Raw genomic sequence first — 144,179 nt, 5'->3', positions numbered from 1 at the left:
ATAAAAGAAAAAATAATCTGAATATTCATGGTCATAGTTTTATGGAATAGATTTTTCCTATTAAAATGAGAAAAAAACTCTCTCACAATGAGTTTGGTGAGTATCAAAAACTGAGTCATCGTTAGCAGACATGCAGAATGCTCTCTTCTACTACTCTTTTTCACACTCTTGGCCTGTATCTTTCTGTATGACTTAAATATGAAACCAAAAATTAAGCTTTTTTTTTTCTTTTTATACTTGGCACTCGTTTCAAGTATCATTCCTGTAGAAAAACTATACAAACCTTCACCAAAACATTACTTCTCCTCTTAGGACTCATTCATTCAATTGCTAACGAGAAATGTTATAGTTTGAAGAATCTCCAAGGTAAGAGAATTAAAAATTTCAAAATTACATAAGCAAAGTTCAGGTATTCAAACACAGGAAATCAATTGGAGCCTGCTCTGAAACCCACAAGAAAACAAAAACAATGCAAAAATAAAGCGGTATTGTTATAATTTACTATGATGCAATAAAACTGACACACTTAGCTAGTTACTTCAGTAAGCTCAGTGACAGCAATTAATTTAAGAGTCACTTACCTGTTCTTGTACAGCTCTTGATAAATAGTGTATTCCTCTTTCCCTTCTCATTTTGCCGCCTCCGCTACTCACTCCTGAAGACAGACCACTGGACGCAGCAGTACTGAATTTGTAGCTGGTCACATTGCTAGCACACGACAGTACAGAAGTTGGGGGAAACAAGAGAAAAAAAAATTACCAGCCAAATTTTTTTTTCAAGATATTAGAGCTGTTATTAGTCCTAGAATTGAAACCTGCTGATCAGAAAAAAACTAAAGCTGTCTCACAAGTTGCTAAACGCTGGTAAATACTTGATGTTCTAAATAGGAAAAACTTTATTAACAGCAGCAATGAAAAGGACATACATAAGTGCACCGTTCACATGGGAACAATGACTAAGCCAGAAGACCTGAAATAGAAGAGCTGATTTAGATTGTTATTTTCCAGTGCTTCCTTTAAATAGGACTGGTTCTCTGATTCTGCGATGCACGTGTATCTTTTGCAGGGATATAAAAGAACAGCTCACAAAAATACAGAAAGAGTGCACATATGCACACATACACATGGGAAACACTGCCAACAGCTCTGATAGAATAGGGACGCCTTAGACTTGTGTGGCAAGGTAATATGGCCTAAGCTTCAGAAGCAGCTCTGGCTTTCATGTGGCCATCAGCAGGAACAGCAGAGGTGTTTGGGTATGCCAACATTCCAGAAGTCTTTTCAGACATGAATACAGATCCCTTTTGTAAGGCATACAAAGGCGTTTTTCTGGTACTTAAAAAAGCCTAGCTCAAAACCAGAAAGATATCCTAATCCAAGAGCAAATGGGGAAAAAATAACCCAAACCAGAAGTGGAATAGGGAATAACTCTAACAAAAGTACTATGGCAAGAAAATGAAGTATGCCTGGAAAAACCGTGACATCAAAGCTTATCTTGCAGCCAATCAGTCAGTCAGTACAGAAGTGCATTAGATCGCACTGGAAGACACCAGGTCAAACTCCCACAATACTGAGGAGGAGAACTGGTCTAAACTTGTCAAATACTTGACAACAGCCTGCTTAGCACTGTAACTGCATAGAGGAAGACAGATCCCTAAGGCAGATGCTCAGACTTTTCTCTAATCCAAACTGTCAATCCATTAGAATTCTGAAAAAAAGTCTTACATCAAAATAGATCTTCATTCAGACAACTATCGCTTGCCCATAATAGCCCATATTCCTCTTTCTGTTAACACCTGTGAGCTTCAAGGGGGCAAAGACAGTTGTCAGCCTTCAAGCAAGTCTAATCTACAATTGGACTCAGGATATAAAATATATATATATATACACACACACGCATAGATATATAGCATTGGTGGGCCAGAGATTTACTGAGTATTCCAACTCAACTGTCCAAAGGGACTCTTGCCAGCAGATCAGTGTGGTGCTCCTGCTCCAGAACATGGCACCCAACAGAGACCAGCATCACAAAAAACACTACCACCACTACCTACTCTACAAACAAAAGGTAGGGCACTGCAATAAACTTTGTGAACGAAATCAAAAGCAGTATGAGTTTGCTGTATCTCCTTCCTAAATGGAGAAGTAGAAAGGAGTTCTAGCAAAGACAATTTAGAACAGTTTGAAAAAAACATAATTACAACCCAGCACCTGATTGCACCTGTACCAGAACCTTAAAGCCAGTCGCTTCCACCCCTAAAAAGGTGGTTGTTGTGAAGTCCAACTTTTAGATGCCAAAACAAAGTGTTGAGTTCTTTCTGCAAGCCAAAGAATGCCCATGGTCACCTAAGAATTGCTTGGCAGATGAGCATAGAGTCAACAAAATTCCCTGCTACTGTTCTTTGAAAAGAGCGGCCCCCCTAAAAACCGAGTGCAAAGTCCCTTAACTCAAGCATTATTACCCAAAACACCATTTGCCCAGAAGGAAAAGCCATCAATATTATCTGGAGGATAACTCATTTGACCTAAACCAAGAAAGCAGTATAACACAAAGCAGTCTCCTCAAGAAGAAATTCAATTAATTCTGCTGGATTTTTTTTATTTTAGAGATGAGTTAGCATTTGGCCTCAAATGATCCTAAAGAACACATGGTCTTCATGTGAACTCAAAGCAGACAATTAACTTCATCATGAAAGGAGTATTAAAAAAAAAGAATAATAAATCATAAATCTTCCTCCATGTTTTTGCTTAAAAAATAAAGAAAAAAACACATCAATAAACATCCTCCTGAACTGTAACTCACTTCCCCTACTTCACCTTCTAAAGAATGCTTCAGAAAGAATCATCCCATTAGGACAGAGCTTTCAAACTGCAAGCAATTAAATAGCTAAAACTAATAGCTTTTCCCCTAGGGAACATTAGGAGGGACAAATTATTTTGTTATAAGTAAACTGAGTTATAAACCATGAAATATCTGTCAAAGCAAAATTTGTAACGCTACAGATTTAGTTAAACTACAAAATGAGCCATATTTCCTGTAGAAGGAAAAAATTAGGCCTCCAATAGCAAAGATCCTTTCTGTGGATACAGAAAACGTGCCTCGTTTCCCATCTTCGTATCCTACTCAGAAGATAAACTTGGGATAAAAAGTGGTGTATCAGTACTTTTATTCTTGCTCATCTTCCTTCCTTTCATAAAAACAACAATTTTCTCAAAGTTCTATTGATCTTCAAACACAATCCAGACTTTGCAGCTGCCTCAAAATACAAAATTTTCATTGGATTTCCCATTCCTTTTACTGAGAACTGTCACCACCTTTCAGGTGCAGACCATACTGAAAAAGGAGATGTCTTTCTTCCTTCAAGTAAGTTTTAAATTAATCGATGTCATACCTTTCAGATGGTTCTGCTCGCTGTTCTGCAGGCAAAGTCTTCTCTCTCATCCCCTGCAAGTTAAGTTTAGTTCAAGACTTAGCTGAATATGTACAGAATACACAAAGTACCAGCAACCACTTCATGTGGTTTTTTGTGGTTTTTATTTTATTTATTTATTTTTAATTTTATAGCACTGAATACACCTCACCTACTTAACGTTGTTCCCTAATTCAGCATTGTGGGTACAGTTCAGTTAAATTTTGGGGCTAAAGTAAGCACACTGGTTCACTCAGCATTGAGGACAAACTGATAGAACACTAAATCAAATTTGTCAAATCCTCTAACAAAGAAAGTAATTATTTTAAACAAAATGACAAAAATTGTGTGTGGGGGGGAGAGTTTTCATCAAAACTTGTGTTTACCAACCCCGTAAAAGGGACATACTTTTCTGTTTTCTGTCATTTATGAACAAACAAGGAAAAAAAAAAACTCTACCCCCCTAAAAACTAAGCAGTTGCTGCTACATTCATTTTAGAACTTTACCAAATGGAGATTGTGCTGGCTAAACAATACAGAGATTGAAAGAGTTAAAAGCAATAAGCAACCAGTATTACTGTCCACTTTGATTTCCAGCCTAAGAAGCCCATACACTTAACACGTGGTCATTTGTACACTCAGACTGATACTGGAAACACAGATGTTTTCGCAGAAAGAGATGCCCATTTAATTTTATGGAAAATTTATCAGACTCCATCTACTCCAAAGCAATCAAAACCGATAACTCAGCACATTGTCAGAACTCTCACTTGGAGCACATAGCTCACCTGGAATAGTTTACACAGAACACGAGCATGTTTCATCAGTGACAGCTTTGTGTACATGAGAATATAAAAGGAAAACATTTCTGTCTTTTAATATTCTTTCACTGAGAACAGGATGACTCAATAGCACATCATGACATCGTGAAAACAACCACAAGACACTGAGTGTTCCAAAAACAGAATTAAATCCATAAAAGCTCAATCTATTTCACAATGGTTCCCACTGCCTTAAAGCTCGCCTCAAACATACTATCAGTACTTTTTGCAAAGATAGGATAACAATTGGTTTGAGAAACATTCCAAGACTGGAAAAAAAAAACAGGCACATAAGGACTCAAAAATGTACTCACTTGGTACTTTGTGTCTACTCTCTGGCAAATTTTGCTGGACTGAGTAGTTGAAGTCGGTGATGGTTCAGAATACCGCGTATAACGCATCGGTTGACGGTTTACCGTTGGTGTCACAAGTCTCTTAACAGGTGGAGGCTGGAATGCATTCTGGGATTCCAGCTTTGAAAGGGAAACAGCAATCAATTTATCCTTATGTCCACCCAAATTAATTCCAATATTTATTGATGAAAACAAATTACAGAACTATAAACCTCCCCCCATCGGTCTTGGCACTCAATGAATACAATTTGAAAATTCTGAAGACCGTTCAACTTGTAGAGGGAAATCACCAGAAAACCAGTAACGAAATCCATAAAGCTATATATAAGTAGCCAAAGTCTGACTGAATTCCATTTCAAAATTTGGCAGTTAGCTTCATAGACAAAATAATTCATGCTACCATAATTAAAATAACCCATGTTCCTAGAATATGCTCCTATCTTTTCCTCTGCCCACACTGTGATTTTTTTTTTTTAGTAGCTTAATTCATTAATTTAACATTTGAAGTGTTAAGCAACTAATTATACAGGCTTCTGGGCTTCACATTCCCTACATTTTCCCTCTTCAAAGTTACACAAACAATAGAACACACTCAAAAAAACCAACTTGTCAGTCTTACAATAATCTCATTCATTAAAATATGATCCAATGCTTTACATGTACATTAGATGCACTTCAAGTAGTGGGTTTGACTTCCCTTTTCAAAGCATTTTCACAGACCAGAGTTAATTTTTAACACAGACCACTGCGTGTTCTGCAAAACTGACTTAACTGAACTGTCAGACAGAAAACAAACCCTAAAGGCTACAAGATTTACCGATGGCTCCGCCTGCGGTCTTAAGGATCAGAAAATACAGTCTTAGGAAGCATGCTATTGTTCAAATCAATACCAACAGGAAATTTTTGTTTACGCTGCAGCTTTAATTTCACAGTATCTCCCAGCTCTTAGTAATAGAATTCACACTCTCTCTAAAGTATATAAAAATACATCTTTCTAAAAAATATTACATTCAGTTTGAAACCTTGAATAAGACATGTTTTATGTAAGTTCACAAATCTACTTCGAGTGAACGATGGTTCATTGCTGGTTTTAAAGGTAAAAAAGAAAAATATTAATTCCCCCAGTTAGGCATTCAATACACCAAGAGCTATTCTGCCTGGTACAGTTCCTTGAAATAAGAAAAATACCACATCACTGCTACCCACTGCAGAAGTTTAGCCCGAGTGCACAAGTGTTCCGTCAACCGCATGTTCACTTTAGCAGGAAAACACACGATCGTCTCCTCAGCAAATAATTGCTTCTCATCACGGGCTACCCTTCTCCCGCCACCATTATGAATTCTAGTATTATGAATAGACAATCTATCTCCTTTCACCCACTGACAGCTGCGTGCAACATTCATTTAGTGGCTGACAATTTCAGGCTCTCTGTTGCAAATCTGGCAGATCTTTCTTAATGCCTTATCACAGGTGTATTGCTATAATATAACTGAGAATTCACACCAGATTTGGTTTTAGTTATTTGGATAATATTTATGATATACTTCACTTCTCCATGCCCTTGTAATTTGGCAGATGGTGAAAAGATGGTCCAGGAAATCTGAGATGTTTGTAAACTCTGAAGTGATTGTAAACTTAATTATACATCCATCCAATCAAGGAATTAGCACAGAAACTTCTTGAGACACTGTCCCTTTTCTCATTAGAACAGAAGATGAAAAGTTTGCACATCTTGTTATTTCCTTCAGTCACCTGATCTTCAAGTGGTCATTTAAGGGTTTTGTAATTTAATAAGCCCAAGGATACCCCTAACTAAAGTCGTCAAAAAAAGATGACTAGTTTTCATTTTTTAAAGAAAATGAAAGGAAATCATGCTTTACCACACCATTATCACCAGTTCTGTGCTACCTCCAAATAGGAATTTAGGAGCGTAAGATTTATAGCGTCGGAAAAGAAAAAGAAAAAAAAAAACCTCTACCCCCCTAAAAACTAAGCAGTTGCTGCTACATTCATTTTAGAACTTTACCAAATGGAGATTGTGCTGGCTAAACAATACAGAGATTGAAAGAGTTAAAAGCAATAAGCAACCAGTATTACTGTCCACTTTGATTTCCAGCCTAAGAAGCCCATACACTTCACAAGTGGTCATTTGTACACTCAGACTGATACTGGAAACACAGATGTTTTCGCAGAAAGAGATGCCCATTTAATTTTATGGAAAATTTATCAGACTCCAACGATGGTTCATCGCTGGTTTTAAAGGTAAAAATGAAAAATATTAATTCCCCCAGTTAGGCATTTAATACACCAAGAGCTATTGTGCCTGGTACAGTTTTGCAATTTAATGATACCCCTAACTAAAGTCATCAAAAAAAGATGACTAGTTTTCATTTTTTAAACAAAATGAAAGGAAATCATGCTTTACCACAGCATTCTCACCAGTTCTGTGCTACCTCCAAATAGGAATTTAGGAGCGTAAGATTTATAGCGTCGGAAATTAACAATTTTCCTCCTCTTTACTTTGAATGGTGATAAAAAGCACAAAAACTAGTTTTCTGTGCCCGAATGAACACGGAAGTCTGTACAAAGTCTATATGACCACTCAGTCAGTATTTTTCTATTTGTGATCATTTCTTCAAGAGCAAACTTGCCTCAACAGGAATTTTAATATGCAGCTTCACCCCAAGTTGGGGGACAAGATAAAACGACTTGGTGTGTTCTAGAGTTGTTGCTCTCAACTTACAAAGATAACATAATTCTTAACCTGAGTAATCTTCACAGCCCATCATCTACTGTGGATACATGCCAATATTAACTTGATTTGATGTCTATGTCGTCACTGAGGTTTGAGAAAATTTTTCTAATAGTGATAAAGCATTGAAAAAGTTATCTACCTCAGCTTAAGACATTATTGGTTCTTACCTTTCTTCGTTTGGACTGGAAGTCAGTAATATCCGGTTTATCTATGTCCGGAGGCTGAGGAAAAAACAAAGCATAACTATTAGAGGGCAATTTTTTTCTCCTGAGAGAGAGGGTTCCCTGCAACAAAAATGTGGGGGTTCATGGTCAACTTACACAACACAGCAGCAAAACAGATGCCATTCTTTTAGCATCCTGTTGAAAAAACAGCGCAATAAATTAAACCGGCCACAACGTAAGGAAGAATAGTTTTATCTTTATCCTTTGATGGCACATTTACTAAGTTTTATAAACACATGAAGCAAAAACAGATTAAAAGAAGTGCTATTTACCAACAAAGGGCTTGACAGCTTCTCCATTGCCTCCAAGATGCGCCGTGCTGAGGTACTTAACGTAGCGCGGGACCACACAGTTTCTTGTCTAGCTTTCGCTCTCCTTTGTGCCTGAAAAATTAGCATTTTAAGTGTTACAATGGTCAATTCTGAGCTAAAGAGGCATGTATTTTACGTCCCAAGGCTACACTGATGATACAATCAATATATTCTGATGACAGAGAAAAATGCAGTCACTGGGAGTTCAAGCCATAAAGAAGAGAATACATTCGGAGTTTAATGAAGTTTACCTTGGGCCTCAGTGCATCTTGCACGTGCTTGTTGCACGAGCAATAAAAGAACTCCGTACTTGTAAAAGGTCAAGACGGATGATGCTAGGACTGCTAAGGCCTCCGAAGCAGTAATCAGGGAAACAGAACTCAAGAAAAGGCTTGTGGTACAGAAAGCATTTTCAGTAACAACACAGACCTCAGAGTTTCACGATGGTCTAAGTGTACCATCTTAAAATCAGTGTATACAATCATAACCAGGAACTAGTTTTACTTCTCTCTTGCTTCCTCCCTTCCCCCAAGATTAAAGTTGGCTGCAAATCTTTGTCTTAAAAGATAAAGATCTGATTTAAACTGTAACAGATCTAAACATTACACTGAAAAAGTAAACTGTTTATTTGCACCACCCAACTTCAAATATCAGTCGAAAACTTCCTTTGGTGTGACTTTTTTTCTTCCCAGGTTAAACCCCTCATATAACCACACTGTGCTTATCACACGATGTGAAGACAGGAAGCAGACCACGCAGCATGTAAAAACACAAGTGAGACTCACAGAACCACAGAATGGTTAAGGTTGGAAATGACCTCTAGAGATCGCCTGGTCTACCCCCCCGCTCGAGCAGGGCCACCCCGAGCAGGTTGCCCAGGACCATGTCAAGTCAGCTCTTGAAGACCTCCAAAGAGGGAGACTCCACAGCCTCTCTGGGCAACCCGTGCCAGGGCTCCATCACCCGCACAGTGCAAAAGCATTTCCTGATGCTCAGACAGAGCCTCACGTTTCAGTTTGTGCCTGTTGCCTCTTGACCTGGCACTGGGCACCGCTGAAAACACAATGGCTCTCTATGCTCTTTGCACCATCCATTCAGGTATTTATATACACCAATAAGATCCCCCCAAACCTCCTCTCCTCCATGCTAAACAGGCCCAGCAGTCCCTGCCTCTCCTCAGAGGAGAGGTGCTCCCAGTCCCTTGATCTTCTTGGTGGCCCTTCGCTGGACTCTCTAGTACCTTGCTGTCATTCACAGCAAGCAGCAAGAAGCAAGCTACTCTCTCCTTTAAAAGCCTAGTATTTTGGTTCCTCTTTTTACCATAATGCAGTAATATTGTAAAAAACAAAAATAGCCGACCAAAGAGGGTTCCCAGCTTTGCACCACAAGGTTTCAAGGTTTCCCGTAAGTGAGGTACTTGTACTGCCCTTTTTCCGTTGCACAAATGGACTGTCAGAACAGAGCCAGCAAACCCGCGTTTTCATTTTCTTCAAATTCCTTTTGATTTATCGATAAAAGTCACTTTCATTTAAATACATTCCTACCAAACCTGATTTGACTTTCCTTTTCGATTCAGCTCTAGCTAATCAGAGTTGTCAGCAGTTTTTATTTGCTATTTCCAAGAACTCTTGGGGGCAAATAACTCTCTCCAAGAACTATATGAATCGTTCAAAACAGAAAGCATGTTACTGCTTATCTTGGGACTGCATTTAGTCCTGCATGCCTCTGTGTACCAGAAGAACAAAGGATCAGCAAAGTTGATTTTAGATATTTTCAAAGACTGCAGGTTTATACAACATATCCATAGCATGAATGTAGGCATGCTTGGAAAAGAAGATCCACAGATAAATATTAGCCAGGTTTGACTACTGTAGCTTTTGCTACCATAAACACAAGTTTTCAAAGTTATGCTGTCATTGGCTTTTTTGCATCAAGTTATTTTAACGTAATGTAGTCAGAGGCAGACAATGGCACTTAAATGGAATTTTTTGAAAGACCTAACAACAGAGGAAACCCCAACTACCAACAACTAGCCCAAACTGTCATTCTTGTTCTTTCTGACAAGTATTACCTGTGGTAAAAACTGTCATTAAAGAATTTAAACAGAAATCAATCTCAGACGTCTATTTTTGTAGACCAAGAGGGCAGAAGAGCAACTGTTACCACATATTCAGCTCCCTGCTCAAAGCTCCTTTGGCAGTGCTGCTTTTTTTATTTCCATCACTATTTCCCACTACACTACTTTTCTCATACCTGATAAGGTTCCGTCTTTGGCTGCCTTGATCTTACAGCTGCACCACCGGCATAGGCCGTCTTTCCGGGGTAAAATGGAGAAAACCCAAGCTGGTTTTGCTTAAAAACAGACGTGCTTCCACGTACCTACGGAAACACAGTATGAGAAGTGGATAGAAAAACAGGTACACATTCAAACTGATTAAAAGAAATACTGTGCAGTACTTACAGGACACAGTCCTCCAAAAACAAATAAACTGAATGCAGGTTTCTTAGAGCTAGCTGCAGAATGCTGCGAGAGGGAATGAGTTCTTTCAGCTTCTGTGGGCCAGAGCAGTGACGATGAAGTATTTTTTAAAACTGCAACATCTGCCAAAATGACGTATGCTAGATGTAAATGCCTCTCGTACGTACAGAACTTTAACAATAAAGATCACACTAATTCAAGTTCTTCAATACAGAAAAATAAGCATGACTTCAGCTTCTTTAAATAGATCAACTTCACGTACAGACTGAAAACCAAGTATCACCTACAAACTTGAAAACTGTTCACAGAGCTGCAAGTAGTTTTCAGCAATCTTACCAAGTTAATACTGTGCTTCCAATGCAGATATTTTTTTCCTTCAGGCTAAGATAAAAGAGGACCGCATAAACATCAGTGCATTTGTACGGACAAAGCTTTTTTCTGTGTTGGTAAAAGGCTGGAGGCCAGCACAGATCATAATCGCACAGGTTTTAAACCTGGAAGATTCCCCAAAGGCTGCTCTAAGAGTTAACGATCTTCTGCCCATGTATGTTTTACGAAGACACACCAGAAAGTTCTAGTGCACTCAGGTTATATTGCTAAAGCCCAGCAACTCTACTCTCAGCTGTACAAAAGTTCTCTGCAAAACCTGCTGAGCACACGTCAGTCCCTGTCTATATGGGGGACTAGAAAAAGCTGCAAACCTGCTGTTCGCCCTTTCAGCGAGAAGACCTACGTACCAACCTACATCGACACGATGCTTATTTTTTATTTTAAAATGGTGTGCTTTCCTCAATGAATTTGGCAAAAGACATGAAAGTATTGACAGCTGAAGCCTTCTACCAAGAAAGGTCAAAAAACAGCCTATAGCTTATGACAGAGTAGTTTCTTTATCTTCTCTTGCTGAAACACAGGAAAACATCTCGTGTTCCTATTTGTCACCTGCACTTATTCACATTTAACCAGCTGTCTGTTAGATATTCTGAGTCACTCTTCCTTCTAGACAATCAGCCTAGTTGTCAAGCTACGGCAAGTCAGCCTGATTTCCTACCGTCCCAGTTCAAAATTTACATATAACCTAGCTGAACGTGTATATTTCAGCATTGACTCTTTCTAACATCAGGGTATCATAAACGTATTCCAAAGCACGCTTCTATTAAAAAGGTGATAGGATTATATACTTCTAAAACACTAAAAATTCAATTTAATTCTCGCATCCAAAGTTGACATTCACCTATTTTATTTACTAAGGTGATGTGGAATATTAAAGAACGCAAGGTACTTCACATTAAAAAAAAAGTCAATTAAACAGAGAACACAAAAATCACCTTCATCAGATGCTCTAGAGGAGGAATCACTGGTTGTTGAGATGTTATCATCGTCTTGTTGAGAGGTAGAATCTTCTATTTCTTTTATCAAGGACAGCCTAGGACTGCCAATGCCAAATACAGAAGATGTCGAGGGCTGACAAGGTGGGACAGGAGAATCCAGCATGGTATAATTCAGACGGCTCCGATGAAGAGAGGGCCTTGTTAACACAACTGGGAAGTTCAGTGCTGATCTACTTGTGGATGGTTCTAGACAAGAACAGGGAGATAATTAGCTTTGCTATAGACAAGCTCACAGAAGCCAAAACCTGTTTCCTATCGACAGCCATGCTATTGCCAAGTTCTAAGCGCAAAAAGAGAGAAGCCAAATTTAACTTCTTCCTCACCCAGATACGGTTGCATCTAACTGTCTGGCTACAACAACAACACTGCTTGCGATACACAGTATTAATGTTGCATCCAGAAGTAGTTAACTATGAGGTTTTACAACACCACATTCTGACCCCGTGCTCAAATGCTCTAACGCTGACTTGGCCGTTCACTAAATCAAACATATATACTCCTTCTCCCATGTACAGCTTGCAATAAGCTTTACAAAATTTGAGATTACACGGTAAATTACAGATAACACTGCAGCTTCCATAATATTGGAACAAAGGTTACATTAATCTGAATACACAACATGAAAATGAACGTTTGCAGTACTTTTTTCCCAAGTTCTTCCATATCAGCTCACGTTAGAGGCAAAACATCATCTCCTACCCATTAACTATTGGGATTTTGACCCAAGGGACAAGGATGTTGACCCAAGTAACCAGACGAGCATTTTTCCCTCTTGAAGCAAAGGGTCTGCAAACAATGCTAGTGGCCTGGAATAGGTGGCCTTGAAGTCTATCTTGCTAAATGAATGGAACTATTCATGGGTATTTTGCCTGATGAAAGCCTACTGTCTCTCCCAGGAATCTGGGCAATTCAAATGACTTTGAGCCACTATCCTCTTGATACTTGAACTGAAGCTTAAACTAGTTAGTTCAATCTTCATAACCACTGCAGTACCACTAATTAGCTCTCCAAACCATGAGCAGATTTTTAGGACAGCACCGTTTGAGATACAGAAAGGTATTCAGGCGGAAGGCCACCCAATATAGGCTCCAGCACACTGATACCTCAGAACTGAAGAAACACATTGGTTTCAAAATGTAGTAATAATTAAAAAAAAAAATCTTATTCTTAAGCATAGTAAGCGACACCCACGGACAGCAACATAAGCTGCAAAAGGTTCCAGGGTGTCCACCTGCTCCTGATCTCCTGGAGTTAGCAAGCTTGCAGTGCAGCTGTTCTTACTGAAAGCTCCTTTCACGCAGTTACATAGGAAAGCCAACATGTGTTCCTCAGTCACGAAGACCTTCTCTATTCTTTTCTCCAAACTCATTCCCAAGCTACAGCTACACAGAAAGCCATCAATCTCCTTGTTTACAATTAGATGAGATTGGAGGCAAAGATATTTCCTCCTTATTTTTTGATTCTGCCAACAACAGAAGCAACTGACTTTCCACATTATCTATGGTTACCTACGCACGCTCAGACAAAACTTCTTCACTTATTAAAAGCTGACTTCCCCAAAACAGCTAACTTAAGAGAAACTCAAATAAGAATAGATGCAAATTTATACAACAGGACTACAGGAACAGTGAGAGGCACTGGATATAAGACAAATTAATCTTTCATGAGGTAAAGGAGTTGCAAACCTCGTTGCCAACGGTCCAAATACCTTCTCAAAGACACCCCCTCCCCCCGCGTAGACCTTAAAGTTATTGAATATTTTAAGGATAATAATCTCATAAACCACATCCGTGCACAAGTTCCCCAGTTCACCATCAAGTTAACGAGGAACTTTACTAAATTGATCAAAGCCCAAAACAAAAAAAAAACAAAACAAAACAAACAAAGTCGGGACACGAGACGGAATTTTCCTCTGCCATTCTAGCATCTAGTCTTTTGTTTCGAAGACTGCAAAACAAATTAATTTTTTTAATTGCCTTAGGCAATTAGACAGATTTTCATTCCATATCTTTTAAAAGATGGAAAATGCAACCCAGCACACTTGCAAATGACTTATTTTCAGCATTTAGCACCTGGCTAATAGAGTACCTAAAGTTAACTGATGCCTTCCAAGAGCATAAGATGTATGCTTCGTAACTGTGTATACAGTTTAAAGCTAAGACGGTTTCACAAACAGTTGTTTTGACTTTTTTTGTTTTTTTTTCATTCTGTCAAAACCCTCATTCCAATTTCCTTTTGAAATTCAGATTCAAAACTAGAAATCTGTGAATAAATACAGATGGCCAGAATTCCAAATGATTTTTCACATACCTCGTCTACTAATTCCTGCTGGTTCAGGCGTGAATCTCTCATCGATTATGGTATCTTCATCTGAATAATCGTGGTGATAGTATACCGGAGTCTCCTCCTGGTTTGCAGATTCATTTCTGTCTACACACTCCTCCTCACGCTTATTGAAATACTTCTGCAGCCAGGCCGGTACAATATTTTTCACCGTTTCTGTCATTCTGCTAATTATTCCCTGCTTGAAAGAAAAAACACTTAATTACAGAAACGCAGTCAACAGCATATGCTGCGATACCACCTTCCACGGACCTTGAAGACAGATATTATACAGCAAATATTCAGAAGACGACGACGAGGTTGATCCCTGGCATAGGATCGCTACACTTCTGGTAAACCTAAAATTCACCTAAGATTGATTTACAACTACCTATCACTTTCTGCACTTCCAAGTGACCTTGGCAAGGTTCAAAGTTTTGAAACCTCTGCCAAAATTCACCAGCAGGTCGTCAATCTGCAAGGCTATCAGGAAACTCTACGCCTGAACAGCTCCTGACCTACAGACTTGTTCCAGGACTCTTCCTCTTCGCACCCTCCCGTGAAAACCAACTAAACCAGAAGTTCAGCAATTATCTACTGCGACAGTCAGGACCATACTACCCATTAAAATCAGTGAATCTAAATATTTTCAATTTTAGTAATGCTGAATTGCAGTGACTATACGCACAAAAAACAGTTCTGCTCTCAACAGTCAGGCTAACCCAGAAGATGTCCTGCAAGAAACACAGCTATAGCTATAGCACCAGCACCTCCTCTTGCAAGAGCCTTCTAAAGCTGTTGCTGTATTTTGTAGAAGACTGACTCTGCGGCATACATCGGGTACGATCGGAGAATTCCCACCTGACCGAAAGCCCCAGGAACTACGGTTAAATAAAAGATACATTAATATAAATGAATATAATTAATAATAAAAATTAATAATAAAAATTAATATCCAGAAAGCTGACAATCATGAGCTAGGCATCCTGCTAATCATCCCTCCTGCAGGCAGGGGGAAAAAAAAAAGGTAAATTAGATCCAGGACTAGTTCCCAGGAACTTTGAAGCTGCTAACTATACTGTCTACAGTGCCCAGGCACCTTCAGAGCTTAATGGTAAGAGACAGAGGGTTTGGTGGGCTGTAATTACGATCACAAGCACACAAAACACATCTATTTAAGTATTTCTAAGAATCGACTTATCGACTAAAGTTGTAGGGGGAAGGATAAGAAAAACAGCGGGGTAAGGATCAGAACCAGAGGTATAACCTCACAAAATCGCATCGGTCGCTTTCGTGCCTCCCCAACTGCATCACTGAGAGACAATTAACATTAAGCCACAGAACCTTCTGCAGAGTGGACATGATATTGAAAATAAACTGAAATTAATTGACAAATGCTCTAAGCAAGCTATCTGCTCAAAGCTCGTCCTTTTACGTTATGAACATTTGCACGATTCGTCTGGTTACAAAGCTAACTGCTATAATAAATGCACACATGTAACACCTATCAGTTTGTCTATTTATCAAATCATTAAAATTCTTCCCCGATAAGTTACTGTTAATTTGATCTGCGCTGGATGTGCAGCAGCCATTCTCTGTGCAGAATCCCCCAGATATCCCCACGCACGTGTTTGCTCTGGCACACTCTTTAAATAAACCTACTGGAAAACACGCAGAGATAACAGACAATGGAAAAGTTAGAAAACCATCTCCACTGATTATTTTTAATCCACGTGTAAGGTTTATCAGTTAGCTACACAGTGTCGGCACACGCAAGCTATGGCACTTTCAACATTAATGCACTGTTCAAGCCAGAGGTTTCAACGGTTGCTCTGTAAGCGTGGGGAATGTTTGCATTGCCCTTCCAGGCCAGCTTTAGATGGACAAGATTGATTGTCAATATGTGGTATAAGGGACTTGGCATTTCTGCAAGTGATAAAAACCTAATTGAGCAGCTATCCATGCGTAGCGCTCCCTTGGTTTTGCATATGATAATCAATCCCCTCAGCTACGTTGCTCATTTAATAGCGGAGAGGTTTTGGCTGAACAAACGTGCAGAGGGCATCTCCAGAGCATCTCTCTGGGCGTCCTGACATTTCTTAGCAAAGAGCTGCTGGGAGGGATCTCGGCGCGTCCCCCCTCCAGCACGGGGATTTTCACACCCCGAATTGACGGACCGCTTTCACCGTCAACCTGCTGTACCCTACAGCACAAACGAGAAGCAAAGCCTGGCAGGTAACGTTCAGAGAATTGATGATGGGCTGAGGAGGGGTGCAGGGAGCGGGGAAAGCCCTGGGGGTGGCACTGGGGGTCCTGAGGGCAGCGGGCTGGGGGTGAAGGGGAGGGGGAGGAGGGGGGTAATGGGCTGGGTAGAGGGGTAAGGGGGTAAGTAAGGGGCTGAGGGGGTAACTGAGGGGGTTAGGAAGGGGCTGAGGGGGTAACTGAGGGGGTTAGGAAGGGGCTGAGGGGGTAACTAAGGGGGTAACTAAGCCGTTGAGGGGGTAACTAAGGGGGTAACTAAGCGGTCGAGGGGGTAACTAAGGGGGTAAGGAGGTGGGTAGGGGGTAACTAAGGGGATAAAGGGGCGGGTAAGGTAAGGGGGTAAGTAAGGGGGTAACTGGTGGGCTGAGGGGGAAGGGCCCGCTGTGGGGGGGCCGCTCCTCACCCGCTTGCTCCTGGCACAGGGGGGCTTCGCGGCGCCCAAACGGTGGCGCCGCCTCTTCACCTTGCCGCCGGCCGCTCCTCCTCCTCCTCCTCCTCCTCCTCCTCCTCCTCCTGCTCCTCCTCCTCCTGATCGGGCTCCTGGGCTGCCGCCCGGCGCCCCGCCGCCACCGGCCCTGCCACCGCCGGCCATGCCGCTGCCGGTCGCGCCGCTACCGGTCGCGCCGCCCGAGGCCATACCGCCCCCCCCCCGCGTTCGGTGCCGTCACGGGGCCCCCCCGCCCCCCGCCGCCACGCGCCGCGGGGCCTGCCCTGCCCCTCGTGGGAATAAAAATGTTGTTTTTGCAGAGTTACGTTGTTTAAAGGTAAGGAATGGGGTATCGAGGTGTGCTTGCAGCGATAAGAACGCTTAGCAGGCGACCTTGTAAAATGCAGACAACCAGACTCCGTAGAACAATTCGGGGAAAATCACGGTGTTGAGTCAAGTCAGGTAAGTGAAGAAACATTACCGCTTCAACCAGTAAAAAAGTCAAATTTGAAATTTAACAGGCCGGCAACTGAAGGCCATGCATTGTCTGGGAAGCATCAGACAGATTGTGAGCCTGGATCACCCCCTCAGCGGGGAAACAGGGGAGGGTCCCGTCATCAAAAAGTATATAAACTGGGTTTTGGAACCAGCAGGGGCGCTCCTGCTCGTGGGACGCCCGCCACTGCGATCGCGAATAAATTCCTGCTTCGCTGAGCTCCTCGCCTGAGCCCAAGTTATTGGCTACGGAGTGTTTCTCACAATTTGGGGGCTCGTCCGGGAGCCAGTCGCCTACTGGGGAGCCCCACCGCCGCAGCAGCAGGAAGGCATGCCCCGCTGATTTCAGCGGTCCTGTGCATCGACGGCGGCGGTTCTGCGGAGAGCTGACAGAGGGCCCGAGACTGATGAAAGAGGCAGGATCCGTGAAGGAGTGGGGAAGGGAAGAAGGCAGGCACTCCGGCTTTGAGAATTGATCCGGTAACTCTGTGCACAGACCAAGGTAAGAAATAGGAAGTATTGCCTTGGGGGTCGGGTGAGACTCTGTGTGCCGTGTGATTGAGACGTACTTTTGTACGGAGCGAGTGTGGAGTCCTGATCCGCGGTTCCGCAGCTCCGCGAGGGGCGCGGCCGGAGACGGACGAAGCGTGAGATAAGGGAGAGAAAGGAAGAGTCTCGGGAAATGTGGTGTATGGTAAGCCCTTGCACGGGGAAGTGCTTGGCAATACACCAGGGAAATTTGGTGTGCGGTAGTCCTCGCACGGACGGGACGCCCGCCACTGCGATCGCGAATAAATTCCTGCTTCGCCGAGCTCCTCGCCTGAGCCCAAGTTATTGGCTACGGAGTGTTTCTCACACCCTCCCCCTCCCTCCCTCGCGCGCCCCCTCCCCTCACGGGAACGCGCGCCCCCCCCTCCCGCTGCCGCTCCCGTTCCTCGCCCCGCCCCGGTCCCGTCCCGGTCCCGCCGCCCTCCCGCTCCCGCCCTCAGGACCCGGCCGCCATAATGAACCCCGGCCCGGCCACCGTAAGCACGGGGCTAGGAGTCACCTCCAGAGCCTCCCCGCGCCGTGGCGCCGACCGCTGGTGTGCCGCAGCACCGCGCCGGGCGTGGGACGGCGCCCCGAGCCCACAGTGCTCGTCAGAAAAGCCCCGCACCGACAACCGATACCCCCGCACCGACAACCAACAGCCCCCACGCCGACAACCAACGCACAAGCAGTGTTTTAGGCCGGATTCGTGGCCCCGTTGGTCCGGGAAGCAGTCGTCACGCTAAATTCTACCCCACGGCAGGGGAACGATGGGCATCGTGACAGATCGCCGCCCCAGAAAATAAACACATAAATAAATAATAAAAACGATAACGGGACATGAATCGTGCCCTTAATAACAGACATTGGGCAGTGAAATCACCGACTTCTGCAACAATACGTGCTCAGGGAACTGACTAAAACCCCTCCTGCATCGGCCATGTAATAGCTAGGCAAACATCACATAATACTTCCCTCCCTCATGTACACCAAACCTATTAAGGCAACCATAGTAGTGTGATAACGTGATTTTTCTCCTCCAGATCAGCGTCAAAGGCAGCTACGCTAGGTTTGCTCATAAGTTCAAACGCTGCTTTATTTATTTATTTGAATGCCATTTTTCTTATTTAGAAGGATTTCCATAGGGTGACAGGCCTTTAATGACACTCACGACTCAGAAACATTTGCCGATGCAGTCAAACGGTGTCTATTAACGCGAGGCACTGAAGTTAATTGGTATTAAAAATGAGCCAAAACGAAAGGCAAGTATCTGCGTGTCCAGCAGAATGACAGCGATCATCACCATTTGATCAATCTTCCCCCCACTCTCTGTTGCAGCTAGGTACAACGAAAAGAGTTTATGAAATCATTACGGGACATTCTTGTAGAAAACTTCCTCAAGCTTGGAAGAAAAAAAAACATTTCAGCTAAGTAAAACAGAAAATAACTGGAAGAAGTGAAGTATGGCGGTGTTGGAAAAGTTGCTTCAAAGACTTGTTTAATTAAAAAGAAGGAAAAAAGCAAGTTCCTACTGCAATCCCATCTTTGTCAAACTGATGGCGGGCACCAGTACGATGTGTTCAGCTAACACAGGCTGGAAGTTGTAACTGCAGCTGTGAAGTTTACCCAGTAAAAAGACTCCGCAAAGCATTCTAGCAGTTCCGATGCAATCACTGCTTCCTGAATTTGTGACTCACGGTTAACACGGCAGTACAGGAAGAAGTCTGGCATTCACTGTGCTCTTACGGTAAAGAATCTGCACTGCGCACACCATCCCAAGCCAGGTATGCGCTCCTAACAGGAAAGGACGATAGGCTGATAAGTCTCAGCAGAGGGAAAAAGACATCAGAGAACTACTTTATAACAGCAGCACGCGGGCTGCAACCAACGTTCTCTTCCTCTCATCATTTTCATTTCTGTGGACTCCAAGAGAATACACTCCCAACATTTTTCAGCTCTGGAGAACAAACAGCCCAACCAATCTCATTCACTGAACTACAAAACTGGTATTTTCGCTATCTAGTCCGGAAAAGGAGGCGCACGTCTCTAACGTACAGTGTAGAGACCTTGTTAATAGGCAAAGTCTGCATAAAATAGGTGGCCACAGCCTGATTTTCTGACGTTCAGGGCCTTGGGTCACACACCACCACAGCATCAGACTTAATGAAGTCACCAATCTATGTGGGCCTCTCGTTACACAGGTCACATGTTATGGACCAACCTCTCAAAGGCCAAAAACCAGCACTGATACTGCCGGGCCAACACATATCTGTAGCATCCCATTTCTGGGTGACAACACAATGAATGTTTCCACAAAGTACTCGATGCAACCTAACTACTGTGTTTGGTGATGCAAAGCAAGCCGTGTCAAAGCAGGGTAGCACCCAGGCACATTCCTGGAAGATGTTTTGCTGCTCACGTTGAAGAAAATAGATAAAAAAATCCTGTGCAGTTTGCACTTCTGAGCTCAAGTACCACAGCTATGCACTACAATTGAAGTGGCATCAAAGCTTGTAAGGTTTTGAAGCTTCAGCACTGCCATCCAAATTCAAGGAGGCTGCATCTATTATCTTGAATTTGCCCCAGCTCAGTCCCCTGAAACAATTCCATAGACACGTACAAGCAACCCTTTTCCCACCCAAATTCTTTGCTTCATCTATTGCACCTCTACCTTGTGTCATATTCTTATTAATCTGCCCCTCAAAAGACTCCCTGGCTCACACAAAGAAGCAACCCAACAAATCCCTGTTCCCAGCCACGTTGCTTTCATGCTTTGGGAAGAGTTAACTGCAACAGCTCTAACTGTGATGCCACCTCACCCCCTCCACCTATGTGAGGTTCTTTGCCTTCTGTCTCCTCCTACGTCTACACCTGCACTAGAACCAGGAAGAATGTGCTTCCTACAATACTCCAAGAGCCTCTTCTGTTTCAGGATGTCATCATTTCAATTCAGGACTGAAAGTATTCCTAGCAAAAACCCAACAGCTAATAGCTAACAGAAGCAGTTGCTGGTGATCAGCTACAAGCAACCTGGAAGTACTGAGGAGTCACAAAAGAGAATTTGCATTACATTTAAGAACAGCATGCAGCTTAGGACCACTGCTTTCACTGACTACACTAAGCCATAAAAAAGAATTGGATTCTTACCTGCCATCACAGCAATTATGGTTTATGTTGCCCCCAAAACACACACGGCAGTACCAGAACTGTGTCAACTAGCTTTAACAGCTTCCCCAGCTATTAAGTACAGTAATTTCTGCTTCCTTTTTTTTCTTGGAGGAATATTCTTTTGTTTCCAGCCTCACTTACTTATTATACACACTGTTAATTAGCAACTATTTCTCCATACTCATAGGGTTATGGAGTCCCTATGACTGGAAAAGACTCTGTACCCTTCAAGATAAGAACAGCATAAAGGCAGCAACTCGCAAGACTGCTCTAGCTTAAAGCAAAGCTTTCCTCATTGCTCTCATCTCCTTTGACTTGAGTACTGTCATCCTTCTACCAGAGCTTTAAAAACTTCATTACCACGAATGAAGGAAGACCAGAGCAATCAGAGAGGGTAGCAGAGGGTATAACTTAAGGAGCTGTTACTAGGATTTTTTTGTTGTTTCTGGTGGACTATTTTTCTCCTTGCCAGCAAGGAGGGAAAACCAGCAAGTTGTTTTCTCCAAGATTTTTTTTTTTTAGGTTTAAGAACACGGATTATGTTGTAGCAATTTCTTCGCTGTAAAACGTCAGCTGAGAAGTCTAACAGTAAGAAGGGCAAGGGAAAACTGAATGCTGATGCAGAGAGTGCCAGCAGACATCATCCTCATTCCACGGGATGTTTGTAGCTATGGCAGTTGAAGTCTACACTTCCATATGCTTAACATACCCTATTTATAAGCCAATTTTAGCTGACCTAGCATGTATCAGTAGTACAGTTAGAGCCAGCAGCCTGCAGGAAAAAGTGGGCACAGGTGTTTCCATAGCAAGGCCTGTGAGTGTCTCCCATACATACTTCCAGTCTAAGCAAGCACATGAAAGGCTTGGCTTGTCGCTTACCTAAGGAACCAGGAAAACAAGGGGAAGCTAGATTTTGCTTGTGTCCTAATGCCCATATAAAAATAAAGACAGATGAAATACCCTTACTACCTTGTTAAATTCCATAAGCCGGAAGAGAACATGCTGCACACAGGTACAAGTAAAATCCCTTGCTGGCAGGTTTGCAGAAACAAATTTTTTATTTACACAGGCAAGTCTATCTTTAGACCCCATTTACCTCTTTACATTTCTCGAATATTTACATGACTTCATGATGCTCCAAGAAGGGAGTGATGAACAAAAAGATTACAGAAACTGTCAAAAGCATAGCAAAAAAAACCCAACCTATCATTGTGCTTTAAAACTTATGAGCTAGAATAATGTAGAAGAAATGTAGTTTTAGCACTTTGGTCCTAACGGTCATGCTCTAGAAGACGCTTAAATAGCAGAGGGGATTTCAGAAGTGACCGTATCCAGAGGTTGCCAGTGACAATTCATGAGTGAATCGTAGAGTTCTTCGCTTGTCTCCGTGAATTGTCTGTTCATTTCATCAACATCCAAGTAGAGCTGTGGATCTGAAAATAAAAGCCTGGTAAGTCCAAGTATCAAATCTGAGGCATGCGCACAAAAAAACTTCACGTGAAATGGCTAATAAAATGTATTTTAAGCTAAGTGTAATAAGCTATTAGATCTACTAATTTTAGTGAGGTATTTAGTCCTCTAAAATTTTGAGCCTCACAGCTCCAACTTTTGGGAATTTTTATATTAGAAGGCTGGGACTAGAACTGTCTTTCAAGATAAAGACAAAGACAATGTTTAAGATAGTAAAGATAACGTTTACGGATAATCAGCCATGAAACCCTCTCAAGAGTCATTTAATTCACTTCTACGGCAATACACGTTACATAGGATAGTTTCTAAACACTAACACAAAATGCCTCCACGTGAGGAACTTTGCAAACCTTCCAGGACACAAATATGTTTTGTACCGTATTTGTAAGTGCAAGCTGAATCCTCCTTTTGGAATCTGCAACATAAGCTTTTACCTCAGGGTGGAGAACAAAGCTTTTGCATATTACTGAGTTTCTAATATAAAATCTGTTTAGCGGAACCAATACAAAGAACAAAATTCTGTATTAGACCATTTTCAAATGGGAATGAAGGCACAGGTACAAGAAACCTGCTGCGAAGCATTGACAGTGTCCCGTTTTACTTGATGCGGTCAGTGTATGCTGTATCAGCTTTAAAACCCCAGCTGATTGCAGATCAACCCCACAGAGGTTTGACCTCAGCTGAATTTTCAAGATGTTCTTCATCCAGTAGAGGTTGGCTTGTATTGTTAAAAGGCACAAGGATGGCTAAACTCAAGTGACAATGATAGAACCCTTATTACCGTCAGTAATTAGGTCATCACCGATTGCAGTCATAACTGAAGATTCCTGAAAGACAGAAAAGGCTAAGTTTAATCATAACTCATTTCAGAAAGCATCACAGATTCAAAGTGCTGCAGTCTCAACCCATTCCTTCTTCCTACAACTACAAGGATAGATGGCATTTTATCTACTTATTTTTAGAAGAAAGCCAATATTACAGTACAGGTTGGAAGGGACCTCCGGAGGTCACAACTAATAAATTGACCACGATAAGACCACTTACAACAACTGTTTAATTTGCTTTAAGCAAAGCAAATCAGAAGAACAGGAACAGAAGAAGCGTACGCATTTATGCTGTCAAAACCATTCTTTGGTATGCGTGAACAAATAATGGTGTATAAATCACTAATTCTATGGATTTACTATTTAAGCACTTAAATACAAACACCTCTGAATGGAATCTGCTCTTTTAACTTCACACTAAGCAGAAAGCATGTTTTCAACTTCGGATTCTTTTTGCTGATTCACACAAATCTGTACAACATATTATCTGTGAAATATTTTCTTTACAGCAAGCGTGCACTATCTTTACCTCAAAAACAGCTGGAGCCATTAAAGAATCTCCTAAAGAGCAGTCTCCAACAGCTTGCATGCTGTCATAGGGAGCATAGGAGCTGTAGTTGTAGTCAGCGTAAGCATCGTAACTCCTCTGCGAGTGGTAGTTCTGGTAATCTTGGCAATAAGCATTATAGTTGTATGACTGGTACCGCTGCAATTCTGCTTTCAGTCTGAAACATGAGAAGTTGCATACAGTCAGAGAACAAGAAACTGTAAACCCAGTTCTGAACTTAAACAATTTGTCAGCTTACATACTTCAAAACTTAAAAGGAAGCTTTCCTAAACAGTCACCTAAGTGACAGCTTAAGTCACAGCTCAAAACCTCATTTCTATAGAAGCAAGCATCCTCACCTTTGCCAATACCAGAAGGAATTGTTCTCATGGATTAACTCCAGAGCCTTGACATGGTTACCTGTACACATCAAGTATTTTTAGCGTTGGCATAAGCAAGCTGCTGCTAAGTCTCTGTGCTTTGCTAAAGATTGATTTAAGACCAGAGACATTTATCAAGCACAGCTGCTTTAAAGATGCAGTCTTAACCCTTCTATCTTTTGTTTGGTTAATTACTAGATCTTATTTCCAGAAAGAAGTGAATGGAGTCAGATTATCCATTTCAAAGAAGCATCTGACACCGCCTGTCAGTTTGCCATGTCTACCTCCACCTGCTCAGTTTTTTTGTTTGTTTAAAGTCCATTAAACATTCAACAGCTGCCAACTATACCGCTCAGGTGAAGTCAGTCTTGCTTAACAACACAATCGCGATTCTCCAGCGTGACGCCTTATTATTAGTGGGAGAATTACAAAATACGCTGGTTCTTAAGAAGAAAGGGCCAGCTGATTAGCTTTCACTACTTTCCCTTTCAAGATTTTCTCAGGGGCAGCTTCAGACTAATGACAAGAACCAAGACAAGTGCTATCTGTACTAAAACTGAGGTACACTGCATAAAGAACATTCAGATAACCCAGCTGCATATTCAAAAAAATCCGCTGTTTAGACTTGTCTTCACTGATTCTGTACAGGCAGACCTCCTGTGTTTGCAGTGTCCAGTTTCTCTGACTTGAATTGGGGATGCAGAGAAGTGAGTTCTATGCTTTTGGGGAAGAATACAAGCTGAAGGCATTCTGAAATAGCTTCCAAACTCAGCAAACATGAGGGACAAACTAATCCAATGGCTGGGTATTTCAATGCTAAGAGAGCACGGTACTCAGCCATTCAGAAATGTATTACTGATGTGTATTTTAATACCTACATTTGTTTCAATACTGCAAAGCTACACAAGTTCTAATAAAGAGGTAATCCATTGTCTTGTTACTGTAGTAAACAAACAGAAGATACATCACCTTAGGTCTTCTGCTTCCAACTGCACTCTTCCTACATACAGTTGTGTAGGGAAGGAAAATCTGAAAATACTGTTGACGTTCTTCTGGATAGCCGAAGCAAGAAAACATGTTTGTGGCTTATTCTTGTTTTCAAAATAAAACAATATTAATTTAATCAAAAAATTTTGGCAAAGAAGTTTGGACAGTGCTCTCTTGGAGAAGAGCATTTCCATTCTAAAGCAGAAGGAGGCAACATTTGCAGAATTATGCTAGGTAAACAGAAACAGAAGTGTCATTTTTTACTATTTAACAGAACGCACAAGCTAACCTCATGAACATACTGAAATTGTTTATATGAAGTCCTGTTTTGTCAGTATCCTGGATCAAAGTTCATCAAATTTGGTATCAATTCTTTAACCGTTCAGAGACCTGAATTGCCTTAAATAAGTGATAGAACTGAGCCGGTAGAGTAAGAAACCCTCTCAGGAAGTGCTAAGCTTTAAACTCCCCATTGCCCTAAGCTCATGAAAAGCAAAGAATAGCATTCTAAACCTGTTCTAGTAATAACGCCTTTGGCTTTCTCCCTGCGTTCCCATTTTTCCCCCCCACTTCTTTCCTGTCAACCCACTGTAAAACTAGTTATGTGCTTCTCTCAAACTAGAGGGAAAGCTCTAAGAACAAGAACTCCCTAGCATATAAAACCACTTCTTGTCCCTTCTACCTTATGCAGGCCCAAACCTGAAAATATTTTCCAATGCATTCAACTTTGCTACTGTTGAGAAACAAGGCTGGTTACAATGGCAGCTAAGCCCAAGTTGCGCTGTCTGGCTAGACTTAACAGTTGGATTCCCCCAGCCATCCTGAAGCAGGTTGATGAATCCAGGGAGTCAAAACACAGGACTTCTGCATTTCTGGTTTTGTAGACTGCATCCTGTGTACAGCCACTACAGCAAGGGCCACAGACTTTCCAAAGGCAGAGCTACAAGAATCCGATTATTTAGAATAACTGTATCAATGCACAACTCCTTGGTTACCTTTTAGAAATTCCTATGCTCAGCCGGATTCCTTTTCCCCCCAGACCTGGTGCGTTCTGGCAGTCTTGCAGTGCCCTCATCTGATCACCTTGCTCACCAAATCTGACATAGGCATACCCTCTACTATTTTCAAAAGGGAGAAAACCAATTCTGGTATGCATAACAGTTACAAAGCTAACGAATTCAGTTTCTGTCTTCTACAAAAAACAGAAGATAGCAGCTACTATAGCTTCTATTACTTAAGCAACCTCTCTGGCATGTGCACGTGCACAGAAAAGGCTTTCACCAAATTAAAAAACTTGGGCCAGGAGCAAAAAGCTTATTCCTTGGTAGCATTAAGATGCAACTCACTGAGAGCCAGCAAAACAATACATTTTAAGTGCTCTCTGCGTAAGTAATCAGATTCCATATTTCTGCATATACAGCAGTTAATCAGTTAGCACTAACCCACTCCTTTTGGAGCCACAAACTTTATTGGTCACAAACACCAAGAGCTGGCTGTAATTATCTGAACCAGTATTAACCGGTACCTCCGAACTCTTCAAACAAAAATATCTTTCAGGTGCTCTTAGAAGAACAACATCAATTGCCTGCAACAATTTGATGGCTTTGCTAAACGGAGCACTGAAAAGCACAGTGGTACAGTTTCTTTTGTAGCCTGTTCAGAAATTATAGCCCCGTGCCTACAGCTTCAAATCAGGCCAAGCTTACCAGCCCAACTCTTACAGCTTAAGTTCACTGCACTCGAATGCCTTCAAGACGTGCTTTTAGGAGCCATGGAGAAGAACCCTCTGGTAAGACCACCATTATAAAGTACTGAGTGTTGTTTTACACTTAAAATAGAACTATCTGTTACAGTCATTCATCAGCTTTCCCTAGGCTGCTGCTCTCTCACTACTGAATGTGATCCTGCTCTCAGTTTCCCACTAACTTTTTCCCCCAGCGTTTATGGCTTCTTTTCATCTATGACACTTTTAAGGGACTACACCGTGTTGAAAAATGCTGGTTAACATTTCCTTTTACACAAGGTGCCTCATCGAATTTTCCTGACTAAACCAAACCCCAGAACCTTAACTAGAAGAGGAAGCACACAAACACACACGCCTCCCTGGCCACCATATCTCCCCAAAACATATCTGTTCAGTAACAGACCAACTGTAAGAATACTGCGATTAAAATCAGTATAGCTCTATACACTGCTTTTGTTCGGGATTACTAGCTAATGTCCTTTCCCTTACCCCTTCTGGAATTAATACTGAATTCTGTACTCCAAAACGTGGTTCTTAAGTCATACAAATGACATTTAACAATCAGAATTTTTCCACACAGTGATCCTCAATAAAAACTTCAATCCTCTACTGCAGTCTTTCAACAAATTAAAGGAATACAAAACTGGCTAATAACTGTTCAGTGATTTTTGGACCTTTGTAGCACTAGAGTAACAGCAGTACACTCTGCAGCATAGTTGCAAGTACGTGGGAATAAGATACTCTCTCTCATCTCTTTTTTTCTCTGAAAAGTGTGAGGCCTCTATTTCACCCTACTAAAGATTTTACCACCAACTGTACTGCTAGCATTGAGACACTGCAACTTCTGTGCTTGTATGAGATGCAGGACAGGTTCCTTAAGGTGTCGCAATTTTTTGTCTAAACCTAGTGTTGAGATCAAAAAAGGGATTGCTACTAATTGCGTACGTATCAATAACCAGGACAGAAGACATGCTGCATATAGGAATTAAACTTTTTCTAAAGCTCTAGTACATGAACATATCAAATCCCGCAGATTTTTTCTAGTATGGTTTCAGAGGTCTTACTTGATGGACATAAGCGCACAAGTGAAGACAAAAGATATTCTGTTTACCTGAAGTACATGAAGGTTTGAACTACATTCTAGTCCTGATCTTTCCAGTCAAAACTGTTTAAAAAACAACCCACCAAACAGTAAAACAAACAAGAAAACCCCATGCTTCCTCTCTACATAAAACTTTTCACAATTGTGTTTTCTGCCCACCACCTGGCTTTAAAAAGTATACGAACTTCTTTGAAAGATCATGTTTTTAGTCTGAACTCCAAATGAACAACGTGTAGGGCATGTAAAGAACAAGCACGTCATTAATGAAAGCTTTTCTCTAAAAAGGATAAACTTATTCTTGGGGAAAAGTGTGGAAACAGATGTTATCTAGGCAATATTCCTACAGGAAAAACGAATAATTTTGCCACACCTCAAAGGAAAAAATAATTGTGCTTAACAGGTAAGAAAATAAAAAAAATCAGAGCAAACCAAAAAATAAATCACAGAATATGCATCCTCGTTTTAATCATTAAGGATTACCTTTGAGCTCTGCTTTGGTGCTTGGCTTTGCACTTTCACAGGCTACACACTTCGTGGCCTCTGCTTTGTTTTGAACCAAGCAGGTCTCCCAATCCCAGCTTCCTTCAGGCTTCTTGAATTTGTCTAAATCCAGAAATTCTCCAGAAGGAGCAGAAAATGCAGATGCACTGCTACTGGTCACAGGTGTTGGACCCTCTGTGAGACAAACAAGACAGTTAACCATCCTGTTTGAACATGAACTATAAAATGAGCATTAACTTTTAAATCTGATTTGTCAAATCCCACAGAAATGTTCAAAACTACTCCGCAACTCCCCCCCCCCCCGCCCCTGAAAAAAATAAAAGCCACCAAAAACCCACAAAGAAACAAACAAACAAACAAAAAAACCAGAGTGGAACTCAAAGCTTCCAAACAACACACAACTCTGTTCAGCACACAAGCTTCTGCTGCTGTTGACCACAGTGTAACCTCCATAAAGAGGCCTGACAGGTGCCTTTTAAAAAAAAGGTGCCTTTTAAGAGAGAAGCAGAAGATAATGCTTCAAATTCAAAACCGGAAAGACAAGAATGGCTCTTCCCTTCCACAGCACACGCAGAAAACTTTTATCCTAGTATTACTTGCATCGCTCTTCCTCTTGACAAGTGCAACGTAACCGTGCAATTCACTGCACCATGGTCACAGTAAACCCCTCATTTCCAAAATTCCTCCTTGCAATGGCAAGAGCCTCAGACAAAGATGCCGACTGACCGCTCAGAGGTTGGAAGTCCAAGAGAATCAACTCTGTCTGAAATCCATTATCTTACCTCAGGAAATTTCAGTCTTACCGCACAGGATGAATACAAAAGCCCGGTCTAGTCCATCTTAATTTGTTTCTTCCACGATATATTTGCACAGGTGTTTTTCGATGTAATGGCATGTTAAATGACATTTAGAGTCAAAGTTAGAATTAGAATCGTATTTTAAAAACAATACAACCACGCTCAAAATCAATTACGGTCACACACAATGGGAAACAACCCAGTACTGCCCTGAAGAAGTTACCCAGCGGGTCACTCGCTTTCTTGAAGCCTACCACTGACCTTCATAGGCATCTCTCTGCTTTAGCTTAAGACTAGTTAAGACTACACTGTCTTGAAATCTGGCTTCACATCTCCCCTCAATTACATACAAACGGTGAGTAGAGGCATTTTGGACACATTCTGTAATTTTTTTTACTTATTTTTTGAAAGAGAAAAACACTAATTTTTAACTCTTTCTATGGAGTTCTCATTTTCGCCAGTGAAAAATCACTATGTTGTTTTTAAATTAAGTCACCCACTTCAGCCATCTTCCCTCACCAGCTGCAAAGCCGGGGGTATCTGCATTGATCCAGCTCCGTACTAATACATTTCACAATCAGTTCAATTTATGCGACAGGCTGGAACCTGGGCTGAGACCTCTGAAGTGCCTGTAAACCAATCCTGCAGACAGCCGCTAATCCATCAACCGTACCTGGGAATCGTGTTGCTTAAAATATTCCATATATGCAACGTACTTTTATTCTGTACAAGATTCACAGAGGCTAGGATGGAAACAACAGGAAAAAAAGGACCATACCTGGTTTCTCAGACTGACAGGCTACACATTTGTTATCTTCCGTCTTATTTGGTACAAGGCATATTCCACAGTCCCAAGAGCCTTTGTCCTTCTTAAATTTGTCTTCAAAGCCCAGAGTGGCTGTTGTGTCAGTGCTGCTCGAGGAGGATGTCACTGTCACCGAGCTGTCTGTGACCACTGGTCATGTCAGAGCAGGCATTACTCCCGTTCCAGGTTTTGGTGTCTCACATGCTATACATTTTGTAGCTTCCGGTTTGTTTTGGACAAGACATGTATCACAATCCCACGTTCCAGGTACTGTTTTGAATTTGTCTCCAAAGCCCAGCATCCCTGCTGGGGGCGCTGCTGGCTTTGAGGTGTCGCATTGACTTGAACTTACTGTCTGTTTCATACTCTCAACTGTTGAGGCTTTAGTAGCTTGACAAGTTACACATTTGTCCTTCATGTCTTTGTTTTGCAGAAAAGGGTCACATGTATCAGATTGCCAGTACGATGCTTGTTTAGAAGTCTCTTTACCTGCAGAAAAAGTTGTTATTGCAGGCCTAGTATAAACCACTGTGCTTGTTGTAGGTTGCGCAGACGTAGAAGAGCGTGTTTTCAACAATCCAAAGTCTAGGAAGCAAGAAAAAAAAGTCTTCCTGTTAGCGCAGCACCTCACTACATGTAACTAAGTGACTTTACTAGAGGGCAAAAATTTCAACCCAGGTGCCAATGGTTACAACTAGACATTCAGACCGAGCGCAACAGGAAGTCCCCAGAAATCTTATCTAAACGGATGAAATTTCATCTGCTGCACTGGGTCACAACAGAACATTTCGTTAAAGCTTCATTTAACTCTTTGTTTCCAAGCAAGCTTTAAATCAACATTTTCACTGGTCGATACAAGTACAAACAGACAGTAGCTGACTGAAATCTGACAGTCCAACGTGGAATGGAAATAATACAATTTGATTAAGACGCGATGCCCAATCGAATCAGATTTCTAAAGCTCCTCCTTCCGTAGCAGATGACTCAAATCTACTCCAGTAACTGTACAGAAGTTTGTACTCGGAGCAGCAATCCATACGGTATTTTCCCACAGATGCTGAATATTAATTAAATAATAAAAACTCAAGACAATTGAACAACTGTCTAATTTTCTATAATTAGGACAACTCCTTATTTAAAAGGTGGCAATTTTAACAGAAAAGACAAGCTACTAATACAGACAGACTAAAGGAAATGCATCTTAAACAGCAGCTCAAGTTGCTTGTAAATCTACCTTGAACATAGTTGTTTTGTGGTTTGTTTGTTGGTTTTTTTTAATCAAAAATGAAGTCTTTGAACAATGTGGATTTAGATTCTGCTTCTTTTAAACCGATAAAGAAAGTGAATGTCACTTCACTCAGAGGTCTTTCCTTAAACAAAATGCACAATGTATTTTCTCTCACTTAGCTCTTTCCAACAGAGAAATGTGCTGCCTTCTTAACAAGTATGTAAGTTAGAAGAAGACTTTTGGGAAAAGATCAAATTCAATAAAGCCCTTTTTCTTAAAAGATATCTTTTCCACAGACACACTTTATGAAACTGTTGAAAACAATTGCAATTGCTTAAAAACAAAATTCAGAAAAGGGTTTTTAACGTAAAACACTCCACTTCTGTTTGCAGTTTAAATTTTAATCCACAGGAGCCATTGTAAGCTAAGGCCCAAAGATTCGCAGCTTTCGCCATGTATTTGGAACTGAAGCTCTTTCCTATTCTTTCTTCACCTGGGCTGAAGGTGGGACAGGAGTGTTGAGCTTTACAAACATTTCCTTTTCAATTCCACAAATTGTATTTACTTAAAATGAAACACCGATTATCTGGCTAATTCTCTTAGTACCTCATTTACAATTACATCCTAACACGTAAAGGAGATGCAACCCATCTGCTTTTCATCTTGCAGTTTTACTTCCAGCAACAAACACCACTTAGAATAGAAGGGGGCAGATGCACCCTAACAAACGCAGTGCTTAATGTAATGCTCTCCTACATTCATATTTATAGCAGATACTCTATTAACCATAAGTCGTGTGTTGGTTTTTTTTTTAATAAAAAATGCTAGCGTATTTTTTGCAGCATCTTTTTAAAAGGAGTTCATTATCTCTCCAGGATTTTTTAGAACGTCTAAGACGCTTCCTTCCTTTAATACGTGGGCAGTGGTGAAGGGACCACCAGCAAAATCTTTGACCTCCTCTTTCTGTGTGTTGATGTTGGTTGAGGTGGTGGTGTCTTTTGAAACAAAAGAAAACAAAAACAGCTTTCACAATGTGACCTAGTTAGAGCAGATTATACTCACTTTTGTTAGAAACAAGAATTTCCAGCTTTCATGCTTCTCACATAAGAATCTTCACAAATTCTACTTACTTTGCAATGCTTTATGATTACAAGCAAAACAAAAAGCAACAAAACAAAAAAAAAATATAAAAGCAGATCTGTCACTGGAAAAATACTGCAGAAGTCCAACACTGCCTGGAATTGCTAGCATGCGCAGACAGGACAGATTGAAGATTTAATAAAGAAAAAAAGGAAAATCAGCACTTCAGATCTGAAGTGCTAAAGTTTCAGTTACCTAGGGTAAGAAAGGGCGTCACTGGAGTACCACTGGGTCCAGAAAGTTCTGCCGATTTTACAACGGGAACACTAAATGTAAACCCAATCTGCTATGAACAAGAGAGGTTTTTCAGATTCTCAAGCCACAGGAACTCCAATCGAATGCACACACAAAACCAAATCTGAAAGCTGCTCTTCACATTTGTAGCACGCATGCTGAATGACAAATTATAAGCCAGAAGCCTACATACTTTTCTCCATCAAGGCAGATTCTGCTTTAGTGTTCTGCAACAGCCTACTAAATGCCTAAGAAAAAAAGTCAAGCTCCTTTATTATTTTACTTACAGAAGACGTAGGTAGCACTTCTGCCTCAGTAGATTTCACAACTGGAGATGAAAATGCAAACTCAGGACTGCTAACAGTACTTGTTGGTTGTATCTGTATTTTCAAAAGAATTAAAGGTTTATATTTAAGAGCAACAACTACCTGAATTCACTACCCAACAGAAGTCCCGCAGTGACGTCGAAAAACCTGATGTTTGAGTTATTTTGCAGATAAAAGTAATAATAAAACACAGGGAAGTTTCCAAGTGGGTATAGGACAATATCTTCAAAACCAAATTCCAGAAACTGAGAGGAAAAGCTGGAGATGCTACTTAGGTCTAAATGCACGGAAAAGCAAGCCAGGAAGCTGAAGAACGGCAAACTCAGCCCAATGATACTCCAAGAACTTCAGCAAACACCTCAACATGTTAAAGCAGCTGTCTACTTCAAACCGTACAAAAAATATTTCAAGTACTCTGGAACAGATTAATGTTTATTTTATTGCAATAATATGCCAATTATTGCACCCTAGGCTCATTCTATGTGAGGCTTATATGACCACGTTACCTCTAATTTAATAACTCAAATAAAGTTGTGGTTTAACCATTGCAGGCAACTAAGCACCACACAGCCACTCGCTCACTCCCTCCAAGTGGAACAGGGAAAAGAACTGGAAATAAAGAAGTAAAGTTGTTAAATTTGAGGTAGCATTAATGACTCATCGCATGTAATGGCTACCTGGAAAGACAAATGCCATAACCCTGTACATACTCCCCACTCCTTCCCCTTCTTTCCCCCAGCATTTATTGCTGAGCACGATGCTAAATGGTGTGGAATATCCCTTCGGTCCTCTGGGCTCCGCTGTCCTGGCTGAGTGCCCTCCCAGCCTCTTGTGCATCCCCGACCTCCTCGCTGGCAGGGCAGCGTGAGAAACAGAAAAGGACTTCTCACTGTGTAAGCACTGCTCAGCAACAGCTAAAACACCAGTGCCTTACCAACACTGTTTTGCTCACAAATCTGCAACACAGCATCATCTACTACGAAGAAAATTAACTCTACCCCTGCCAAAACCACTATAAATAACTTGGCATAAAGTCCACACCCCCCTTCCCCCGCAGACTTCCACAGCATTTGAAGCAGTTATACAATCACGTTAAATGGGAGTTGGCAGGCTCTAAGACTGAGAGAAGCAGAATCAAAACATTTATGCCTTTTTCCCCAAACTGGCATACAACCCCAATTCATTCAGCTGCGTAGAAACTAATATTTGTTAGTTTCATGAGCACCACAGAAAAAGTCAACTCGCAATAAAGCAGTATACTCATTGTAAACATTATTTATAGCATAAAGATTTACCTTGCCCGCCGCCGTCGCTGCTGCATCTGCCATGCCTGCCGCCTCCGTTGAATTTGCCACGCTTGTCGTTGCCGCTGTTGACCTTGATATGTCCTTTGTCATCAGTAGATATGGCATGCCCGCCGCCATTATTGGATATGTCAAGCCTGAGGGCACTGTTGAACACGTTATGCCCGACGTCGCCGTTGTATATATCATGTCCTCCACCTCCTCCTCTGATAGATCTGTCAAGTCCTCCACCTCTGATGGATCTGTCATGCCCTCCACCTCTGATGGATCTGTCATGCCCTCCACCTCTGATGGATTTGCCATGCCCGTCGCAGCTGCTGGAGTTGCCGTGCTCATTGCTGCTGTTGAAACAGCGCTCGGTGACGCTGAGACAGCGCTACTACCAACGAAACTAGAATTGAACTGAGGCAGCGATGCAGCACTGATGGGTAGGGGTATGTTCGGTAGCACTGGTTCCTCCACTTCCTAAAGTTGCAAATTTTAATTTTTCTTATACAAGACATACTACTTTCTCACCCCATCCCACCCAATTTATTAACAAAATTAAATAGAACAAAAATCCATACAAATTAAGAGAAAGCAAGTTTCCAGAAGAAATCCCGATCTCCCCACCTCTGTCTACCACGTCATTTTAATTTATGGCAGGCCTGCTTCCACATTATTCAACAACTGTACAGCAAGAACACTGAAAGTTAACTCAAAACCTGTGCAGAACAGAGACGCACAGATCACATTTTTTTTCTTTCTTTTCTATACTTTAGTCATCAAAGCTCTAGAGAAGCATCATCCTTTCTAACTACCCTCGCATGGCTTCAATTAAGAGTACACTCTCAAGACAAGTGAGAAAGTGTTCCTCTTGCAAAATTAGGCAGGATAGCTGCCAAAGTTTCTAAAGTCATTACAGCAGTGAACGTGGAAAAAGGTAATGTTTAAAGAAGCAGGTAGGTTCAACAACCAAACTAAACACAAAAAGCACCAAAGAAAGTCAGACTAGCAGCACTGAAGATTGTGTTCTGGTAAATACAGTCTATACCATGTATCAGGATGCAAATATAAAAATCAGAAAACAGCCTCTTAACAACTTCAATTTTCATCCCTGCCACTTACTTTATTCGATTACTAAGATTGGATGAGTTATGTTTTAAATGGCATAGGAAATCTGACCAAAATTTGTACAGTACTATCATGATCTACTTAGAAATGACTAGGAAGGGATGTAAGTTGGTACTACTGATATTCAGTGCATCCTGTAGCTTACATCTGTTTCACAGTTTTGATTTGAAAAGTTTATGGAACTTTTGATATTTGGACCATTATTTTATTTGCGTTACAGGAATAAACAACAGTGTTTACGATTTCTTTATATTGCATCATCCAGAAGTCCCATTTAATGATTTGAAACTTAAATTAACTTAAATACTTAATATTAACTTAATATTAATTAAATACTTAATGTTAACGTAAATACTTAAATTAACTTACAGGCAGCTTATATAACATCCAATAAAAGAAAAAATAATCTGAATATTCATGGTCATAGTTTTATGGAATAGATTTTTCCTATTAAAATGAGAAAAAAACTCTCTCACAATGAGTTTGGTGAGTATCAAAAACTGAGTCATCGTTAGCAGACATGCAGAATGCTCTCTTCTACTACTCTTTTTCACACTCTTGGCCTGTATCTTTCTGTACGACTTAAATATGAAACCAAAAATTAAGCTTTTTTTTTCTTTTTATACTTGGCACTCGTTTCAAGTATCATTCCTGTAGAAAAACTATACACACCTTCACCAAAACTTCTCTTCTTAGGACTCATTCATTCAATTGCTAACGAGAAATGTTATAGTTTGAAGAATCTCCAAGGTAAGAGAATTAAAAATTTCAAAATTACATAAGCAAAGTTCAGGTATTCAAACACAGGAAATCAATTGGAGCCTGCTCTGAAACCCACAAGAAAACAAAAACAATGCAAAAATAAAGCGGTATTGTTATAATTTACTATGATGCAATAAAACTGACACACTTAGCTAGTTACTTCAGTAAGCTCAGTGACAGCAATTAATTTAAGAGTCACTTACCTGTTCTTGTACAGCTCTTGATAAATAGTGTATTCCTCTTTCCCTTCTCATTTTGCCGCCTCCGCTACTCACTCCTGAAGACAGACCACTGGACGCAGCAGTACTGAATTTGTAGCTGGTCACATTGCTAGCACACGACAGTACAGAAGTTGGGGGAAACAAGAGAAAAAAAACTTACCAGCCAAATTTTTTTTTCAAGATATTAGAGCTGTTATTAGTCCTAGAATTGAAACCTGCTGATCAGAAAAAAACTAAAGCTGTCTCACAAGTTGCTAAACGCTGGTAAATACTTGATGTTCTAAATAGGAAAAACTTTATTAACAGCAGCAATGAAAAGGACATACATAAGTGCACCGTTCACACGGGAACAATGACTAAGCCAGAAGACCTGAAATAGAAGAGCTGATTTAGATTGTTATTTTCCAGTGCTTCCTTTAAATAGGACTGGTTCTCTGATTCTGCGATGCACGTGTATCTTTTGCAGGGATATAAAAGAACAGCTCACAAAAATACAGAAAGAGTGCACATATGCACACATACACATGGGAAACACTGCCAACAGCTCTGATAGAATAGGGACGCCTTAGACTTGTGTGGCAAGGTAATATGGCCTAAGCTTCAGAAGCAGCTCTGGCTTTCATGTGGCCATCAGCAGGAACAGCAGAGGTGTTTGGGTATGCCAACATTCCAGAAGTCTTTTCAGACATGAATACAGATCCCTTTTGTAAGGCATACAAAGGCGTTTTTCTGGTACTTAAAAAAGCCTAGCTCAAAACCAGAAAGATATCCTAATCCAAGAGCAAATGGGGAAAAAATAACCCAAACCAGAAGTGGAATAGGGAATAACTCTAACAAAAGTACTATGGCAAGAAAATGAAGTATGCCTGGAAAAACCGTGACATCAAAGCTTATCTTGCAGCCAATCAGTCAGTCAGTACAGAAGTGCATTAGATCGCACTGGAAGACACCAGGTCAAACTCCCACAATACTGAGGAGGAGAACTGGTCTAAACTTGTCAAATACTTGACAACAGCCTGCTTAGCACTGTAACTGCATAGAGGAAGACAGATCCCTAAGGCAGATGCTCAGACTTTTCTCTAATCCAAACTGTCAATCCATTAGAATTCTGAAAAAAAGTCTTACATCAAAATAGATCTTCATTCAGACAACTATCGCTTGCCCATAATAGCCCATATTCCTCTTTCTGTTAACACCTGTGAGCTTCAAGGGGGCAAAGACAGTTGTCAGCCTTCAAGCAAGTCTAATCTACAATTGGACTCAGGATATAAAATATATATATATATACACACACACGCATAGATATATAGCATTGGTGGGCCAGAGATTTACTGAGTATTCCAACTCAACTGTCCAAAGGGACTCTTGCCAGCAGATCAGTGTGGTGCTCCTGCTCCAGAACATGGCACCCAACAGAGACCAGCATCACAAAAAACACTACCACCACTACCTACTCTACAAACAAAAGGTAGGGCACTGCAATAAACTTTGTGAACGAAATCAAAAGCAGTATGAGTTTGCTGTATCTCCTTCCTAAATGGAGAAGTAGAAAGGAGTTCTAGCAAAGACAATTTAGAACAGTTTGAAAAAAACATAATTACAACCCAGCACCTGATTGCACCTGTACCAGAACCTTAAAGCCAGTCGCTTCCACCCCTAAAAAGGTGGTTGTTGTGAAGTCCAACTTTTAGATGCCAAAACAAAGTGTTGAGTTCTTTCTGCAAGCCAAAGAATGCCCATGGTCACCTAAGAATTGCTTGGCAGATGAGCATAGAGTCAACAAAATTCCCTGCTACTGTTCTTTGAAAAGAGCGGCCCCCCTAAAAACCGAGTGCAAAGTCCCTTAACTCAAGCATTATTACCCAAAACACCATTTGCCCAGAAGGAAAAGCCATCAATATTATCTGGAGGATAACTCATTTGACCTAAACCAAGAAAGCAGTATAACACAAAGCAGTCTCCTCAAGAAGAAATTCAATTAATTCTGCTGGATTTTTTTTATTTTAGAGATGAGTTAGCATTTGGCCTCAAATGATCCTAAAGAACACATGGTCTTCATGTGAACTCAAAGCAGACAATTAACTTCATCATGAAAGGAGTATTAAAAAAAAAGAATAATAAATCATAAATCTTCCTCCATGTTTTTGCTTAAAAAATAAAGAAAAAAACACATCAATAAACATCCTCCTGAACTGTAACTCACTTCCCCTACTTCACCTTCTAAAGAATGCTTCAGAAAGAATCATCCCATTAGGACAGAGCTTTCAAACTGCAAGCAATTAAATAGCTAAAACTAATAGCTTTTCCCCTAGGGAACATTAGGAGGGACAAATTATTTTGTTATAAGTAAACTGAGTTATAAACCATGAAATATCTGTCAAAGCAAAATTTGTAACGCTACAGATTTAGTTAAACTACAAAATGAGCCATATTTCCTGTAGAAGGAAAAAATTAGGCCTCCAATAGCAAAGATCCTTTCTGTGGATACAGAAAACGTGCCTCGTTTCCCATCTTCGTATCCTACTCAGAAGATAAACTTGGGATAAAAAGTGGTGTATCAGTACTTTTATTCTTGCTCATCTTCCTTCCTTTCATAAAAACAACAATTTTCTCAAAGTTCTATTGATCTTCAAACACAATCCAGACTTTGCAGCTGCCTCAAAATACAAAATTTTCATTGGATTTCCCATTCCTTTTACTGAGAACTGTCACCACCTTTCAGGTGCAGACCATACTGAAAAAGGAGATGTCTTTCTTCCTTCAAGTAAGTTTTAAATTAATCGATGTCATACCTTTCAGATGGTTCTGCTCGCTGTTCTGCAGGCAAAGTCTTCTCTCTCATCCCCTGCAAGTTAAGTTTAGTTCAAGACTTAGCTGAATATGTACAGAATACACAAAGTACCAGCAACCACTTCATGTGGTTTTTTGTGGTTTTTATTTTATTTATTTATTTTTAATTTTATAGCACTGAATACACCTCACCTACTTAACGTTGTTCCCTAATTCAGCATTGTGGGTACAGTTCAGTTAAATTTTGGGGCTAAAGTAAGCACACTGGTTCACTCAGCATTGAGGACAAACTGATAGAACACTAAATCAAATTTGTCAAATCCTCTAACAAAGAAAGTAATTATTTTAAACAAAATGACAAAAATTGTGTGTGGGGGGGAGAGTTTTCATCAAAACTTGTGTTTACCAACCCCGTAAAAGGGACATACTTTTCTGTTTTCTGTCATTTATGAACAAACAAGGAAAAAAAAAAACTCTACCCCCCTAAAAACTAAGCAGTTGCTGCTACATTCATTTTAGAACTTTACCAAATGGAGATTGTGCTGGCTAAACAATACAGAGATTGAAAGAGTTAAAAGCAATAAGCAACCAGTATTACTGTCCACTTTGATTTCCAGCCTAAGAAGCCCATACACTTAACACGTGGTCATTTGTACACTCAGACTGATACTGGAAACACAGATGTTTTCGCAGAAAGAGATGCCCATTTAATTTTATGGAAAATTTATCAGACTCCATCTACTCCAAAGCAATCAAAACCGATAACTCAGCACATTGTCAGAACTCTCACTTGGAGCACATAGCTCACCTGGAATAGTTTACACAGAACACGAGCATGTTTCATCAGTGACAGCTTTGTGTACATGAGAATATAAAAGGAAAACATTTCTGTCTTTTAATATTCTTTCACTGAGAACAGGATGACTCAATAGCACATCATGACATCGTGAAAACAACCACAAGACACTGAGTGTTCCAAAAACAGAATTAAATCCATAAAAGCTCAATCTATTTCACAATGGTTCCCACTGCCTTAAAGCTCGCCTCAAACATACTATCAGTACTTTTTGCAAAGATAGGATAACAATTGGTTTGAGAAACATTCCAAGACTGGAAAAAAAAAACAGGCACATAAGGACTCAAAAATGTACTCACTTGGTACTTTGTGTCTACTCTCTGGCAAATTTTGCTGGACTGAGTAGTTGAAGTCGGTGATGGTTCAGAATACCGCGTATAACGCATCGGTTGACGGTTTACCGTTGGTGTCACAAGTCTCTTAACAGGTGGAGGCTGGAATGCATTCTGGGATTCCAGCTTTGAAAGGGAAACAGCAATCAATTTATCCTTACGTCCACCCAAATTAATTCCAATATTTATTGATGAAAACAAATTACAGAACTATAAACCTCCCCCCATCGGTCTTGGCACTCAGTGAATACGATTTGAAAATTCTGAAGACCGTTCAACTTGTAGAGGGAAATCACCAGAAAACCAGTAACGAAATCCATAAAGCTATATATAAGTAGCCAAAGTCTGACTGAATTCCATTTCAAAATTTGGCAGTTAGCTTCATAGACAAAATAATTCATGCTACCATAATTAAAATAACCCATGTTCCTAGAATATGCTCCTATCTTTTCCTCTGCCCACACTGTGATTTTTTTTTTTCAGTAGCTTAATTCATTAATTTAACATTCGAAGTGTTAAGCAACTAATTATACAGGCTTCTGGGCTTCACATTCCCTACATTTTCCCTCTTCAAAGTTACACAAACAATAGAACACACTCAAAAAAACCAACTTGTCAGTCTTACAATAATCTCATTCATTAAAATATGATCCAATGCTTTACATGTGCATTAGATGCACTTCAAGTAGTGGGTTTGACTTCCCTTTTCAAAGCATTTTCACAGACCAGAGTTAATTTTTAACACAGACCACTGTGTGTTCTGCAAAACTGACTTAACTGAACTGTCAGACAGAAAACAAACCCTAAAGGCTACAAGATTTACCGATGGCTCCGCCTGCAGTCTTAAGGATCAGAAAATACAGTCTTAGGAAGCATGCTATTGTTCAAATCAATACCAACAGGAAATTTTTGTTTACGCTGCAGCTTTAATTTCACAGTATCTCCCAGCTCTTAGTAATAGGATTCACACCCTCTCTAAAGTATATAAAAATACATCTTTCTAAAAAATATTACATTCAGTTTGAAACCTTGAATAAGACATGTTTTATGTAAGTTCACAAATCTACTTCGAGTGAACGACGGTTCATTGCTGGTTTTAAAGGTAAAAAAGAAAAATATTAATTCCCCCAGTTAGGCATTTAATACACCAAGAGCTATTCTGCCTGGTACAGTTCCTTGAAATAAGAAAAATACCACATCACTGCTACCCACTGCAGAAGTTTAGCCCGAGTGCACAAGTGTTCCGTCAACCGCATGTTCACTTTAGCAGGAAAACACACGATCGTCTCCTCAGCAAATAATTGCTTCTCATCACGGGCTACCCTTCTCCCGCCACCATTATGAATTCTAGTATTATGAATAGACAATCTATCTCCTTTCACCCACTGACAGCTGCGTGCAACATTCATTTAGTGGCTGACAATTTCAGGCTCTCTGTTGCAAATCTGGCAGATCTTTCTTAATGCCTTATCACAGGTGTATTGCTATAATATAACTGAGAATTCACACCAGATTTGGTTTTAGTTATTTGGATAATATTTATGATATACTTCACTTCTCCATGCCCTTGTAATTTGGCAGATGGTGAAAAGATGGTCCAGGAAATCTGAGATGTTTGTAAACTCTGAAGTGATTGTAAACTTAATTATACATCCATCCAATCAAGGAATTGGCACAGAAACTTCTTGAGACACTGTCCCTTTTCTCATTAGAACAGAAGATGAAAAGTTTGCACATCTTGTTATTTCCTTCAGTCACCTGATCTTCAAGTGGTCATTTAAGGGTTTTGCAATTTAATAAGCCCAAGGATACCCCTAACTAAAGTCGTCAAAAAAAGATGACTAGTTTTCATTTTTTAAAGAAAATGAAAGGAAATCATGCTTTACCACAGCATTATCACCAGTTCTGTGCTACCTCCAAATAGGAATTTAGGAGCGTTAAGATTTATAGCGTCAGAAAAGAAAAAGAAAAAAAAAAACCTCTACCCCCCTAAAAACTAAGCAGTTGCTGCTACATTCATTTTAGAACTTTACCAAATGGAGATTGTGCTGGCTAAACAATACAGAGATTGAAAGAGTTAAAAGCAATAAGCAACCAGTATTACTGTCCACTTTGATTTCCAGCCTAAGAAGCCCATACACTTAACACGTGGTCATTTGTACACTCAGACTGATACTGGAAACACAGATGTTTTCGCAGAAAGAGATGCCCATTTAATTTTATGGAAAATTTATCAGACTCCAACGATGGTTCATCGCTGGTTTTAAAGGTAAAAATGAAAAATATTAATTCCCCCAGTTAGGCATTTAATACACCAAGAGCTATTGTGCCTGGTACAGTTTTGCAATTTAATGATACCCCTAACTAAAGTCATCAAAAAAAGATGACTAGTTTTCATTTTTTAAACAAAATGAAAGGAAATCATGCTTTACCACAGCATTCTCACCAGTTCTGTGCTACCTCCAAATAGGAATTTAGGAGCGTAAGATTTATAGCGTCGGAAATTAACAATTTTCCTCCTCTTTACTTTGAATGGTGATAAAAAGCACAAAAACTAGTTTTCTGTGCCCGAATGAACACGGAAGTCTGTACAAAGTCTATATGACCACTCAAGCAGTATTTTTCTATTTGTGATCATTTCTTCAAGAGAAAACTTGCCTCAACGGGAATTTTAATATGCAGCTTCACCCCAAGTTGGGGGACAAGATAAAACGACTTGGTGTGTTCTAGAGTTGTTGCTCTCAACTTACAAAGATAACATAATTCTTAACCTGAGTAATCTTCACAGCCCATCATCTACTGTGGATACATGCCAATATTAACTTGATTTGATGTCTATGTCGTCACTGAGGTTTGAGAAAATTTTTCTAATAGTGATAAAGCATTGAAAAAGTTATCTACCTCAGCTTAAGACATTATTGGTTCTTACCTTTCTTCGTTTGGACTGGAAGTCAGTAATATCCGGTTTATCTATGTCCGGAGGCTAAGGGAAAAAACAAAGCATAACTATTAGAGGGCAATTTTTTTTTCCTGAGAGAGAGGGTTCCCTGCAACAAAAATGTGGGGGTTCATGGTCAACTTACACAACACAGCGGCAAAAGAGATGTCATTCTTTTAGCATCCTGTTGAAAAAATAGCGCAATAAATTAAACCGGCCACAGCATAAGGAAGAATAGTTTTATCTTTATCCTTTGATGGCACATTTACTAAGTTTTATAAACACATGAAGCAAAAACAGATTAAAAGAAGTGCTATTTACCAACAAAGCGGTTGACAGCTTCTCCACTGCCTCCAAGATGCACCACGCTGAGGTACTCAAGGTAGCGTGGGACCACACAGTTTCTTGTCTAGCTTTCGCTCTCTTTTGTGCCTGAAAAATTAGCATTTTAAGTGTTACAATGGTCAATTCTCAGCTAAGGAGGCATGTATTTTATGTCCCAAGGCTACACTGATGATACAATCAATATATTCTGATGACAGAGAAACATGCAGTCACTGGGAGTTCAAGCCATAAAGAAGAGAATACATTCGGAGTTTAATGAAGTTTACCTTGGGCCTCAGTGCATCTTGCACGTGCTTGTTGCACGAGCAATAAAAGAACTCCGTACTTGTAAAAGGTCAAGACGGATGATGCCAGGACTGCTAAGGCCTCCGAAGCAGTAATCAGGGAAACAGAACTCAAGAAAAGGCTTGTGGTACAGAAAGCATTTTCAGTAACAACACAGACCTCAGAGTTTCACGATGGTCTAAGTGTACCATCTTAAAATCAGTGTATACAATCATAACCAGGAACTAGTTTTACTTCTCTCTTGCTTCCTCCCTTCCCCCAAGATTAAAGTTGGCTGCAAATCTTTGTCTTAAAAGATAAAGATCTGATTTAAACTGTAACAGATCTAAACATTACACTGAAAAAGTAAACTGTTTATTTGCACCGCCCAACTTCAAATATCAGTCAAAAACTTCCTTTGGTGTGACTTTTTTTCTTCCCAGGTTAAACCCCTCATATAACCACACTGTGCTTATCACACGATGTGAAGACAGGAAGCAGACCACGCAGCATGTAAAAACACAAGTGAGACTCACAGAACCACAGAATGGTTAAGGTTGGAAGTGACCTCTAGAGATCGCCTGGTCTACCCCCCCGCTCAAGCAGGGCCACCCCGAGCAGGTTGCCCAGGACCATGTCAAGTCAGCTCTTGAAGACCTCCAAAGAGGGAGACTCCACAGCCTCTCCGGGCAACCCGTGCCAGGGCTCCATCAGCCGCACAGTGCAAAAGCATTTCCTGATGCTCAGACAGAGCCTCACGTTTCAGTTTGTGCCTGTTGCCTCTTGACCTGGCACTGGGCACCGCTGAAAACACAATGGCTCTCTATGCTCTTTGCACCATCCATTCAGGTATTTATATACACCAATAAGATCCCCCCTGAACCTCATCTCCTCCATACTAAACAGGCCCAGCAGTCCCTGCCTCTCCTCAGAGGAGAGGTGCTCCCAGTCCCTTGATCTTCTTGGTGGCCCTTCGCTGGACTCTCTAGTACCTTGCTGTCATTCACAGCAAGCAGCAAGAAGCAAGCTACTCTCTCCTTTAAAAGCCTAGTATTTTGGTTCCTCTTTTTACCATAATGCAGTAATATTGTAAAAAACAAAAATAGCCGACCAAAGAGGGTTCCCAGCTTTGCACCACAAGGTTTCAAGGTTTCCCGTAAGTGAGGTACTTGTACTGCCCTTTTTCCGTTGCACAAATGGACTGTCAGAACAGAGCCAGCAAACCCGCGTTTTCATTTTCTTCAAATTCCTTTTGATTTATCGATAAAAGTCACTTTCATTTAAATACATTCCTACCAAACCTGATTTGACTTTCCTTTTCGATTCAGCTCTAGCTAATCAGAGTTGTCAGCAGTTTTTATTTGCTATTTCCAAGAACTCTTGGGGGCAAATAACTCTCTCCAAGAACTATATGAATCATTCAAAACAGAAAGCATGTTACTGCTTATCTTGGGACTGCATTTAGTCCTGCATGCCTCTGTGTACCAGAAGAACAAAGGATCAGCAAAGTTGATTTTAGATATTTTCAAAGACTGCAGGTTTATACAACATATCCATAGCATGAATGTAGGCATGCTTGGAAAAGAAGATCCACAGATAAATATTAGCCAGGTTTGACTACTGTAGCTTTTGCTACCATAAACACAAGTTTTCAAAGTTATGCTGTCATTGGTTTTTTTGCATCAAGTTATTTTAACGTAATGTAGTCAGAGGCAGACAATGGCACTTGAATGGAATTTTTTGAAAGACCTAACAACAGAGGAAACCCCAACTACCAACAACTAGCCCAAACTGTCATTCTTGTTCTTTCTGACAAGTATTACCTGTGGTAAAAACTGTCATTAAAGAATTTAAACAGAAATCAATCTCGTCTATTTTTGTAGACCAAGAGGGCAGAAGAGCAACTGTTACCACATATTCAGCTCCCTGCTCAAAGCTCCTTTGGCAGTGCTGCTTTTTTTATTTCCATCACTATTTCCCACTACACTACTTTTCTCATACCTGATAAGGTTCCGTCTTTGGCTGCCTTGATCTTACAGCTGCACCACCGGCATAGGCCGTCTTTCCGGGGTAAAATGGAGAAAACCCAAGCTGGTTTTGCTTAAAAACAGACGTGCTTCCACGTACCTACGGAAACACAGTATGAGAAGTGGATAGAAAAACAGGTACACATTCAAACTGATTAAAAGAAATACTGTGCAGTACTTACAGGACACAGTCCTCCAAAAACAAATAAACTGAATGCAGGTTTCTTAGAGCTAGCTGCAGAATGCTGCGAGAGGGAATGAGTTCTTTCAGCTTCTGTGGGCCAGAGCAGTGACGATGAAGTATTTTTTAAAACTGCAACATCTGCCAAAATGACGTATGCTAGATGTAAATGCCTCTCGTACGTACAGAACTTTAACAATAAAGATCACACTAATTCAAGTTCTTCATTACAGAAAAATAAGCATGACTTCAGCTTCTTTAAATAGATCAACTTCACGTACAGACTGAAAACCAAGTATCACCTACAAACTTGAAAACTGTTCACAGAGCTGCAAGTAGTTTTCAGCAATCTTACCAAGTTAATACTGTGCTTCCAATGCAGATATTTTTTTCCTTCAGGCTAAGATAAAAGAGGACCGCATAAACATCAGTGCATTTGTACGGACAAAGCTTTTTTCTGTGTTGGTAAAAGGCTGGAGGCCAGCACAGATCATAATCGCATAGGTTTTAAACCTGGAAGATTCCCCAAAGGCTGCTCTAAGAGTTAACGATCTTCTGCCCATGTATGTTTTACGAAGACACACCAGAAAGTTCTAGTGCACTCAGGTTATATTGCTAAAGCCCAGCAACTCTACTCTCAGCTGTACAAAAGTTCTCTGCAAAACCTGCTGAGCACACGTCAGTCCCTGTCTATATGGGGGACTAGAAAAAGCTGCAAACCTGCTGTTCGCCCTTTCAGCGAGAAGACCTACGTACCAACCTACATCGACACGATGCTTATTTTTTATTTTAAAATGGTGTGCTTTCCTCAATGAATTTGGCAAAAGACATGAAAGTATTGACAGCTGAAGCCTTCTACCAAGAAAGGTCAAAAAACAGCCTATAGCTTATGACAGAGTAGTTTCTTTATCTTCTCTTGCTGAAACACAGGAAAACATCTCGTGTTCCTATTTGTCACCTGCACTTATTCACATTTAACCAGCTGTCTGTTAGATATTCTGAGTCACTCTTCCTTCTAGACAATCAGCCTAGTTGTCAAGCTACGGCAAGTCAGCCTGATTTCCTACCGTCCCAGTTCAAAATTTACATATAACCTAGCTGAACGTGTATATTTCAGCATTGACTCTTTCTAACATCAGGGTATCATAAACGTATTCCAAAGCACGCTTCTATTAAAAAGGTGATAGGATTATATACTTCTAAAACACTAAAAATTCAATTTAATTCTCGCATCCAAAGTTGACATTCACCTATTTTATTTACTAAGGTGATGTGGAATATTAAAGAACGCAAGGTACTTCACATTAAAAAAAAAGTCAATTAAACAGAGAACACAAAAATCACCTTCATCAGATGCTCTAGAGGAGGAATCACTGGTTGTTGAGATGTTATCATCGTCTTGTTGAGAGGTAGAATCTTCTATTTCTTTTATCAAGGACAGCCTAGGACTGCCAATGCCAAATACAGAAGATGTCGAGGGCTGACAAGGTGGGACAGGAGAATCCAGCATGGTATAATTCAGACGGCTCCGATGAAGAGAGGGCCTTGTTAACACAACTGGGAAGTTCAGTGCTGATCTACTTGTGGATGGTTCTAGACAAGAACAGGGAGATAATTAGCTTTGCTATAGACAAGCTCACAGAAGCCAAAACCTGTTTCCTATCGACAGCCATGCTATTGCCAAGTTCTAAGCGCAAAAAGAGAGAAGCCAAATTTAACTTCTTCCTCACCCAGATACGGTTGCATCTAACTGTCTGGCTACAACAACAACACTGCTTGCGATACACAGTATTAATGTTGCATCCAGAAGTAGTTAACTATGAGGTTTTACAACACCACATTCTGACCCCGTGCTCAAATGCTCTAACGCTGACTTGGCCGTTCACTAAATCAAACATATATACTCCTTCTCCCATGTACAGCTTGCAATAAGCTTTACAAAATTTGAGATTACACGGTAAATTACAGATAACACTGCAGCTTCCATAATATTGGAACAAAGGTTACATTAATCTGAATACACAACATGAAAATGAACGTTTGCAGTACTTTTTTCCCAAGTTCTTCCATATCAGCTCACGTTAGAGGCAAAACATCATCTCCTACCCATTAACTATTGGGATTTTGACCCAAGGGACAAGGATGTTGACCCAAGTAACCAGACGAGCATTTTTCCCTCTTGAAGCAAAGGGTCTGCAAACAATGCTAGTGGCCTGGAATAGGTGGCCTTGAAGTCTATCTTGCTAAATGAATGGAACTATTCATGGGTATTTTGCCTGATGAAAGCCTACTGTCTCTCCCAGGAATCTGGGCAATTCAAATGACTTTGAGCCACTATCCTCTTGATACTTGAACTGAAGCTTAAACTAGTTAGTTCAATCTTCATAACCACTGCAGTACCACTAATTAGCTCTCCAAACCATGAGCAGATTTTTAGGACAGCACCGTTTGAGATACAGAAAGGTATTCAGGCGGAAGGCCACCCAATATAGGCTCCAGCACACTGATACCTCAGAACTGAAGAAACACATTGGTTTCAAAATGTAGTAATAATTAAAAAAAAAAATCTTATTCTTAAGCATAGTAAGCGACACCCACGGACAGCAACATAAGCTGCAAAAGGTTCCAGGGTGTCCACCTGCTCCTGATCTCCTGGAGTTAGCAAGCTTGCAGTGCAGCTGTTCTTACTGAAAGCTCCTTTCACGCAGTTACATAGGAAAGCCAACATGTGTTCCTCAGTCACGAAGACCTTCTCTATTCTTTTCTCCAAACTCATTCCCAAGCTACAGCTACACAGAAAGCCATCAATCTCCTTGTTTACAATTAGATGAGATTGGAGGCAAAGATATTTCCTCCTTATTTTTTGATTCTGCCAACAACAGAAGCAACTGACTTTCCACATTATCTATGGTTACCTACGCACGCTCAGACAAAACTTCTTTACTTATTAAAAGCTGACTTCCCCAAAACAGCTAATTTAAGAGAAACTCAAATAAGAATAGATGCAAATTTATACAACAGGACTACAGGAACAGTGAGAGGCACTGGATATAAGACAAATTAATCTTTCATGAGGTAAAGGAGTTGCAAACCTCGTTGCCAACGGTCAAATACCTTTTCAAAGACACCCCCTCCCCCCGCGTAGACCTTAAAATTATTGAATATTTTAAGGATAATAATCTCATAAACCACATCCGTGCACAAGTTCCCCAGTTCACCATCAAGTTAACGAGGAACTTTACTAAATTGATCAAAGCCCAAAACAAAAAAAAAACAAAACAAAACAAACAAAGTCGGGACACGAGACGGAATTTTCCTCTGCCATTCTAGCATCTAGTCTTTTGTTTCGAAGACTGCAAAACAAATTAATTTTTTTAATTGCCTTAGGCAATTAGACAGATTTTCATTCCATATCTTTTAAAAGATGGAAAATGCAACCCAGCACACTTGCAAATGACTTATTTTCAGCATTTAGCACCTGGCTAATAGAGTACCTAAAGTTAACTGATGCCTTCCAAGAGCATAAGATGTATGCTTCGTAACTGTGTATACAGTTTAAAGCTAAGACGGTTTCACAAACAGTTGTTTTGACTTTTTTTGTTTTTTTTTCATTCTGTCAAAACCCTCATTCCAATTTCCTTTTGAAATTCAGATTCAAAACTAGAAATCTGTGAATAAATACAGATGGCCAGAATTCCAAATGATTTTTCACATACCTCGTCTACTAATTCCTGCTGGTTCAGGCGTGAATCTCTCATCGATTATGGTATCTTCATCTGAATAATCGTGGTGATAGTTTACCGGAGTCTCCTCCTGGTTTGCAGATTCATTTCTGTCTACACACTCCTCCTCACGCTTATTGAAATACTTCTGCAGCCAGGCCGGTACAATATTTTTCACCGTTTCTGTCATTCTGCTAATTATTCCCTGCTTGAAAGAAAAAACACTTAATTACAGAAACGCAGTCAACAGCATATGCTGCGATACCACCTTCCACGGACCTTGAAGACAGATATTATACAGCAAATATTCAGAAGACGACGACGAGGTTGATCCCTGGCATAGGATCGCTACACTTCTGGTAAACCTAAAATTCACCTAAGATTGATTTACAACTACCTATCACTTTCTGCACTTCCAAGTGACCTTGGCAAGGTTCAAAGTTTTGAAACCTCTGCCAAAATTCACCAGCAGGTCGTCAATCTGCAAGGCTATCAGGAAACTCTACGCCTGAACAGCTCCTGACCTACAGACTTGTTCCAGGACTCTTCCTCTTCGCACCCTCCCGTGAAAACCAACTAAACCAGAAGTTCAGCAATTATCTACTGCGACAGTCAGGACCATACTACCCATTAAAATCAGTGAATCTAAATATTTTCAATTTTAGTAATGCTGAATTGCAGTGACTATACGCACAAAAAACAGTTCTGCTCTCAACAGTCAGGCTAACCCAGAAGATGTCCTGGAAGAAACACAGCTATAGCTATAGCACCAGCACCTCCTCTTGCAAGAGCCTTCTAAAGCTGTTGCTGTATTTTGTAGAAGACTGACTCTGCGGCATACATCGGGTACGATCGGAGAATTCCCACCTGACCGAAAGCCCCAGGAACTACGGTTAAATAAAAGATAAATTAATATAAATGAATATAATTAATAATAAAAATTAATAATAAAAATTAATATCCAGAAAGCTGACAATCATGAGCTAGGCATCCTGCTAATCATCCCTCCTGCAGGCAGGGGGAAAAAAAAAAGGTAAATTAGATCCAGGACTAGTTCCCAGGAACTTTGAAGCTGCTAACTATACTGTCTACAGTGCCCAGGCACCTTCAGAGCTTAATGGTAAGAGACAGAGGGTTTGGTGGGCTGTAATTAGGATCACAAGCACACAAAACACATCTATTTAAGTATTTCTAAGAATCGACTTATCGACTAAAGTTGTAGGGGGAAGGATGAGAAAAACAGCGGGGTAGGGATCAGAACCAGAGGTATAACCTCACAAAATCGCATCGGTCGCTTTCGTGCCTCCCCAACTGCATCACTGAGAGACAATTAACATTAAGCCACAGAACCTTCTGCAGAGTGGACATGATATTGAAAATAAACTGAAATTAATTGACAAATGCTCTAAGCAAGCTATCTGCTCAAAGCTCGTCCTTTTACGTTATGAACATTTGCACGATTCGTCTGGTTACAAAGCTAACTGCTATAATAAATGCACACATGTAACACCTATCAGTTTGTCTATTTATCAAATCATTAAAACTCTTCCCCGATAAGTTACTGTTAATTTGATCTGCGCTGGATGTGCAGCAGCCATTCTCTGTGCAGAATCCCCCAGATATCCCCACGCACGTGTTTGCTCTGGCACACTCTTTAAATAAACCTACTGGAAAACACGCAGAGATAACAGACAATGGAAAAGTTAGAAAACCATCTCCACTGATTATTTTCAATCCACGTGTAAGGTTTATCAGTTAGCTACACAGTGTCGGCACACGCAAGCTATGGCACTTTCAACATTAATGCACTGTTCAAGCCAGAGGTTTCAACGGTTGCTCTGTAAGCGTGGGGAATGTTTGCATTGCCCTTCCAGGCCAGCTTTAGATGGACAAGATTGATTGTCAATATGTGGTATAAGGGACTTGGCATTTCTGCAAGTGATAAAAACCTAAATGAGCAGCTATCCATGCGTAGCGCTCCCTTGGTTTTGCATATGATAATCAATCCCCTCAGCTACGTTGCTCATTTAATAGCGGAGAGGTTTTGGCTGAACAAACATGTGCAGAGGGCATCTCCAGAGCATCTCTCTGGGCGTCCTGACATTTCTTAGCAAAGAGCTGCTGGGAGGGATCTCGGCGCGTCCCCCCTCCAGCACGGGGATTTTCACACCCCGAATTGACGGACCGCTTTCACCATCAACCTGCTGTACCCTACAGCACAAACGAGAAGCAAAGCCTGGCAGGTAACGTTCAGAGAATTGATGATGGGCTGAGGAGGGGTGCAGGGAGCGGGGAAAGCCCTGGGGGTGGCACTGGGGGTCCTGAGGGCAGCGGGCTGGGGGTGAAGGGGAGGGGGAGGAGGGGGGTAATGGGCTGGGTAGAGGGGTAAGGGGGTAAGTAAGGGGCTGAGGGGGTAACTGAGGGGGTTAGGAAGGGGCTGAGGGGGTAACTGAGGGGGTTAGGAAGGGGCTGAGGGGGTAACTAAGGGGGTAACTAAGCCGTTGAGGGGGTAACTAAGGGGGTAACTAAGCGGTCGAGGGGGTAACTAAGGGGGTAAGGAGGTGGGTAGGGAGTAACTAAGGGGATAAAGGGGCGGGTAAGGTAAGGGGGTAAGTAAGGGGGTAACTGGTGGGCTGAGGGGGAAGGGCCCGCTGTGGGGGGGCCGCTCCTCACCCGCTTGCTCCTGGCACAGGGGGGCTTCGCGGCGCCCAAACGGTGGCGCCGCCTCTTCACCTTGCCGCCGGCCGCTCCTCCTCCTCCTCCTCCTCCTCCTGCTCCTCCTCCTCCTGATCGGGCTCCTGGGCTGCCGCCCGGCGCCCCGCCGCCACCGGCCCTGCCACCGCCGGCCATGCCGCTGCCGGTCGCGCCGCTACCGGTCGCGCCGCCCGAGGCCATACCGCCCCCCCCCCGCGTTCGGTGCCGTCACGGGGCCCCCCCGCCCCCCGCCGCCACGCGCCGCGGGGCCTGCCCTGCCCCTCGTGGGAATAAAAATGTTGTTTTTGCAGAGTTACGTTGTTTAAAGGTAAGGAATGGGGTATCGAGGTGTGCTTGCAGCGATAAGAACGCTTAGCAGGCGACCTTGTAAAATGCAGACAACCAGACTCCGTAGAACAATTCGGGGAAAATCACGGTGTTGAGTCAAGTCAGGTAAGTGAAGAACCATTACCGCTTCAACCAGTAAAAAAGTCGAAAGAAATTCGAAATTTAACAGGCCGGCAACTGAAGGCCATGCATTGTCTGGGAAGCATCAGACAGATTGTGAGCCTGGATCACCCCCTCAGCGGGGAAACAGGGGAGGGTCCCGTCATCAAAAAGTATATAAACTGGGTTTTGGAACCAGCAGGGGCGCTCCTGCTCGTGGGACGCCCGCCACTGCGATCGCGAATAAATTCCTGCTTCGCTGAGCTCCTCGCCTGAGCCCAAGTTATTGGCTACGGAGTGTTTCTCACAATTTGGGGGCTCGTCCGGGAGCCAGTCGCCTACTGGGGAGCCCCACCGCCGCAGCAGCAGGAAGGCATGCCCCGCTGATTTCAGCGGTCCTGTGCATCGACGGCGGCGGTTCTGCGGAGAGCTGACAGAGGGCCCGAGACTGATGAAAGAGGCAGGATCCGTGAAGGAGTGGGGAAGGGAAGAAGGCAGGCACTCCGGCTTTGAGAATTGATCCGGTAACTCTGTGCACAGACCAAGGTAAGAAATAGGAAGTATTGCCTTGGGGGTCGGGTGAGACTCTGTGTGCCGTGTGATTGAGACGTACTTTTGTACGGAGCGAGTGTGGAGTCCTGATCCGCGGTTCCGCAGCTCCGCGAGGGGCGCGGCCGGAGACGGACGAAGCGTGAGATAAGGGAGAGAAAGGAAGAGTCTCGGGAAATGTGGTGTATGGTAAGCCCTTGCACGGGGAAGTGCTTGGCAATACACCAGGGAAATTTGGTGTGCGGTAGTCCTCGCACGGACGGGACGCCCGCCACTGCGATCGCGAATAAATTCCTGCTTCGCCGAGCTCCTCGCCTGAGCCCAAGTTATTGGCTACGGAGTGTTTCTCACACCCTCCCCCTCCCTCCCTCGCGCGCCCCCTCCCCTCACGGGAACGCGCGCCCCCCCCTCCCGCTGCCGCTCCCGTTCCTCGCCCCGCCCCGGTCCCGTCCCGGTCCCGCCGCCCTCCCGCTCCCGCCCTCAGGACCCGGCCGCCATAATGAACCCCGGCCCGGCCACCGTAAGCACGGGGCTAGGAGTCACCTCCAGAGCCTCCCCGCGCCGTGGCGCCGACCGCTGGTGTGCCGCAGCACCGCGCCGGGCGTGGGACGGCGCCCCGAGCCCACAGTGCTCGTCAGAAAAGCCGCGCACCGACAACCGATACCCCCGCACCGACAACCAACAGCCCCCACGCCGACAACCAACGCACAAGCAGTGTTTTAGGCCGGATTCGTGGCCCCGTTGGTCCGGGAGGCAGTCGTCACGCTAAATTCTACCCCACGGCAGGGGAACGATGGGCATCGTGACAGATCGCCGCCCCAGAAAATAAACACATAAATAAAGAATAAAAACGATAACGGGACATGAATCGTGCCCTTAATAACAGACATTGGGCAGTGAAATCACCGACTTCTGCAACAATACGTGCTCAGGGAACTGACTAAAACCCCTCCTGCATCGGCCATGTAATAGCTAGGCAAACATCACATAATACTTCCCTCCCTCATGTACACCAAACCTATTAAGGCAACCATAGTAGCGTGATAACGTGATTTTTCTCCTCCAGATCAGCGTCAAAGGCAGCTACGCTAGGTTTGCTCATAAGTTCAAACGCTGCTTTATTTATTTATTTAAATGCCATTTTTCTTATTTAGAAGGATTTCCATAGGGTGACAGGCCTTTAATGACACTCACGACTCAGAAACATTTGCCGATGCAGTCAAACGGTGTCTATTAACGCGAGGCACTGAAGTTAATTGGTATTAAAAATGAGCCAAAACGAAAGGCAAGTATCTGCGTGTCCAGCAGAATGACAGCGATCATCACCATTTGATCAACCTTCCCTGTGAGGTCTATCTGCAAGTTACTTTGAGGTAGCGCTAGAAAGAAGCGGTTGGTTCAGAGCATCCCTGCAAAAGGAAACATCCACGGCTTAAGTACCGTTTACTCTTTTGGTATCCTTTTAAGTACTTTTTACCCGTTTCGGACTCCTGCCTTTTCCTGGCTCACTGATGACAGCATTAGTAGCCCCTCAAGCTACTGTCCTACAGCCTTTCCCATCAGTGAAGAGATAGGAAAAACCCCACTACTTCTTGGAAAAGAAAACCAGCAGGTTTTTGAATAAAAGCACTCTCTGTTGCAGCTAGGTACAACGAAAAGAGTTTATGAAATCATTACGGGACATTCTTGTAGAAAACTTCCTCAAGCTTGGAAGAAAAAAAAACATTTCAGCTAAGTAAAACAGAAAATAACTGGAAGAAGTGAAGTATGGCGGTGTTGGAAAAGTTGCTTCAAAGACTTGTTTAATTAAAAAGAAGGAAAAAAGCAAGTCCCTACTGCAATCCCATCTTTGTCAAACTGATGGCGGGCACCAGTACGATGTGTTCAGCTAACACAGGCTGGAAGTTGTAACTGCAGCTGTGAAGTTTACCCAGTAAAATGACTCCGCAAAGCATTGTAGCAATTCCGATGCAATCACTGCTTCCTGAATTTGTGACTCACGGTTAACACGGCAGTACAGGAAGAAGTCTGGCATTCACTGCGCTCTTACGGTAAAGAATCTGCCCTGCGCACACCATCCCAAGCCAGGTATGCGCTCCTAACAGGAAAGGACGATAGGCTGATAAGTCTCAGCAGAGGGAAAAAGACATCAGAGAACTACTTTATAACAGCAGCACGCGGGCTGCAACCAACGTTCTCTTCCTCTCATCATTTTCATTTCTGTGGACTCCAAGAGAATACACTCCCAACATTTTTCAGCTCTGGAGAACAAACAGCCCAACCAATCTCATTCACTGAACTACAAAACTGGTATTTTCGCTATCTAGTCCAGAAAAGGAGGCGCACGTCTCTAACGTACAGTGTAGAGACCTTGTTAATAGGCAAAGTCTGCATAAAATAGGTGGCCACAGCCTGATTTTCTGACGTTCAGGGCCTTGGGTCACACACCACCACAGTATCAGACTTAATGAAGTCACCAATCTATGTGGGCCCCTCGTTACACAGGTCACATGTTATGGACCAACCTCTCAAAGGCCAAAAAACAGCACTGATACTGCCGGGCCAACACACATCTGTAGCATCCCATTTCTGGGTGACAACACAATGAATGTTTCCACAAAGTACTCGATGCAACCTAACTACTGTGTTTGGTGATGCAAAGCAAGCCGTGTCAAAGCAGCGTAGCACCCAGGCACATTCCTGGAAGATGTTTTGCTGCTCACGTTGAAGAAAATAGATAAAAAAATCCTGTGCAGTTTGCACTTCTGAGCTCAAGTACCACAGCTATGCACTACAATTGAAGTGGCATCAAAGCTTGTAAGGTTTTGAAGCTTCAGCACTGCCATCCAAATTCAAGGAGGCTGCATCTATTATCTTGAATTTGCCCCAGCTCAGTCCCCTGAAACAATTCCATAGACACGTACAAGCAACCCTTTTCCCACCCAGATTCTTTGCTTCATCTATTGCACCTCTACCTTGTGTCATATTCTTATTAATCTGCCCCTCAAAAGACTCCCTGGCTCACACAAAGAAGCAACCCAACAAATCCCTGTTCCCAGCCACGTTGCTTTCATGCTTTGGGAAGAGTTAACTGCAACAGCTCTAACTGTGATGCCACCTCACCCCCTCCACCTATGTGAGGTTCTTTGCCTTCTGTCTCCTCCTACGTGTACACCTGCACTAGAACCAGGAAGAATGTGCTTCCTACAATACTCCAAGAGCCTCTTCTGTTTCAGGATGTCATCATTTCAATTCAGGACTGAAAGTATTCCTAGCAAAAACCCAACAGCTAATAGCTAACAGAAGCAGTTGCTGGTGATCAGCTACAAGTAACCTGGAAGTACTGAGGAGTCACAAAAGAGAATTTGCATTACATTTAAGAACAGCATGCAGCTTAGGACCACTGCTTTCACTGACTACACTAAGCCATAAAAAAGAATTGGATTCTTACCTGCCATCACAGCAATTATGGTTTATGTTGCCCCCAACATGTCGCTTACCTAAGGAACCAGGAAAACAAGGGGAAGCTAGATTTTGCTTGTGTCCTAATGCCCATATAAAAATAAAGACAGATGAAATACCCTTACTACCTTGTTAAATTCCATAAGCCGGAAGAGAACGTGCTGCACACAGGTACAAGTAAAATCCCTTGCTGGCAGGTTTGCAGAAACAAATTTTTTATTTACACAGGCAAGTCTTATCTTTAAGATAAGACCCCATTTACCTCTTTACATTTCTCGAATATTTACATGACTTCATGATGCTCCAAGAAGAGAGTGATGAACAAAAAGATTACAGAAACTGTCAAAAGCATAGCAAAAAAAACCCAACCTATCATTGTGCTTTAAAACTTATGAGCTAGAATAATGTAGAAGAAATGTAGTTTTAGCACTTTGGTCCTAACGGTCATGCTCTAGAAGACACTTAAATAGCAGAGGGGATTTCAGAAGTGACCGTATCCAGAGGTTGCCAGTGACAATTCATGAGTGAATCGTAGAGTTCTTCGCTTGTCTCCGTGAATTGTCTGTTCATTTCATCAACATCCAAGTAGAGCTGTGGATCTGAAAATAAAAGCCTGGTAAGTCCAAGTATCAAATCTGAGGCATGCGCACAAAAAAACTTCACGTGAAATGGCTAACAAAATGTATTTTAAGCTAAGTGTAATAAGCTATTAGATCTACTAATTTTAGTGAGGTATTTAGTCCTCTAAAATTTTGAGCCTCACAGCTCCAACTTTTGGGAATTTTTATATTAGAAGGCTGGGACTAGAACTGTCTTTCAAGATAAAGACAAAGACAATGTTTAAGATAGTAAAGATAACGTTTACGGATAATCAGCCATGAAACCCTCCCAAGAGTCATTTAATTCACTTCTACGGCAATACACGTTACATAGGATAGTTTCTAAACACTAACACAAAATGCCTCCACGTGAGGAACTTTGCAAACCTTCCAGGACACAAATATGTTTTGTACCGTATTTGTAAGTGCAAGCTGAATCCTCCTTTTGGAATCTGCAACATAAGCTTTTACCTCAGGGTGGAGAACAAAGCTTTTGCATATTACTGAGTTTCTAATATAAAATCTGTTTAGCGGAACCAATACAAAGAACAAAATTCTGTATTAGACCATTTTCAAATGGGAATGAAGGCACAGGTACAAGAAACCTGCTGCGAAGCATTGACAGTGTCCCGTTTTACTTGATGCGGTCAGTGTATGCTGTATCAGCTTTAAAACCCCAGCTGATTGCAGATCAACCCCACAGAGGTTTGACCTCAGCTGAATTTTCAAGATGTTCTTCATCCAGTAGAGGTTGGCTTGTATTGTTAAAAGGCACAAGGATGGCTAAACTCAAGTGACAATGATAGAACCCTTATTACCGTCAGTAATTAGGTCATCACCGATTGCAGTCATAACTGAAGATTCCTGAAAGACAGAAAAGGCTAAGTTTAATCATAACTCATTTCAGAAAGCATCACAGATTCAAAGTGCTGCAGTCTCAACCCATTCCTTCTTCCTACAACTACAAGGATAGATGGCATTTTATCTATTTATTTTTAGAAGAAAGCCAATATTACAGTACAGGTTGGAAGGGACCTCCGGAGGTCACAACTAATAAATTGACCACGATAAGACCACTTGCAACAACTGTTTAATTTGCTTTAAGCAAAGCAAATCAGAAGAACAGGAACAGAAGAAGCGTACGCAATTATGCTGTCAAAACCATTCTTTGGTATGCGTGAACAAATAATGGTGTATAAATCACTAATTCTATGGATTTACTATTTAAGCACTTAAATACAAACACCTCTGAATGGAATCTGCTCTTTTAACTTCACACTAAGCAGAAAGCATGTTTTCAACTTCGGATTCTTTTTGCTGATTCACACAAATCTGTACAACGTATTATCTGTGAAATATTTTCTTTACAGCAAGCGTGCACTATCTTTACCTCAAAAACAGCTGGAGCCATTAAAGAATCTCCTAAAGAGCAGTCTCCAACAGCTTGCATGCTGTCATAGGGAGCATAGGAGCTGTAGTTGTAGTCAGCGTAAGCATCGTAACTCTTCTGCGAGTGGTAGTTCTGGTAATCTTGGCAATAAGCATTATAGTTGTATGACTGGTACCGCTGCAATTCTGCTTTCAGTCTGAAACATGAGAAGTTGCATACAGTCAGAGAACAAGAGACTGTAAACCCAGTTCTGAACTTAAACAATTTGTCAGCTTACATACTTCAAAGCTTAAAAGGAAGCTTTCCTAAACAGTCACCTAAGTGACAGCTTAAGTCACAGCTCAAAACCTCATTTCTATAGAAGCAAGCATCCTCACCTTTGCCAATACCAGAAGGAATTGTTCTCATGGATTAACTCCAGAGCCTTGACATGGTTACCTGTACACATCAAGTATTTTTAGCGTTGGCATAAGCAAGCTGCTGCTATGTCTCTGTGCTTTGCTAAAGATTGATTTAAGACCAGAGACATTTATCAAGCACAGCTGCTTTAAAGATGCAGTCTTAACCCTTCTATCTTTTGTTTGGTTAATTACTAGATCTTATTTCCAGAAAGAAGTGAATGGAGTCAGATTATCCATTTCAAAGAAGCATCTGACGCTGCCTGTTAGTTTGCCATGTCTACCTCCACCTGCTCAGTTTTTTTGTTTGTTTAAAGTCCATTAAACATTCAACAGCTGCCAACTATACCGCTCAGGTGAAGTCAGTCTTGCTTAACAACACAATCGCGATTCTCCAGCGTGACGCCTTATTATTAGTGGGAGAATTACAAAATACGCTGGTTCTTAAGAAGAAAGGGCCAGCTGATTAGCTTTCACTACTTTCCCTTTCAAGATTTTCTCAGGGGCAGCTTCAGACTAATGACAAGAACCAAGACAAGTGCTATCTGTACTAAAACTGAGGTACACTGCATAAAGAACATTCAGATAACCCAGCTGCATATTCAAAAAAATCCGCTGTTTAGACTTGTCTTCACTGATTCTGTACAGGCAGACCTCCTGTGTCTGCAGTGCCCAGTTTCTCTGACTTGAATTGGGGATGCAGAGAAGTGAGTTCTATGCTTTTGGGGAAGAATACAAGCTGAAGGCATTCTGAAATAGCTTCCAAACTCAGCAAACATGAGGGACAAACTAATCCAATGGCTGGGTATTTCAATGCTAAGAGAGCACGGTACTCAGCCATTCAGAAACGTATTACTGATGTGTATTTTAATACCTACATTTGTTTCAATACTGCAAAGCTACACAAGTTCTAATAAAGAGGTAATCCATTGTCTTGTTACTGTAGTAAACAAACAGAAGATACATCATCTTAGGTCTTCTGCTTCCAACTGCACTCTTCCTACATACAGTTGTGTAGGGAAGGAAAATCTGAAAATACTGTTGACGTTCTTCTGGATAGCCGAAGCAAGAAAACATGTTTGTGGCTTATTCTTGTTTTCAAAATAAAACAATATTAATTTAATCAAAAAATTTTGGCAAAGAAGTTTGGACAGTGCTCTCTTGGAGAAGAGCATTTCCATTCTAAAGCAGAAGGAGGCAACATTTGCAGAATTATGCTAGGTAAACAGAAACAGAAGTGTCATTTTTTACTATTTAACAGAACACACAAGCTAACCTCATGAACATACTGAAATTGTTTATATGAAGTCCTGTTTTGTCAGTATCCTGGATCAAAGTTCATCAAATTTGGTATCAGTTCTTTAACCGTTCAGAGACCTGAATTGCCTTAAATAAGTGATAGAACTGAGCCGGTAGAGTAAGAAACCCTCTCAGGAAGTGCTAAGCTTTAAACTCCCCATTGCCCTAAGCTCATGAAAAGCAAAGAATAGCATTCTAAACCTGTTCTAGTAATAACGCCTTTGGCTTTCTCCCTGCGTTCCCATTTTTCCCCCCCACTTCTTTCCTGTCAACCCACTGTAAAACTAGTTATGTGCTTCTCTCAAACTAGAGGGAAAGCTCTAAGAACAAGAACTCCCTAGCATATAAAACCACTTCTTGTCCCTTCTACCTTATGCAGGCCCAAACCTGAAAATATTTACCAATGCATTCAGCTTTCCTACTGCTGAGAAACAAGGCTGGTTACAATGGCAGCTAAGCCCAAGTTGCGCTGTCTGGCTAGACTTAACAGTTGGATTCCCCCAGCCATCCTGAAGCAGGTTGATGAATCCAGGGAGTCAAAACATAGGACTTCTGCATTTCTGGTTTTGTAGACTGCATCCTGTGTGCAGCCACTACAGCAAGGGCCACAGACTTTCCAAAGGCAGAGCTACAAGAATCTGATTATTTAGAATAACTGTATCAATGCACAACTCCTTGGTTACCTTTTAGAAATTCCTATGCTCAGCCGGATTCCTTTTCCCCCCAGACCTGGTGCGTTCTGGCAGTCTTGCAGTGCCCTCATCTGATCACCTTGCTCACCAAATCTGACATAGGCATACCCTCTACTATTTTCAAAAGGGAGAAAACCAATTCTAGTATGCATAACAGTTACAAAGCTAACGAATTCAATTTCTGTCTTCTACGAAAAACAGAAGATAGCAGCTACTATAGCTTCTATTGCTTAAGCAACCTCTCTGGCATGTGCACGTGCACAGAGAAGGCTTTCACCAAATTAAAAAACTTGGGCCAGAAGCAAAAAGCTTTACAGCAACTTTGTAGCAGCAACTGCTTAGTTTTTTGTGGGGGTAGAGGTTTTTTTTTTTCTTGTTTGTTGATAAATGATAGAAAACCGAAAAGTACGTCCCTTTTACGGGGTTGGTAAACACAAGTTTTGATGAAAACTCTCCCCCCCACACACACAATTTTTGTCATTTTGTTTAAAGTAATTACTTTCTTTGTTAGAGGATTTGACAAATTTGATTTAGTGTTCTATCAGTTTGTCCTCAATGCTGAGTGAAGCAGTGATGCTTACTTTAGCCTCAAAATTTAACTGAACTGTACCCACAATGCTGAATTAGGGAACAACGTTAAGTAGGTGAGGTGTATTCAGTGCTATAAAATTAAAAATAAATAAATAAAATAAAAACCACAAAAAACCACATTAAGTGGTTGTTGGTACTTTGTGTATTCTGTACATATTCAGCTAAGTCTTGAACTAAACTTAACTTGCAGGGGATGAGAGAGAAGACTTTGCCTGCAGAACAGCGAGCAGAACCATCTGAAAGGTATGACATCTATTAATTTAAAACTTACTTGAAGGAAGAAAGAAATCTCCTTTTTCAGTACGGTCTGCATGCCTGTCTTTTTGGAAAGGTGGTGACAGTTCTCAGTAAAAGGAATGTGAAATCCAATGAAAATTTTGTATTTTGAGGGAGCTGCAAAGTCTGGATTGTGTTTGAAGATCAATAGAACTTTGAGAAAATTGTTGTTTTTATGAAAGGAAGGAAGATGAGCAAGAATAAAAGTACTGATACACCACTTTTTATCCCAAGTTTATCTTCTGAGTAGGATACGAAGATGGGAAACGAGGCACGTTATAATGCTGTATCCACAGAAAGGATCTTTGCTATTGGAGGCCTAATTTTTTCCTTCTACAGGAAATATGGCTCATTTTGTAGTTTAACTAAATCTGTAGCGTTACAAATTTTGCTTTGACAGATATTTCATGGTTTATAACTCAGTTTACTTATAACAAAATAATTTGTCCCTCCTAATGTTCCCTAGGGGAAAAGCTATTAGTTTTAGCTATTTAATTGCTTGCAGTTTGAAAGCTCTGTCCTAATGGGATGATTCTTTCTGAAGTATTCTTTAGAAGGTGAAGTAGGGGAAGTGAGTTACAGTTCAGGAGGATGTTTATTGATGTGTTTTTTTCTTTATTTTTTAAGCAAAAACATGGAGGAAGATTTATGATTTATTATTCTTCTTTTTAATACTCCTTTCATGATGAAGTTAATTGTCTGCTTTGAGTTCACATGAAGACCATGTGTTCTTTAGAATCATTTGAGGCCAAATGCTAACTCATCTCTAAAATAAAAAAAATCCAGCAGAATTAATTGAATTTCTTCTTGAGGAGACTGCTTTGTGTTATACTGCTTTCTTGGTTTAGGTCAAATGAGTTATCCTCCAGATAATATTGATGGCTTTTCCTTCTGGGCAAATGGTGTTTTGGGTAATAATGCTTGAGTTAAGGGACTTTGCACTCGGTTTTTAGGGAGTCGCTCTTTTCAAAGAACAGTAGCAGGGAATTTTGTTGACTCTGTGCTCATCTGCCAAGCAATTCTTAGGTGACCATGGGCATTCTTTGGCTTGCAGAAAGAACTCAACACTTTGTTTTGGCATCTAAAAGTTGGACTTCACAACAACCACCTTTTTAGGGGTGGAAGCGACTGGCTTTAAGGTTCTGGTACAGGTGCAATCAGGTGCTGGGTTTTAATTATGTTTTTTTCAAACTGTTCTAAATTGTCTCTGTTAGAACTCCTTTCTACTTCTCCATTTAGGAAGGAGATACAGAAAACTCACACTGCTTTTGATTTCGTTCACAAAGTTTATTGCAGTGCCCTACCTTTTGTTTGTAGAGTAGGTAGTGGTGGTAGTGTTTTTTGTGATGCTGGTCTCTGTTGGGTGCCATGTTCTGGAGCAGGAGCACCACACTGATCTGCTGGCAAGAGTCCCTTTGGACAGTTGAGTTGGAATACTCAGTAAATCTCTGGCCCACCAATGCTATATATCTATGTGTGTGTGTGTATATATATATATTTTATATCCTGAGTCCAATTGTAGATTAGACTTGCTTGAAGGCTGACAACTGTCTTTGCCCCCTTGAAGCTCACAGGTGTTAACAGAAAGAGGAATATGGGCTGTTATGGGCAAGCGATAGTTGTCTGAATGAAGATCTGTTTTGATGTAAGACTTCTTTCAGAATTCTAATGGATTGACAGTTTGGATTAGAGAAAAATCTGAGCATATGCCTTAGGGATCTTTCTTCCTCTATGCAGTTACAGTGCTAAGCAGGCTATATAGCAAACTATAACATTTCTCGTTAGCAATTGAATGAATGAGTCCTAAGAAGAGAAGTTTTGGTGAAGGTTTGTATAGTTTTTCTACAGGAATGATACTTGAAACGAGTGCCAAGTATAAAAAGAAAAAAAAAGCTTAATTTTTGGTTTCATATTTAAGTCGTACAGAAAGATACAGGCCAAGAGTGTGAAAAAGAGTAGTAGAAGAGAGCATTCTGCATGTCTGCTAACGATGACTCAGTTTTTGATACTCACCAAACTCATTGTGAGAGAGTTTTTTTCTCATTTTAATAGGAAAAATCTATTCCATAAAACTATGACCATGAATATTCAGATTATTTTTTCTTTTATTGGATGTTATATAAGCTGCCTGTAAGTTAATTTAAGTATTTACGTTAACATTAAGTATTTAATTAATATTAAGTTAATATTAAGTATTTAAGTTAATTTAAGTTTCAAATCATTAAATGGGACTTCCGGATGATGCAATATAAAGAAATCGTAAACACTGTTGTTTATTCCTGTAACACAAATAAAATAATGGTCCAAATATCAAAAGTTCCATAAACTTTTCAAATCAAAACTGTGAAACAGATGTAAGCTACAGGATGCACTGAATATCAGTAGTACCAACTTACATCCCTGCCTAGTCATTTCTAAGTAGATCATGATAGTACTGTACAAATTTTGGTCAGATTTCCTATGCCATTTAAAACATAACTCATCCAATCTTAGTAATCGAATAAAGTAAGTGGCAGGGATGAAAATTGAAGTTGTTAAGAGGCTGTTTTCTGATTTTTATATTTGCATCCTGATACATGGTATAGACTGTATTTACCAGAACACAATCTTCAGTGCTGCTAGTCTGACTTTCTTTGGTGCTTTTTGTGTTTAGTTTGGTTGTTGAACCTACCTGCTTCTTTAAACATTACCTTTTTCCACGTTCACTGCTGTAATGACTTTAGAAACTTTGGCAGCTATCCTGCCTAATTTTGCAAGAGGAACACTTTCTCACTTGTCTTGAGAGTGTACTCTTAATTGAAGCCATGCGAGGGTAGTTAGAAAGGATGATGCTTCTCTAGAGCTTTGATGACTAAAGTATAGAAAAGAAAGAAAAAAAATGTGATCTGTGCGTCTCTGTTCTGCACAGGTTTTGAGTTAACTTTCAGTGTTCTTGCTGTACAGTTGTTGAATAGAGTATAATGTGGAAGCAGGCCTGCCATAAATTAAAATGACGTGGTAGACAGAGGTGGGGAGATCGGGATTTCTTCTGGAAACTTGCTTTCTCTTAATTTGTATGGATTTTTGTTCTATTTAATTTTGTTAATAAATTGGGTGGGATGGGGTGAGAAAGTAGTATGTCTTGTATAAGAAAAATTAAAATTTGCAACTTTAGGAAGTGGAGGAACCAGTGCTACCGAACATACCCCTACCCATCAGTGCTGCATCGCTGCCTCAGTTCAATTCTAGTTTCGTTGGTAGTAGCGCTGTCTCAGCGTCACCGAGCGCTGTTTCAACAGCAGCAATGAGCACGGCAACTCCAGCAGCTGCGACGGGCATGGCAAATCCATCAGAGGTGGAGGGCATGACAGATCCATCAGAGGTGGAGGGCATGACAGATCCATCGGAGGTGGAGGACTTGACAGATCTATCAGAGGAGGAGGTGGAGGACATGATATATACAACGGCGACGTCAGGCATAACGTGTTCAACAGTGCCCTCAGGCTTGACATATCCAATAATGGCGGCGGGCATGCCATACCTGCTGATGACAAAGGACATATCAAGGTCAACAGCGGCAACGACAAGCGTGGCAAATTCAACGGAGGCGGCAGGCATGGCAGATGCAGCAGCGACGGCGGCGGGCAAGGTAAATCTTTATGCTATAAATAATGTTTACAATGAGTATACTGCTTTATTGCGAGTTGACTTTTTCTGTGGTGCTCATGAAACTAACAAATATTAGTTTCTACGCAGCTGAATGAATTGGGGTTGTATGCCAGTTTGGGGAAAAAGGCATAAATGTTTTGATTCTGCTTCTCTCAGTCTTAGAGCCTGCCAACTCCCATTTAACGTGATTGTATAACTGCTTCAAATGCTGTGGAAGTCTGCGGGGGAAGGGGGGTGTGGACTTTATGCCAAGTTATTTATAGTGGTTTTGGCAGGGGTAGAGTTAATTTTCTTCGTAGTAGATGATGCTGTGTTGCAGATTTGTGAGCAAAACAGTGTTGGTAAGGCACTGGTGTTTTAGCTGTTGCTGAGCAGTGCTCACACAGTGACAAGTCCTTTTCTGTTTCTCACGCTGCCCTGCCAGCGAGGAGGTCGGGGATGCACAAGAGGCTGGGAGGGCACTCAGCCAGGACAGCGGAGCCCAGAGGACCGAAGGGATATTCCACACCATTTAGCATCGTGCTCAGCAATAAATGCTGGGGGAAAGAAGGGGAAGGAGTGGGGAGTATGTACAGGGTTATGGCATTTGTCTTTCCAGGTAGCCATTACATGCGATGAGTCATTAATGCTACCTCAAATTTAACAACTTTACTTCTTTATTTCCGGTTCTTTTCCCTGTTACACTTGGAGGGAGTGAGCGAGTGGCTGTGTGGTGCTTAGTTGCCTGCAATGGTTAAACCACAACTTTATTTAAGTTATTAAATTAGAGGTAACGTGGTCATATGAGCCTCACATAGAATGAGCCTAGGGTGCAATAATTGGCATATTATTGCAATAAAATAAACATTAATCTGTTCCAGAGTACTTGAAATATTTTTTGTACGGTTTGAAGTAGACAGCTGCTTTAACATGTTGAGGTGTTTGCTGAAGTTCTTGGAGTATCATTGGGCTGAGTTTGCCGTTCTTCAGCTTCCTGGCTTGCTTTTCCGTGCATTTAGACCTAAGTAGCATCTCCAGCTTTTCCTCTCAGTTTCTGGAATTTGGTTTTGAAGATATTGTCCTATACCCACTTGGAAACTTCCCTGTGTTTTATTATTACTTTCATCTGCAAAATAACTCAAACATCAGGTTTTTCAACGTCACTGCGGGACTTCTGTTGGGTAGTGAATTCAGGTAGTTGTTGCTCTTAAATATAAACCTTTAATTCTTTTGAAAATACAGATACAACCAACAAGTACTGTTAGCAGTCCTGAGTTTGCGTTTTCATCTCCAGTTGTGAAATCTACTGAGGCAGAAGTGCTACCTACGTCTTCTGTAAGTAAAATAATAAAGGAGCTTGACTTTTTTTCTTAGGCATTTAGTAGGCTGTTGCAGAACACTAAAGCAGAATCTGCCTTGATGGAGAAAAGTATGTAGGCTTCTGGCTTATAATTTGTCATTCAGCATGCGTGCTACAAATGTGAAGAGCAGCTTTCAGATTTGGTTTTGTGTGTGCATTCGATTGAAGTTCCTGTGGCTTGAGAATCTGAAAAACCTCTCTTGTTCATAGCAGATTGGGTTTACATTTAGTGTTCCCGTTGTAAAATCGGCAGAACTTTCTGGACCCAGTGGTACTCCAGTGACGCCCTTTCTTACCCTAGGTAACTGAAACTTTAGCACTTCAGATCTGAAGTGCTGATTTTCCTTTTTTTCTTTATTAAATCTTCAATCTGTCCTGTCTGCGCATGCTAGCAATTCCAGGCAGTGTTGGACTTCTGCAGTATTTTTCCAGTGACAGATCTGCTTTTATATTTTTTTTTTGTTTTGTTGCTTTTTGTTTTGCTTGTAATCATAAAGCATTGCAAAGTAAGTAGAATTTGTGAAGAGTCTTATGTGAGAAGCATGAAAGCTGGAAATTCTTGTTTCTAACAAAAGTGAGTATAATCTGCTCTAACTAGGTCACATTGTGAAAGCTGTTTTTGTTTTCTTTTGTTTCAAAAGACACCACCACCTCAACCAACATCAACACACAGAAAGAGGAGGTCAAAGATTTTGCTGGTGGTCCCTTCACCACTGCCCACGTATTAAAGGAAGGAAGCGTCTTAGACGTTCTAAAAAATCCTGGTGAGATAATGAACTCCTTTTAAAAAGATGCTGCAAAAAATACGCTAGCATTTTTTATTAAAAAAAAACCAACACACGACTTATGGTTAATAGAGTATCTGCTATAAATATGAATGTAGGAGAGCATTACATTAAGCGCTGCGTTTGTTAGGGTGCATCTGCCCCCTTCTATTCTAAGTGGTGTTTGTTGCTGGAAGTAAAACTGCAAGATGAAAAGCAGATGGGTTGCATCTCCTTTACGTGTTAGGATGTAATTGTAAATGAGGTACTAAGAGAATTAGCCAGATAATCGGTGTTTCATTTTAAGTAAATACAATTTGTGGAATTGAAAAGGAAATGTTTGTAAAACTCAACACTCCTGTCCCACCTTCAGCCCAGGTGAAGAAAGAATAGGAAAGAGCTTCAGTTCCAAATACATGGCGAAAGCTGCGAATCTTTGGGCCTTAGCTTACAATGGCTCCTGTGGATTAAAATTTAAACTGCAAACAGAAGTGGAGTGTTTTACGTTAAAAACCCTTTTCTGAATTTTGTTTTTAAGCAATTGCAATTGTTTTCAACAGTTTCATAAAGTGTGTCTGTGGAAAAGATATCTTTTAAGAAAAAGGGCTTTATTGAATTTGATCTTTTCCCAAAAGTCTTCTTCTAACTTACATACTTGTTAAGAAGGCAGCACATTTCTCTGTTGGAAAGAGCTAAGTGAGAGAAAATACATTGTGCATTTTGTTTAAGGAAAGACCTCTGAGTGAAGTGACATTCACTTTCTTTATCGGTTTAAAAGAAGCAGAATCTAAATCCACATTGTTCAAAGACTTCATTTTTGACTAAAAAAAACCCAACAAACAAACCACAAAACAACTATGTTCAAGGTAGATTTACAAGCAACTTGAGCTGCTGTTTAAGATGCATTTCCTTTAGTCTTTCTGTATTAGTAGCTTGTCTTTTCTGTTAAAATTGCCACCTTTTAAATAAGGAGTTGTCCTGTGTCCGATGCATTTTGAAAAAGATTATAGAAAATTAGACAGTTGTTCAATTGTCTTGAGTTTTTATTATTTAATTAATATTCAGCATCTGTGGGAAAATACCGTATGGATTGCTGCTCCGAGTACAAACTTCTGTACAGTTACTGGAGTAGATTTGAGTCATCTGCTACGGAAGGAGGAGCTTTAGAAATTTGATTCGATTGGGCATCGCGTCTTAATCAAATTGCATTATTTCCATTCCACGTTGGACTGTCAGATTTCAGTCAGCTACTGTCTGTTTGTACTTGTATCGACCAGTGAAAATGTTGATTTAAAGCTTGCTTGGAAACAAAGAGTTAAATGAAGCTTTAACGAAATGTTCTGTTGTGACCCAGTGCAGCAGATGAAATTTCATCCGTTTAGATAAGATTTCTGGGGACTTCCTGTTGCGCTCGGTCTGAATGTCTAGTTGTAACCATTGGCACCTGGGTTGAAATTTTTGCCCTCTAGTAAAGTCACTTAGTTACATGTAGTGAGGTGCTGGGCTAACAGGAAGACTTTTTTTTCTTGCTTCCTAGACTTTGGATTGTTGAAAACACGCTCTTCTACGTCTGCGCAACCTACAACAAGCACAGTGGTTTATACTAGGCCTGCAATAACAACTTTTTCTGCAGGTAAAGAGACTTCTAAACAAGCATCGTACTGGCAATCTGATACATATGACCCTTTTCTGCAAAACAAAGACATAAAGGACAAATGTGTAACTTGTCAAGCTACTAAAGCCTCAACAGTTGAGAGTATGAAACAGACAGTAAGTTCAAGTCAATGCGACACCTCAAAGCCAGCAGCGCCCCCAGCAGGGATGCTGGGCTTTGGAGACAAATTCAAAACAGTACCTGGAACGTGGGATTGTGATACATGTCTTGTCCAAAACAAACCGGAAGCTACAAAATGTATAGCATGTGAGACACCAAAACCTGGAACGGGAGTAATGCCTGCTCTGACATGACCAGTGGTCACAGACAGCTCGGTGACAGTGACATCCTCCTCGAGCAGCACTGACACAACAGCCACTCTGGGCTTTGGAGACAAATTTAAGAAGGCGAAAGGCTCTTGGGACTGTGGAATATGCCTTGTACCAAATAAGACGGAAGATAACAAATGTGTAGCCTGTCAGTCTGAGAAACCAGGTATGGTCCTTTTTTTCCTGTTGTTTCCATCCTAGCCTCTGTGAATCTTGTACAGAATAAAAGTACGTTGCATATATGGAATATTTTAAGCAACACGATTCCCAGGTACGGTTGATGGGTTAGCGGCTGTCTGCAGGATTGGTTTACAGGCACTTCAGAGGTCTCAGCCCAGGTTCCAGCCTGTCGCATAAATTGAACTGATTGTGAAATGTATTAGTACGGAGCTGGATCAATGCAGATACCCCCGGCTTTGCAGCTGGTGAGGGAAGATGGCTGAAGTGGGTGACTTAATTTAAAAACAACATAGTGATTTTTCACTGGCGAAAATGAGAACTCCATAGAAAGAGTTAAAAATGACTGCGTTTTTCTCTTTCAAAAAATAAGTAAAAAAAATTACAGAATGTGTCCAAAATGCCTCTACTCACCGTTTGTATGTAATTGAGGGGAGATGTGAAGCCAGATTTCAAGACAGTGTAGTCTTAACTAGTCTTAAGCTAAAGCAGAGAGATGCCTATGAAGGTCAGTGGTAGGCTTCAAGAAAGCGAGTGACCCGCTGGGTAACTTCTTCAGGGCAGTACTGGGTTGTTTCCCATTGTGTGTGACCGTAATTGATTTTGAGCGTGGTTGTATTGTTTTTAAAATACGATTCTAATTCTAACTTTGACTCTAAATGTCATTTAACATGCCATTACATCGAAAAACACCTGTGCAAATATATCGTGGAAGAAACAAATTAAGATGGACTAGACCGGGCTTTTGTATTCATCCTGTGCGGTAAGACTGAAATTTCCTGAGGTAAGATAATGGATTTCAGACAGAGTTGATTCTCTTGGACTTCCAACCTCTGAGCGGTCAGTCGGCATCTTTGTCTGAGGCTCTTGCCATTGCAAGGAGGAATTTTGGAAATGAGGGGTTTACTGTGACCATGGTGCAGTGAATTGCACGGTTACGTTGCACTTGTCAAGAGGAAGAGCGATGCAAGTAATACTAGGATAAAAGTTTTCTGCGTGTGCTGTGGAAGGGAAGAGCCATTCTTGTCTTTCCGGTTTTGAATTTGAAGCGTTATCTTCTGCTTCTCTCTTAAAAGGCACCTTTTTTTTAAAAGGCACCTGTCAGGCCTCTTTATGGAGGTTACACTGTGGTCAACAGCAGCAGAAGCTTGTGTGCTGAACAGAGTTGTGTGTTGTTTGGAAGCTTTGAGTTCCACTCTGGTTTTTTTGTTTGTTTGTTTGTTTCTTTGTGGGTTTTTGGTGGCTTTTATTTTTTTCAGGGGCGGGGGGGGGAGTTGTGGAGTAGTTTTGAACATTTCTGTGGGATTTGACAAATCAGATTTAAAAGTTAATGCTCATTTTATAGTTCATGTTCAAACAGGATGGTTAACTGTCTTGTTTGTCTCACAGAGGGTCCAACACCTGTGACCAGTAGCAGTGCATCTGCATTTTCTGCTCCTTCTGGAGAATTTCTGGATTTAGACAAATTCAAGAAGCCTGAAGGAAGCTGGGATTGGGAGACCTGCTTGGTTCAAAACAAAGCAGAGGCCACGAAGTGTGTAGCCTGTGAAAGTGCAAAGCCAAGCACCAAAGCAGAGCTCAAAGGTAATCCTTAATGATTAAAACGAGGATGCATATTCTGTGATTTATTTTTTGGTTTGCTCTGATTTTTTTTATTTTCTTACCTGTTAAGCACAATTATTTTTTCCTTTGAGGTGTGGCAAAATTATTCGTTTTTCCTGTAGGAATATTGCCTAGATAACATCTGTTTCCACACTTTTCCCCAAGAATAAGTTTATCCTTTTTAGAGAAAAGCTTTCATTAATGACGTGCTTGTTCTTTACATGCCCTACACGTTGTTCATTTGGAGTTCAGACTAAAAACATGATCTTTCAAAGAAGTTCGTATACTTTTTAAAGCCAGGTGGTGTTCAGAAAACACAATTGTGAAAAGTTTTATGTAGAGAGGAAGCATGGGGTTTTCTTGTTTGTTTTACTGTTTGGTGGGTTGTTTTTTAAACAGTTTTGACTGGAAAGATCAGGACTAGAATGTAGTTCAAACCTTCATGTACTTCAGGTAAACAGAATATCTTTTGTCTTCACTTGTGCGCTTATGTCCATCAAGTAAGACCTCTGAAACCATACTAGAAAAAATCTGCGGGATTTGATATGTTCATGTACTAGAGCTTTAGAAAAAGTTTAATTCCTATATGCAGCATGTCTTCTGTCCTGGTTATTGATACGTACGCAATTAGTAGCAATCCCTTTTTTGATCTCAACACTAGGTTTAGACAAAAAATTGCGACACCTTAAGGAACCTGTCCTGCATCTCATACAAGCACAGAAGTTGCAGTGTCTCAATGCTAGCAGTACAGTTGGTGGTAAAATCTTTAGTAGGGTGAAATAGAGGCCTCACACTTTTCAGAGAAAAAAAGAGATGAGAGAGAGTATCTTATTCCCACGTACTTGCAACTATGCTGCAGAGTGTACTGCTGTTACTCTAGTGCTACAAAGGTCCAAAAATCACTGAACAGTTATTAGCCAGTTTTGTATTCCTTTAATTTGTTGAAAGACTGCAGTAGAGGATTGAAGTTTTTATTGAGGATCACTGTGTGGAAAAATTCTGATTGTTAAATGTCATTTGTATGACTTAAGAACCACGTTTTGGAGTACAGAATTCAGTATTAATTCCAGAAGGGGTAAGGGAAAGGACATTAGCTAGTAATCCCGAACAAAAGCAGTGTATAGAGCTATACTGATTTTAATCGCAGTATTCTTACAGTTGGTCTGTTACTGAACAGATATGTTTTGGGGAGATATGGTGGCCAGGGAGGCGTGTGTGTTTGTGTGCTTCCTCTTCTAGTTAAGGTTCTGGGGTTTGGTTTAGTCAGGAAAATTCGATGAGGCACCTTGTGTAAAAGGAAATGTTAACCAGCATTTTTCAACACGGTGTAGTCCCTTAAAAGTGTCATAGATGAAAAGAGGCCATAAACGCTGGGGGAAAAAGTTAGTGGGAAACTGAGAGCAGGATCACATTCAGTAGTGAGAGAGCAGCAGCCTAGGGAAAGCTGATGAATGACTGTAACAGATAGTTCTATTTTAAGTGTAAAACAACACTCAGTACTTTATAATGGTGGTCTTACCAGAGGGTTCTTCTCCATGGCTCCTAAAAGCACGTCTTGAAGGCATTCGAGTGCAGTGAACTTAAGCTGTAAGAGTTGGGCTGGTAAGCTTGGCCTGATTTGAAGCTGTAGGCACGGGGCTATAATTTCTGAACAGGCTACAAAAGAAACTGTACCACTGTGCTTTTCAGTGCTCCGTTTAGCAAAGCCATCAAATTGTTGCAGGCAATTGATGTTGTTCTTCTAAGAGCACCTGAAAGATATTTTTGTTTGAAGAGTTCGGAGGTACCGGTTAATACTGGTTCAGATAATTACAGCCAGCTCTTGGTGTTTGTGACCAATAAAGTTTGTGGCTCCAAAAGGAGTGGGTTAGTGCTAACTGATTAACTGCTGTATATGCAGAAATATGGAATCTGATTACTTACGCAGAGAGCACTTAAAATGTATTGTTTTGCTGGCTCTCAGTGAGTTGCATCTTAATGCTACCAAGGAATAAGCTTTTTGCTCCTGGCCCAAGTTTTTTAATTTGGTGAAAGCCTTTTCTGTGCACGTGCACATGCCAGAGAGGTTGCTTAAGTAATAGAAGCTATAGTAGCTGCTATCTTCTGTTTTTTGTAGAAGACAGAAACTGAATTCGTTAGCTTTGTAACTGTTATGCATACCAGAATTGGTTTTCTCCCTTTTGAAAATAGTAGAGGGTATGCCTATGTCAGATTTGGTGAGCAAGGTGATCAGATGAGGGCACTGCAAGACTGCCAGAACGCACCAGGTCTGGGGGGAAAAGGAATCCGGCTGAGCATAGGAATTTCTAAAAGGTAACCAAGGAGTTGTGCATTGATACAGTTATTCTAAATAATCAGATTCTTGTAGCTCTGCCTTTGGAAAGTCTGTGGCCCTTGCTGTAGTGGCTGTACACAGGATGCAGTCTACAAAACCAGAAATGCAGAAGTCCTATGTTTTGACTCCCTGGATTCATCAACCTGCTTCAGGATGGCTGGGGGAATCCAACTGTTAAGTCTAGCCAGACAGCGCAACTTGGGCTTAGCTGCCATTGTAACCAGCCTTGTTTCTCAACAGTAGCAAAGTTGAATGCATTGGAAAATATTTTCAGGTTTGGGCCTGCATAAGGTAGAAGGGACAAGAAGTGGTTTTATATGCTAGGGAGTTCTTGTTCTTAGAGCTTTCCCTCTAGTTTGAGAGAAGCACATAACTAGTTTTACAGTGGGTTGACAGGAAAGAAGTGGGGGGGAAAAATGGGAACGCAGGGAGAAAGCCAAAGGCGTTATTACTAGAACAGGTTTAGAATGCTATTCTTTGCTTTTCATGAGCTTAGGGCAATGGGGAGTTTAAAGCTTAGCACTTCCTGAGAGGGTTTCTTACTCTACCGGCTCAGTTCTATCACTTATTTAAGGCAATTCAGGTCTCTGAACGGTTAAAGAATTGATACCAAATTTGATGAACTTTGATCCAGGATACTGACAAAACAGGACTTCATATAAACAATTTCAGTATGTTCATGAGGTTAGCTTGTGCGTTCTGTTAAATAGTAAAAAATGACACTTCTGTTTCTGTTTACCTAGCATAATTCTGCAAATGTTGCCTCCTTCTGCTTTAGAATGGAAATGCTCTTCTCCAAGAGAGCACTGTCCAAACTTCTTTGCCAAAATTTTTTGATTAAATTAATATTGTTTTATTTTGAAAACAAGAATAAGCCACAAACATGTTTTCTTGCTTCGGCTATCCAGAAGAACGTCAACAGTATTTTCAGATTTTCCTTCCCTACACAACTGTATGTAGGAAGAGTGCAGTTGGAAGCAGAAGACCTAAGGTGATGTATCTTCTGTTTGTTTACTACAGTAACAAGACAATGGATTACCTCTTTATTAGAACTTGTGTAGCTTTGCAGTATTGAAACAAATGTAGGTATTAAAATACACATCAGTAATACATTTCTGAATGGCTGAGTACCGTGCTCTCTTAGCATTGAAATACCCAGCCATTGGATTAGTTTGTCCCTCATGTTTGCTGAGTTTGGAAGCTATTTCAGAATGCCTTCAGCTTGTATTCTTCCCCAAAAGCATAGAACTCACTTCTCTGCATCCCCAATTCAAGTCAGAGAAACTGGACACTGCAAACACAGGAGGTCTGCCTGTACAGAATCAGTGAAGACAAGTCTAAACAGCGGATTTTTTTGAATATGCAGCTGGGTTATCTGAATGTTCTTTATGCAGTGTACCTCAGTTTTAGTACAGATAGCACTTGTCTTGGTTCTTGTCATTAGTCTGAAGCTGCCCCTGAGAAAATCTTGAAAGGGAAAGTAGTGAAAGCTAATCAGCTGGCCCTTTCTTCTTAAGAACCAGTGTATTTTGTAATTCTCCCACTAATAATAAGGCGTCACGCTGGAGAATCGCGATTGTGTTGTTAAGCAAGACTGACTTCACCTGAGCGGTATAGTTGGCAGCTGTTGAATGTTTAATGGACTTTAAACAAACAAAAAAACTGAGCAGGTGGAGGTAGACATGGCAAACTGACAGGCGGTGTCAGATGCTTCTTTGAAATGGATAATCTGACTCCATTCACTTCTTTCTGGAAATAAGATCTAGTAATTAACCAAACAAAAGATAGAAGGGTTAAGACTGCATCTTTAAAGCAGCTGTGCTTGATAAATGTCTCTGGTCTTAAATCAATCTTTAGCAAAGCACAGAGACTTAGCAGCAGCTTGCTTATGCCAACGCTAAAAATACTTGATGTGTACAGGTAACCATGTCAAGGCTCTGGAGTTAATCCATGAGAACAATTCCTTCTGGTATTGGCAAAGGTGAGGATGCTTGCTTCTATAGAAATGAGGTTTTGAGCTGTGACTTAAGCTGTCACTTAGGTGACTGTTTAGGAAAGCTTCCTTTTAAGTTTTGAAGTATGTAAGCTGACAAATTGTTTAAGTTCAGAACTGGGTTTACAGTTTCTTGTTCTCTGACTGTATGCAACTTCTCATGTTTCAGACTGAAAGCAGAATTGCAGCGGTACCAGTCATACAACTATAATGCTTATTGCCAAGATTACCAGAACTACCACTCGCAGAGGAGTTACGATGCTTACGCTGACTACAACTACAGCTCCTATGCTCCCTATGACAGCATGCAAGCTGTTGGAGACTGCTCTTTAGGAGATTCTTTAATGGCTCCAGCTGTTTTTGAGGTAAAGATAGTGCACGCTTGCTGTAAAGAAAATATTTCACAGATAATATGTTGTACAGATTTGTGTGAATCAGCAAAAAGAATCCGAAGTTGAAAACATGCTTTCTGCTTAGTGTGAAGTTAAAAGAGCAGATTCCATTCAGAGGTGTTTGTATTTAAGTGCTTAAATAGTAAATCCATAGAATTAGTGATTTATACACCATTATTTGTTCACGCATACCAAAGAATGGTTTTGACAGCATAAATGCGTACGCTTCTTCTGTTCCTGTTCTTCTGATTTGCTTTGCTTAAAGCAAATTAAACAGTTGTTGTAAGTGGTCTTATCGTGGTCAATTTATTAGTTGTGACCTCCGGAGGTCCCTTCCAACCTGTACTGTAATATTGGCTTTCTTCTAAAAATAAGTAGATAAAATGCCATCTATCCTTGTAGTTGTAGGAAGAAGGAATGGGTTGAGACTGCAGCACTTTGAATCTGTGATGCTTTCTGAAATGAGTTATGATTAAACTTAGCCTTTTCTGTCTTTCAGGAATCTTCAGTTATGACTGCAATCGGTGATGACCTAATTACTGACGGTAATAAGGGTTCTATCATTGTCACTTGAGTTTAGCCATCCTTGTGCCTTTTAACAATACAAGCCAACCTCTACTGGATGAAGAACATCTTGAAAATTCAGCTGAGGTCAAACCTCTGTGGGGTTGATCTGCAATCAGCTGGGGTTTTAAAGCTGATACAGCATACACTGACCGCATCAAGTAAAACGGGACACTGTCAATGCTTCGCAGCAGGTTTCTTGTACCTGTGCCTTCATTCCCATTTGAAAATGGTCTAATACAGAATTTTGTTCTTTGTATTGGTTCCGCTAAACAGATTTTATATTAGAAACTCAGTAATATGCAAAAGCTTTGTTCTCCACCCTGAGGTAAAAGCTTATGTTGCAGATTCCAAAAGGAGGATTCAGCTTGCACTTACAAATACGGTACAAAACATATTTGTGTCCTGGAAGGTTTGCAAAGTTCCTCACGTGGAGGCATTTTGTGTTAGTGTTTAGAAACTATCCTATGTAACGTGTATTGCCGTAGAAGTGAATTAAATGACTCTTGAGAGGGTTTCATGGCTGATTATCCGTAAACGTTATCTTTACTATCTTAAACATTGTCTTTGTCTTTATCTTGAAAGACAGTTCTAGTCCCAGCCTTCTAATATAAAAATTCCCAAAAGTTGGAGCTGTGAGGCTCAAAATTTTAGAGGACTAAATACCTCACTAAAATTAGTAGATCTAATAGCTTATTACACTTAGCTTAAAATACATTTTATTAGCCATTTCACGTGAAGTTTTTTTGTGCGCATGCCTCAGATTTGATACTTGGACTTACCAGGCTTTTATTTTCAGATCCACAGCTCTACTTGGATGTTGATGAAATGAACAGACAATTCACGGAGACAAGCGAAGAACTCTACGATTCACTCATGAATTGTCACTGGCAACCTCTGGATACGGTCACTTCTGAAATCCCCTCTGCTATTTAAGCGTCTTCTAGAGCATGACCGTTAGGACCAAAGTGCTAAAACTACATTTCTTCTACATTATTCTAGCTCATAAGTTTTAAAGCACAATGATAGGTTGGGTTTTTTTTGCTATGCTTTTGACAGTTTCTGTAATCTTTTTGTTCATCACTCCCTTCTTGGAGCATCATGAAGTCATGTAAATATTCGAGAAATGTAAAGAGGTAAATGGGGTCTAAAGATAGACTTGCCTGTGTAAATAAAAAATTTGTTTCTGCAAACCTGCCAGCAAGGGATTTTACTTGTACCTGTGTGCAGCATGTTCTCTTCCGGCTTATGGAATTTAACAAGGTAGTAAGGGTATTTCATCTGTCTTTATTTTTATATGGGCATTAGGACACAAGCAAAATCTAGCTTCCCCTTGTTTTCCTGGTTCCTTAGGTAAGCGACAAGCCAAGCCTTTCATGTGCTTGCTTAGACTGGAAGTATGTATGGGAGACACTCACAGGCCTTGCTATGGAAACACCTGTGCCCACTTTTTCCTGCAGGCTGCTGGCTCTAACTGTACTACTGATACATGCTAGGTCAGCTAAAATTGGCTTATAAATAGGGTATGTTAAGCATATGGAAGTGTAGACTTCAACTGCCATAGCTACAAACATCCCGTGGAATGAGGATGATGTCTGCTGGCACTCTCTGCATCAGCATTCAGTTTTCCCTTGCCCTTCTTACTGTTAGACTTCTCAGCTGACGTTTTACAGCGAAGAAATTGCTACAACATAATCCGTGTTCTTAAACCTAAAAAAAAAAAATCTTGGAGAAAACAACTTGCTGGTTTTCCCTCCTTGCTGGCAAGGAGAAAAATAGTCCACCAGGAACAACAAAAAAATCCTAGTAACAGCTCCTTAAGTTATACCCTCTGCTACCCTCTCTGATTGCTCTGGTCTTCCTTCATTCGTGGTAATGAAGTTTTTAAAGCTCTGGTAGAAGGATGACAGTACTCAAGTCAAAGGAGATGAGAGCAATGAGGAAAGCTTTGCTTTAAGCTAGAGCAGTCTTGCGAGTTGCTGCCTTTATGCTGTTCTTATCTTGAAGGGTACAGAGTCTTTTCCAGTCATAGGGACTCCATAACCCTATGAGTATGGAGAAATAGTTGCTAATTAACAGTGTGTATAATAAGTAAGTGAGGCTGGAAACAAAAGAATATTCCTCCAAGAAAAAAAAGGAAGCAGAAATTACTGTACTTAATAGCTGGGGAAGCTGTTAAAGCTAGTTGACACAGTTCTGGTACTGCCGTGTGTGTTTTGGGGGCAACATAAACCATAATTGCTGTGATGGCAGGTAAGAATCCAATTCTTTTTTATGGCTTAGTGTAGTCAGTGAAAGCAGTGGTCCTAAGCTGCATGCTGTTCTTAAATGTAATGCAAATTCTCTTTTGTGACTCCTCAGTACTTCCAGGTTGCTTGTAGCTGATCACCAGCAACTGCTTCTGTTAGCTATTAGCTGTTGGGTTTTTGCTAGGAATACTTTCAGTCCTGAATTGAAATGATGACATCCTGAAACAGAAGAGGCTCTTGGAGTATTGTAGGAAGCACATTCTTCCTGGTTCTAGTGCAGGTGTAGACGTAGGAGGAGACAGAAGGCAAAGAACCTCACATAGGTGGAGGGGGTGAGGTGGCATCACAGTTAGAGCTGTTGCAGTTAACTCTTCCCAAAGCATGAAAGCAACGTGGCTGGGAACAGGGATTTGTTGGGTTGCTTCTTTGTGTGAGCCAGGGAGTCTTTTGAGGGGCAGATTAATAAGAATATGACACAAGGTAGAGGTGCAATAGATGAAGCAAAGAATTTGGGTGGGAAAAGGGTTGCTTGTACGTGTCTATGGAATTGTTTCAGGGGACTGAGCTGGGGCAAATTCAAGATAATAGATGCAGCCTCCTTGAATTTGGATGGCAGTGCTGAAGCTTCAAAACCTTACAAGCTTTGATGCCACTTCAATTGTAGTGCATAGCTGTGGTACTTGAGCTCAGAAGTGCAAACTGCACAGGATTTTTTTATCTATTTTCTTCAACGTGAGCAGCAAAACATCTTCCAGGAATGTGCCTGGGTGCTACCCTGCTTTGACACGGCTTGCTTTGCATCACCAAACACAGTAGTTAGGTTGCATCGAGTACTTTGTGGAAACATTCATTGTGTTGTCACCCAGAAATGGGATGCTACAGATATGTGTTGGCCCGGCAGTATCAGTGCTGGTTTTTGGCCTTTGAGAGGTTGGTCCATAACATGTGACCTGTGTAACGAGAGGCCCACATAGATTGGTGACTTCATTAAGTCTGATGCTGTGGTGGTGTGTGACCCAAGGCCCTGAACGTCAGAAAATCAGGCTGTGGCCACCTATTTTATGCAGACTTTGCCTATTAACAAGGTCTCTACACTGTACGTTAGAGACGTGCGCCTCCTTTTCCGGACTAGATAGCGAAAATACCAGTTTTGTAGTTCAGTGAATGAGATTGGTTGGGCTGTTTGTTCTCCAGAGCTGAAAAATGTTGGGAGTGTATTCTCTTGGAGTCCACAGAAATGAAAATGATGAGAGGAAGAGAACGTTGGTTGCAGCCCGCGTGCTGCTGTTATAAAGTAGTTCTCTGATGTCTTTTTCCCTCTGCTGAGACTTATCAGCCTATCGTCCTTTCCTGTTAGGAGCGCATACCTGGCTTGGGATGGTGTGCGCAGTGCAGATTCTTTACCGTAAGAGCACAGTGAATGCCAGACTTCTTCCTGTACTGCCGTGTTAACCGTGAGTCACAAATTCAGGAAGCAGTGATTGCATCGGAACTGCTAGAATGCTTTGCGGAGTCTTTTTACTGGGTAAACTTCACAGCTGCAGTTACAACTTCCAGCCTGTGTTAGCTGAACACATCGTACTGGTGCCCGCCATCAGTTTGACAAAGATGGGATTGCAGTAGGAACTTGCTTTTTTCCTTCTTTTTAATTAAACAAGTCTTTGAAGCAACTTTTCCAACACCGCCATACTTCACTTCTTCCAGTTATTTTCTGTTTTACTTAGCTGAAATGTTTTTTTTTCTTCCAAGCTTGAGGAAGTTTTCTACAAGAATGTCCCGTAATGATTTCATAAACTCTTTTCGTTGTACCTAGCTGCAACAGAGAGTGCTTTTATTCAAAAACCTGCTGGTTTTCTCTTCCAAGAAGTAGTGGGGTTTTTCCTATCTCTTCACTGATGGGAAAGGCTGTAGGACAGTAGCTTGAGGGGCTACTAATGCTGTCATCAGTGAGGCGGGAAAAGGCAGGAGTCCGAAACGGGTAAAAAGTACTTAAAAGGATACCAAAAGAGTAAATGGTACTTAAGCCGTGGATGTTTCTTTTTGCAGGGATGCTCTGGACTAACCGCTTCTTTCTAGCACTACCTCAAAGTAACTTGCAGATAGAACTCACAGGGAAGGTTGATCAAATGGTGATGATCGCTGTCATTCTGCTGGACACGCAGATACTTGCCTTTTGTTTTGGCTCATTTTTAATACCAATTAACTTCAGTGCCTCGCGTTAATAGACACCGTTTGACTGCATCGGCAAATGTTTCTGAGTCGTGAGTGTCATTAAAGGCCTGTCACCCTATGGAAATCCTTCTAAATAAGAAAAATGGCATTCAAATAAATAAATAAAGCAGCGTTTGAACTTATGAGCAAACCTAGCGTAGCTGCCTTTGACGCTGATCTGGAGAAGAAAAATCACGTTATCACACTACTATGGTTGCCTTAATAGGTTTGGTGTACATGAGGGAGGGAAGTATTATGTGATGTTTGCCTAGCTATTACATGGCCGATGCAGGAGGGGTTTTAGTCAGTTCCCTGAGCACGTATTGTTGCAGAAGTCGGTGATTTCACTGCCCAATGTCTGTTATTAAGGGCACGATTCATGTCCCGTTATCGTTTTTATTCTTTATTTATGTGTTTATTTTCTGGGGCGGCGATCTGTCACGATGCCCATCGTTCCCCTGCCGTGGGGTAGAATTTAGCGTGACGACTGCCTCCCGGACCAACGGGGCCACGAATCCGGCCTAAAACACTGCTTGTGCGTTGGTTGTCGGCGTGGGGGCTGTTGGTTGTCGGTGCGGGGGTATCGGTTGTCGGTGCGGGGCTTTTCTGACGAGCACTGTGGGCTCGGGGCGCCGTCCCACGCCCGGCGCGGTGCTGCGGCACACCAGCGGTCGGCGCCACGGCGCGGGGAGGCTCTGGAGGTGACTCCTAGCCCCGTGCTTACGGTGGCCGGGCCGGGGTTCATTATGGCGGCCGGGTCCTGAGGGCGGGAGCGGGAGGGCGGCGGGACCGGGACGGGACCGGGGCGGGGCGAGGAACGGGAGCGGCAGCGGGAGGGGGGGGCGCGCGTTCCCGTGAGGGGAGGGGGCGCGCGAGGGAGGGAGGGGGAGGGTGTGAGAAACACTCCGTAGCCAATAACTTGGGCTCAGGCGAGGAGCTCGGCGAAGCAGGAATTTATTCGCGATCGCAGTGGCGGGCGTCCCGTCCGTGCGAGGACTACCGCACACCAAATTTCCCTGGTGTATTGCCAAGCACTTCCCCGTGCAAGGGCTTACCATACACCACATTTCCCGAGACTCTTCCTTTCTCTCCCTTATCTCACGCTTCGTCCGTCTCCGGCCGCGCCCCTCGCGGAGCTGCGGAACCGCGGATCAGGACTCCACACTCGCTCCGTACAAAAGTACGTCTCAATCACACGGCACACAGAGTCTCACCCGACCCCCAAGGCAATACTTCCTATTTCTTACCTTGGTCTGTGCACAGAGTTACCGGATCAATTCTCAAAGCCGGAGTGCCTGCCTTCTTCCCTTCCCCACTCCTTCACGGATCCTGCCTCTTTCATCAGTCTCGGGCCCTCTGTCAGCTCTCCGCAGAACCGCCGCCGTCGATGCACAGGACCGCTGAAATCAGCGGGGCATGCCTTCCTGCTGCTGCGGCGGTGGGGCTCCCCAGTAGGCGACTGGCTCCCGGACGAGCCCCCAAATTGTGAGAAACACTCCGTAGCCAATAACTTGGGCTCAGGCGAGGAGCTCAGCGAAGCAGGAATTTATTCGCGATCGCAGTGGCGGGCGTCCCACGAGCAGGAGCGCCCCTGCTGGTTCCAAAACCCAGTTTATATACTTTTTGATGACGGGACCCTCCCCTGTTTCCCCGCTGAGGGGGTGATCCAGGCTCACAATCTGTCTGATGCTTCCCAGACAATGCATGGCCTTCAGTTGCCGGCCTGTTAAATTTCGAATTTCTTTCGACTTTTTTACTGGTTGAAGCGGTAATGGTTCTTCACTTACCTGACTTGACTCAACACCGTGATTTTCCCCGAATTGTTCTACGGAGTCTGGTTGTCTGCATTTTACAAGGTCGCCTGCTAAGCGTTCTTATCGCTGCAAGCACACCTCGATACCCCATTCCTTACCTTTAAACAACGTAACTCTGCAAAAACAACATTTTTATTCCCACGAGGGGCAGGGCAGGCCCCGCGGCGCGTGGCGGCGGGGGGCGGGGGGGCCCCGTGACGGCACCGAACGCGGGGGGGGGGCGGTATGGCCTCGGGCGGCGCGACCGGTAGCGGCGCGACCGGCAGCGGCATGGCCGGCGGTGGCAGGGCCGGTGGCGGCGGGGCGCCGGGCGGCAGCCCAGGAGCCCGATCAGGAGGAGGAGGAGCAGGAGGAGGAGGAGGAGGAGGAGGAGCGGCCGGCGGCAAGGTGAAGAGGCGGCGCCACCGTTTGGGCGCCGCGAAGCCCCCCTGTGCCAGGAGCAAGCGGGTGAGGAGCGGCCCCCCCACAGCGGGCCCTTCCCCCTCAGCCCACCAGTTACCCCCTTACTTACCCCCTTACCTTACCCGCCCCTTTATCCCCTTAGTTACTCCCTACCCACCTCCTTACCCCCTTAGTTACCCCCTCGACCGCTTAGTTACCCCCTTAGTTACCCCCTCGACCGCTTAGTTACCCCCTTAGTTACCCCCTCAACGGCTTAGTTACCCCCTTAGTTACCCCCTCAACCGTTTAGTTACCCCCTTAGTTACCCCCTCAGCCCCTTACTAACCCCCTCAGTTACCCCCTCAGCCCCTTACTTACCCCCTTACCTTACCCGCCCCTTTATCCCCTTAGTTACCCCCTACCCACCTCCTTACCCCCTTAGTTACCCCCTCAACGGCTTAGTTACCCCCTTAGTTACCCCCTCAGCCCCTTCCTAACCCCCTCAGTTACCCCCTCAGCCCCTTACTTACCCCCTTACCCCTCTACCCAGCCCATTACCCCCCTCCTCCCCCTCCCCTTCACCCCCAGCCCGCTGCCCTCAGGACCCCCAGTGCCACCCCCAGGGCTTTCCCCGCTCCCTGCACCCCTCCTCAGCCCATCATCAATTCTCTGAACGTTACCTGCCAGGCTTTGCTTCTCGTTTGTGCTGTAGGGTACAGCAGGTTGACGGTGAAAGCGGTCCGTCAATTCGGGGTGTGAAAATCCCCGTGCTGGAGGGGGGACGCGCCGAGATCCCTCCCAGCAGCTCTTTGCTAAGAAATGTCAGGACGCCCAGAGAGATGCTCTGGAGATGCCCTCTGCACATGTTTGTTCAGCCAAAACCTCTCCGCTATTAAATGAGCAACGTAGCTGAGGGGATTGATTATCATATGCAAAACCAAGGGAGCGCTACGCATGGATAGCTGCTCAATTAGGTTTTTATCACTTGCAGAAATGCCAAGTCCCTTATACCACATATTGACAATCAATCTTGTCCATCTAAAGCTGGCCTGGAAGGGCAATGCAAACATTCCCCACGCTTACAGAGCAACCGTTGAAACCTCTGGCTTGAACAGTGCATTAATGTTGAAAGTGCCATAGCTTGCGTGTGCCGACACTGTGTAGCTAACTGATAAACCTTACACGTGGATTAAAAATAATCAGTGGAGATGGTTTTCTAACTTTTCCATTGTCTGTTATCTCTGCGTGTTTTCCAGTAGGTTTATTTAAAGAGTGTGCCAGAGCAAACACGTGCGTGGGGATATCTGGGGGATTCTGCACAGAGAATGGCTGCTGCACATCCAGCGCAGATCAAATTAACAGTAACTTATCGGGGAAGAATTTTAATGATCTGATAAATAGACAAACTGATAGGTGTTACATGTGTGCATTTATTATAGCAGTTAGCTTTGTAACCAGACGAATCGTGCAAATGTTCATAACGTAAAAGGACGAGCTTTGAGCAGATAGCTTGCTTAGAGCATTTGTCAATTAATTTCAGTTTATTTTCAATATCATGTCCACTCTGCAGAAGGTTCTGTGGCTTAATGTTAATTGTCTCTCAGTGATGCAGTTGGGGAGGCACGAAAGCGACCGATGCGATTTTGTGAGGTTATACCTCTGGTTCTGATCCCTACCCCGCTGTTTTTCTCATCCTTCCCCCTACAACTTTAGTCGATAAGTCGATTCTTAGAAATACTTAAATAGATGTGTTTTGTGTGCTTGTGATCGTAATTACAGCCCACCAAACCCTCTGTCTCTTACCATTAAGCTCTGAAGGTGCCTGGGCACTGTAGACAGTATAGTTAGCAGCTTCAAAGTTCCTGGGAACTAGTCCTGGATCTAATTTACTTTTTTTTTTCCCCCTGCCTGCAGGAGGGATGATTAGCAGGATGCCTAGCTCATGATTGTCAGCTTTCTGGATATTATTTTTTATTATTAATTTTTATTATTAATTATATTCATTTATATTAATGTATCTTTTATTTAACCGTAGTTCCTGGGGCTTTCGGTCAGGTGGGAATTCTCCGATCGTACCCGATGTATGCCGCAGAGTCAGTCTTCTACAAAATACAGCAACAGCTTTAGAAGGCTCTTGCAAGAGGAGGTGCTGGTGCTATAGCTATAGCTGTGTTTCTTCCAGGACATCTTCTGGGTTAGCCTGAATGTTGAGAGCAGAACTGTTTTTTGTGCGTATAGTCACTGCAATTCAGCATTACTAAAATTGAAAATATTTAGAGTCACTGATTTTAATGGGTAGTATGGTCCTGACTGTCGCAGTAGATAATTGCTGAACTTCTGGTTTAGTTGGTTTTCACGGGAGGGTGCGAAGAGGAAGAGTCCTGGAACAAGTCTGTAGGTCAGGAGCTGTTCAGGCGTAGAGTTTCGTGATAGCCTTGCAGATTGACGACCTGCTGGTGAATTTTGGCAGAGGTTTCAAAACTTTGAACCTTGCCAAGGTCACTTGGAAGTGCAGACAGTGATAGGTAGTTGTAAATCAATCTTAGGTGAATTTAGGTTTACCAGAAGTGTAGCGATCCTATGCCAGGGATCAACCTCGTCGTCGTCTTCTGAATATTTGCTGTATAATATCTGTCTTCAAGGTCCGTGGAAGGTGGTATCGCAGCATATGCTGTTGACTGTGTTTCTGTAATTAAACAAGTGTTTTTTCTTTCAAGCAGGGAATAATTAGCAGAATGACAGAAACGGTGAAAAATATTGTACCGGCCTGGCTGCAGAAGTATTTCAATAAGCGTGAGGAGGAGTGTGTAGACAGAAATGAATCTGCAAACCAGGAGGAGACTCCGGTAAACTATCATCACGATTATTCAGATGAAGATACCAAAATCGATGAGAGATTCACGCCTGAACCAGCAGGAATTAGTAGACGAGGTATGTGAAAAATCATTTGGAATTCTGGCCATCTGTATTTATTCACAGATTTCTAGTTTTGAATCTGAATTTCAAAAGGAAATTGGAATGAGGGTTTTGACAGAATGAAAAAAAAAAACAAACAATCAAAAAAGTCGAAACAACTGTTTGTGAAACCGTCTTAGCTTTAAACTGTATACACAGTTACGAAGCATACATCTTATGCTCTTGGAAGGCATCAGTTAACTTTAGGTACTCTATTAGCCAGGTGCTAAATGCTGAAAATAAGTCATTTGCAAGTGTGCTGGGTTGCATTTTCCATCTTTTAAAAGATATGGAATGAAAATCTGTCTAATTGCCTAAGGCAATTAAAAAAATTAATTTGTTTTGCAGTCTTCGAAACAAAAGACTAGATGCTAGAATGGCAGAGGAAAATTCCGTCTCGTGTCCTGAGTTTGTTTGTTTTGTTTTGTTTTTTTTTGTTCTGGGCTTTGATCAATTTAGTAAAGTTCCTTGTTAACTTGATGGTGAACTGGGGAACTTGTGCACGGATGTGGTTTATGAGATTATTATCCTTAAAATATTCAATAATTTTAAGGTCTACGCGGGGGGAGGGGGTGTCTTTGAAAAGGTATTTGACCGTTGGCAACGAGGTTTGCAACTCCTTTACCTCATGAAAGATTAATTTGTCTTATATCCAGTGCCTCTCACTGTTCCTGTAGTCCTGTTGTATAAATTTGCATCTATTCTTATTTGAGTTTCTCTTAAATTAGCTGTTTTGGGGAAGTCAGCTTTTAATAAGTAAAGAAGTTTTGTCTGAGCGTGCGTAGGTAACCATAGATAATGTGGAAAGTCAGTTGCTTCTGTTGTTGGCAGAATCAAAAAATAAGGAGGAAATATCTTTGCCTCCAATCTCATCTAATTGTAAACAAGGAGATTGATGGCTTTCTGTGTAGCTGTAGCTTGGGAATGAGTTTGGAGAAAAGAATAGAGAAGGTCTTCGTGACTGAGGAACACATGTTGGCTTTCCTATGTAACTGCGTGAAAGGAGCTTTCAGTAAGAACAGCTGCACTGCAAGCTTGCTAACTCCAGGAGATCAGGAGCAGGTGGACACCCTGGAACCTTTTGCAGCTTATGTTGCTGTCCGTGGGTGTCGAATATTATGCTTAAGAATAAGATTTTTTTTAGCAAGATAGACTTCAAGGCCACCTATTCCAGGCTACTGGCATTTTTTGCAGACCCTTTGCTTCAAGAGGGAAAAATGCTCATCTGGTTACTTGGGTCAACATCCTTGTCCCTTGGGTCAAAATCCCAATAGTTAATGGGTAGGAGATGATGTTTTGCCTCTAACGTGAGCTGATATGGAAGAACTTGGGAAAAAAGTACTGCAAACGTTCATTTTCATGTTGTGTATTCAGATTAATGTAACCTTTGTTCCAATATTATGGAAGCTGCAGTGTTATCTGTAATTTACCGTGTAATCTCAAATTTTGTAAAGCTTATTGCAAGCTGTACATGGGAGAAGGAGTATATATGTTTGATTTAGTGAACGGCCAAGTCAGCGTTAGAGCATTTGAGCACGGGGTCAGAATGTGGTGTTGTAAATCCTCATAGTTAACTACTTCTGGATGCAACATTAATACTGTGTATCGCAAGCAGTGTTGTTGTTGTAGCCAGACAGTTAGATGCAACCGTATCTGGGTGAGGAAGAAGTTAAATTTGGCTTCTCTCTTTTTGCGCTTAGAACTTGGCAATAGCATGGCTGTCGATAGGAAACAGGTTTTGGCTTCTGTGAGCTTGTCTATAGCAAAGCTAATTATCTCCCTGTTCTTGTCTAGAACCATCCACAAGTAGATCAGCACTGAACTTCCCAGTTGTGTTAACAAGGCCCTCTCTTCATCGGAGCCGTCTGAATTATACCATGCTGGATTCTCCTGTCCCACCTTGTCAGCCCTCGACATCTTCTATATTTGGCATTGGCAGTCCTAGGCTGTCCTTGATAAAAGAAATAGAAGATTCTACCTCTCAACAAGACGATGATAACATCTCAACAACCAGTGATTCCTCCTCTAGAGCATCTGATGAAGGTGATTTTTGTGTTCTCTGTTTAATTGACTTTTTTTTTAATGTGAAGTACCTTGCGTTCTTTAATATTCCACATCACCTTAGTAAATAAAATAGGTGAATGTCAACTTTGGATGCGAGAATTAAATTGAATTTTTAGTGTTTTAGAAGTATATAATCCTATCACCTTTTTAATAGAAGCGTGCTTTGGAATACGTTTATGATACCCTGATGTTAGAAAGAGTCAATGCTGAAATATACACGTTCAGCTAGGTTATATGTAAATTTTGAACTGGGACGGTAGGAAATCAGGCTGACTTGCCGTAACTTGACAACTAGGCTGATTGTCTAGAAGGAAGAGTGACTCAGAATATCTAACAGACAGCTGGTTAAATGTGAATAAGTGCAGGTGACAAATAGGAACACGAGATGTTTTCCTGTGTTTCAGCAAGAGAAGATAAAGAAACTACTCTGTCATAAGCTATAGGCTGTTTTTTGACCTTTCTTGGTAGAAGGCTTCAGCTGTCAATACTTTTCATGTCTTTTGCCAAATTCATTGAGGAAAGCACACCATTTTAAAATAAAAAATAAGCATCGTGTCGATGTAGGTTGGTACGTAGGTCTTCTCGCTGAAAGGGCGAACAGCAGGTTTGCAGCTTTTTCTAGTCCCCCATATAGACAGGGACTGACGTGTGCTCAGCAGGTTTTCCAGAGAACTTTTGTACAGCTGAGTAGTAGAGTAGAGTTGCTGGGCTTTAGCAATATAACCTGAGTGCACTAGAACTTTCTGGTGTGTCTTCGTAAAACATACATGGGCAGAAGATCGTTAACTCTTAGAGCAGCCTTTGGGGAATCTTCCAGGTTTAAAACCTGTGCGATTATGATCTGTGCTGGCCTCCAGCCTTTTACCAACACAGAAAAAAGCTTTGTCCGTACAAATGCACTGATGTTTATGCGGTCCTCTTTTATCTTAGCCTGAAGGAAAAAAATATCTGCATTGGAAGCACAGTATTAACTTGGTAAGATTGCTGAAAACTACTTGCAGCTCTGTGAACAGTTTTCAAGTTTGTAGGTGATACTTGGTTTTCAGTCTGTACGTGAAGTTGATCTATTTAAGGAAGCTGAAGTCATGCTTATTTTTCTGTATTGAAGAACTTGAATTAGTGTGATCTTTATTGTTAAAGTTCTGTACGTACGAGAGGCATTTACATCTAGCATACGTCATTTTGGCAGATGTTGCAGTTTTAAAAAATACTTCATCATCACTGCTCTTGCCCGCAGGAGCTGAAAGAACTCATTCCCTCTCGCAGCATTCTGCAGCTAGCTCTAAGAAACCCGCATTCGGTTTATCTGCTTTTGGAGGACTGTGTCCTGTAAGTACTGCACAGTATTTCTTTTAATCAGTTTGAATGTGTACCTGTTTTTCTATCCACCTATCGTACTGTGTTTCCGTAGGCACGGGGAAGCACATCTGTTTTTAAGCAAAACCAGCTTGGGTTTTCTCCATTTTACCCCGGAAAGACGGCCTATGGTGGTGCAGCTGTAAGATCAAGGCAGCGAAGAACGGAAGCTTATCGGGTATGACAAAAGTAGTGTAGTATTAGTAGTCAAATGTAGTAGTCAAACCTGGCTAATATTTATCTGTGGATCTTCTTTTCCAAGCATGCCTACATTCATGCTATGGATATGTTGTATAAACCTGCAGTCTTTGAAAATATCTAAAATCAACTTTGCTGATCCTTTGTTCTTCTGGTACACAGAGGCATGCAGGACTAAATGCAGTCTCAAGATAAGCAGTAACATGCTTTCTGTTTTGAACGATTCATATAGTTCTTGGAGAGAGTTATTTGCCCCCAAGTGTTCTTGGAAATAGCAAATAAAAACTGCTGACAACTCTGATTAGCTAGAGGTGAATCGAAAAGGAAAGTCAAGTCAGGTTTGGTAGGAATGTATTTAAATGAAAGTGACTTTTATCGATAAATCAAAAGGAATTTTAAGAAAATGAAAACGCGGGTTTGCTGGCTCTGTTCTGACAGTCCATTTCTGCAACGGAAAAAGGGCAGTACAAGTACCTCACTTACGGGAAACCTTGAAACCTTGTGGTGCAAAGCTGGGAACCCTCTTTGGTCGGCTATTTTTGTTTTTTACAATATTACTGCATTATGGTAAAAAGAGAAACCAAAATACTAGGCTTTTAAAGGAGAGAGTAGCTTGCTTCTTGCTGCTTGCTGTGAATGACAGCAAGGTACTAGAGAGTCCAGCGAAGGGCCACCAAGAAGATCAAGGGACTGGGAGCACCTCTCCTCTGAGGAGAGGCAGGGACTGCTGGGCCTGTTTAGCATGGAGGAGAGGAGGTTTGGGGGGATCTTATTGGTGTATATAAATACCTGAATGGATGGTGCAAAGAGCATAGAGAGCCATTGTGTTTTCAGCGGTGCCCAGTGCCAGGTCAAGAGGCAACAGGCACAAACTGAAACGTGAGGCTCTGTCTGAGCATCAGGAAATGCTTTTGCACTGTGCGGGTGATGGAGCCCTGGCACAGGTTGCCCGGAGAGGCTGTGGAGTCTCCCTCTTTGGAGGTCTTCAAGAGCTGACTTGACATGGTCCTGGGCAACCTGCTCGGGGTGGCCCTGCTTGAGCGGGGGGGTAGACCAGGCGATCTCTAGAGGTCACTTCCAACCTTAACCATTCTGTGGTTCTGTGAGTCTCACTTGTGTTTTTACATGCTGCGTGGTCTGCTTCCTGTCTTCACATCGTGTGATAAGCACAGTGTGGTTATATGAGGGGTTTAACCTGGGAAGAAAAAAAGTCACACCAAAGGAAGTTTTTGACTGATATTTGAAGTTGGGTGGTGCAAATAAACAGTTTACTTTTTCAGTGTAATGTTTAGATCTGTTACAGTTTAAATCAGATCTTTATCTTTTAAGACAAAGATTTGCAGCCAACTTTAATCTTGGGGGAAGGGAGGAAGCAAGAGAGAAGTAAAACTAGTTCCTGGTTATGATTGTATACACTGATTTTAAGATGGTACACTTAGACCATCGTGAAACTCTGAGGTCTGTGTTGTTACTGAAAATGCTTTCTGTACCACAAGCCTTTTCTTGAGTTCTGTTTCCCTGATTACTGCTTCGGAGGCCTTAGCAGTCCTAGCATCATCCGTCTTGACCTTTTACAAGTACGGAGTTCTTTTATTGCTCGTGCAACAAGCACGTGCAAGATGCACTGAGGCCCAAGGTAAACTTCATTAAACTCCGAATGTATTCTCTTCTTTATGGCTTAAACTCCCAGTGACTGCATTTTTCTCTGTCATCAGAATATATTGATTGTATCATCAGTGTAGCCTTGGGACGTAAAATACATGCCTCTTTAGCTCAGAATTGACCATTGTAACACTTAAAATGCTAATTTTTCAGGCACAAAGGAGAGCGAAAGCTAGACAAGAAACTGTGCGGTCCCGCGCTACGTTAAGTACCTCAGCACGGCGCATCTTGGAGGCAATGGAGAAGCTGTCAAGCCCTTTGTTGGTAAATAGCACTTCTTTTAATCTGTTTTTGCTTCATGTGTTTATAAAACTTAGTAAATGTGCCATCAAAGCATAAAGATAAAACTATTCTTCCTTACGTTGTGGCCGGTTTAATTTATTGCGCTGTTTTTTCAACAGGATGCTAAAAGAATGGCATCTGTTTTGCCGCTGTGTTGTGTAAGTTGACCATGAACCCCCACATTTTTGTTGCAGGGAACCCTCTCTCTCAGGAAAAAAAAAAATGCCCTCTAATATTTATGCTTTGTTTTTTCCCTTAGCCTCCGGACATAGATAAACCGGATATTACTGACTTCCAGTCCAAACGAAGAAAGGTAAGAACCAATAATGTCTTAAGCTGAGGTAGATAACTTTTTCAATGCTTTATCACTATTAGAAAAATTTTCTCAAACCTCAGTGACAACATAGACATCAAATCAAGTTAATATTGGCATGTATCCACAATAGATGATGGGTTGTGAAGATTACTCAGGTTAAGAATTATGTTATCTTTGTAAGTTGAGAGCAACAACTCTAGAACACACCAAGTCGTTTTATCTTGTCCCCCAACTTGGGGTGAAGCTGCATATTAAAATTCCTGTTGAGGCAAGTTTGCTCTTGAAGAAATGATCACAAATAGAAAAATACTGATTGAGTGGTCATATAGACTTTGTACAGACTTCCGTGTTCATTCGGGCACAGAAAACTAGTTTTTGTGCTTTTTATCACCATTCAAAGTAAAGAGGAGGAAAATTGTTAATTTCCGACGCTATAAATCTTACGCTCCTAAATTCCTATTTGGAGGTAGCACAGAACTGGTGATAATGCTGTGGTAAAGCATGATTTCCTTTCATTTTCTTTAAAAAATGAAAACTAGTCATCTTTTTTTGATGACTTTAGTTAGGGGTACCATTAAACTGCAAAACTGTACCAGGCACAATAGCTCTTGGTGTATTAAATGCCTAACTGGGGGAATTAATATTTTTCATTTTTACCTTTAAAACCAGCGATGAACCATCGTTGGAGTCTGATAAATTTTCCATAAAATTAAATGGGCATCTCTTTCTGCGAAAACATCTGTGTTTCCAGTATCAGTCTGAGTGTACAAATGACCACTTGTGAAGTGTATGGGCTTCTTAGGCTGCAAATCAAAGTGGACAGTAATACTGGTTGCTTATTGCTTTTAACTCTTTCAATCTCTGTATTGTTTAGCCAGCACAATCTCCATTTGGTAAAGTTCTAAAATGAATGTAGCAGCAACTGCTTAGTTTTTAGGGGGGTAGAGGTTTTTTTTTTCTTTTTCTTTTTCGACGCTATAAATCTTAACGCTCCTAAATTCCTATTTGGAGGTAGCACAGAACTGGTGATAATGCTGTGGTAAAGCATGATTTCCTTTCATTTTCTTTAAAAAATGAAAACTAGTCATCTTTTTTTGACGACTTTAGTTAGGGGTATCCTTGGGCTTATTAAATTGCAAAACCCTTAAATGACCACTTGAAGATCAGGTGACTGAAGGAAATAACAAGATGTGCAAACTTTTCATCTTCTGTTCTAATGAGCAAAGGGACAGTGTCTCAAGAAGTTTCTGTGCTAATTCCTTGATTGGATGGATGTATAATTAAGTTTACAATCACTTCAGAGTTTACAAACATCTCAGATTTCCTGGACCATCTTTTCACCATCTGCCAAATTACAAGGGCATGGAGAAGTGAAGTATATCATAAATATTATCCAAATAACTAAAACCAAATCTGGTGTGAATTCTCAGTTATATTATAGCAATACACCTGTGATAAGGCATTAAGAAAGATCTGCCAGATTTGCAACAGAGAGCCTGAAATTGTCAGCCACTAAATGAATGTTGCACGCAGCTGTCAGTGGGTGAAAGGAGATAGATTGTCTATTCATAATACTAGAATTCATAATGGTGGCGGGAGAAGGGTAGCCCGCGATGAGAAGCAATTATTTGTTGAGGAGACGATCGTGTGTTTTCCTGCTAAAGTGAACATGCGGTTGACGGAACACTTGTGCACTCGGGCTAAACTTCTGCAGTGGGTAGCAGTGATGTGGTATTTTTCTTATTTCAAGGAACTGTACCAGGCAGAATAGCTCTTGGTGTATTGAATGCCTAACTGGGGGAATTAATATTTTTCTTTTTTACCTTTAAAACCAGCAATGAACCGTCGTTCACTCGAAGTAGATTTGTGAACTTACATAAAACATGTCTTATTCAAGGTTTCAAACTGAATGTAATATTTTTTAGAAAGATGTATTTTTGTATACTTTAGAGAGAGTGTGAATCCTATTACTAAGAGCTGGGAGATACTGTGAAATTAAAGCTGCAGCGTAAACAAAAATTTCCTGTTGGTATTGATTTGAACAATAGCATGCTTCCTAAGACTGTATTTTCTGATCCTTAAGACCGCAGGCGGAGCCATCGGTAAATCTTGTAGCCTTTAGGGTTTGTTTTCTGTCTGACAGTTCAGTTAAGTCAGTTTTGCAGAACACGCAGTGGTCTGTGTTAAAAATTAACTCTGGTCTGTGAAAATGCTTTGAAAAGGGAAGTCAAACCCACTACTTGAAGTGCATCTAATGCACATGTAAAGCATTGGATCATATTTTAATGAATGAGATTATTGTAAGATTGACAAGTTGTTTTTTTTTTGAGTGTGTTCTATTGTTTGTGTAACTTTGAAGAGGGAAAATGTAGGGAATGTGAAGCCCAGAAGCCTGTATAATTAGTTGCTTAACACTTCGAATGTTAAATTAATGAATTAAGCTACTAAAAAAAAAAATCACAGTGTGGGCAGAGGAAAAGATAGGAGCATATTCTAGGAACATGGGTTATTTTAATTATGGTAGCATGAATTATTTTGTCTATGAAGCTAACTGCCAAATTTTGAAATGGAATTCAGTCAGACTTTGGCTACTTATATATAGCTTTATGGATTTCGTTACTGGTTTTCTGGTGATTTCCCTCTACAAGTTGAACGGTCTTCAGAATTTTCAAATTGTATTCACTGAGTGCCAAGACCGATGGGGGGAGGTTTATAGTTCTGTAATTTGTTTTCATCAATAAATATTGGAATTAATTTGGGTGGACATAAGGATAAATTGATTGCTGTTTCCCTTTCAAAGCTGGAATCCCAGAATGCATTCCAGCCTCCACCTGTTAAGAGACTTGTGACACCAACAGTAAACCGTCAGCCGATGCGTTATACGCGGTATTCTGAACCATCACCGACTTCAACTACTCAGTCCAGCAAAATTTGCCAGAGAGGAGACACAAAGTACCAAGTGAGTACATTTTTGAGTCCTTATGTGCCTGTTTTTTTTTCCAGTCTTGGAATGTTTCTCAAACCAATTGTTATCCTATCTTTGCAAAAAGTACTGATAGTATGTTTGAGGCGAGCTTTAAGGCAGTGGGAACCATTGTGAAATAGATTGAGCTTTTATGGATTTAATTCTGTTTTTGGAACACTCAGTGTCTTGTGGTTGTTTTCACGATGTCATGATGTGCTATTGAGTCATCCTGTTCTCAGTGAAAGAATATTAAAAGACAGAAATGTTTTCCTTTTATATTCTCATGTACACAAAGCTGTCACTGATGAAACATGCTCGTGTTCTGTGTAAACTATTCCAGGTGAGCTATGTGCTCCAAGTGAGAGTTCTGACAATGTGCTGAGTTATCGGTTTTGATTGCTTTGGAGTAGATGGAGTCTAATAAATTTTCCATAAAATTAAATGGGCATCTCTTTCTGCGAAAACATCTGTGTTTCCAGTATCAGTCTGAGTGTACAAATGACCACGTGTTAAGTGTATGGGCTTCTTAGGCTGGAAATCAAAGTGGTCAGTAATACTGGTTGCTTATTGCTTTTAACTCTTTCAATCTCTGTATTGTTTAGCCAGCACAATCTCCATTTGGTAAAGTTCTAAAATGAATGTAGCAGCAACTGCTTAGTTTTTAGGGGGGTAGAGTTTTTTTTTTTCTTGTTTGTTGATAAATGATAGAAAACAGAAAAGTATGTCCCTTTTACGGGGCTGGTAAACACAAGTTTTGATGAAAACTCTCCCCCCCACACACACAATTTTTGTCATTTTGTTTAAAATAATTACTTTCTTTGTTAGAGGATTTGACAAATTTGATTTAGTGTTCTATCAGTTTGTCCTCAATGCTGAGTGAAGCAGTGATGCTTACTTTAGCCCCAAAATTTAACTGAACTGTACCCACAATGCTGAATTAGGGAACAACGTTAAGTAGGTGAGGTGTATTCAGTGCTATAAAATTAAAAATAAATAAATAAAATAAAAACCACAAAAATCCACATGAAGTGGTTGTTGGTACTTTGTGTATTCTGTACATATTCAGCTAAGTCTTGAACTAAACTTAACTTGCAGGGGATGAGAGAGAAGACTTTGCCTGCAGAACAGCGAGCAGAACCATCTGAAAGGTATGACATCTATTAATTTAAAACTTACTTGAAGAAAGAAAGAAATCTCCTTTTTCAGTACGGTCTGCACCTGAAAGGTGGTGACAGTTCTCAGTAAAAGGAATGGGAAATCCAATGAAAATTTTGTATTTTGAGGGAGCTGCAAAGTCTGGATTGTGTTTGAAGATCAATAGAACTTTGAGAAAATTGTTGTTTTTATGAAAGGAAGGAAGATGAGCAAGAATAAAAGTACTGATACACCACTTTTTATCCCAAGTTTATCTTCTGAGTAGGATACGAAGATGGGAAACAAGGCACGTTATAATGCTGTATCCACAGAAAGGATCTTTGCTATTGGAGGCCTAATTTTTTCCTTCTACAGGAAATATGGCTCATTTTGTAGTTTGACTAAATCTGTAGCGTTACAAATTTTGCTTTGACAGATATTTCATGGTTTATAACTCAGTTTACTTATAACAAAATAATTTGTCCCTCCTAATGTTCCCTAGGGGAAAAGCTATTAGTTTTAGCTATTTAATTGCTTGCAGTTTGAAAGCTCTGTCCTAATGGGATGATTCTTTCTGAAGTATTCTTTAGAAGGTGAAGTAGGGGAAGTGAGTTACAGTTCAGGAGGATGTTTATTGATGTGTTTTTTTCTTTATTTTTTAAGCAAAAACATGGAGGAAGATTTATGATTTATTATTCTTTTTTTTAATACTCCTTTCATGATGAAGTTAATTGTCTGCTTTGAGTTCACATGAAGACCATGTGTTCTTTAGGATCATTTGAGGCCAAATGCTAACTCATCTCTAAAATAAAAAAAATCCAGCAGAATTAATTGAATTTCTTCTTGAGGAGACTGCTTTGTGTTATACTGCTTTCTTGGTTTAGGTCAAATGAGTTATCCTCCAGATAATATTGATGGCTTTTCCTTCTGGGCAAATGGTGTTTTGGGTAATAATGCTTGAGTTAAGGGACTTTGCACTCGGTTTTTAGGGGGTCGCTCTTTTCAAAGAACAGTAGCAGGGAATTTTGTTGTCTCTATGCTCATCTGCCAAGCAATTCTTATGTGACCATGGGCATTCTTTGGCTTGCAGAAAGAACTCAACACTTTGTTTTGGCATCTAAAAGTTGGACTTCACAACAACCACCTTTTTAGGGGTGGAAGCGACTGGCTTTAAGGTTCTGGTACAGGTGCAATCAGGTGCTGGGTTTTAATTATGTTTTTTTCAAACTGTTCTAAATTGTCTCTGTTAGAACTCCTTTCTACTTCTCCATTTAGGAAGGAGATACAGAAAACTCACACTGCTTTTGATTTCGTTCACAAAGTTTATTGCAGTGCCCTACCTTTTGTTTGTAGAGTAGGTAGTGGTGGTAGTGTTTTTTGTGATGCTGGTCTCTGTTGGGTGCCATGTTCTGGAGCAGGAGCACCACACTGATCTGCTGGCAAGAGTCCCTTTGGACAGTTGAGTTGGAATACTCAGTAAATCTCTGGCCCACCAATGCTATATATCTATGTGTGTGTGTGTATATATATATATTTTATATCCTGAGTCCAATTGTAGATTAGACTTGCTTGAAGGCTGACAACTGTCTTTGCCCCCTTGAAGCTCACAGGTGTTAACAGAAAGAGGAATATGGGCTGTTACGGGCAAGCGATAGTTGTCTGAATGAAGATCTATTTTGATGTAAGACTTTTTTCAGAATTCTAATGGATTGACAGTTCGGATTAGAGAAAAGTCTGAGCATATGCCTTAGGGATCTTTCTTCCTCTATGCAGTTACAGTGCTAAGCAGGCTGTTGTCAAGTATTTGACAAGTTTAGACCAGTTCTCCTCCTCAGTATTGTGGGAGTTTGACCTGGTGTCTTCCAGTGCGATCTAATGCACTTCTGTACTGACTGACTGATTGGCTGCAAGATAAGCTTTGAGGTCACAGTTTTTCCAGGCATACTTCATTTTCTTGCCATAGTACTTTTGTTAGAGTTATTCCCTATTTCACTTCTGGTTTGGGTTATTTTTTCCCCATTTGCTCTTGGATTAGGATATCTTTCTCGTTTTGAGCTAGGCTTTTTTAAGTACCAGAAAAATGCCTTTGTATGCCTTACAAAAGGGATCTGTATTCATGTCTGAAAAGACTTCTGGAATGTTGGCATACCCAAACACCTCTGCTGTTCCTGCTGATGGCCACATGAAAGCCAGAGCTGCTTCTGAAGCTTAGGCCATATTACCTTGCCACACAAGTCTAAGGCGTCCCTATTCTATCAGAGCTGTTGGCAGTGTTTCCCATGTGTATGTGTGCATATGTGCACTCTTTCTGTATTTTTGTGAGCTGTTCTTTTATATCCCTGCAAAAGATACACGTGCATCGCAGAATCAGAGAACCAGTCCTATTTAAAGGAAGCACTGGAAAATAACAATCTAAATCAGCTCTTCTATTTCAGGTCTTCTGGCTTAGTCATTGTTCCCATGTGAACGGTGCACTTATGTATGTCCTTTTCATTGCTGCTGTTAATAAAGTTTTTCCTATTTAGAACATCAAGTATTTACCAGCGTTTAGCAACTTGTGAGACAGCTTTAGTTTTTTTCTGATCAGCAGGTTTCAATTCTAGGACTAATAACAGCTCTAATATCTTGAAAAAAAAATTTGGCTGGTAAGTTTTTTTTCTCTTGTTTCCCCCAACTTCTGTACTGTCGTGTGCTAGCAATGTGACCAGCTACAAATTCAGTACTGCTGCGTCCAGTGGTCTGTCTTCAGGAGTGAGTAGCGGAGGCGGCAAAATGAGAAGGGAAAGAGGAATACACTATTTATCAAGAGCTGTACAAGAACAGGTAAGTGACTCTTAAATTAATTGCTGTCACTGAGCTTACTGAAGTAACTAGCTAAGTGTGTCAGTTTTATTGCATCATAGTAAATTATAACAATACCGCTTTATTTTTGCATTGTTTTTGTTTTCTTGTGGGTTTCAGAGCAGGCTCCAATTGATTTCCTGTGTTTTAATACCTGAACTTTGCTTATGTAATTTTGAAATTTTTAATTCTCTTACCTTGGAGATTCTTCAAACTATAACATTTCTCGTTAGCAATTGAATGAATGAGTCCTAAGAAGAGAAGTTTTGGTGAAGGTTTGTATAGTTTTTCTACAGGAATGATACTTGAAATGAGTGCCAAGTATAAAAAGAAAAAAAACGCTTAATTTTTGGTTTCATATTTAAGTCATACAGAAAGATACAGGCCAAGAGTGTGAAAAAGAGTAGTAGAAGAGAGCATTCTGCATGTCTGCTAACGATGACTCAGTTTTTGATACTCACCAAACTCATTGTGAGAGAGTTTTTTTCTCATTTTAATAGGAAAAATCTATTCCATAAAACTATGACCATGAATATTCAGATTATTTTTTCTTTTATTGGATGTTATATAAGCTGCCTGTAAGTTAATTTAAGTATTTATGTTAACATTAAGTATTTAATTAATATTAAGTTAATATTAAGTATTTAAGTTAATTTAAGTTTCAAATCATTAAATGGGACTTCTGGATGATGCAATATAAAGAAATCGTAAACACTGTTGTTTATTCCTGTAACACAAATAAAATAATGGTCCAAATATCAAAGGTTCCATAAACTTTTCAAATCAAAACTGTGAAACAGATGTAAGCTACAGGATGCACTGAATATGAGTAGTACCAACTTACATCCCTGCCTAGTCATTTCTAAGTAGATCATGATAGTACTGTACAAATTTCGGTCAGATTTTCTATGCCATTTAAAACATAACTCATCCAATCTTAGTAATCAAATAAAGTAAGTGGCAGGGATGAAAATTGAAGTTGTTAAGAGGCTCTCTTCTGATTTTTATATTTGCATCCTGATACATGGTATAGACTGTATTTACCAGAACACAATCTTCAGTGCTGCTAGTCTGACTTTCTTTGGTGCTTTTTGTGTTTAGTTTGGTTGTTGAACCTACCTGCTTCTTTAAACATTACCTTTTTCCACGTTCACTGCTGTAGTGACTTTAGAAACTTTGGCAGCTATCCTGCCTAATTTTGCAAGAGGAACACTTTCTCACTTGTCTTGAGAGTGTACTCTTAATTGAAGCCATGCGAGGGTAGTTAGAAAGGATGATGCTTCTCTAGAGCTTTGATGACTAAAGTATAGAAAAGAAAGAAAGAAAATGTGATCTGTGCCTCTCTGTTCTGCACAGGTTTTGAGTTAACTTTCAGTGTTCTTGCTGTACAGTTGTTGAATAGAGTATAATGTGGAAGCAGGCCTGCCATAAATTAAAATGACGTGGTAGACAGAGGTGGGGAGATCGGGATTTCTTCTGGAAACTTGCTTTCTCTTAATTTGTATGGATTTTTGTTCTATTTAATTTTGTTAATAAATTGGGTGGGATGGGGTGAGAAAGTAGTATGTCTTGTATAAGAAAAATTAAAATTTGCAACTTTAGGAAGTGGAGGAACCAGTGCTACCGAACATACCCCTACCCATCAGTGCTGCATCGCTGCCTCAGTTCAATTCTAGTTTCGTTGGTAGTAGCGCTGTCTCAGCGTCACCGAGCGCTGTTTCAACAGCAGCAATGAGCACGGCAACTCCAGCAGCTGCGACGGGCATGGCAAATCCATCAGAGGTGGAGGGCATGACAGATCCATCAGAGGTGCAGGGCATGACAGATCCATCGGAGGTGGAGGACTTGACAGATCTATCAGAGGAGGAGGTGGAGGACATGATATATACAACGGCGACGTCGGGCATAACATGTTCAACAGTGCCCTCAGGCTTGACATGTCCAATAATGGCGGCGGGCATGCCATATCTGCTGATGACAAAGGACAAGGCAAAGTCAACAGTGGCAACGACAAGCGTGGCAAATTCAACGGAGGCGGCAGGCATGGCAGATGCAGCAGTGACGGCGGCGGGCAAGGTAAATCTTTATGCTATAAATAATGTTTACAATGAGTATACTGCTTTATTGCGAGTTGACTTTTTCTGTGGTGCTCATGAAACTAACAAATATTAGTTTCTACGCAGCTGAATGAATTGGGGTTGTATGCCAGTTTGGGGAAAAAGGCATAAATGTTTTGATTCTGCTTCTCTCAGTCTTAGAGCCTGCCAACTCCCATTTAACGTGATTGTATAACTGCTTCAAATGCTGTGGAAGTCTGCGGGGGAAAGGGGGTGTGGACTTTATGCCAAGTTATTTATAGTGGTTTGGGCAGGGGTAGAGTTAATTTTCTTCGTAGTAGATGATGCTGTGTTGCAGATTTGTGAGCAAAACAGTGTTGGTAAGGCACTGGTGTTTTAGCTGTTGCTGAGCAGTGCTTACACAGTGAGAAGTCCTTTTCTGTTTCTCACGCTGCCCTGCCAGCGAGGAGGTCGGGGATGCACAAGAGGCTGGGAGGGCACTCAGCCAGGACAGTGGAGCCCAGAGGACCGAAGGGATATTCCACACCATTTAGCATCGTGCTCAGCAATAAATGCTGGGGGAAAGAAGGGGAAGGAGTGGGGAGTATGTACAGGGTTATGGCATTTGTCTTTCCAGGTAGCCATTACATGCGATGAGTCATTAATGCTACCTCAAATTTAACAACTTTACTTCTTTACTTCCGGTTCTTTTCCCTGTTCCACTTGGAGGGAGTGAGCGAGTGGCTGTGTGGTGCTTAGTTGCCTGCAATGGTTAAACCACAACTTTATTTAAGTTATTAAATTAGAGGTAACGTGGTCATATAAGCCTCACATAGAATGAGCCTAGGGTGCAATAATTGGCATATTATTGCAATAAAATAAACATTAATCTGTTCCAGAGTACTTGAAATATTTTTTGTACGGTTTGAAGTAGACAGCTGCTTTAACATGTTGAGGTGTTTGCTGAAGTTCTTGGAGTATCATTGGGCTGAGTTTGCCGTTCTTCAGCTTCCTGGCTTGCTTTTCCGTGCATTTAGACCTAAGTAGCATCTCCAGCTTTTCCTCTCAGTTTCTGGAATTTGGTTTTGAAGATATTGTCCTATACCCACTTGGAAACTTCCCTGTGTTTTATTATTACTTTTATCTGCAAAATAACTCAAACATCAGGTTTTTCGACGTCACTGCGGGACTTCTGTTGGGTAGTGAATTCAAGTAGTTGTTGCTCTTAAATATAAACCTTTAATTCTTTTGAAAATACAGATACAACCAACAAGTACTGTTAGCAGTCCTGAGTTCGCATTTTCATCTCCAGTTGTGAAATCTACTGAGGCAGAAGTGCTACCTACGTCTTCTGTAAGTAAAATAATAAAGGAGCTTGACTTTTTTTCTTAGGCATTTAGTAGGCTGTTGCAGAACACTAAAGCAGAATCTGCCTTGATGGAGAAAAGTATGTAGGCTTCTGGCTTATAATTTGTCATTCAGCATGCATGCTACAAATGTGAAGAGCAGCTTTCAGATTTGGTTTTGTGTGTGCATTCGATTGAAGTTCCTGTGGCTTGAGAATCTGAAAAACCTCTCTTGTTCATAGCAGATTGGGTTTACATTTAGTGTTCCCGTTGTAAAATCGGCAGAACTTTCTGGACCCAGTGGTACTCCAGTGACGCCCTTTCTTACCCTAGGTAACTGAAACTTTAGCACTTCAGATCTGAAGTGCTTATTTTCCTTTTTTTCTTTATTAAATCTTCAATCTGTCCTGTCTGCGCATGCTAGCAATTCCAGGCAGTGTTGGACTTCTGCAGTATTTTTCCAGTGACAGATCTGCTTTTATATTTTTTTTTTGTTTTGTTGCTTTTTGTTTTGCTTGTAATCATAAAGCATTGCAAAGTAAGTAGAATTTGTGAAGATTCTTATGTGAGAAGCATGAAAGCTGGAAATTCTTGTTTCTAACAAAAGTGAGTATAATCTGCTCTAACTAGGTCACATTGTGAAAGCTGTTTTTGTTTTCTTTTGTTTCAAAAGACACCACCACCTCAACCAACATCAACACACAGAAAGAGGAGGTCAAAGATTTTGCTGGTGGTCCCTTCACCACTGCCCACGTCTTAAAGGAAGGAAGCGTCTTAGACGTTCTAAAAAATCCTGGAGAGATAATGAACTCCTTTTAAAAAGATGCTGCAAAAAATACGCTAGCATTTTTTATTAAAAAAAAAACCAACACACGACTTATGGTTAATAGAGTATCTGCTATAAATATGAATGTAGGAGAGCATTACATTAAGCGCTGCGTTTGTTAGGGTGCATCTGCCCCCTTCTATTCTAAGTGGTGTTTGTTGCTGGAAGTAAAACTGCAAGATGAAAAGCAGATGGGTTGCATCTCCTTTACGTGTTAGGATGTAATTGTAAATGAGGTACTAAGAGAATTAGCCAGATAATCGGTGTTTCATTTTAAGTAAATACAATTTGTGGAATTGAAAAGGAAATGTTTGTAAAACTCAACACTCCTGTCCCACCTTCAGCCCAGGTGAAGAAAGAATAGGAAAGAGCTTCAGTTCCAAATACATGGCGAAAGCTGCGAATCTTTGGGCCTTAGCTTACAATGGCTCCTGTGGATTAAAATTTAAACTGCAAACAGAAGTGGAGTGTTTTACGTTAAAAACCCTTTTCTGAATTTTGTTTTTAAGCAATTGCAATTGTTTTCAACAGTTTCATAAAGTGTGTCTGTGGAAAAGATATCTTTTAAGAAAAAGGGCTTTATTGAATTTGATCTTTTCCCAAAAGTCTTCTTCTAACTTACATACTTGTTAAGAAGGCAGCACATTTCTCTGTTGGAAAGAGCTAAGTGAGAGAAAATACATTGTGCATTTTGTTTAAGGAAAGACCTCTGAGTGAAGTGACATTCACTTTCTTTATCGGTTTAAAAGAAGCAGAATCTAAATCCACATTGTTCAAAGACTTCATTTTTGACTAAAAAAAAACCAACAAACCACAAAACAACTATGTTCAAGGTAGATTTACAAGCAACTTGAGCTGCTGTTTAAGATTCATTTCCTTTAGTCTTTCTGTATTAGTAGCTTGTCTTTTCTGTTAAAATTGCCACCTTTTAAATAAGGAGTTGTCCTGTGTCCGATGCATTTTGAAAAAGATTATAGAAAATTAGACAGTTGTTCAATTGTCTTGAGTTTTTATTATTTAATTAATATTCAGCATCTGTGGGAAAATACCGTATGGATTGCTGCTCCGAGTACAAACTTCTGTACAGTTACTGGAGTAGATTTGAGTCATCTGCTACGGAAGGAGGAGCTTTAGAAATTTGATTCGATTGGGCATCGCGTCTTAATCAAATTGTATTATTTCCATTCCACGTTGGACTGTCAGATTTCAGTCAGCTACTGTCTGTTTGTACTTGTATCGACCAGTGAAAATGTTGATTTAAAGCTTGCTTGGAAACAAAGAGTTAAATGAAGCTTTAACGAAATGTTCTGTTGTGACCCAGTGCAGCAGATGAAATTTCATCCGTTTAGATAAGATTTCTGGGGACTTCCTGTTGCGCTCGGTCTGAATGTCTAGTTGTAACCATTGGCACCTGAGTTGAAATTTTTGCCCTCTAGTAAAGTCACTTAGTTACATGTAGTGAGGTGCTGCGCTAACAGGAAGACTTTTTTTTCTTGCTTCCTAGACTTTGGATTGTTGAAAACACGCTCTTCTACGTCTGCACAACCTACAACAAGCACAGTGGTTTATACTAGGCCTGCAATAACAACTTTTTCTGCAGGTAAAGAGACTTCTAAACAAGCATCGTACTGGCAATCTGATACATGTGACCCTTTTCTGCAAAACAAAGACATAAAGGACAAATGTGTAACTTGTCAAGCTACTAAAGCGTCAACAGTTGAGAGTATGAAACAGACAGTAAGTTCAAGTCAATGCGACACCTCAAAGCCAGCAGCGCCCCCAGCAGGGATGCTGGGCTTTGGAGACAAATTCAAAACAGTACCTGGAACGTGGGATTGCGATACATGTCTTGTCCAAAACAAACCGGAAGCTACAAAATGTATAGCATGTGAGACACCAAAACCTGGAACGGGAGTAATGCCTGCTCTGACATGACCAGTGGTCACAGACAGCTCGGTGACAGTGACATCCTCCTCGAGCAGCACTGTCACAACAGCCACTCTGGGCTTTGGAGACAAATTTAAGAAGGCGAAAGGCTCTTGGGACTGTGGAATATGCCTTGTACCAAATAAGACGGAAGATAACAAATGTGTAGCCTGTCAGTCTGAGAAACCAGGTATGGTCCTTTTTTTCCTGTTGTTTCCATCCTAGCCTCTGTGAATCTTGTACAGAATAAAAGTACGTTGCATATATGGAATATTTTAAGCAACACGATTCCCAGGTACGGTTGATGGGTTAGCGGCTGTCTGCAGGATTGGTTTACAGGCACTTCAGAGGTCTCAGCCCAGGTTCCAGCCTGTCGCATAAATTGAACTGATTGTGAAATGTATTAGTACGGAGCTGGATCAATGCAGATACCCCCGGCTTTGCAGCTGGTGAGGGAAGGTGGCTGAAGTGAGTGACTTAATTTAAAAACAACATAGTGATTTTTCACTGGCGAAAATGAGAACTCCATAGAAAGAGTTAAAAATGACTGCGTTTTTCTCTTTCAAAAAATAAGTAAAAAAAATTACAGAATGTGTCCAAAATGCCTCTACTCACCGTTTGTATGTAATTGAGGGGAGATGTGAAGCCAGATTTCAAGACAGTGTAGTCTTAACTAGTCTTAAGCTAAAGCAGAGAGATGCCTATGAAGGTCAGTGGTAGGCTTCAAGAAAGCGAGTGACCCGCTGGGTAACTTCTTCAGGGCAGTACTGGGTTGTTTCCCATTGTGTGTGACCGTAATTGATTTTGAGCGTGGTTGTATTGTTTTTAAAATACGATTCTAATTCTAACTTTGACTCTAAATGTCATTTAACATGCCATTACATCGAAAAACACCTGTGCAAATATATCGTGGAAGAAACAAATTAAGATGGACTAGACCAGGCTTTTGTAATCATCCTGTGCGGTAAGACTGAAATTTCATGAGGTAAGATAATGGATTTCAGACAGAGTTGATTCTCTTGGACTTCCAACCTCTGAGCGGTCAGTCGGCATCTTTGTCTGAGGCTCTTGCCATTGCAAGGAGGAATTTTGGAAATGAGGGGTTTACTGTGACCATGGTGCAGTGAATTGCACGGTTACGTTGCACTTGTCAGGAGGAAGAGCGATGCAAGTAATACTAGGATAAAAGTTTTCTGCGTGTGCCGTGGAAGGGAAGAGCCATTCTTGTCTTTCCGGTTTTGAATTTGAAGCGTTATCTTCTGCTTCTCTCTTAAAAGGCACCTTTTTTTTAAAAGGCACCTGTCAGGCCTCTTTATGGAGGTTACACTGTCATCAACAGCAACAGAAGCTTGTGTGCTGAACAGAGTTGTGTGTTGTTTGGAAGCTTTGAGTTCCACTCTGGTTTTTTTGTTTGTTTGTTTGTTTCTTTGTGGGTTTTTGGTGGCTTTTATTTTTTTCAGGGGCGGGGGGGGGAGTTGCGGAGTAGTTTTGAACATTTCTGTGGGATTTGACAAATCAAATTTAAAAGTTAATGCTCATTTTATAGTTCATGTTCAAACAGGATGGTTAACTGTCTTGTTTGTCTCACAGAGGGTCCAACACCTGTGACCAGTAGCAGTGCATCTGCATTTTCTGCTCCTTCTGGAGAATTTCTGGATTTAGACAAATTCAAGAAGCCTGAAGGAAGCTGGGATTGGGAGACCTGCTTGGTTCAAAACAAAGCAGAGGCCACGAAGTGTGTAGCCTGTGAAAGTGCAAAGCCAAGCACCAAAGCAGAGCTCAAAGGTAATACTTAATGATTAAAACGAGGATGCATATTCTGTGATTTATTTTTTGGTTTGCTCTGATTTTTTTTATTTTCTTACCTGTTAAGCACAATTATTTTTTCCTTTGAGGTGTGGCAAAATTATTCGTTTTTCCTGTAGGAATATTGCCTAGATAACTTCTGTTTCCACACTTTTCCCCAAGAATAAGTTTATCCTTTTTAGAGAAAAGCTTTCATTAATGACGTGCTTGTTCTTTACATGCCCTACACGTTGTTCATTTGGAGTTCAGACTAAAAACATGATCTTTCAAAGAAGTTCGTATACTTTTTAAAGCCAGGTGGTGGGCAGAAAACACAGTTGTGAAAAGTTTTATGTAGAGAGGAAGCATGGGGTTTTCTTGTTTGTTTTACTGTTTGGTGGGTTGTTTGTTAAACAGTTTTGACTGGAAAGATCAGGACTAGAATGTAGTTCAAACCTTCATGTACTGCAGATACACCGTGGGTTACGGACTTGACATTCACTTATTTCTGCAGGTTTTGGTACTGCGACTGCGTCCACAAAATGCTGCCTTGCCATCATTTACATTCGGTGTTCACTCAGAGTGTTCAGGTGCAGAGTCTGCAGCTGCCTCACAGTTTATTTTGGGAAGGACAGAAGAGAAGCAGGATTCTGTCACTACTGCTGCTCCGTTAGTGTTTGGAAAGAAAGCTGACACTGAAGAGTCAAAGACACAGCATCTCAACACTAGGTTTAGACGAAAAATTGCGACACCTTAAGGAACCTGTCCTGCATCTCATTCAAGCACAGAAGTTGCAGTGTCTCAATGCTAGCAGTACAGTTGGTGGTAAAATCTTTAGTAGGGTGAAATAGAGGCCTCACACCTTTCAGAGAAAAAAAGAGATTATTCCCACATACTTGCAACTATGCTGCAGAGTGTACTGCTGTTACTCTAGTGCTACAAAGGTCCAAAAATCACTGAACAGTTATTAGCCAGTTTTGTATTCCTTTAATTTGTTGAAAGACTGCAGTAGAGGATTGAAGTTTTTATTGAGGATCACTGTGTGGAAAAATTCTGATTGTTAAATGTCATTTGTATGACTTAAGAACCGCGTTTTGGAGTACAGAATTCAGTATTAATTCCAGAAGGGGTAAGGGGAAGGACATTAGCTAGTAATCCCGAACAAAAGCAGTGTATAGAGCTATACTGATTTTAATCGCAGTATTCTTACAGTTGGTCTGTTACTGAACAGATATGTTTTGGGGAGATATGGTGGCCAGGGAGGCATGTGTGTTTGTGTGCTTCCTCTTCTAGTTAAGGTTCTGGGGTTTGGTTTTGTCAGGAAAATTCGATGAGGCACCTTGTGTAAAAGGAAATGTTAACCAGCATTTTTCAACACGGTGTAGTCCCTTAAAAGTGTCATAGATGAAAAGAGGCCATAAACGCTGGGGGAAAAAGTTAGTGGGAAACTGAGAGCAGGATCACATTCAGTAGTGAGAGAGCAGCAGCCTAGGCTACAAAAGAAACTGTACCACTGTGCTTTTCAGTGCTCCGTTTAGCAAAGCCATCAAATTGTTGCAGGCAATTGATGTTGTTCTTCTAAGAGCACCTGAAAGATATTTTTGTTTGAAGAGTTCAGAGGTACCGGTTAATACTGGTTCAGATAATTACAGCCAGCTCTTGGTGTTTGTGACCAATAAAGTTTGTGGCTCCAAAAGGAGTGGGTTAGTGCTAACTGATTAACTGCTGTATATGCAGAAATATGGAATCTGATTACTTACGCAGAGAGCACTTAAAATGTATTGTTTTGCTGGCTCTCAGTGAGTTGCATCTTAATGCTACCAAGGAATAAGCTTTTTGCTTCTGGCCCAAGTTTTTTAATTTGGTGAAAGCCTTTTCTGTGCACGTGCACATGCCAGAGAGGTTGCTTAAGTAATAGAAGCTATAGTAGCTGCTATCTTCTGTTTTTTGTAGAAGACAGAAACTGAATTCGTTAGCTTTGTAACTGTTATGCATACTAGAATTGGTTTTCTCCCTTTTGAAAATAGTAGAGGGTATGCCTATGTCAGATTTGGTGAGCAAGGTGATCAGATGAGGGCACTGCAAGACTGCCAGAACGCACCAGGTCTGGGGGGAAAAGGAATCCGGCTGAGCATAGGAATTTCTAAAAGGTAACCAAGGAGTTGTGCATTGATACAGTTATTCTAAATAATCAGATTCTTGTAGCTCTGCCTTTGGAAAGTCTGTGGCCCTTGCTGTAGTGGCTGCACACAGGATGCAGTCTACAAAACCAGAAATGCAGAAGTCCTATGTTTTGACTCCCTGGATTCATCAACCTGCTTCAGGATGGCTGGGGGAATCCAACTGTTAAGTCTAGCCAGACAGCGCAACTTGGGCTTAGCTGCCATTGTAACCAGCCTTGTTTCTCAACAGTAGCAAAGCTGAATGCACTGGTAAATATTTTCAGGTTTGGGCCTGCATAAGGTAGAAGGGACAACAAGTGGTTTTATATGCTAGGGAGTTCTTGTTCTTAGAGCTTTCCCTCTAGTTTGAGAGAAGCACATAACTAGTTTTATAGTGGGTTGACAGGAAAGAAGTGGGGGGGAAAAATGGGAACGCAGGGAGATAGCCAAAGGCGTTATTACTAGAACAGGTTTAGAATGCTATTCTTTGCTTTTCATGAGCTTAGGGCAATGGGGAGTTTAAAGCTTAGCACTTCCTGAGAGGGTTTCTTACTCTACCAGCTCAGTTCTATCACTTATTTAAGGCAATTCAGGTCTCTGAACGGTTAAAGAATTGATACCAAATTTGATGAACTTTGATTCAGGATACTGACAAAACAGGACTTCATATAAACAATTTCAGTATGTTCATGAGGTTAGCTTGTGTGTTCTGTTAAATAGTAAAAAATGACACTTCTGTTTCTGTTTACCTAGCATAATTCTGCAAATGTTGCCTCCTTCTGCTTTAGAATGGAAATGCTCTTCTCCAAGAGAGCACTGTCCAAACTTCTTTGCCAAAATTTTTTGATTAAATTAATATTGTTTTATTTTGAAAACAAGAATAAGCCACAAACATGTTTTCTTGCTTCGGCTATCCAGAAGAACGTCAACAGTATTTTCAGATTTTCCTTCCCTACACAACTGTATGTAGGAAGAGTGCAGTTGGAAGCAGAAGACCTAAGATGATGTATCTTCTGTTTGTTTACTACAGTAACAAGACAATGGATTACCTCTTTATTAGAACTTGTGTAGCTTTGCAGTATTGAAACAAATGTAGGTATTAAAATACACATCAGTAATACGTTTCTGAATGGCTGAGTACCGTGCTCTCTTAGCATTGAAATACCCAGCCATTGGATTAGTTTGTCCCTCATGTTTGCTGAGTTTGGAAGCTATTTCAGAATGCCTTCAGCTTGTATTCTTCCCCAAAAGCATAGAACTCACTTCTCTGCATCCCCAATTCAAGTCAGAGAAACTGGGCACTGCAGACACAGGAGGTCTGCCTGTACAGAATCAGTGAAGACAAGTCTAAACAGCGGATTTTTTTGAATATGCAGCTGGGTTATCTGAATGTTCTTTATGCAGTGTACCTCAGTTTTAGTACAGATAGCACTTATCTTGGTTCTTGTCATTAGTCTGAAGCTGCCCCTGAGAAAATCTTGAAAGGGAAAGTAGTGAAAGCTAATCAGCTGGCCCTTTCTTCTTAAGAACCAGTGTATTTTGTAATTCTCCCACTAATAATAAGGCGTCACGCTGGAGAATCGCGATTGTGTTGTTAAGCAAGACTGACTTCACCTGAGCGGTATAGTTGGCAGCTGTTGAATGTTTAATGGACTTTAAACAAACAAAAAAACTGAGCAGGTGGAGGTAGACATGGCAAACTGACAGGCAGCGTCAGATGCTTCTTTGAAATGGATAATCTGACTCCATTCACTTCTTTCTGGAAATAAGATCTAGTAATTAACCAAACAAAAGATAGAAGGGTTAAGACTGCATCTTTAAAGCAGCTGTGCTTGATAAATGTCTCTGGTCTTAAATCAATCTTTAGCAAAGCACAGAGACTTAGCAGCAGCTTGCTTATGCCAACGCTAAAAATACTTGATGTGTACAGGTAACCATGTCAAGGCTCTGGAGTTAATCCATGAGAACAATTCCTTCTGGTATTGGCAAAGGTGAGGATGCTTGCTTCTATAGAAATGAGGTTTTGAGCTGTGACTTAAGCTGTCACTTAGGTGACTGTTTAGGAAAGCTTCCTTTTAAGCTTTGAAGTATGTAAGCTGACAAATTGTTTAAGTTCAGAACTGGGTTTACAGTCTCTTGTTCTCTGACTGTATGCAACTTCTCATGTTTCAGACTGAAAGCAGAATTGCAGCGGTACCAGTCATACAACCATAATGATTATTGCCAAGATTACCAGAACTACTACTCGCAGAGGAGTTACGATGCTTACGCTGACTACAACTACAGCTCCTATGCTCCCTATGACAGCATGCAAGCTGTTGGAGACTGCTCTTTAGGAGATTCTTTAATGGCTCCAGCTGTTTTTGAGGTAAAGATAGTGCACGCTTGCTGTAAAGAAAATATTTCACAGATAATACGTTGTACAGATTTGTGTGAATCAGCAAAAAGAATCCGAAGTTGAAAACATGCTTTCTGCTTAGTGTGAAGTTAAAAGAGCAGATTCCATTCAGAGGTGTTTGTATTTAAGTGCTTAAATAGTAAATCCATAGAATTAGTGATTTATACACCATTATTTGTTCACGCATACCAAAGAATGGTTTTGACAGCATAATTGCGTACGCTTCTTCTGTTCCTGTTCTTCTGATTTGCTTTGCTTAAAGCAAATTAAACAGTTGTTTTAAGTGGTCTTATCGTGGTCAATGTATTAGTTGTGACCTCCGGAAGTCCCTTCCAACCTGTACTGTAATATTGGCTTTCTTCTAAAAATAAGTAGATAAAATGCCATCTATCCTTGTAGTTGTAGGAAGAAGGAATGGGTTGAGACTGCAGCACTTTGAATCTGTGATGCTTTCTGAAATGAGTTATGATTAAACTTAGCCTTTTCTGTCTTTCAGGAATCTTCAGTTATGACTGCAATCGGTGATGACCTAATTACTGACGGTAATAAGGGTTCTATCATTGTCACTTGAGTTTAGCCATCCTTGTGCCTTTTAACAATACAAGCCAACCTCTACTGGATGAAGAACATCTTGAAAATTCAGCTGAGGTCAAACCTCTGTGGGGTTGATCTGCAATCAGCTGGGGTTTTAAAGCTGATACAGCATACACTGACCGCATCAAGTAAAACGGGACACTGTCAATGCTTCGCAGCAGGTTTCTTGTACCTGTGCCTTCATTCCCATTTGAAAATGGTCTAAGACAGAATTTTGTTCTTTGTATTGGTTCCGCTAAACAGATTTTATATTAGAAACTCAGTAATATGCAAAAGCTTTGTTCTCCACCCTGAGGTAAAAGCTTATGTTGCAGATTCCAAAAGGAGGATTCAGCTTGCACTTACAAATACGGTACAAAACATATTTGTGTCCTGGAAGGTTTGCAAAGTTCCTCACGTGGAGGCATTTTGTGTTAGTGTTTAGAAACTATCCTATGTAACGTGTATTGCCGTAGAAGTGAATTAAATGACTCTTGGGAGGGTTTCATGGCTGATTATCCGTAAACGTTATCTTTACTATCTTAAACATTGTCTTTGTCTTTATCTTGAAAGACAGTTCTAGTCCCAGCCTTCTAATATACAAATTCCCAAAAGTTGGAGCTGTGAGGCTCAAAATTTTAGAGGACTAAATACCTCACTAAAATTAGTAGATCTAATAGCTTATTACACTTAGCTTAAAATACATTTTATTAGCCATTTCACGTGAAGTTTTTTTGTGCGCATGCCTCAGATTTGATACTTGGACTTACCAGGCTTTTATTTTCAGATCCACAGCTCTACTTGGATGTTGATGAAATGAACAGACAATTCACGGAGACAAGCGAAGAACTCTACGATTCACTCATGAATTGTCACTGGCAACCTCTGGATACGATCACTTCTGAAATCCCCTCTGCTATTTAAGTGTCTTCTAGAGCATGACCGTTATGGCCAAAGTGCTAAAACTACATTTCTTCTACATTATTCTAGCTCATAAGTTTTAAAGCACAATGATAGGTTGGGTTTTTTTTGCTATGCTTTTGACAGTTTCTGTAATCTTTTTGTTCATCACTCCCTTCTTGGAGCATCATGAAGTCATGTAAATATTCGAGAAATGTAAAGAGGTAAATGGGGTCTAAAGATAGACTTGCCTGTGTAAATAAAAGATTTGTTTCTGCAAACCTGCCAGCAAGGGATTTTACTTGTACCTGTGTGCAGCACGTTCTCTTCCGGCTTATGGAATTTAACAAGGTAGTAAGGGTATTTCATCTGTCTTTATTTTTATATGGGCATTAGGACACAAGCAAAATCTAGCTTCCCCTTGTTTTCCTGGTTCCTTAGGTAAGCGACAAGCCAAGCCTTTCATGTGCTTGCTTAGACTGGAAGTATGTATGGGAGACACTCACAGGCCTTGCTATGGAAACACCTGTGCCCACTTTTTCCTGCAGGCTGCTGGCTCTAACTGTACTACTGATACATGCTAGGTCAGCTAAAATCGGCTTATAAATAGGGTATGTTAAGCATATGGAAGTGTAGACTTCAACTGCCATAGCTACAAACATCCCGTGGAATGAGGATGATGTCTGCTGGCACTCTCTGCATCAGCATTCAGTTTTCCCTTGCCCTTCTTACTGTTAGACTTCTCAGCTGACGCTTTACAGCGAAGAAATTGCTACAACATAATCCGTGTTCTTAAACCTAAAAAAAAAAAATCTTGGAGAAAACAACTTGCTGGTTTTCCCTCCTTGCTGGCAAGGAGAAAAATAGTCCACCAGGAACAACAAAAAAATCCTAGTAACAGCTCCTTAAGTTATACCCTCTGCTACCCTCTCTGATTGCTCTGGTCTTCCTTCATTCGTGGTAATGAAGTTTTTAAAGCTCTGGTAGAAGGATGACAGCACTCAAGTCAAAGGAGATGAGAGCAATGAGGAAAGCTTTGCTTTAAGCTAGAGCAGTCTTGCGAGTTGCTGCCTTTATGCTGTTCTTATCTTGAAGGGTACAGAGTCTTTTCCAGTCATAGGGACTCCATAACCCTATGAGTATGGAGAAATAGTTGCTAATTAACAGTGTGTATAATAAGTAAGTGAGGCTGGAAACAAAAGAATATTCCTCCAAGAAAAAAAAGGAAGCAGAAATTACTGTACTTAATAGCTGGGGAAGCTGTTAAAGCTAGTTGACACAGTTCTGGTACTGCCGTGTGTGTTTTGGGGGCAACATAAACCATAATTGCTGTGATGGCAGGTAAGAATCCAATTCTTTTTTATGGCTTAGTGTAGTCAGTGAAAGCAGTGGTCCTAAGCTGCATGCTGTTCTTAAATGTAATGCAAATTCTCTTTTGTGACTCCTCAGTACTTCCAGGTTACTTGTAGCTGATCACCAGCAACTGCTTCTGTTAGCTATTAGCTGTTGGGTTTTTGCTAGGAATACTTTCAGTCCTGAATTGAAATGATGACATCCTGAAACAGAAGAGGCTCTTGGAGTATTGTAGGAAGCACATTCTTCCTGGTTCTAGTGCAGGTGTACACGTAGGAGGAGGCAGAAGGCAAAGAACCTCACATAGGTGGAGGGGGTGAGGTGGCATCACAGTTAGAGCTGTTGCAGTTAACTCTTCCCAAAGCATGAAAGCAACGTGGCTGGGAACAGGGATTTGTTGGGTTGCTTCTTTGTGTGAGCCAGGGAGTCTTTTGAGGGGCAGATTAATAAGAATATGACACAAGGTAGAGGTGGAATAGATGAAGCAAAGAATCTGGGTGGGAAAAGGGTTGCTTGTACGTGTCTATGGAATTGTTTCAGGGGACTGAGCTGGGGCAAATTCAAGATAATAGATGCAGCCTCCTTGAATTTGGATGGCAGTGCTGAAGCTTCAAAACCTTACAAGGTTTGATGCCACTTCAATTGTAGTGCATAGCTGTGGTACTTGAGCTCAGAAGTGCAAACTGCACAGGATTTTTTTATCTATTTTCTTCAACGTGAGCAGCAAAACATCTTCCAGGAATGTGCCTGGGTGCTACGCTGCTTTGACACGGCTTGCTTTGCATCACCAAACACAGTAGTTAGGTTGCATCGAGTACTTTGTGGAAACATTCATTGTGTTGTCACCCAGAAATGGGATGCTACAGATGTGTGTTGGCCCGGCAGTATCAGTGCTGGTTTTTGGCCTTTGAGAGGTTGGTCCATAACATGTGACCTGTGTAACGAGAGGCCCACATAGATTGGTGACTTCATTAAGTCTGATGCTGTGGTGGTGTGTGACCCAAGGCCCTGAACGTCAGAAAATCAGGCTGTGGCCACCTATTTTATGCAGACTTTGCCTATTAACAAGGTCTCTACACTGTACGTTAGAGACGTGCGCCTCCTTTTCCGGACTAGATAGTGAAAATACCAGTTTTGTAGTTCAGTGAATGAGATTGGTTGGGCTGTTTGTTCTCCAGAGCTGAAAAATGTTGGGAGTGTATTCTCTTGGAGTCCACAGAAATGAAAATGATGAGAGGAAGAGAACGTTGGTTGCAGCCCGCGTGCTGCTGTTATAAAGTAGTTCTCTGATGTCTTTTTCCCTCTGCTGAGACTTATCAGCCTATCGTCCTTTCCTGTTAGGAGCGCATACCTGGCTTGGGATGGTGTGCGCAGGGCAGATTCTTTACCGTAAGAGCACAGTGAATGCCAGACTTCTTCCTGTACTGCCGTGTTAACCGTGAGTCACAAATTCAGGAAGCAGTGATTGCATCGGAACTGCTAGAATGCTTTGCGGAGTCTTTTTACTGGGTAAACTTCACAGCTGCAGTTACAACTTCCAGCCTGTGTTAGCTGAACACATCGTACTGGTGCCCGCCATCAGTTTGACAAAGATGGGATTGCAGTAGGAACTTGCTTTCTTCCTTCTTTTTAATTAAACAAGTCTTTGAAGCAACTTTTCCAACACCGCCATACTTCACTTCTTCCAGTTATTTTCTGTTTTACTTAGCTGAAATGTTTTTTTTTCTTCCAAGCTTGAGGAAGTTTTCTACAAGAATGTCCCGTAATGATTTCATAAACTCTTTTCGTTGTACCTAGCTGCAACAGAGAGTGGGGGGAAGATTGATCAAATGGTGATGATCGCTGTCATTCTGCTGGACACGCAGATACTTGCCTTTCGTTTTGGCTCATTTTTAATACCAATTAACTTCAGTGCCTAGCGTTAATAGACACCGTTTGACTGCATCGGCAAATGTTTCTGAGTCGTGAGTGTCATTAAAGGCCTGTCACCCTATGGAAATCCTTCTAAATAAGAAAAATGGCATTTAAATAAATAAATAAAGCAGCGTTTGAACTTATGAGCAAACCTAGCGTAGCTGCCTTTGACGCTGATCTGGAGGAGAAAAATCACGTTATCACGCTACTATGGTTGCCTTAATAGGTTTGGTGTACATGAGGGAGGGAAGTATTATGTGATGTTTGCCTAGCTATTACATGGCCGATGCAGGAGGGGTTTTAGTCAGTTCCCTGAGCACGTATTGTTGCAGAAGTCGGTGATTTCACTGCCCAATGTCTGTTATTAAGGGCACGATTCATGTCCCGTTATCGTTTTTATTATTTATTTATGTGTTTATTTTCTGGGGCGGCGATCTGTCACGATGCCCATCGTTCCCCTGCCGTGGGGTAGAATTTAGCGTGACGACTGCTTCCCGGACCAACGGGGCCACGAATCCGGCCTAAAACACTGCTTGTGCGTTGGTTGTCGGCGTGGGGGCTGTTGGTTGTCGGTGCGGGGGTATCGGTTGTCGGTGCGCGGCTTTTCTGACGAGCACTGTGGGCTCGGGGCGCCGTCCCACGCCCGGCGCGGTGCTGCGGCACACCAGCGGTCGGCGCCACGGCGCGGGGAGGCTCTGGAGGTGACTCCTAGCCCCGTGCTTACGGTGGCCGGGCCGGGGTTCATTATGGCGGCCGGGTCCTGAGGGCGGGAGCGGGAGGGCGGCGGGACCGGGACGGGACCGGGGCGGGGCGAGGAACGGGAGCGGCAGCGGGAGGGGGGGGCGCGCGTTCCCGTGAGGGGAGGGGGCGCGCGAGGGAGGGAGGGGGAGGGTGTGAGAAACACTCCGTAGCCAATAACTTGGGCTCAGGCGAGGAGCTCGGCGAAGCAGGAATTTATTCGCGATCGCAGTGGCGGGCGTCCCGTCCGTGCGAGGACTACCGCACACCAAATTTCCCTGGTGTATTGCCAAGCACTTCCCCGTGCAAGGGCTTACCATACACCACATTTCCCGAGACTCTTCCTTTCTCTCCCTTATCTCACGCTTCGTCCGTCTCCGGCCGCGCCCCTCGCGGAGCTGCGGAACCGCGGATCAGGACTCCACACTCGCTCCGTACAAAAGTACGTCTCAATCACACGGCACACAGAGTCTCACCCGACCCCCAAGGCAATACTTCCTATTTCTTACCTTGGTCTGTGCACAGAGTTACCGGATCAATTCTCAAAGCCGGAGTGCCTGCCTTCTTCCCTTCCCCACTCCTTCACGGATCCTGCCTCTTTCATCAGTCTCGGGCCCTCTGTCAGCTCTCCGCAGAACCGCCGCCGTCGATGCACAGGACCGCTGAAATCAGCGGGGCATGCCTTCCTGCTGCTGCGGCGGTGGGGCTCCCCAGTAGGCGACTGGCTCCCGGACGAGCCCCCAAATTGTGAGAAACACTCCGTAGCCAATAACTTGGGCTCAGGCGAGGAGCTCAGCGAAGCAGGAATTTATTCGCGATCGCAGTGGCGGGCGTCCCACGAGCAGGAGCGCCCCTGCTGGTTCCAAAACCCAGTTTATATACTTTTTGATGACGGGACCCTCCCCTGTTTCCCCGCTGAGGGGGTGATCCAGGCTCACAATCTGTCTGATGCTTCCCAGACAATGCATGGCCTTCAGTTGCCGGCCTGTTAAATTTCGAATTTCTTTCGACTTTTTTACTGGTTGAAGCGGTAATGGTTCTTCACTTACCTGACTTGACTCAACACCGTGATTTTCCCCGAATTGTTCTACGGAGTCTGGTTGTCTGCATTTTACAAGGTCGCCTGCTAAGCGTTCTTATCGCTGCAAGCACACCTCGATACCCCATTCCTTACCTTTAAACAACGTAACTCTGCAAAAACAACATTTTTATTCCCACGAGGGGCAGGGCAGGCCCCGCGGCGCGTGGCGGCGGGGGGCGGGGGGGCCCCGTGACGGCACCGAACGCGGGGGGGGGGCGGTATGGCCTCGGGCGGCGCGACCGGTAGCGGCGCGACCGGCAGCGGCATGGCCGGCGGTGGCAGGGCCGGTGGCGGCGGGGCGCCGGGCGGCAGCCCAGGAGCCCGATCAGGAGGAGGAGGAGCAGGAGGAGGAGGAGGAGGAGGAGGAGCGGCCGGCGGCAAGGTGAAGAGGCGGCGCCACCGTTTGGGCGCCGCGAAGCCCCCCTGTGCCAGGAGCAAGCGGGTGAGGAGCGGCCCCCCCACAGCGGGCCCTTCCCCCTCAGCCCACCAGTTACCCCCTTACTTACCCCCTTACCTTACCCGCCCCTTTATCCCCTTAGTTACCCCCTACCCACCTCCTTACCCCCTTAGTTACCCCCTCGACCGCTTAGTTACCCCCTTAGTTACCCCCTCAACGGCTTAGTTACCCCCTTAGTTACCCCCTCAACCGTTTAGTTACCCCCTTAGTTACCCCCTCAGCCCCTTACTAACCCCCTCAGTTACCCCCTCAGCCCCTTACTTACCCCCTTACCTTACCCGCCCCTTTATCCCCTTAGTTACCCCCTACCCACCTCCTTACCCCCTTAGTTACCCCCTCAACGGCTTAGTTACCCCCTTAGTTACCCCCTCAGCCCCTTCCTAACCCCCTCAGTTATCCCCTCAGCCCCTTACTTACCCCCTTACCCCTCTACCCAGCCCATTACCCCCCTCCTCCCCCTCCCCTTCACCCCCAGCCCGCTGCCCTCAGGACCCCCAGTGCCACCCCCAGGGCTTTCCCCGCTCCCTGCACCCCTCCTCAGCCCATCATCAATTCTCTGAACGTTACCTGCCAGGCTTTGCTTCTCGTTTGTGCTGTAGGGTACAGCAGGTTGATGGTGAAAGCGGTCCGTCAATTCGGGGTGTGAAAATCCCCGTGCTGGAGGGGGGACGCGCCGAGATCCCTCCCAGCAGCTCTTTGCTAAGAAATGTCAGGACGCCCAGAGAGATGCTCTGGAGATGCCCTCTGCACATGTTTGTTCAGCCAAAACCTCTCCGCTATTAAATGAGCAACGTAGCTGAGGGGATTGATTATCATATGCAAAACCAAGGGAGCGCTACGCATGGATAGCTGCTCATTTAGGTTTTTATCACTTGCAGAAATGCCAAGTCCCTTATACCACATATTGACAATCAATCTTGTCCATCTAAAGCTGGCCTGGAAGGGCAATGCAAACATTCCCCACGCTTACAGAGCAACCGTTGAAACCTCTGGCTTGAACAGTGCATTAATGTTGAAAGTGCCATAGCTTGCGTGTGCCGACACTGTGTAGCTAACTGATAAACCTTACACGTGGATTGAAAATAATCAGTGGAGATGGTTTTCTAACTTTTCCATTGTCTGTTATCTCTGCGTGTTTTCCAGTAGGTTTATTTAAAGAGTGTGCCAGAGCAAACACGTGCGTGGGGATATCTGGGGGATTCTGCACAGAGAATGGCTGCTGCACATCCAGCGCAGATCAAATTAACAGTAACTTATCGGGGAAGAATTTTAATGATTTGATAAATAGACAAACTGATAGGTGTTACATGTGTGCATTTATTATAGCAGTTAGCTTTGTAACCAGACGAATCGTGCAAATGTTCATAACGTAAAAGGACGAGCTTTGAGCAGATAGCTTGCTTAGAGCATTTGTCAATTAATTTCAGTTTATCTTCAATATCATGTCCACTCTGCAGAAGGTTCTGTGGCTTAATGTTAATTGTCTCTCAGTGATGCAGTTGGGGAGGCACGAAAGCGACCGATGCGATTTTGTGAGGTTATACCTCTGGTTCTGATCCCTACCCCGCTGTTTTTCTCATCCTTCCCCCTACAACTTTAGTCGATAAGTCGATTCTTAGAAATACTTAAATAGATGTGTTTTGTGTGCTTGTGATCCTAATTACAGCCCACCAAAACCTCTGTCTCTTACCATTAAGCTCTGAAGGTGCCTGGGCACTGTAGGCAGTATAGTTAGCAGCTTCAAAGTTCCTGGGAACTAGTCCTGGATCTAATTTACCTTTTTTTTTTCCCCCTGCCTGCAGGAGGGATGATTAGCAGGATGCCTAGCTCATGATTGTCAGCTTTCTGGATATTAATTTTTATTATTAATTTTTATTATTAATTATATTCATTTATATTAATTTATCTTTTATTTAACCGTAGTTCCTGGGGCTTTTGGTCAGGTGGGAATTCTCCGATCGTACCCGATGTATGCCGCAGAGTCAGTCTTCTACAAAATACAGCAACAGCTTTAGAAGGCTCTTGCAAGAGGAGGTGCTGGTGCTATAGCTATAGCTGTGTTTCTTGCAGGACATCTTCTGGGTTAGCCTGACTGTTGAGAGCAGAACTGTTTTTTGTGCGTATAGTCACTGCAATTCAGCATTACTAAAATTGAAAATATTTAGATTCACTGATTTTAATGGGTAGTATGGTCCTGACTGTCGCAGTAGATAATTGCTGAACTTCTGGTTTAGTTGGTTTTCACGGGAGGGTGCGAAGAGGAAGAGTCCTGGAACAAGTCTGTAGGTCAGGAGCTGTTCAGGCGTAGAGTTTCCTGATAGCCTTGCAGATTGACGACCTGCTGGTGAATTTTGGCAGAGGTTTCAAAACTTTGAGCCTTGCCAAGGTCACTTGGAAGTGCAGAAAGTGATAGGTAGTTGTAAATCAATCTTAGGTGAATTTTAGGTTTACCAGAAGTGTAGCGATCCTATGCCAGGGATCAACCTCGTCGTCGTCTTCTGAATATTTGCTGTATAATATCTGTCTTCAAGGTCCGTGGAAGGTGGTATCGCAGCATATGCTGTTGACTGCGTTTCTGTAATTAAACAAGTGTTTTTTCTTTCAAGCAGGGAATAATTAGCAGAATGACAGAAACGGTGAAAAATATTGTACCGGCCTGGCTGCAGAAGTATTTCAATAAGCGTGAGGAGGAGTGTGTAGACAGAAATGAATCTGCAAACCAGGAGGAGACTCCGGTAAACTATCACCACGATTATTCAGATGAAGATACCATAATCGATGAGAGATTCACGCCTGAACCAGCAGGAATTAGTAGACGAGGTATGTGAAAAATCATTTGGAATTCTGGCCATCTGTATTTATTCACTGATTTCTAGTTTTGAATCTGAATTTCAAAAGGAAATTGGAATGAGGGTTTTGACAGAATGAAAGAAACCCAAAAAAAGTCAAAACAACTGTTTGTGAAACCGTCTTAGCTTTAAACTGTATACACAGTTACGAAGCATACATCTTATGCTCTTGGAAGGCATCAGTTAACTTTAGGTACTCTATTAGCCAGGTGCTAAATGCTGAAAATAAGTCATTTGCAAGTGTGCTGGGTTGCATTTTCCATCTTTTAAAAGATATGGAATGAAAATCTGTCTAATTGCCTAAGGCAATTAAAAAAATTAATTTGTTTTGCAGTCTTCGAAACAAAAGACTAGATGCTAGAATGGCAGAGGAAAATTCCGTCTCGTGTCCCGACTTTGTTTGTTTTGTTTTGTTTTTTTTTTGTTTTGGGCTTTGATCAATTTAGTAAAGTTCCTCGTTAACTTGATGGTGAACTGGGGAACTTGTGCACGGATGTGGTTTATGAGATTATTATCCTTAAAATATTCAATAACTTTAAGGTCTACGCGGGGGGAGGGGGTGTCTTTGAAAAGGTATTTGGACCGTTGGCAACGAGGTTTGCAACTCCTTTACCTCATGAAAGATTAATTTGTCTTATATCCAGTGCCCCTCACTGTTCCTGTAGTCCTGTTGTATAAATTTGCATCTATTCTTATTTGAGTTTCTCTTAAATTAGCTGTTTTGGGGAAGTCAGCTTTTAATAAGTGAAGAAGTTTTGTCTGAGCGTGCGTAGGTAACCATAGATAATGTGGAAAGTCAGTTGCTTCTGTTGTTGGCAGAATCAAAAAATAAGGAGGAAATATCTTTGCCTCCAATCTCATCTAATTGTAAACAAGGAGATTGATGGCTTTCTGTGTAGCTGTAGCTTGGGAATGAGTTTGGAGAAAAGAATAGAGAAGGTCTTCGTGACTGAGGAACACATGTTGGCTTTCCTATGTAACTGCGTGAAAGGAGCTTTCAGTAAGAACAGCTGCACTGCAAGCTTGCTAACTCCAGGAGATCAGGAGCAGGTGGACACCCTGGAACCTTTTGCAGCTTATGTTGCTGTCCGTGGGTGTTGCTTACTATGCTTAAGAATAAGATTTTTTTTTTTAATTATTACTACATTTTGAAACCAATGTGTTTCTTCAGTTCTGAGGTATCAGTGTGCTGGAGCCTATATTGGGTGGCCTTCCGCCTGAAGAACTTTCTGTATCTCAAATGGTGCTGTCCTAAAAATCTGCTCATGGTTTGGAGAGCTAATTAGTGGTACTGCAGTGGTTATGAAGATTGAACTAACTAGTTTAAGCTTCAGTTCAAGTATCAAGAGGATAGTGGCTCAAAGTCATTTGAATTGCCCAGATTCCTGGGAGAGACAGTAGGCTTTCATCAGGCAAAATACCCATGAATAGTTCCATTCATTTAGCAAGATAGACTTCAAGGCCACCTATTCCAGGCCACTGGCATTGTTTGCAGACCCTTTGCTTCAAGAGGGAAAAATGCTCGTCTGGTTACTTGGGTCAACATCCTTGTCCCTTGGGTCAAAATCCCAATAGTTAATGGGTAGGAGATGATGTTTTGCCTCTAACGTGAGCTGATATGGAAGAACTTGGGAAAAAAGTACTGCAAACGTTCATTTTCATGTTGTGTATTCAGATTAATGTAACCTTTGTTCCAATATTATGGAAGCTGCAGTGTTATCTGTAATTTACCGTGTAATCTCAAATTTTGTAAAGCTTATTGCAAGCTGTACATGGGAGAAGGAGTATATATGTTTGATTTAGTGAACGGCCAAGTCAGCGTTAGAGCATTTGAGCACGGGGTCAGAATGTGGTGTTGTAAAACCTCATAGTTAACTACTTCTGGATGCAACATTAATACTGTGTATCGCAAGCAGTGTTGTTGTTGTAGCCAGACAGTTAGATGCAACCGTATCTGGGTGAGGAAGAAGTTAAATTTGGCTTCTCTCTTTTTGCGCTTAGAACTTGGCAATAGCATGGCTGTCGATAGGAAACAGGTTTTGGCTTCTGTGAGCTTGTCTATAGCAAAGCTAATTATCTCCCTGTTCTTGTCTAGAACCATCCACAAGTAGATCAGCACTGAACTTCCCAGTTGTGTTAACAAGGCCCTCTCTTCATCGGAGCCGTCTGAATTATACCACGCTGGATTCTCCTGTCCCACCTTGTCAGCCCTCGACATCTTCTGTATTTGGCATTGGCAGTCCTAGGCTGTCCTTCATAAAAGAAATAGAAGATTCTACCTCTCAACAAGACGATGATAACATCTCAACAACCAGTGATTCCTCCTCTAGAGCATCTGATGAAGGTGATTTTTGTGTTCTCTGTTTAATTGACTTTTTTTTTAATGTGAAGTACCTTGCGTTCTTTAATATTCCACATCACCTTAGTAAATAAAATAGGTGAATGTCAACTTTGGATGCGAGAATTAAATTGAATTTTTAGTGTTTTAGAAGTATATAATCCTATCACCTTTTTAATAGAAGCGTGCTTTGGAATACGTTTATGATACCCTGATGTTAGAAAGAGTCAATGCTGAAATATACACATTCAGCTAGGTTATATGTAAATTTTGAACTGGGACGGTAGGAAATCAGGCTGACTTGCCGTAGCTTGACAACTAGGCTGATTGTCTAGAAGGAAGAGTGACTCAGAATATCTAACAGACAGCTGGTTAAATGTGAATAAGTGCAGGTGACAAATAGGAACACGAGATGTTTTCCTGTGTTTCAGCAAGAGAAGATAAAGAAACTACTCTGTCATAAGCTATAGGCTGTTTTTTGACCTTTCTTGGTAGAAGGCTTCAGCTGTCAATACTTTCATGTCTTTTGCCAAATTCATTGAGGAAAGCACACCATTTTAAAATAAAAAATAAGCATCGTGTCGATGTAGGTTGGTACGTAGGTCTTCTCGCTGAAAGGGCGAACAGCAGGTTTGCAGCTTTTTCTAGTCCCCCATATAGACAGGGACTGACGTGTGCTCAGCAGGTTTTGCAGAGAACTTTTGTACAGCTGAGTAGTAGAGTAGAGTTGCTGGGCTTTAGCAATATAACCTGAGTGCACTAGAACTTTCTGGTGTGTCTTCGTAAAACATACATGGGCAGAAGATCGTTAACTCTTAGAGCAGCCTTTGGGGAATCTTCCAGGTTTAAAACCTATGCGATTATGATCTGTGCTGGCCTCCAGCCTTTTACCAACATAGAAAAAAGCTTTGTCCATACAAATGCACTGATGTTTATGCGGTCCTCTTTTATCTTAGCCTGAAGGAAAAAAATATCTGCATTGGAAGCACAGTATTAACTTGGTAAGATTGCTGAAAACTACTTGCAGCTCTGTGAACAGTTTTCAAGTTTGTAGGTGATACTTGGTTTTCAGTCTGTACGTGAAGTTGATCTATTTAAAGAAGCTGAAGTCATGCTTATTTTTCTGTATTGAAGAACTTGAATTAGTGTGATCTTTATTGTTAAAGTTCTGTACGTACGAGAGGCATTTACATCTAGCATACGTCATTTTGGCAGATGTTGCAGTTTTAAAAAATACTTCATCGTCACTGCTCTGGCCCACAGAAGCTGAAAGAACTCATTCCCTCTCGCAGCATTCTGCAGCTAGCTCTAAGAAACCTGCATTCAGTTTATTTGTTTTTGGAGGACTGTGTCCTGTAAGTACTGCACAGTATTTCTTTTAATCAGTTTGAATGTGTACCTGTTTTTCTATCCACTTCTCATACTGTGTTTCCGTAGGTACGTGGAAGCACGTCTGTTTTTAAGCAAAACCAGCTTGGGTTTTCTCCATTTTACCCCGGAAAGACGGCCTATGCCGGTGGTGCAGCTGTAAGATCAAGGCAGCCAAAGACGGAACCTTATCAGGTATGAGAAAAGTAGTGTAGTGGGAAATAGTGATGGAAATAAAAAAAGCAGCACTGCCAAAGGAGCTTTGAGCAGGGAGCTGAATATGTGGTAACAGTTGCTCTTCTGCCCTCTTGGTCTACAAAAATAGACGTCTGAGATTGATTTCTGTTTAAATTCTTTAATGACAGTTTTTACCACAGGTAACACTTGTCAGAAAGAACAAGAATGACAGTTTGGGCTAGTTGTTGGTAGTTGGGGTTTCCTCTGTTGTTAGGTCTTTCAAAAAATTCCATTCAAGTGCCATTGTCTGCCTCTGACTACATTACGTTAAAATAACTTGATGCAAAAAAACCAATGACAGCATAACTTTGAAAACTTGTGTTTATGGTAGCAAAAGCTACAGTAGTCAAACCTGGCTAATATTTATCTGTGGATCTTCTTTTCCAAGCATGCCTACATTCATGCTATGGATATGTTGTATAAACCTGCAGTCTTTGAAAATATCTAAAATCAACTTTGCTGATCCTTTGTTCTTCTGGTACACAGAGGCATGCAGGACTAAATGCAGTCCCAAGATAAGCAGTAACATGCTTTCTGTTTTGAACGATTCATATAGTTCTTGGAGAGAGTTATTTGCCCCCAAGAGTTCTTGGAAATAGCAAATAAAAACTGCTGACAACTCTGATTAGCTAGAGCTGAATCGAAAAGGAAAGTCAAATCAGGTTTGGTAGGAATGTATTTAAATGAAAGTGACTTTTATCGATAAATCAAAAGGAATTTGAAGAAAATGAAAACGCGGGTTTGCTGGCTCTGTTCTGACAGTCCATTTGTGCAACGGAAAAAGGGCAGTACAAGTACCTCACTTACGGGAAACCTTGAAACCTTGTGGTGCAAAGCTGGGAACCCTCTTTGGTCGGCTATTTTTGTTTTTTACAATATTACTGCATTATGGTAAAAAGAGGAACCAAAATACTAGGCTTTTAAAGGAGAGAGTAGCTTGCTTCTTGCTGCTTGCTGTGAATGACAGCAAGGTACTAGAGAGTCCAGCGAAGGGCCACCAAGAAGATCAAGGGACTGGGAGCACCTCTCCTCTGAGGAGAGGCAGGGACTGCTGGGCCTGTTTAGCATGGAGGAGAGGAGGTTTGGGGGGATCTTATTGGTGTATATAAATACCTGAATGGATGGTGCAAAGAGCATAGAGAGCCATTGTGTTTTCAGCGGTGCCCAGTGCCAGGTCAAGAGGCAACAGGCACAAACTGAAACGTGAGGCTCTGTCTGAGCATCAGGAAATGCTTTTGCACTGTGCGGGTGATGGAGCCCTGGCACAGGTTGCCCGGAGAGGCTGTGGAGTCTCCCTCTTTGGAGGTCTTCAAGAGCTGACTTGACATGGTCCTGGGCAACCTGCTCGGGGTGGCCCTGCTTGAGCGGGGGGGTAGACCAGGCGATCTCTAGAGGTCACTTCCAACCTTAACCATTCTGTGGTTCTGTGAGTCTCACTTGTGTTTTTACATGCTGCGTGGTCTGCTTCCTGTCTTCACATCGTGTGATAAGCACAGTGTGGTTATTTGAGGGGTTTAACCTGGGAAGAAAAAAAGTCACACCAAAGGAAGTTTTTGACTGATATTTGAAGTTGGGTGGTGCAAATAAACAGTTTACTTTTTCAGTGTAATGTTTAGATCTGTTACAGTTTAAATCAGATCTTTATCTTTTAAGACAAAGATTTGCAGCCAACTTTAATCTTGGGGGAAGGGAGGAAGCAAGAGAGAAGTAAAACTAGTTCCTGGTTATGATTGTATACACTGATTTTAAGATGGTACACTTAGACCATCGTGAAACTCTGAGGTCTGTGTTGTTACTGAAAATGCTTTCTGTACCACAAGCCTTTTCTTGAGTTCTGTTTCCCTGATTACTGCTTCGGAGGCCTTAGCAGTCCTAGCATCATCCGTCTTGACCTTTTACAAGTACGGAGTTCTTTTATTGCTCGTGCAACAAGCACGTGCAAGATGCACTGAGGCCCAAGGTAAACTTCATTAAACTCCGAACGTATTCTCTTCTTTATGGCTTGAACTCCCAGTGACTGCATGTTTCTCTGTCATCAGAATATATTGATTGTATCATCAGTGTAGCCTTGGGACGTAAAAAACATGCCTCCTTAGCTGAGAATTGACCATTGTAACACTTAAAATGCTAATTTTTCAGGCACAAAAGAGAGCGAAAGCTAGAGAAGAAACTGTGCGGTCCCACGCTACCTTGAGTACCTCAGCGTGGTGCATCTTGGAGGCAGTGGAGAAGCTGTCAAGCCCTTTGTTGGTAAATAGCACTTCTTTTAATCTGTTTTTGCTTCATGTGTTTATAAAACTTAGTAAATGTGCCATCAAAGGATAAAGATAAAACTATTCTTCCTTACGTTGTGGCCGGTTTAATTTATTGCGCTGTTTTTTCAACAGGATGCTAAAAGAATGACATCTCTTTTGCCGCTGTGTTGTGTAAGTTGACCATGAACCCCCACATTTTTGTTGCAGGGAACCCTCTCTCTCAGGAGAAAAAAATTGCCCTCTAATATTTATGCTTTGTTTTTTCCCTCAGCCTCCGGACATAGATAAACCGGATATTACTGACTTCCAGTCCAAACGAAGAAAGGTAAGAACCAATAATGTCTTAAGCTGAGGTAGATAACTTTTTCAATGCTTTATCACTATTAGAAAAATTTTCTCAAACCTCAGTGACAACATAGACATCAAATCAAGTTAATATTGGCATGTATCCACAATAGATGATGGGCTGTGAAGATTACTCAGGTTAAGAATTATGTTATCTTTGTAAGTTGAGAGCAACAGCTCTAGAACACACCAAGTCGTTTTATCTTGTCCCCCAACTTGGGGTGAAGCTGCATATTAAAATTCCTGTTGAGGCAAGTTTGCTCTTGAAGAAATGATCACAAATAGAAAAATACTGCTTGAGTGGTCATATAGACTTTGTACAGACTTCCGTGTTCATTCGGGCACAGAAAACTAATTTTTCTGCTTTTTATCACCATTCAAAGTAAAGAGGAGGAAAATTGTTAATTTCCGACGCTATAAATCTTACGCTCCTAAATTCCTATTTGGAGGTAGCACAGAACTGGTGAGAATGCTGTGGTAAAGCATGATTTCCTTTCATTTTGTTTAAAAAATGAAAACTAGTCATCTTTTTTTGATGACTTTAGTTAGGGGTATCATTAAATTGCAAAACTGTACCAGGCACAATAGCTCTTGGTGTATTAAATGCCTAACTGGGGGAATTAATATTTTTCATTTTTACCTTTAAAACCAGCGATGAACCATCGTTGGAGGCTGATAAATTTTCCATAAAATTAAATGGGCATCTCTTTCTGCGAAAACATCTGTGTTTCCAGTATCAGTCTGAGTGTACAAATGACCACTTGTTAAGTGTATGGGCTTCTTAGGCTGGAAATCAAAGTGGACAGTAATACTGGTTGCTTATTGCTTTTAACTCTTTCAATCTCTGTATTGTTTAGCCAGCACAATCTCCATTTGGTAAAGTTCTAAAATGAATGTAGCAGCAACTGCTTAGTTTTTAGGGGGGTAGAGGTTTTTTTTTTTCTTTTTCTTTTCCGACGCTATAAATCTTACGCTCCTAAATTCCTATTTGGAGGTAGCACAGAACTGGTGATAATGCTGTGGTAAAGCATGATTTCCTTTCATTTTCTTTAAAAAATGAAAACTAGTCATCTTTTTTTGATGACTTTAGTTAGGGGTATCCTTGGGCTTATTAAATTGCAAAACCCTTAAATGACCACTTGAAGATCAGGTGACTGAAGGAAATAACAAGATGTGCAAACTTTTCATCTTCTGTTCTAATGAGAAAAGGGACAGTGTCTCAAGAAGTTTCTGTGCTAATTCCTTGACTGGATGGATGTATAATTAAGTTTACAATCACTTCAGAGTTTACAAACATCTCAGATTTCCTGGACCATCTTTTCACCATCTGCCAAATTACAAGGGCATGGAGAAGTGAAGTATATCATAAATATTATCCAAATAACTAAAACCAAATCTGGTGTGAATTCTCAGTTATATTATATCAATACACCTGTGATAAGGCATTAAGAAAGATCTGCCAGATTTGCAACAGAGAGCCTGAAATTGTCAGCCACTAAATGAATGTTGCACGCAGCTGTCAGTGGGTGAAAGGAGATAGATTGTCTATTCATAATACTAGAATTCATAATGGTGGCGGGAGAAGGGTAGCCCGTGATGAGAAGCAATTATTTGCTGAGGAGACGATCGTGTGTTTTCCTGCTAAAGTGAACATGCGGTTGACGGAACACTTGTGCACTCGGGCTAAACTTCTGCAGTGGGTAGCAGTGATGTGGTATTTTTCTTATTTCAAGGAACTGTACCAGGCAGAATAGCTCTTGGTGTATTGAATGCCTAACTGGGGGAATTAATATTTTTCTTTTTTACCTTTAAAACCAGCAATGAACCGTCGTTCACTCGAAGTAGATTTGTGAACTTACATAAAACATGTCTTATTCAAGGTTTCAAACTGAATGTAATATTTTTTAGAAAGATGTATTTTTGTATACTTTAGAGAGAGTGTGAATCCTATTACTAAGAGCTGGGAGATACTGTGAAATTAAAGCTGCGGTGTAAACGATTTCCTGTTGGTATTGATTTGAACAATAGCATGCTTCCTAAGACTGTATTTTCTGATCCTTAAGACCGCAGGCGGAGCCATCGGTAAATCTTGTAGCCTTTAGGGTTTGTTTTCTGTCTGACAGTTCAGTTAAGTCAGTTTTGCAGAACACGCAGTGGTCTGTGTTAAAAATTAACTCTGGTCTGTGAAAATGCTTTGAAAAGGGAAGTCAAACCCACTACTTGAAGTGCATCTAATGCACATGTAAAGCATTGGATCATATTTTAATGAATGAGATTATTGTAAGATTGACAAGTTGTTTTTTTTGAGTGTGTTCTATTGTTTGTGTAACTTTGAAGGGGGAAAATGTAGGGGATGTGAAGCCCAGAAGCCTGTATAATTAGTTGCTTATCACTTCAAATGTTAAATTAATGAATTAAGCTACTAAAAAAAAAAAATCACAGTGTGGGCAGAGGAAAAGATAGGAGCATATTCTAGGAACATGGATTATTTTAATTATGGTAGCATGAATTATTTTGTCTATGAAGCTAACTGCCAAATTTTGAAACGGAATTCAGTCAGACTTTGGCTACTTATATATAGCTTTATGGATTTCGTTACTGGTTTTCTGGTGATTTCCCTCTACAAGTTGAACGGTCTTCAGAATTTTCAAATTGTATTCACTGAGTGCCAAGACCGATGGGGGGAGGTTTATAGTTCTGTAATTTGTTTTCATCAATAAATATTGGAATTAATTTGGGTGGACATAAGGATAAATTGATTGCTGTTTCCCTTTCAAAGCTGGAATCCCAGAATGCATTCCAGCCTCCACCTGTTAAGAGACTTGTGACACCAACAGTAAACCGTCAACCGATGCGTTATACGCGGTATTCTGAACCATCACCGACTTCAACTACTCAGTCCAGCAAAATTTGCCAGAGAGGAGACACAAAGTTCCAAGTGAGTACATTTTTGAGTCCTTATGTGCCTGTTTTTTTTTTCCAGTCTTGGAATGTTTCTCAAACCAATTGTTATCCTATCTTTGCAAAAAGTACTGATAGTATGTTTGAGGCGAGCTTTAAGGCAGTGGGAACCATTGTGAAATAGATTGAGCTTTTATGGATTTAATTCTGTTTTTGGAACACTCAGTGTCTTGTGGTTGTTTTCACGATGTCATGATGTGCTATTGAGTCATCCTGTTGTCAGTGAAAGAATATTAAAAGACAGAAATGTTTTCCTTTTATATTCTCATGTACACAAAGCTGTCACTGATGAAACATGCTCGTGTTCTGTGTAAACTATTCCAGGTGAGCTATGTGCTCCAAGTGAGAGTTCTGACAATGTGCTGAGTTATCGGTTTTGATTGCTTTGGAGTAGATGGAGTCTGATAAATTTTCCATAAAATTAAATGGGCATCTCTTTCTGCGAAAACATCTGTGTATCAGTCTGAGTGTACAAATGACCACTTGTTAAGTGTATGGGCTTCTTAGGCTGGAAATCAAAGTGGACAGTAATACTGGTTGCTTATTGCTTTTAACTCTTTCAATCTCTGTATTGTTTAGCCAGCACAATCTCCATTTGGTAAAGTTCTAAAATGAATGTAGCAGCAACTGCTTAGTTTTTAGGGGGGTAGAGGTTTTTTTTTTCTTGTTTGTTGATAAATGATAGAAAACAGAAAAGTATGTCCCTTTTACGGGGTTGGCAAACACAAGTTTTGATGAAAACTCTCCCCCCCACACACACAATTTTTGTCATTTTGTTTAAAATAATTACTTTCTTTGTTAGAGGATTTGACAAATTTGATTTAGTGTTCTATCAGTTTGTCCTCAATGCTGAGTGAAGCAGTGATGCTTACTTTAGCCCCAAAATTTAACTGAACTGTACCCACAATGCTGAATTAGGGAACAACGTTAAGTAGGTGAGGTGTATTCAGGGCTATAAAATTAAAAATAAATAAATAAAATAAAAACCACAAAAAACCACATGAAGTGGTTGTTGGTACTTTGTGTATGCTGTACATATTCAGCTAAGTCTTGAACTAAACTTAACTTGCAGGGGATGAGAGAGAAGACTTTGCCTGCAGAACAGCGAGCAGAACCATCTGAAAGGTATGACATCTATTAATTTAAAACTTACTTGAAGGAAGAAAGAAATCTCCTTTTTCAGTACGGTCTGCACCTGAAAGGTGGTGACAGTTCTCAGTAAAAGGAATGGGAAATCCAATGAAAATTTTGTATTTTGAGGGAGCTGCAAAGTCTGGATTGTGTTTGAAGATCAATATAACTTTGAGAAAATTGTTGTTTTTATGAAAGGAAGGAAGATGAGCAAGAATAAAAGTACTGATACACCACTTTTTATCCCAAGTTTATCTTCTGAGTAGGATACGAAGATGGGAAACGAGGCACGTTATAATGCTGTATCCACAGAAAGGATCTTTGCTATTGGAGGCCTAATTTTTTCCTTCTACAGGAAATATGGCTCATTTTGTAGTTTGACTAAATCTGTAGCGTTACAAATTTTGCTTTGACAGATATTTCATGGTTTATAACTCAGTTTACTTATAACAAAATAATTTGTCCCTCTTAATGTTCCCTAGGGGAAAAGCTATTAGTTTTAGCTATTTAATTGCTTGCAGTTTGAAAGCTCTGTCCTAATGGGATGATTCTTTCTGAAGCATTCTTTAGAAGGTGAAGTAGGCGAAGTGAGTTACAGTTCAGGAGGATGTTTATTGATGTGTTTTTTTCTTTATTTTTTAAGCAAAAACATGGAGGAAGATTTATGATTTATTATTCTTTTTTTTAATACTCCTTTCATGATGAAGTTAATTGTCTGCTTTGAGTTCACATGAAGACCATGTGTTCTTTAGAATCACTTGAGGCCAAATGCTAACTCATCTCTAAAATAAAAAAAATCCAGCAGAATTAATTGAATTTCTTCTTGAGGAGACTGCTTTGTGTTATACTGCTTTCTTGGTTTAGGTCAAATGAGTTATCCTCCAGATAATATTGATGGCTTTTCCTTCTGGGCAAATGGTGTTTTGGGTAATAATGCTTGAGTTAAGGGACTTTGCACTCGGTTTTTAGGGAGTCGCTCTTTTCAAAGAACAGTAGCAGGGAATTTTGTTGACTCTATGCTCATCTGCCAAGCAATTCTTAGGTGACCATGGGCATTCTTTGGCTTGCAGAAAGAACTCAACACTTTGTTTTGGCATCTAAAAGTTGGACTTCACAACAACCACCTTTTTAGGGGTGGAAGCGACTGGCTTTAAGGTTCTGGTACAGGTGCAATCAGGTGCTGGGTTTTAATTATGTTTTTTTCAAACTGTTCTAAATTGTCTTTGTTAGAACTCCTTTCTACTTCTCCATTTAGGAAGGAGATACAGAAAACTCACACTGCTTTTGATTTCGTTCACAAAGTTTATTGCAGTGCCCTACCTTTTGTTTGTAGAGTAGGTAGTGGTGGTAGTGTTTTTTGTGATGCTGGTCTCTGTTGGGTGCCATGTTCTGGAGCAGGAGCACCACACTGATCTGCTGGCAAGAGTCCCTTTGGACAGTTGAGTTGGAATACTCAGTAAATCTCTGGCCCACCAATGCTATATATCTATGCGTGTGTGTGTATATATATATATATTTTATATCCTGAGTCCAATTGTAGATTAGACTTGCTTGAAGGCTGACAACTGTCTTTGCCCCCTTGAAGCTCACAGGTGTTAACAGAAAGAGGAATATGGGCTGTTATGGGCAAGCGATAGTTGTCTGAATGAAGATCTATTTTGATGTAAGACTTTTTTCAGAATTCTAATGGATTGACAGTTTGGATTAGAGAAAAGTCTGAGCATCTGCCTTAGGGATCTGTCTTCCTCTATGCAGTTACAGTGCTAAGCAGGCTGTTGTCAAGTATTTGACAAGTTTAGACCAGTTCTCCTCCTCAGTATTGTGGGAGTTTGACCTGGTGTCTTCCAGTGCGATCTAATGCACTTCTGTACTGACTGACTGATTGGCTGCAAGATAAGCTTTGATGTCACGGTTTTTCCAGGCATACTTCATTTTCTTGCCATAGTACTTTTGTTAGAGTTATTCCCTATTCCACTTCTGGTTTGGGTTATTTTTTCCCCATTTGCTCTTGGATTAGGATATCTTTCTGGTTTTGAGCTAGGCTTTTTTAAGTACCAGAAAAACGCCTTTGTATGCCTTACAAAAGGGATCTGTATTCATGTCTGAAAAGACTTCTGGAATGTTGGCATACCCAAACACCTCTGCTGTTCCTGCTGATGGCCACATGAAAGCCAGAGCTGCTTCTGAAGCTTAGGCCATATTACCTTGCCACACAAGTCTAAGGCGTCCCTATTCTATCAGAGCTGTTGGCAGTGTTTCCCATGTGTATGTGTGCATATGTGCACTCTTTCTGTATTTTTGTGAGCTGTTCTTTTATATCCCTGCAAAAGATACACGTGCATCGCAGAATCAGAGAACCAGTCCTATTTAAAGGAAGCACTGGAAAATAACAATCTAAATCAGCTCTTCTATTTCAGGTCTTCTGGCTTAGTCATTGTTCCCATGTGAACGGTGCACTTATGTATGTCCTTTTCATTGCTGCTGTTAATAAAGTTTTTCCTATTTAGAACATCAAGTATTTACCAGCGTTTAGCAACTTGTGAGACAGCTTTAGTTTTTTTCTGATCAGCAGGTTTCAATTCTAGGACTAATAACAGCTCTAATATCTTGAAAAAAAATTTGGCTGGTGATTTTTTTTTCTCTTGTTTCCCCCAACTTCTGTACTGTCGTGTGCTAGCAATGTGACCAGCTACAAATTCAGTACTGCTGCGTCCAATGGTCTGTCTTCAGGAGTGAGTAGCGGAGGCGGCAAAATGAGAAGGGAAAGAGGAATACACTATTTATCAAGAGCTGTACAAGAACAGGTAAGTGACTCTTAAATTAATTGCTGTCACTGAGCTTACTGAAGTAACTAGCTAAGTGTGTCAGTTTTATTGCATCATAGTAAATTATAACAATACCGCTTTATTTTTGCATTGTTTTTGTTTTCTTGTGGGTTTCAGAGCAGGCTCCAATTGATTTCCTGTCTTTGAATACCTGAACTTTGCTTATGTAATTTTGAAATTTTTAATTCTCTTACCTTGGAGATTCTTCAAACTATAACATTTCTCGTTAGCAATTGAATGAATGAGTCCTAAGAGGAGAAGTAATGTTTTGGTGAAGGTTTGTATAGTTTTTCTACAGGAATGATACTTGAAACGAGTGCCAAGTATAAAAAGAAAAAAAAAAGCTTAATTTTTGGTTTCATATTTAAGTCATACAGAAAGATACAGGCCAAGAGTTTGAAAGAGTAGTAGAAGACAGCATTCTGCATGTCTGCTAACGATGACTCAGTTTTTGATACTCACCAAACTCATTGTGAGAGAGTTTTTTTCTCATTTTAATAGGAAAAATCTATTCCATAAAACTATGACCATGAATATTCAGATTAATTTTTCTTTTATTGGATGTTATATAAGCTGCCTGTAAGTTAATTTAAGTATTTACGTTAATATTAAGTATTTAATTAATATTAAGTTAATATTAAGTATTTAAGTTAATTTAAGTTTCAAATCATTAAATGGGACTTCAGGATGATGCAATATAAAGAAATCGTAAACACTGTTGTTTATTCCTGTAACACAAATAAAATAATGGTCCAAATATCAAAAGTTCCATAAACTTTTCAAATCAAAACTGTGAAACAGATGTAAGCTACAGGATGCACTGAATATCAGTAGTACCAACTTACATCCCTGCCTAGTCATTTCTAAGTAGATCATGATAGTACTGTACAAATTTTGGTCAGATTTCCTATGCCATTTAAAACATAACTCATCCAATCTTAGTAATCAAATAAAGTAAGTGGCAGGGATGAAAATTGAAGTTGTTAAGAGGCTGTTTTCTGATTTTTATATTTGCATCCTGATACATGGTATAGACTGTATTTACCAGAACACAATCTTCAGTGCTGCTAGTCTGACTTTCTTTGGTGCTTTTTGTGTTTAGTTTGGTTTTTGAACCTACCTGCTTCTTTAAACATTACCTTTTTCCACGTTCACTGCTGTAGTGACTTTAGAAACTTTGGCAGCTATCCTGCCTAATTTTGCAAGAGGAACACTTTCTCACTTGTCTTGAGAGTGTACTCTTAATTGAAGCCATGCGAGGGTAGTTAGAAAGGATGATGCTTCTCTAGAGATTTGATGACTAAAGTACAGAGAAGAAAGAAAAAAAATGTGATCTGTGCATCTCTGTTCCGCACAGGTTTTGAGTTAACTTTCAGTGTTCTTGCTGTACAGTTGTTGAATAGAGTATAATGTGGAAGCAGGCCTGCCATAAATTAAAATGACGTGGTAGACAGAGGTGGGGAGATCGGGATTTCTTCTGGAAACTTGCTTTCTCTTAATTTGTATGGATTTTTGTTCTATTTAATTTTGTTAATAAATTGGGTGGGATGGGGTGAGAAAGTAGTATGTCTTGTATAAGAAAAATTAAAATTTGCAACTTTAGGAAGTGGAGGAACCAGTGCTACCGAAAATACCCCTACCCATCAGTGCTGCATCGCTGCCTCAGTTCAATTCCAGTTTCGTTGGTAGTAGCGCTGTCTCAGCGTCACCGAGCGCTGTTTCAACAGCAGCAATGAGCACGGCAACTCCAGCAGCTGCGACGGGCATGGCAAATCCATCAGAGGTGGAGGGCATGACAGATCCATCAGAGGTGGAGGGCATGACAGATCCATCGGAGGTGGAGGACTTGACAGATCTATCAGAGGAGGAGGTGGAGGACATGATATATACAACGGCGACGTCGGGCATAACGTGTTCAACAGTGCCCTCAGGCTTGACATATCCAATAATGGCGGCGGGCATGCCATACCTGCTGATGACAAAGGACATATCAAGGTCAACAGCGGCAACGACAAGCGTGGCAAATTCAACGGAGGCGGCAGGCATGGCAGATGCAGCAGCGACGGCGGCGGGCAAGGTAAATCTTTATGCTATAAATAATGTTTACAATGAGTATACTGCTTTATTGCGAGTTGACTTTTTCTGTGGTGCTCATGAAACTAACAAATATTAGTTTCTACGCAGCTGAATGAATTGGGGTTGTATGCCAGTTTGGGGAAAAAGGCATAAATGTTTTGATTCTGCTTCTCTCAGTCTTAGAGCCTGCCAACTCCCATTTAACGTGATTGTATAACTGCTTCAAATGCTGTGGAAGTCTGCGGGGGAAGGGGGGTGTGGACTTTATGCCACGTTATTTATAGTGGTTTTGGCAGGTGTAGAGTTAATTTTCTTCGTAGTAGATGATGCTGTGTTGCAGATTTGTGAGCAAAACAGTGTTGGTAAGGCACTGGTGTTTTAGCTGTTGCTGAGCAGTGCTTACACAGTGACAAGTCCTTTTCTGTTTCTCACGCTGCCCTGCCAGCGAGGAGGTCGGGGATGCACAAGAGGCTGGGAGGGCACTCAGCCAGGACAGCGGAGCCCAGAGGACCGAAGGGATATTCCACACCATTTAGCATCGTGCTCAGCAATAAATGCTGGGGGAAAGAAGGGGAAGGAGTGGGGAGTATGTACAGGGTTATGGCATTTGTCTTTCCAGGTAGCCATTACATGCGATGAGTCATTAATGCTACCTCAAATTTAACAACTTTACTTCTTTACTTCCGGTTCTTTTCCCTGTTCCACTTGGAGGGAGTGAGCGAGTGGCTGTGTGGTGCTTAGTTGCCTGCAATGGTTAAACCACAACTTTATTTAAGTTATTAAATTAGAGGTAACGTGGTCATATGAGCCTCACATAGAATGAGCCTAGGGTGCAATAATTGGCATATTATTGCAATAAAATAAACATTAATCTGTTCCAGAGTACTTGAAATATTTTTTGTACGGTTTGAAGTAGACAGCTGCTTTAACATGTTGAGGTGTTTGCTGAAGTTCTTGGAGTATCATTGGGCTGAGTTTGCCGTTCTTCAGCTTCCTGGCTTGCTTTTCCATGCATTTAGACCTAAGTAGCATCTCCAGCTTTTCCTCTCAGTTTCTGGAATTTGGTTTTGAAGATATTGTCCTATACCCACTTGGAAACTTCCCTGTGTTTTATTATTACTTTTATCTGCAAAATAACTCAAACATCAGGTTTTTTGACGTCACTGCGGGACTTCTGTTGGATAGTGAATTCAGGTAGTTGTTGCTCTTAAATATAAACCTTTAATTCTTTTGAAAATACAGATACAACCAACAAGTACTGTTAGCAGTCCTGAGTTTGCGTTTTCATCTCCAGTTGTGAAATCTACTGAGGCAGAAGTGCTACCTACGTCTTCTGTAAGTAAAATAATAAAGGAGCTTGACTTTTTTTCTTAGGCATTTAGTAGGCTGTTGCAGAACACTAAAGCAGAATCTGCCTTGATGGAGAAAAGTATGTAGGCTTCTGGCTTATAATTTGTCATTCAGCATGCGTGCTACAAATGTGAAGAGCAGCTTTCAGATTTGGTTTTGTGTGTGCATTCGATTGGAGTTCCTGTGGCTTGAGAATCTGAAAAACCTCTCTTGTTCATAGCAGATTGGGTTTACATTTAGTGTTCCCGTTGTAAAATCGGCAGAACTTTCTGGACCCAGTGGTACTCCAGTGACGCCCTTTCTTACCCTAGGTAACTGAAACTTTAGCACTTCAGATCTGAAGTGCTGATTTTCCTTTTTTTCTTTATTAAATCTTCAATCTGTCCTGTCTGCGCATGCTAGCAATTCCAGGCAGTGTTGGACTTCTGCAGTATTTTTCCAGTGACAGATCTGCTTTTATAATTTTTGTTTTGTTTTGTTGCTTTTTGTTTTGCTTGTAATCATAAAGCATTGCAAAGTAAGTAGAATTTGTGAAGATTCTTATGTGAGAAGCATGAAGCTGGAAATTCTTGTTTCTAACAAAAGTGAGTATAATCTGCTCTAACTAGGTCACATTGTGAAAGCTGTTTTTGTTTTCTTTTGTTTCAAAAGACACCACCACCTCAACCAACATCAACACACAGAAAGAGGAGGTCAAAGATTTTGCTGGTGGTCCCTTCACCACTGCCCACGTATTAAAGGAAGGAAGCGTCTTAGACGTTCTAAAAAATCCTGGTGAGATAATGAACTCCTTTTAAAAAGATGCTGCAAAAAATACGCTAGCATTTTTTATTAAAAAAAAACCAACACACGACTTATGGTTAATAGAGTATCTGCTATAAATATGAATGTAGGAGAGCATTACATTAAGCGCTGCGTTTGTTAGGGTGCATCTGCCCCCTTCTATTCTAAGTGGTGTTTGTTGCTGGAAGTAAAACTGCAAGATGAAAAGCAGATGGGTTGCATCTCCTTTACGTGTTAGGATGTAATTGTAAATGAGGTACTAAGAGAATTAGCCAGATAATCGGTGTTTCATTTTAAGTAAATACAATTTGTGGAATTGAAAAGGAAATGTTTGTAAAGCTCAACACTCCTGTCCCACCTTCAGCCCAGGTGAAGAAAGAATAGGAAAGAGCTTCAGTTCCAAATACATGGCGAAAGCTGCGAATCTTTGGGCCTTAGCTTACAATGGCTCCTGTGGATTAAAATTTAAACTGCAAACAGAAGTGGAGTGTTTTACGTTAAAAACCCTTTTCTGAATTTTGTTTTTAAGCAATTGCAATTGTTTTCAACAGTTTCATAAAGTGTGTCTGTGGAAAAGATATCTTTTAAGAAAAAGGGCTTTATTGAATTTGATCTTTTCCCAAAAGTCTTCTTCTAACTTACATACTTGTTAAGAAGGCAGCACATTTCTCTGTTGGAAAGAGCTAAGTGAGAGAAAATACATTGTGCATTTTGTTTAAGGAAAGACCTCTGAGTGAAGTGACATTCACTTTCTTTATCGGTTTAAAAGAAGCAGAATCTAAATCCACATTGTTCAAAGACTTCATTTTTGATTAAAAAAAACCAACAAACAAACCACAAAACAACTATGTTCAAGGTAGATTTACAAGCAACTTGAGCTGCTGTTTAAGATGCATTTCCTTTAGTCTTTCTGTATTAGTAGCTTGTCTTTTCTGTTAAAATTGCCACCTTTTAAATAAGGAGTTGTCCTAATTATAGAAAATTAGACAGTTGTTCAATTGTCTTGAGTTTTTATTATTTAATTAATATTCAGCATCTGTGGGAAAATACCGTATGGATTGCTGCTCCGAGTACAAACTTCTGTACAGTTACTGGAGTAGATTTGAGTCATCTGCTACGGAAGGAGGAGCTTTAGAAATCTGATTCGATTGGGCATCGCGTCTTAATCAAATTGTATTATTTCCATTCCACGTTGGACTGTCAGATTTCAGTCAGCTACTGTCTGTTTGTACTTGTATCGACCAGTGAAAATGTTGATTTAAAGCTTGCTTGGAAACAAAGAGTTAAATGAAGCTTTAACGAAATGTTCTGTTGTGACCCAGTGCAGCAGATGAAATTTCATCCGTTTAGATAAGATTTCTGGGGACTTCCTGTTGCGCTCGGTCTGAATGTCTAGTTGTAACCATTGGCACCTGGGTTGAAATTTTTGCCCTCTAGTAAAGTCACTTAGTTACATGTAGTGAGGTGCTGCGCTAACAGGAAGACTTTTTTTTCTTGCTTCCTAGACTTTGGATTGTTGAAAACACGCTCTTCTACGTCTGCGCAACCTACAACAAGCACAGTGGTTTATACTAGGCCTGCAATAACAACTTTTTCTGCAGGTAAAGAGACTTCTAAACAAGCATCGTACTGGCAATCTGATACATGTGACCCTTTTCTGCAAAACAAAGACATAAAGGACAAATGTGTAACTTGTCAAGCTACTAAAGCCTCAACAGTTGAGAGTATGAAACAGACAGTAAGTTCAAGTCAATGCGACACCTCAAAGCCAGCAGCGCCCCCAGCAGGGATGCTGGGCTTTGGAGACAAATTCAAAACAGTACCTGGAACGTGGGATTGTGATACATGTCTTGTCCAAAACAAACCGGAAGCTACAAAATGTATAGCATGTGAGACACCAAAACCTGGAACGGGAGTAATGCCTGCTCTGACATGACCAGTGGTCACAGACAGCTCGGTGACAGTGACATCCTCCTCGAGCAGCACTGACACAACAGCCACTCTGGGCTTTGGAGACAAATTTAAGAAGGACAAAGGCTCTTGGGACTGTGGAATATGCCTTGTACCAAATAAGACGGAAGATAACAAATGTGTAGCCTGTCAGTCTGAGAAACCAGGTATGGTCCTTTTTTTCCTGTTGTTTCCATCCTAGCCTCTGTGAATCTTGTACAGAATAAAAGTACGTTGCATATATGGAATATTTTAAGCAACACGATTCCCAGGTACGGTTGATGGGTTAGCGGCTGTCTGCAGGATTGGTTTACAGGCACTTCAGAGGTCTCAGCCCAGGTTCCAGCCTGTCGCATAAATTGAACTGATTGTGAAATGTATTAGTACGGAGCTGGATCAATGCAGATACCCCCAGCTTTGCAGCTGGTGAGGGAAGATGGCTGAAGTGGGTGACTTAATTTAAAAACAACATAGTGATTTTTCACTGGCGAAAATGAGAACTCCATAGAAAGAGTTAAAAATTAGTGTTTTTCTCTTTCAAAAAATAAGTAAAAAAAATTACAGAATGTGTCCAAAATGCCTCTACTCACCGTTTGTATGTAATTGAGGGGAGATGTGAAGCCAGATTTCAAGACAGTGTAGTCTTAACTAGTCTTAAGCTAAAGCAGAGAGATGCCTATGAAGGTCAGTGGTAGGCTTCAAGAAAGCGAGTGACCCGCTGGGTAACTTCTTCAGGGCAGTACTGGGTTGTTTCCCATTGTGTGTGACCGTAATTGATTTTGAGCGTGGTTGTATTGTTTTTAAAATACGATTCTAATTCTAACTTTGACTCTAAATGTCATTTAACATGCCATTACATCGAAAAACACCTGTGCAAATATATCGTGGAAGAAACAAATTAAGATGGACTAGACCGGGCTTTTGTAATCATCCTGTGCGGTAAGACTGAAATTTCCTGAGGTAAGATAATGGATTTCAGACAGAGTTGATTCTCTTGGACTTCCAACCTCTGAGCGGTCAGTCGGCATCTTTGTCTGAGGCTCTTGCCATTGCAAGGAGGAATTTTGGAAATGAGGGGTTTACTGTGACCATGGTGCAGTGAATTGCACGGTTACGTTGCACTTGTCAAGAGGAAGAGCGATGCAAGTAATACTAGGATAAAAGTTTTCTGCGTGTGCTGTGGAAGGGAAGAGCCATTCTTGTCTTTCCGGTTTTGAATTTGAAGCGTTATCTTCTGCTTCTCTCTTAAAAGGCACCTTTTTTTTAAAAGGCACCTGTCAGGCCTCTTTATGGAGGTTACACTGTGGTCAACAGCAGCAGAAGCTTGTGTGCTGAACAGAGTTGTGTGTTGTTTGGAAGCTTTGAGTTCCACTCTGTTTTTTTTGTTTGTTTGTTTGTTTCTTTGTGGGTTTTTGGTGGCTTTTATTTTTTTCAGGGGCGGGGGGGGGGGGAGTTGCGGAGTAGTTTTGAACATTTCTGTGGGATTTGACAAATCAAATTTAAAAGTTAATGTTCATTTTATAGTTCATGTTCAAACAGGATGGTTAACTGTCTTGTTTGTCTCACAGAGGGTCCAACACCTGTGACCAGTAGCAGTGCATCTGCATTTTCTGCTCCTTCTGGAGAATTTCTGGATTTAGACAAATTCAAGAAGCCTGAAGGAAGCTGGGATTGGGAGACCTGCTTGGTTCAAAACAAAGCAGAGGCCACGAAGTGTGTAGCCTGTGAAAGTGCAAAGCCAAGCACCAAAGCAGAGCTCAAAGGTAATCCTTAATGATTAAAACGAGGATGCATATTCTGTGATTTATTTTTTGGTTTGCTCTGATTTTTTTTATTTTCTTACCTGTTAAGCACACTTATTTTTTCCTTTGAGGTGTGGCAAAATTATTCGTTTTTCCTCTAGGAATATTGCCTAGATAACATCTGTTTCCACACTTTTCCCCAAGAATAAGTTTATCCTTTTTAGAGAAAAGCTTTCATTAATGACGTGCTTGTTCTTTACATGCCCTACACGTTGTTCATTTGGAGTTCAGACTAAAAACATGATCTTTCAAAGAAGTTCGTATACTTTTTAAAGCCAGGTGGTGGGCAGAAAACACAATTGTGAAAAGTTTTATGTAGAGAGGAAGCATGGGGTTTTCTTGTTTGTTTTACTGTTTGGTGGGTTGTTTTTTAAACAGTTTTGACTGGAAAGATCAGGACTAGAATGTAGTTCAAACCTTCATGTACTTCAGGTAAACAGAATATCTTTTGTCTTCACTTGTGCGCTTATGTCCATCAAGTAAGACCTCTGAAACCATACTAGAAAAAATCTGCGGGATTTGATATGTTCATGTACTAGAGCTTTAGAAAAAGTTTAATTCCTATATGCAGCATGTCTTCTGTCCTGGTTATTGATACGTACGCAATTAGTAGCAATCCCTTTTTTGATCTCAACACTAGGTTTAGACAAAAAATTGCGACACCTTAAGGAACCTGTCCTGCATCTCATACAAGCACAGAAGTTGCAGTGTCTCAATGCTAGCAGTACAGTTGGTGGTAAAATCTTTAGTAGGGTGAAATAGAGGCCTCACACTTTTCAGAGAAAAAAAGAGATGAGAGAGAGTATCTTATTCCCACGTACTTGCAACTATGCTGCAGAGTGTACTGCTGTTACTCTAGTGCTACAAAGGTCCAAAAATCACTGAACAG

At 41.2% G+C, this 144,179-nt stretch overlaps 5 protein-coding genes across 5 annotated transcripts in view; all 5 read left to right on the top strand.

The window, feature by feature from the left end:
- Positions 1-76,126: 76,126 nt before the first annotated feature.
- LOC310883927 (uncharacterized protein C6orf52) lies at positions 76,127-78,230 on the top strand. The gene is made up of 3 exons (XM_083805016.1): positions 76,127-76,485; positions 77,012-77,057; positions 77,876-78,230. Exons 1-3 carry the CDS (start codon positions 76,426-76,428, stop codon positions 78,010-78,012), a joined length of 243 nt encoding a protein of 80 aa, XP_083661142.1. The 5' UTR covers positions 76,127-76,425; the 3' UTR covers positions 78,013-78,230.
- A 23,092-nt stretch (positions 78,231-101,322) lies between these two features.
- LOC310883833 (nuclear pore complex protein Nup153-like) lies at positions 101,323-103,726 on the top strand (the record flags this gene model as incomplete). The annotated part of the gene is made up of 4 exons (XM_083804782.1): positions 101,323-101,580; positions 102,822-102,914; positions 103,153-103,240; positions 103,581-103,726. The coding sequence occupies 4 exons, from the start codon at positions 101,323-101,325 to the stop codon at positions 103,724-103,726; spliced, it is 585 nt and encodes a 194-aa protein (XP_083660908.1).
- Positions 103,727-107,258: 3,532 nt separating this feature from the next.
- LOC310883928 (uncharacterized protein C6orf52) lies at positions 107,259-113,521 on the top strand. The gene is made up of 4 exons (XM_083805017.1): positions 107,259-107,444; positions 111,779-111,974; positions 112,501-112,546; positions 113,365-113,521. Exons 2-4 carry the CDS (start codon positions 111,915-111,917, stop codon positions 113,499-113,501), a joined length of 243 nt encoding a protein of 80 aa, XP_083661143.1. The 5' UTR covers positions 107,259-107,444; positions 111,779-111,914; the 3' UTR covers positions 113,502-113,521.
- Positions 113,522-125,648: 12,127 nt separating this feature from the next.
- On the top strand, positions 125,649-139,529 carry LOC310883922 (uncharacterized protein). Its single transcript, XM_083805009.1, has 10 exons — positions 125,649-125,770; positions 127,952-128,062; positions 128,200-128,238; positions 128,339-128,392; positions 131,192-131,350; positions 132,446-132,498; positions 135,182-135,308; positions 136,933-137,406; positions 138,648-138,740; positions 139,407-139,529. Exons 3-10 carry the CDS (start codon positions 128,212-128,214, stop codon positions 139,491-139,493), a joined length of 1,074 nt encoding a protein of 357 aa, XP_083661135.1. The 5' UTR covers positions 125,649-125,770; positions 127,952-128,062; positions 128,200-128,211; the 3' UTR covers positions 139,494-139,529.
- A 3,582-nt stretch (positions 139,530-143,111) lies between these two features.
- Positions 143,112-144,179, top strand: part of LOC310883924 (uncharacterized protein C6orf52) — a 6,667-nt gene continuing 5,599 nt past the window's right edge. Inside the window, exon 1 of the mRNA XM_083805011.1 lies at positions 143,112-143,251. The gene's annotated coding sequence lies outside the window, so the exon portion shown is untranslated. The remainder of the gene's footprint in view (positions 143,252-144,179) is intronic.

Source organism: Anser anser (genome assembly GCF_964211835.1).
Source record: "Anser anser genome assembly, chromosome: 19".
Taxonomy (NCBI): domain Eukaryota; kingdom Metazoa; phylum Chordata; class Aves; order Anseriformes; family Anatidae; genus Anser; species Anser anser.
This window is presented reverse-complemented; position numbering and strand designations above follow the sequence as displayed.

Excerpts from the sequence above, each read along its gene's own strand:
- LOC310883928 (XM_083805017.1), top strand. The coding sequence starts at position 111,915 with ATGCAAGCTGTTGGAGACTGCTCTTTAGGAGATTCTTTAATGGCTCCA. Across the intron at positions 111,975-112,500 it reads TGGCTCCAGCTGTTTTTGAG|GAATCTTCAGTTATGACTGC; the intron begins GTAAAGATAGTG and ends TCTGTCTTTCAG. Across the intron at positions 112,547-113,364 it reads TGATGACCTAATTACTGACG|ATCCACAGCTCTACTTGGAT; the intron begins GTAATAAGGGTT and ends TTTTATTTTCAG.
- LOC310883922 (XM_083805009.1), top strand. The coding sequence starts at position 128,212 with ATGACATCTCTTTTGCCGCTGTGTTGT. Across the intron at positions 131,351-132,445 it reads GAGGAGACACAAAGTTCCAA|GGGATGAGAGAGAAGACTTT; the intron begins GTGAGTACATTT and ends CTTAACTTGCAG. Across the intron at positions 137,407-138,647 it reads CAGCGACGGCGGCGGGCAAG|ATACAACCAACAAGTACTGT; the intron begins GTAAATCTTTAT and ends TTGAAAATACAG.
- LOC310883927 (XM_083805016.1), top strand. The coding sequence starts at position 76,426 with ATGCAAGCTGTTGGAGACTGCTCTTTAGGAGATTCTTTAATGGCTCCA. Across the intron at positions 76,486-77,011 it reads TGGCTCCAGCTGTTTTTGAG|GAATCTTCAGTTATGACTGC; the intron begins GTAAAGATAGTG and ends TCTGTCTTTCAG. Across the intron at positions 77,058-77,875 it reads TGATGACCTAATTACTGACG|ATCCACAGCTCTACTTGGAT; the intron begins GTAATAAGGGTT and ends TTTTATTTTCAG.